Consider the following 143,325-nt stretch of genomic DNA (forward strand, 5'->3'; position numbering starts at 1 on the left):
AAGAACAGTGGGTACTTTAAAGCGTTTAGAGCCCTGGTTTGGACTGGAGAGAGCACAGGAGAAGCCCAGAGACTATTTTGGCTGCTTCATTATCATGTGAGAGATGATTTTTTCTTACACTAGGGTGCTGACAGTGCAGATAGAAGTGAATGAAGGGCCTGGTACAGTGGCCAACGGCTGTAATCTCAGCACTTTGGGAGGCCAAAGGGAGGATCGCTTGAGCCCAGGAGTTTGCGAGCAGCGTGGGCAACATGGCAAGATTCCGTCTCTACAAAAAGTACAAAAAATTAGCTGGATGTGGTGGCCCGCGCCTCTAGTCCCAGCTGCTTGGGAGGCTGAGGTGGGAGGACCCCTTGAACCCAGGAATTCGAGGCTGCAGTGAGCTGAGATCACACCACTGCACTCCAGCCTGGGTGACAGAGCAAGACCTTGTCTCAAGGGGGAAAAAAAAAGGGGGTGAATAGGACTGAATGATGGATTGGATGAGGAAAACCAAGAATGGTTCCCAGAGTACTGAAGTGGTGACATTTACTGAGGTGGGAAAGGTGAGGAGCAGGTGCTGGGGGATGATTGAGAATTTCATCTTGGGCCTGTTAAGTTTGAGATTGCTTATGAGACATGTAAGTAGTGATGCCAATCATGTGCTTTCATTTGTGTGGTCTTTGAATACTTTTTTCGTGTGTTATAAAGTTTGTCCACACTTTGAAGATGGGGATATGACCTCCATTTCATACATGGGGAAACTGAGGCAAAGAAAAGTGAAAGGGACTTGTTCAGAGTCCCACAGCTAGTTTATGGCTTCCTGACTTCATGTTTGGTGTCCGGTGTTATATACAGTGACCCCATTACCTGTATTTTCATAGGGTGGGGACACGGTCATACTTCTCTCCCCCAGGAAATGAATCTCAGGTTGGAACCTCTTCTTTGGGTTCCATTTTGTAGTTTTTGGCATATGTTCGCTTGTCATATAATATTGTATTCCTGCTGTGTGTGTGTCATCCACTGTGTTTAGTAGTGAACGGAGGGGCTGCCTTAGTCATAAACACTACTTACTGACTAGGAATCAACTGTGTCCAAGGTTTTCCTTCATTCCTCTTGCCCTATTTCTATATTAGATTGTCCTACTCTACCCTTCCTGTTCTCTTTTTTGTTTTGTTTTGTTTTGTTTTTAAGACGGAGTCTCGCTCTGTCGCCCAGGCTGGAGTGCAGTGGCGTGATCTTGGCTCACTGCAACCTCCACCTCCCGGGTTCAAGTGATTCTGCTGCGGCAGCCTCCTGAGTAGCTGGGACTACAGGTGCCCGCCACCACACCCAGCTAATTTTTTGTATTTTTAGTAGAGACGGGGTTTCACCGTGTTAGCCAGGATGGTCTCGATCTCCTGACCTCGTGATCCGCCTGCCTTGGCCTCCCAAACTGCTGGGATTACAGGTGTGAACCACCACGCCCGGCCAATTTTTTTTTTTTTTTTTTTTAATAGCAGAGACAGGGTTTCACCATGTAGGCCAGGCTGGTCTTGAACTCCTGACCTCAGATGATCCGCCTGCCTCCGCTTCCCAAAGTGTAGGGATTACAGGCGTGAGCCGCCACCGCCTGGCCTCCTCTTCATTTTGATGTTTGTGTTTACAGCATTGCTTCAGGTCCATGCTTGAAGGCTCTCTTCTGTGTGGTTCAGGCTGAAGTAAGCATGATGACATCCCAAGTAGGATTGCTGTTTGTCAGTCTCTGAATTTCTTATTTCTTAGACAATTGCAGGCCCAGGTAGCCCCAAAAGCTCGTGGCCTAGTTGCTGCAAATTCACCGTCTCTGCATTTAGAATTAGAAATCAGTGCATTAGAGGCAAAAGCTGGGATAGTTATCTACCTGAAGAGATTTGGGAGGTATGGAGCACGGATGGTAGTGCCTGCATCAAGGCTTTTTAAATGGGACCATGACGATTCATTGTTGAGGAGGAATGTTCTGTGATATAAAAGTGATACAGATTTTTCAAACTGCTAAATGGTGAGAACAGAATATATAACCTTTCTAAGCACACAGATTGTCTGAAAAATAAAGAAATTGTTCTGTATGATCTCAGAACTTCTCCTCAGCTCAAACAATAACAAAGTTAGATATTGGGATATAGGTGATGTTCCTAGCCAATTAGGTGGGAGTAGGTGAGTAAGTTTTTGTTTCGTTTTGTTTTTTGAGGCAGGGTCTCACTGTTGCCCAGGCTGGAGTACAGTGGTACAATAATGACTCACTGCAACCTCGACCCCAGGGCTTAAGCGATCCTTCCACCTCAGCCTCCCTAGTAGCTGGGACCACAGGTGTGGACCATGATGCCTGGCTAATTTTTGTATTTTTAGTAGGGATGGGGGTTTCACCATGTTGCCCAGGCTGATCTCGAACTCCTGACCCCACGTGACACACCTGCCTCAGCCTCCCAAAGTGCTTGGGATTACAGGCCTGTTGTTTTGATGTTGAAAGCAGAAATAAGTCTTTGTGCTTAGAGAGACCTGGTCTCTACAAAAACAAGAAAAAAAAAATCAGCCAGGCACAGCAGCATGTGCCACTAGTCCCAGCTACTGAGGAGGCTGAGGCAGGAAGATCACTGGAGCCCAGGAGTTTGAGGTTGCAGTGAGCTGTGATCACTGCACTCCAGCCTGGGTGAGAGAGCAAGACCCTTTCCCCTCAAAATAGCTACAGAATGAGGTTATTGGTTACTAATGTGAAGATAAGTTTAAGAGTAACGAAGATAAACCACACACAGTGACTGATGCCTGTAATCCTAGGACCTTGGGAGGCCGAAGCAGGAGGACTGCTTGAACTGAGGAGTTGGAGTACAGACTGAGCAACCTAGTGAGACCTCGTCTATACTACAAATAAAAAAAAAAATTTAGCTGGGGATGGTGGTGCACACCTGTAGTCCCTAGCTACTCAGGATCACTGGAGTTCAGAAAAAAAAAGTAGCCAAGATGAAGGAAGGGATGGTTGTGGTGACATTTGCTAACGGGCTATCTTTGACTCTTCTGGAAGTCAGTATGTTTGTTAGAGGAAAGTTTTCTCTCTCTCTTTTTTTTTTTTTTAGACGTAGTCTCGTTCTGTCATCCAGGCTGGAGTCAGTGGCGCGATCTCAGTTTACTGCAACCTCCGCCTCCCAGGTTCAAGGGAGTGATTCTCCTGCCTCAGCCTCCTGAGTTGCTGGGACTACAGGTACGCACCAGTACGCCCGGCTAATTTTTGTATTTTTAGTAGAGACGGGGTTTTACCATATTGGCCATGCTGGTCTTGAACTCCTGACCTCGTGATCCACCTGCCTCGGCCTCCCAAAGTGCTGGGATTACAGGTGTGAGCCACTGCGCCCGGCCAGGATATCTTATAAGTTAGAATAAATGATGACCTAAGCTGTAGTGGTACAACATAAAACAAGATTTAAGGTTTTTATAAATTGACCTAGGACAAGTTGTTTATGGAGTGCAGTGTGTGTGAAAGGGACTTGGAATGGGGAAGTGTAAGGTATCCTTTGTTCCCCTGTGGACACCTAGTGTTGAAATGTAATTCTTCAGTTGGAGGGGGAACTGCAGCTAAGGAATGACAGTTTCCTCTCTAGAGGATCAGACATCTTTACATGAATTTGTAGTCTTGTTAAATTAAGCAGATACTGGCCATTAATGCTTTACTCTGTAATGATTTCCTCCTTAAGAAAATAAGGCCCATGGAGAACTAAAACTTAGTTTTTCTCATTCTCTCAGTATAAAAAAAGGTGTGTGTGTGTGTGTGTGTGGGTGTGGGTGTGCGTGCGTGCGTGTTAGAATACCTGTTCTAGGGAGAGCTCATTAGCTGGGGTCTACCTCTAGCATATAAGAGTATTTATAGGGAGAGCCTGAACCCTGCCCTTGACCCACCTGAAGAGGCAAGTGCTTAATGTTGTTTGACTCAACAGAGACACCTGGAGAATAGCTAGACAGAGGCTAATCTTTTAGTTGAATTCCATAAATATTTATTGCATGCCACTTTTTTGGTCCAGCACTGAGACAAGTGCTGAAAATTTTTAGATGTAATTCAGTTCTTATATTTATGGTCTTTTGTGGGGGTGCAGGGGAGACAGGGATGTTAAATAAGTAAGATAACAGATAAAGTAAGTAGTTGTTTCTTGGACTGAAGCAGAAATGAACAAGGTGAGCCTGGAACATCTTGTTATATCAGTAAGCAAAGAAAGTAACATAGACTACTGGGGTTTTGTCAAGAGGATTTTTTTTTTTTTTTTTTTTTTTTTTTGACACGGAGTCTCGCTCTGTCGCCCAGGCTGGAGTGCAGTGGCCGGATCTCAGCTCACTGCAAGCTCCGCCTCCCGGGTTCACACCATTCTCCTGCCTCAACCTCCCGAGTAGCTGGGACTACAGGCGCCCACCACCTCGCCCGGCTAATTTTTTGTATCTTTTAGTAGAGATGGGTTTTCACCGTGTTAGCCAGGATGGTCTCAATCTCCTGACCTCGTGATCCGCCTGTCTTGGCCTCCCAAAGTGCTGGGATTACAGGGTTGAGCCACCGCGCCCGGCCTGTCAAAAGGACTTAAGAGCCAACAGGAACAGGCTCTCAGGCCAAGGTTAGAACAATTTGAGTATCACTAAGAAAAGTTGCAATGAAGTGAAACATAAAAATAAGTTGAAATCCATGAGTTCACAATGACACCCAAGAAACCTAATTTCCCCACTTTTGATTATGGAACTAATTGTGAAAACTAGTAAAATAAGGAAAAGAGCTGAGCATTTAACTGGTCTTCCCTTATATATATAGTTACATTGCAGTGTAACTTGGTACTTGTTAAAAGGGGAATTTTCTTACTATAGAGGTATTCCAACTAAAAATGAAAAGACAGAAGTAAAATAATAGACCTTTAATGAAATTAGAGATTTCGGTAATGATCATCAATGGCTACTAACATGACAAAAGAGCCAACCGAAATTATGTTTGGAATTCATATGTTAATATTTTAAATTCTGATGGAAGTACACATCACCTGTTGTAGAAAAATGAAACAGCCTGGGTGAAAGGCTCATACTTGTAATCCCAGTGCTTTGGGAGGCCAAGGTGGGAAGATCACTTGGCTCAAGGAATTCGAGACCAGCCCGAACAATATACATAGCAAGGGTGCCATTTCTACAAAAGTCATTTTAAATTAGTTGTGTGTGGTGGTGAGCACCTGTAGTCCTAGCTGCTTGGGAGGGTGAGGCAGGAGGTTTGCTTGAGCTCAGGAGTTTGAGGTTACAGTGAGTTATGATAGCACCACCACACTCCAGTATGGGGAACAGAGTGAGATCCTATGTCAAAAAAACTGAACTTGAATTGGATTAAATGGGACGAATGAATACATTAAATTACATTACAGGGAAGCAATTAGTAAAATCTAGAATGTAGGAGACGCTACGGGACCAGTGGTCCAGTTTCTAAAATAAATTGCAAAGGGGAAAAAAGGCAGGGAAGCCTAAATTGAAAGGAGCTTGGACATGTCAAACAATGTGGGTGTGACCTTTGGTTCCTCAGATCAACTTTAAAATTATGAGGCTATTGGGAAAAGCATATTCTTGTTTGCTATAAAGATGTTAAAAGGTGTGACAATGATATGTTTTGTAGTATAATCCTTTTAGAAGTATATACTTTGAGTCAGCCAGGTGCAGTGGCTCACGCCTGTAATCCCAGCACTTTGGGAGGCCGAGGCAGGCGGATCATGAGGTCAGGAGATTGAGACCATTCTGCCTAATGGTGAAACTCCGTCTCTAATAAAAAATAAAAAAAAAACCAAAAACAAAACAAAGGCCAGGCATGGTGGTGGGCACCTGTAGTCCCAGCTATTCAGGAGGCTGAGGCAGGAGAATGGCGTGAACCTGGGAGGCGGAGCTTGCAGTGAGCAGAGATTGCACCACTGCATTCCAGCCTGGGCAACAGAGCGAGACTCTGTGTCAAAAAAAAAAAAAAAAAGTATATACTTTGAGTCAAATTATGAATTCTAGAATTTGCTTCAAAATAATCCAGAAGGTAGGGAAAAATGTCATAAAAGAGATGAAGGCCAGGCACGGTGGCTCATACCTGTAATCCCAGCACTCTGGGAGGCTGAGGTGGACGGATCACTTGAGCTCTAGAGTTTGAGACCAGCCTGGCCAACATAGCAAAACCCTGTCTCTACTAAAAATACAACAATTAGCCGGGCGTGGTGGTACATGCTTGTAACCCCAGCTACTACTCGGGAGGCTGAGACAGGAGAATTTCGCTTGAACCTGGGAGGCGGAGGTTACAGTGAGCTGAGATTATGCCAATTGCACTATAGTCTGGGTGACAGAGCAAGACTGCAAAAAAGAACAAAAAGATGAAGTTGCTAAATGGAACATTAAGATGTTAAAAAATAAGAGCGTAGGGACGGGTGCGGTGGCTCATGCCTGTAATCCCAGCACTTTGGGAGGCCGAGGTGTGCAGATCACCTGAGCTCAGGAGTTCGACACCAGCCTGGGCAACACAGTAAAACCCTGTCTCTACTAAAAATACAAAAAATTAGCCAGGTTTGGTAGCGTGCACTTGTAGTCCCAGCTACTCTGGAGAGGCAGGAGAATCGCTTGAACCTGGGAGGTGGAGGATGCAGTGAGCCGAGATCGTGCCACTGCACTTTAGCCTGGGCAACAAAGCGAGACTCCAGCTCAAAAAGAAAAAAAAAAAAACAGCGTAAGATATTGAGTGAAATGATCTGTGTGAGCTGAGTGGGGAAGGTATACCAAGGAGGTGTATGGTAGACCAAGGATGCTAAATAAATGCACAGGATTGAGGGGATGGCAAATGGCAAAGGGGTGACTGGTATGATATGACTTGAAGCCATTTAAGCTAGTAAATTTTCCATGTCATGGTTAACCCTCTTTGGGACAGACTCCAAGGAACCAGTGAAAGCGATGGACCACCTTCCTAAAAATAATCAATATTCACAATCTTGCACTTTATAATCAGTCCCTTATGGACTCCCCACCCCCACACCCCCATCACCTTTGACCCTAATCTTCACTTTCTCCGTCAGGGACTTCAACAATCTGTTTAAGAGCCTGTGAGTTTGGCAGAACATTTTACTTTCCCATTCCTGATTGCAGTGATGATGCCTACATTAAAGGCTGGTTTGATGTTCAGCTGCAGTCTTTAGTGTCAAGACAGATTACCTGACCTGCTGTAGCAGAGATGGCTCCTTCTAATAGGTTTAACTGTAAGAAACTGGTGATATTCAATTGTTTATCTACTCAAATGCCTGTTTCAGCAATTCTGTAATTGCTGAAGTACAGCTCCTGCATGCTGTTCAGAGTGCAGTAGGTCACCCTATAGCTCCTTTATCTGTTCCCAGGGCTTTCACTCATTTTGTATTCTAATACTAGAGGTGGAGAAAGGGAGAAGACAAAGCCCTTACAAAGTGGTCTTATGAGCCGGGCACGGTGGCTCATGCCTGTAATTCCAGCACTTGGGAGGCCGAGGCACGGATTACAAGGTCAGGAGTTCAAGACCAGCCTCACCAAGATGGTGAAACCCCCGTCTCTACTAAAAATTCAAAACTTAGCCAGGTGTGGTGGCACGCACCTGTAATCCCAGCTACTCAAGAGGCTAAGGCAGGAGAATCGCTTGAGCCTGGGAGGCAGAGGTTGTAGTGAGCCAAGATTTCACCATTACACTCCAGCCTGGGTGACAGAGACACTGTCTCAAAAAAAACAAAACAAAAAACCTGGCCTTATGACCGGAGAAGAGAATAGAGCTGCAGTGGTATCTGAAGTGGTGAAGGGTCTCTTGAATATTGGCTATTTCCAAAATTTGAATTGTTTCTTCATACCCAGTCTTCTCATGCACTGTTTGTAAGAACTTGCTTTTATTTCTACTACTATAAATGTTATGTGGATCAAAGAAATTCAACGTCTTGATCTCCCTGAGAATTGACACATTATGTACACATGTATGTAGTATTTCTACTGATAATGTGTACCTCACTCAACACAAATAATCAGGCTGGGCACTGTGTCTCATGCTTGTAATCCCACCACTTTGGGAGGCTGAGGTGGGATTGCTTGAGGTCAGGAGTGTGAGACCCTGTCTCTACCAAAAAAAAAAAAAAAAAATTAGCCTGGCATGGTAGCGTGCGCCTGTGGTCCCAGCCACTCCATAGGCTGAGGTGAGAGGATCACTTGAGATCGAGAGGTTGAGGCTGAAGTTAGCTGGGATGGCACCACTGTACTCCAGCCTGTATGACAGAGTGAGACCCTGCCTCAAAAGAAAAAGACATATATAAGCCAGGTGTGGTGGTGTGCACCTGTAGTCCTAACTACTTGGGAGGCTGAGGCAGGAGGATTGCTTGAGCCCAGGAATTTGAGGCTGCAGTGAGCTATGAATGCACCACTGCACTATAGCCTGGGTGACAGCAAGACCGTCTCAAAAAACAACAACAAAAGGAGGCCGGGTGCAGTGGCTCACGCCTGTAATCCCAGCACTCAGGGAGGCTGAAGCCCGTGGATCACCTGAGGTTAGGAGTCTGAGACCAGCCTAGCCAACATGGTGAAACCGCATTTCTACTGAAAATACAAAAATTATACTGGGCACAGTGACTCAAGCCTGTAATCCCAGCACTCTGGGAGGGCGAGGGGAGTGGATCACCTGAAGTCAGAAGTTCAAGACCAGCCTGGACAACATGGTGAAACCCCTTAGCTGTTTGTGGTGGCAGGGTGCCTGTAATCCCAGCTAATAGGGAGGCTGAGGCAGGAGAATCGGCTTGAACCTGGGAGGTGGAGGTTGCAGCTGAGATCGCACCACTGCATTCCAGCCTGAGCAACAGAAGGAGACTGTCTCAAAAAAAAAAAAAAAAAAAAAAAAAAAATAGCTGGGTGTAGTAGTGGGCACCTTTACTCAAGAGGCTGAGGCAGGAGAATTGCTTGAACCCAGGATGCAGAGGTTGAGGCTGCAGTGAGCCAAGGTCACACCACTGCAATCCAGCCTGGGCAACAGAGAAAGACTCCATCTCAAAACAAAAACTAAAAAAAAATAAAAATTAAAAATTAAATAAAATACACCCCCCCCCCCCCCGCCGAACAGGAGGTTGGTGTAAGAGGGATATCGTAAGTTCTTGGGACCTAAGCAAGTACTTACGATCACAAAAGGGAGGCTCTACTAAAGAATAAAACCAATAATTTCTTTTTGCCTTTTGTGATAGTTAATTTTGTGTGTCAGTTTGGCCATTGATGCCATTTAACTGGTTAAACATTTGTCTGTCTGTCTCCAGAAGAGATTAGTATTGAATTGGAGATTGCTCTGCTTTGATGTGAGTGGACATCATCTAATCAGTTAAGGGCCCATATAGAACTGCCAGAGCTAAGACATCCATATTCTAACCTTGGACTAGGACACCATTGTGTTCCTGGTCGCTGCAATTTTACCCCAACGGCTTTCCCAGCAGTGGATTGTGGGTGGGACTCAGCCTCCATAATTGTGTGAGCCAGTATCTTATAGTAAATCTCATTCTAGATCTATATCCTATTGGCTCTATAGGGAATCTCCGTATACCTTCTTGCTATTTATACTACTATGAGCTTTACCAATAGGTTACTGAAATACTGTTTCCACTCATACCCAAGCAACTTCTCCCTCCTAATAGAACTCAAAGATATATTTTGCTTGGGAAATCTGGCTCCTCTCTCTGATCCCAAGGATGAATCTTAACTAATGTAAACCAGTAGTTCTCAACTGGAGTACTTTGCAAGTCCTGGAGGGCTTTTAAAGTGATCTTTAGGAAGACAGTAGAGGCAGTGGGCAAGGGCCAACCAGAAATGCTAAGTATCTTCCAACACACCACATAACAATCCTTCATAATCCTACAATGTTTCCATTGAGTGTTCATGTGGTTGGAAACCTGAGCCTAGAATTTATTTTTCACATTAAATCCCAAGAATCTTTTACATGGGTGTCAACAAGCACTGAATCTTCCAAAAATGTTGTCTAAATCACTTCCTTCATACTTGCAAATTAAACTGATTTCTTACACTGATTTATGGAAATAATCTCATTTCTACATATTACAAAACATTACAAAAGGAGCCATTGTGTCTGATATTCTAAGCCCATCTTGATAACGGACTCCTTTGAACATGGCATATGACATTAGTCCATGAAACATAAGGGAAATGTGCTGGGAGACTTTTGGGAAATCTTAACATTGAATAAAGATGTAGTCTCCTTTCTGCTTAAGTTGTCAACACAGGATAATTAGAACTACATCAGAGAATTTGGGACAAGCCAGTACACTGAGGACAGAAAAGCAGAAATAGGCAAAGAAATCTGGGTTCCTGTTATTTTTGAGCCATAGAAATAATATCTTAGCACTTACTTCTAGATGCAGTTTCTTTAATGCAAGCCAATTCTGGTTATTTCTACTTGGAGCTGAAAACAACCTGAAAATAGCCACCTTGGTTTTCATGTTAGAGATCTAGAAACCTTCAAGATTCTAAATGTATCAAAGGTCTAAGGGGAGAAAATAAAATCCTTCAAACAAGATTTGCACATGCTGATACTGCTCATTATTTCATTATACCAGCCTTTCCAAATCTTGAATTTGCATTTTTAACCAGTGTTAGAGAATTGTGTATTTCCCTACTTGGGAAATATGGCAAGCATGAACCATGTCCTATTCCTGAAGCTAAATCTCAGGGCATCACCCCTCACAAACAAGAAATCAAGATGCTTTCTATATTTATTTAAAAAAAAAAAAAAAAAAATCCAGAACGAGTAAGAACAATCAAGGATATAGGTGCCAGACACAAGGCAGAAGGTAGCTAGAAAAGTATGCCATAGGGAAGTTAAGACTCTAGCCTCATTCCTGCCTTGTTTTAATAGCTGTACCTAATATAAATAGCTAAGTTTTCCATTGTTCTAGATTCCTCTGCCCCATCTACAAACATGGCACAGCCAGCTTGACTTGTAAGGCCTCAGCTGAAGGACCCCGTGTACACACAGGCCAATACAGCAGTACTAGCCTAACTAGAAGGATCTATCTCATCCCCATATGTCGTCTCATTTCAAGTCTATGGATGACTACCTTAATTGTTGTGTGCGAGATGTTTTCACCCCTTGACACTTCAGCATAAAATAGTTAAATCTTTATAATGATCAATTCATCCTACCTCCTTTTACATGCAGCTGAAAAATGACAGGCTAGGGACATAGAACATTGTGAACTTTATACTGTTAGAATCACCATCCATTAAATGATCACTAGCTAATGGTCACTAAATTTACAAATTAAGGAAATTATATATAGAATACTGCAAAAACACAGTAAAAAGACTGAAGTTTGCCCATTTCTGCTCAGGAAGTCTCTCCACTCCTAAGCTTCATGTTGTCCTTCTGGCTTCAAAATTTCTGCTATTACTGTTTTTCCTCCTTTTGATCTTCCTTTTGTTCCCCAGTGCCAGAACTTCCAGAGCCTTCTCGCTCAGATGCCATCTGTTAAGAAAACATTTGAAAGCCACTCAGATTTAATGTTAGGGCTAACCATTTGCTCTTTGTTGCACTCCAAGATGAGAGACCCACATATTCCTCATCATTCATATCTATTCCACTCCCCCTCCCCGCTTTCTACCCTGCTTCTGGATTCCTTCCCTTTGACACTACCCCTAATGTCAAAATAGAGTCGAGACGGCAGGAGAATATCTTCAACTCCAATCTCACTTTCAATTCCACAAATGGCTATGGAGGGAGCCACCAGTAACGGTCATCAAGAATAGTTCCATCAAGATCAAGTTAAGATCAAAATCCACTTCAGCCCTTGTACCTTTTTGTATGCCATTTCGAAGAGCTTCAATGATGCCTGCTGAAGAGAAGATGCTGCCTGTCTAATGTTTTCTCCTGTTTCACTGTCTTTTCTAGCCAGGAGCTCCCTCATTTTGGAAATCTCTTCTTTCAGCTTGTTGCACTTAAAAAAAGAAAAAAAATCCTTACTTTTCCAGGTCTCCTGTACCATTACAAGTAGAAGTACTATTTAGAAACATTTTAAAATAATTAAACCCCTATCAAAATCCACAGAAAAATAAACTTCACTGCCTTTGGTGAAAATGTGTCCAACCTCTTGAGTTACTTTAAAATAGAACTCACCTCATCAGCAGGTAATTGGTCCTTGAATTCTTCCATCTTGGTTTCTGTGTCGTGAATGATTCCTTCAGCCATATTAACTGCTTCCACTCGTTCCTTAGAGAAATTAGAAGTTTAAACGAAGACTTTCCAATCAACCAAAGTTTGCTGAATGTCTATACTCAGTAAGACAATAAGCTATGTGCTGCATACAGTTACAGAGTAAAAATAAAAGTAAGGGAGAAATTAGAGCGGCATGAAGTAGTCTGGGATGGCTTTGAGAGAGATTTGGGCTAGATTTTGTAACATCAGAATTGTGATGGAGAACAGAAGAAATAATAAAGGCACTGCACACATAAGGTATAAGCAACAGGGAAGGAAGAATAGATTGATCTTAGGTTTTCTTACCCACAACCTATGACATGTCCAAACTCTCCCACTTTCTTGTTCAAGTGATTCTCCTGCCTGAGCCTCCCAAGTAGCTGGGACTACAGGTGTGCACTACCATGCCCAGCTAATTTTTTTGTATTTTTAGTAAATATGGGGTTTCACCATGTTGGTCAGGCTGGTCTTGAACTCCTGACTTCAAACAGTCGGCCCACCTTGGCCTCCCAAAGTGCTGGGATTATAGGAGTGAGACACCGTGCCCAGCCCCAAACTCTCAAGACCGAGCTTTACTAAGATTAAAGTTCAGAAGACAAAAAGTAATCACCTTCTTTCGCCGGTCTTCCTCAGCATATTTCTCTGCATTTTTAACCATATTTTCAATATCATCTTTGCTTAACCCACCAGAAGACTGGATTACAACTGTAGTAAAAAGAAGGCATTTCATTAATTCCCAGGTAAAGGTATATGCCTCCTCTTCCTCCATTGCATTAAGAGTACTCTGGCTCATAGCAGCCAATCTTGATACAAATTATGAAGAGGAGAAATACTTTATAGTCCTATAAAGCAAAATGAAACCAAGGACCCAATACATACACAAACACCAACTGGCCTGTTTGCCCATGAAAACTTCAGCAATCCACAGGCTCAGTGCCTATTTGGGGGGAATAAACACTAGTACAAGTGAATCTGACAACTGAGGGGCAAAGAGGACTCATCATCCTAAGAGGGTCTATTCCCAAGACCTCCCTCACCTCACTCTTAGGGTCTGATAAACAAGGTGACTTACTCTGCTGCTCACGTCCTGTGCCTTTATCTTTAGCAGAAACATGTACGATCCCATTGGCATCAATGTCAAATGTAACTTCAATCTGAGGAACTCCTCGAGGGGCTGGTGGAATTCCAATCTAAAATAAATAAATCCAGAGTAAGGTCCTCTTACAGAGGGGTCCAGTGCTATTATTTTCAAATCTATATGGTTTTATAATAAACAAGTCACTTGGTTCCTAGGAAAAACAAGTGATTTAATGTACAAAAACACAAAGTTTATAAGCAACAGTAGTAGTTTGCTGCCTGAAATCAACCGGTTTTATACCAGTGAAATTTAGCTATAGCAAGTAACTATAATGGCTGTATATACCTGTGGACACACTAAATGACAGACAGCAAACCTCCCTGCTATTATTCACCTCACCAATAACCAATAAGCAATGCTGATCAGAAACCAGTAACAATATCAAATGTCTTCTAAATGAGTAATCAGGAGTTTATTTCTGAGGAAATTCCTAAGGCACAAGGAAAAAGCAAGGCTTTCAGGTAAAAACTGATGCCATGGGTAGCCAGTTGCACAAAGTGTCTGCATCCCCTCTTCTCAAGACTACTCAGTATGTATGTGTATGCCAGCGGTTTATACTAATATTTTTATGGCTTAGAATATTATCTCACTTTACAGTGAAGGAGGCATAGTATTCAGGATTCACAATACCTACCAAAGTAAACTGTCCAAGGAGTTTGTTGTCTCCAGCCATCTCTCTCTCACCCTGACACACTTTAATTTCCACTTGCGTCTGACCATCAGCGGCAGTAGAGAATACCTAGGGAAAAAGAAAACCTCCTGGGTTAGCAATCTGATTAACCTATTCCCTTTCTATAGAAAAAATGAAAGCCAAAGGTTCACATTCCAAGATTGGAAGGCTGCTAATTCACAGTATGTTCAGAACAAAGGCTGATGTCTTTATAGGGAATAGGACTAGGATTAGTACAGCAAATGGGCATACAATAGCAATTGTTTCAGCTAAGCAAATGCATCTCCTAAGATGCAGCAATAGGAGAGAAGGCCTCAAAAAAGGAACTAAAATGTTGTAACACGCTTATCTGGGGAAACGGGATCAGGGAAAGATGATGTATTGTGCTCAGTCACAGGAAGTCACCACATACTTTTCTTCAGAATGATGTGTTGACAAATACATCACTGCACAAATACACCAACAGCCATAGTTTTATGGAAAAACATCCACAAGATTAGGGAAGTCAGGAAATAATATATATACATTTTTTGAGACAAGGGCTCACTTCATACTGTCACCCAGGCTGGAGTGCAGTGGCATGACCTCAGCTCATTGCAGCCTCTGCCTCACATGCTCAAGTGATCAACCCACCTCAGCCTCTTTAGTAGCTGGGACTACAGGTACACAGCACCATGCCCGGCTAATTTAACTTTTTGGAGAGAGGGAGTTTCACCATGTTACCCAGGCTGGTCTCAAACTCCTGAGCTCAAGCGATCCTCTCGCCACAGCCTTCCAAAGTGCTAGGATTACAGGCGTGAGCCACGGCGCCCAGCCAGAAATAATTCCTACTTCAAGAACAAGCCATGTCCAAATAGCCCTGCTTGGATATCTCGGCACCCCCATACCACCCCCTTCATTCACTCATAAGAACACTCCCCTAAGTCTGGTCCACACTATCCTTTTTACCGTCTTTGAGAACAGAAGACTTCAGGGAATTCAGTCTCAAATGACTGAGATCCCTTTTAACAAATTATGTTAATCCTGTGGAGGAGACTACTAATGTCCTTCCTATAAACATCTCTATCAGCTAACGCGTAAGAACTTTTCTGGTAACAAAAAAAACCAGGATTCTCACCACCCATAGTTAACTATTTACTATTCTAAACAGCAAAACGAAAAACTGAAGTTTTCTAGAAAAAGCTCATGAAAGTGGCTGCGATCACATCCATCATAGAACCTAAAACCCATGTGACAAGGTAGTAAGTGATAGCTCTTACCTGGCTCTTCTTGGTTGGAATAGTGGTATTCCTATTAATAAGTTTGGTAAAGACACCTCCTAGAGTTTCAATTCCAAGAGACAGGGGAGTGACATCAAGGAGCAGCACATCTGTGACATCACCGGCCAACACACCTCCCTGAATGGCAGCTCCAATGGCCACAGCCTCATCAGGATTGACAGCTTTACTTGGGGCTCTGCCAAAAAGATCCTGCACAGTCTGCTGAACCTGAGCATCAAGGAAAAAGAACCTGTCAGCCCACACTTGTGAACTACCTGAGCAGAACAAAAGACAGCACATGTGTCCTTCGGTCCCAGCCAAATCTTAACTCAAATCTAAGAATGTTTATTCAAATGACCATTTCATAGTTGGGTTCCTGCTAATGATCTCGTAACATTCATACACTTTATACTTAGAGGAGTATCTCCTTTATGACGCTTGTAAATCTGGGAAGGATTCTCCTAAGTTTTATTATCTGGTTTCCCACGTAACACATTAAATCATTTGAAACAGAGGATGCAAGGCAAGGGGACTTAGAAGTCCACATCCTCTTGTATATTATCAACTAAAGACCAAATTATCATATGCAGCTGTAGTAATAATTTGCATTGCTAACGTGGGGGCATGTTCTTCCCTTGTATTTATTAGTGATAAAGTTCCATTTGAATAGTATTGGGGATAATTTCTTTTTTTATTCTTCTTTTTGAGACAGTCTCGCTCTGTCGCTCAGGCTGGAGTGGCACTATCTCGGCTCACTGCAAGCTCCGCCTGCTGAGTTCACGCCATACTCCTGCCTCAGCCTCCCAAGTAGCTGGGACTACAGGCGCCCGCCATCATGCCCAGCTAATATTTTGTATTTTTAGTAGAGATGGGGTTTCACCGTGTTAGCCAGGATGGTCTACATCTCCTGACCTTGTGATCCACCCACTTCAGCTTCCCAAAATGCTGGGATTACAGGCATGAGCCACCACGCCCGGCCTCGGGGATCATTTCTTATTACAAAGGCATCCACCTGGTCCAGGGCCTTTTTTTTTCCCAGGTTCATTTTTCTTTTTTGCGTATTTCTTTAAGGTCATGTATTTCAATGGAAAAATTAAGAAAAAAAAAAGGTCACTATCTTAGGCCCAAGATAATCCTATTTAGCCTACCAAGAAGAATTGCATCTTCAACAGGTTTGTGCTCAGTCATTATTTTTCAACACATGTTCTTTCAGAATGATGTGTTGAATAAAATACATCATTGCACACATCTTAGTCGAAGAGATGCACTATGCTGCAAAGACACATGTACAAAGACGGTGGCTGGGGTGAGGGGGGCATTATTACCAAGGTTTTATGCTGTCTCTGACCTCAAACTTTGTTTCAATCCTAAAAATTCTATGACTGAGTTCGGGATCCTCCCTGCTACTGCCCCTAAAGAAATTCTGCCCAAGTTTTCATATATCTATATATATCTATATCTATATCTGTATTTTTGGAGACGGAGTCTTGCTCTGTCGCCCAGGTTGGAGTGCAGTGGCGCGATCTCGGCTCACTGTATTTTCTTTTTTTTTGAGACAGGGTCACACTCTTGCCTGGGCTGAGTGCAGTGGCATGATCATGGCTCACTGCAGCCCCAAACTCACTCAAGTGACTGACCTTAGGGCTCAGGTGATTCTCCCAAGTAGCTGGGATTACAGGTATGTACCACCACACCCAGCTAATTTTTTGTATTTTTGTACAAAGGGGATTTTGCCATGTTGCTCAGGCTGGCCTGAAACTCTTGCAGACTCACGTGATCTGCTCACCTCAGCCTCCCAAAGTGTTGGGATTATAGACGTGAGCCACCATGCCCGGCCTATTCTTCAATTTTAACAAAACAAAGAGAAAAGAATTCTTTTTTTCTTTTTCTTCTTTTTTTTTTTTTTTTGAGACGGAGTCTCGCTCTGTCGCCCAGGCTGGACTGCAGTGGCCGGATCCCAGCTCACTGCAAGCTCCGCCTCCCGGGTTTAGGCCATTCTCCTGCCTCAGCCTCCCAAGTAGCTGGGACTACAGGCGCCCGCCACCTCGCCCGGCTAGTTTTTTGTATTTTTTAGTAGAGACGGGGTTTCACCGTGTTAGCCAGGATGGTCTCGATCTCCTGACCTCGTGATCCGCCCGTCTCGGCCTCCCAAAGTGCTGGGATTACAGGCTTGAGCCACCGCGCCCGGCCTCTTTTTCTTTTTTTTGAGACGGAGTCTCGCTCTGTCGCCCAGGCTGGAGTGCAGTGGCCGGATCTCAGCTCACTGCAAGCTCCGCCTCCCGTGTTTACGCCATTCTCCTGCCTCAGCCTCTCGAGTAGCTGGGACTACAGGCGCCCGCCACCTCGCCCGGCTAGTTTTCTGTATTTTTTAGTAGAGACGGGGTTTCACTCGGTTAGCCAGGATGGTCTCGATTTCCTGACCTTGTGATCCGCCCGTCTCGGCCTCCCAAAGTGCTGGGATTACAGGCTTGAGCCACTGCGCCCAGCCCAGAAAAGAATTCTTTAGTGAGGATATAATCTCATCTCCCTTTTACGTCACCCCAGCAGAACAGGCCATATATTCATGGCACCTGTCCCAAGTATACACTATGTGCCAGTCCCCTCTCTCCATGACAGAATTCCACGGATCCATACCTTGGGCATCCTAGTCATGCCACCCACAAGAATCACTTCTCCTATGTCACTCTTGCTGACTTCTGCATCTTGCATAGCTTTTTGGCATGGAGCGATAGTCCTCCTGATTAGATCAGTGACAATCCCTTCAAATTGAGCACGGGTCAACTTCATATTCAAATGCTTGGGTCCAGAAGAATCCATTGTAAGATAGGGCAAATTGATATCAGTCTGCAAAGGAAATGTTTAATTGCATGTCTGTGAGCAGGCCAAATGACAGTTACATTTATTATTTCAACTAAGATATGACCATGCCCTAGGACAGAAGACTTGGAAAACCACAGGGAGGGTGAGACCTAATTTAAATGAATAGTCACCAAGAATACTTTTTTTTTTTTTTTGAGACAGAGTCTCACTCTATTGCCAGGCTGGAGTGCAGTGACATGATCTTGGCTCACTGCAACTTCCGCCTCCCAGGTTCAAGCAATTCTCCTGCCTCAGCCTTCCGAGTAGCTGGGACTACAGGCATGTGCCACCATGTCCGGCTAATTTTTGCATTTTTAGTAGAGATGGGGTTTCACCATATTGGCCAGGATGGTCTCGATCTCTTGACCTCGTGATCCACCCCGCCCGGCCAAGAATAGTTACTCTTTAAGATGCAATGTTTTATCTCCCCAGAGATAAACACTACAGAATCTGTTTTAATGAAGTTTATAGTTATTAACAAGAATGCAGCAGATAAGCAGGAAAAAAATCCCCATTCAAGAGATAAAGAGCTATTCTGCCACTAAACACTCATTAGAACCACATTACTGATGTTTTCCTTCACCAAGTTTTAAAAATATCCCATGTAGGTGAAATGTCAAAGTTATTTTCTGAACCAAATAACATGCCATCAACCCTGGGCTCTGTTAAGTTCCAGGACATTTACAAGTAGTATGAAAGCTACAGACATACTCTCATTAATGTATGAGGATTGACTTGTATGGCCATCACATCCATGGACAGCAGCTGACAGTCACACCATGTAACATCCAGTATTTAATAAATCCCAAATCCCAGTACAACATAAGATCTTACAATGTGTAACTAAGAGAGTGAGTCCTTAACCATCTTTCTTTAGGAGAAAGTATCCTAGACGTTTCAATACTTAATAGAATTAACAAACAGAGTTAACACACCATCTGTAGAACAGTGATATCTAAATATTATTGACAATTTCTTTTTTACAAAATGTTGATTAACCAAATCAGAACACACAATTATCTAAATCAATGCTATCCAGTAGAATTTTCTGTGACAATGAAAATGCTACTTACGCTGTTCAATTCAGCAACCACTAACAACATGACTACTGAGCACCTGAAATAAGACTAGGGTAACTAAGAAATGTAATTTTAAATGTTATTTAATTTTAATTAATTCAAAACCCACATTTGGCTATTATAGTAGCACAACTCTAAACACTAAAAGCTAATGGCAACCTGAAAATCTTCAGCACTAACTCTCAACCCTCTACAATGAGTCCAACATCCATCACTATGTTCTCTCCTTACCTCCTTTCTCAAACCCAACCACTTATGTCTCACTCACACTCTCTCATCCAAGTCCTTTCTCAACACATGGTTACCAACACCCTCCCCACACCCACTCAGGCTGCCTTCTGCCCTTAACAATTCTCCACTCTACTCCAGCCAAAGGGCTTTTCACAAATCGACACATGACCATGTTACTATCCTCAACTCCTCTGGGGTTTGTACTTACTTATCTTGGGAGAGATGCCAAATCCCAAATCTATAAAGCCTCTAGTCCAAGGGTGTCCAATCTTTTGGCTTCCTTGGGCCACACATAAAATACATTAACACTAACAGTAGCTGATGAGCTTAAAACAAAAAACAAAAAGCAAAACTCTCAATAGTTTAAGAAAGTTTACAAATTTGTATTGGGCCGCATTCAAAGCCATCCTGGGCTGCAGGTTGGACAAGCCTGCTCTAACCTCATTTTCCATGCCCACCAACATCCGACCCCAATCTTCACTCTGCCCTTTTGGCCACTTTGGCCCTTTCTCAGGTCTTCACCTGAGAGCCTTACACTTAACCTATTTACACATGCCCATTTATCTTTTTCTGATAAACTCATCTCTCAAGTGCTATTCTTTTTTTTTTTTTTTTTTTTTTTATTTTAAGACGGAGTCTCGCTCTGTCGCCCAGGCTGGAATGGAGTGGCTGTATCTCAGCTCACTGCAAGCTCCGCCTCCCGGGTTTACACCATTCTCCTGCCTCAGCCTCCCGAGTAGCTGGGACTACAGGCGCCTGCCACCTCGCCCGGCTAGTTAGTAGAGATGAGGTTTCACTGTGTTAGCCAGGATGGTCTTGATCTCCTGACCTCGTGATCCGCCTGTCTCGGCCTCCCAAAGTGCTGGGATTACAGGCTTGGCCACCGCGCCTGGCCTCAAATGCTATTCTTACTATGCTGAACACCTCTCTCAGGTATCTTCTTAGATTCTTTTTATTATTTTTATTTTTTGAGACAGAGTCTCATTCAGTCGCCCAGGCTGGACTGCCATCTGGGCTCACTGCAACCTCTGCCTCCTGGGTTCAAGCGATTCTCCTGCCTCAGTCTACTGAGTAGCTGGGATTACAGGCGCCTGCCACCACGCTTTGCTAATTTCTGTATTTTTAGTAGAGACAGGGATTCACCATGTTGGCGAGGCTAGTTTTGAACTCCTGACCTCAAGTGATTCATCCGCCTTGGTCTCCCAAAGTGCTGAGATGACAGATGTGAGCCACTGCGCCTGGCCCCTTCTTAGATTATTTTTAAGAGACCTCCTCCGTCGCCGAGGTTGGGGTGCAGTGGCACAATCAGAGCTCACTGCAGCCTCAAACACTTGGGCTCAAAGGATTCTTGTGCCTCAGTCTCCTGAGTAGCTGGGACTACAGGCATGCACCTGTGGTGTAGTGCACCACACCCAGCTAGTTTTGTAGAGATTGGGGGTTCTCACTATTTTGCCCAGGCTGGTCCCCAACTCCTGAGCTCAAGTGATATTCCTGGCCCTGGCCACCCAAAGTATGGCCCCTTCTTAAATTATAAATATAATTGCCTTTTTACCACTTGTTACATTAATAGTAACTTAAATTTAAGAGTATTCACAATTTCCTATGTTTTCCTAAGCTTGTAATATTTATGAACTTGGTAATGCTCAGAACTCTTAGGGGAGGAGTAAAGTACCACTATTATCCTTATTTTGTAGATAAGTAACAGTAATGTTAATTCATCCAAGATCACCAATTAATAAGCCACACAATGGGGACTCGAACCGCAGCAGAATGCCTGCAGAACCACCCTTAACCTTTACTTTGTATCACTTCTAGTTTAACGTTTACTAATCTGTTCTAATTAATGTCCATCTTTCCAAACCACAATATAATCTGCATGAGGGTAATAAATGCTAAGAATTTATTCAATAGATTTAAAATCACCTATGCAAAACTGAATGTATAAGGATGCTCAATACATCTTGCTATAATAAACGCTGGAAAACAATCAAAATGTCTATCAATAGGATGCAGCCACACTAATTAAAACCAACCAATCTCTTCCACCACCTCGCATCCCCTACCCCAAATATCAAATCCCTGGGAAGAATTACAAACTATTTTCTGGCAGTGCCACGTATTTCAACTTCAACCCTAACCAGCGTTGCAATGTTCTGCCACTCCATGATAGCAGGGACAAAGTAACATCAGCAAGACCATGGATGCGTGTGTATAACTATGTCATTCCTCACAGCCACTTTAAAAAACAAAATCCAGGTTTGACTGAAGGTTCATTAGCAGCAACCACTTTACCAACACAATGACAATCATCATAAATACCTCTTCCCTTGTGGGTGATCAAAATAAAGGTGTCACAGCTCTGCTCTTCCTACAGTCACACAAGACACCGGAAATAGATCTGCTGCTTTCTGTCTTCATGGGTCTCTAACACAGATCTAACATGGTTTATACAATTCTACTCTTGGTGGTTAAGTGAAGTTTCACCTCTCAGAACTGGAGCTAATCAAGCTGACAAAGAGACTGAGTAAATCTGATGCTCACAGATGGAAACTTGAACAAGCTTCAGCTCATTTTCTAGACTGGTGATTCAAATTATTGTCATTTTTTGAGACAGGGTCTCATCTGTCACCCAGGCTGGAATGAAATGGTGTGATCACAGCTCACTGCACCCTCAACCTCCTGGGCTCAAACAATCCTCTTACCTTAGCCTCTGGAGTGGCTGGGACTACAGCTGTGTAGACTGTGACCAGGTAATTTTTCAAATTATTTATTAAGTGAGAGACAATTAGCCGGGCTCAGTGGCTCACGCCCGTAATCCCAGCACTTTGGGAAGCCGAGGCAGGTGAATCACCTGAGGTCAGGAGTCCAAGGACCAACCTGGCCAACATGGTAAAACCCTGTCTATACTAAAAATACAAAAATTAGCCAGGCATGGTGGTGCACACCTGTAATCCCGGCTACTCGGGAGGCTGAGGCAGGAGAAATCACTTGAACCCAGTGATTCAAGATTCAAGTGTGCTGAGCCGAGATCGCCGCACCATTGCACTCCAGCCTGGGCAATAGAAGCAAAACTCCATCTCAAAAAAAAAGACAGAGACTCTCCAATTCACAAGGAGAGGTTATTTAATACTGTCAGTTAAGACAGCAGTTTCTCCAAGCTAGTAATTCTAGTTTTAAACACTGCCAGAGCAGGTTTTAAAATAAATGTGTTTAACGGAAAGGCCAACAAGTATACCCAGCATTATTCATGTATTATTCAGCTCCAGTGTATGTACCTGATTTGGGGGGTTAAAAAAATTTCAGCTCATAAAGAAACTGAACACCTTACTGCTCCTGTGCTCACGACAAAGGTCTCTAGAAACCAGAAAATTGAAAAAACAAACGAAAAAACTCAACTGACATGAGGCCAATTAGAAAATACTATTTAAATAAACTCCGGCTGAAAATACCCATCAAGACCGCTCAAATTTTTCATGTCTCACCTGCACAGATGAGGAGAGTTCACATTTAGCCTTTTCAGCAGCTTCCCGTACCCTCTGAAGTGCCATGTTGTCTTTAGTCAAATCAACCCCTGTCTATAAAGTGAAGACATTGAACAACAGCATTAATGAGGTAATAAATTTAAACTGCAGTAATAAGGTGGAACAACACAAAATGGAATCATAACCTTTATATACAAGATGATTACTTTTTATTACCCTTAATGTGTGGGGAAAAAATATTCTGAAAAGAGTATCTGTGTCTAGAATAAGGGGGTTGAACTGAACTCGTAAACAAAGCAAAGAGCAATCTGAACAAATTCTCAATATCCCAACATCTACATATGAACCACATTGGTAACTCACCTCTCTCTTGAACTCCTTCACAATGTGCCGTAGCAAGGCCTGGTCAAAGTCTTCCCCACCTAAGAATGTGTCCCCATTTGTGGATTTCACCTCGAATACTCCTTTCTGAATTTCCAGGATAGAAATATCAAAAGTTCCACCACCTAAATCATATACAGCAATGCTGTAAATGATTTGTGAAAGAAAGAAGAAATCCTTAAGGAACAAAACCTATCACCAGAATATAAATTTCAATAACCAAATACAGATAATCTAAGCTTTTCCCTGAGGTATATACTGGTCAAATTACCATGGCCCAAAAGAAAACAAAGGAATGGTTTTGAAATAATAATAAAAAAAGACCATACAGACTTAAAATCAGTAAAAGCATTATTTAAGTAAAAGGCTCAATCACTAAGAAATCAAGTGACACTTTAGTTTCACACATCCAGGTGAGAAATTTACTGCATAAACTTACACTTTGTCTTCTGATTTGTCTAGACCATAGGCAAGAGCAGCAGCTGTGGGCTCATTAATCACCCGAAGCACATTCAGTCCAGATATCTGGCCAGCATCTTTAGTGGCCTAGAGAAAACAAAGAGAAAAGCATTTTTGTACCCTTCCATCCCAGGCACGTTACTTTTTGTGAGTAAGAATGCTAATCGACCTTACCTGTCTCTGCGAGTCATTGAAATAAGCTGGGACTGTGATCACAGCATTTTTTGCTGTGTGCCCCAAGTAATTTTCTGGAAAAGAATGAAATTCCATCATGGAATTCTGTCAGAACAGAATTATTAACATAGCCCAACAACCTGTGTCATCCTTTAGGAGCCACAGACAATATTCATCAGTCTTTTGACAAGTGACCTAATATGTCTTTGCAGGAAAACACTCCAAGTAAATATACTAGTTAAAAACCCAAGATCAGGCCGGGCACGGTGGCTCACATCTGTAATCCCAGCATTTTGGGAGGCTGAGGCGGGCAATCACCTGAGGTTGAGAGTTTGAGACCAGCCTGACCAATACTTCTCTACTAAAAATACAAAATTAGCCGGGCGTGGTGGCACATGCCTGTAATCTCAGCTACTCAGGAGGCTGAGGCAGGAGAATTACTTGAACCCGGGAGGCGGAGGTTGCAATAAGACAAGATCGCGCCACTGCACTCTAGCTTGGGCAACAGAGCGAGACTCTGTCTCAAAAAAAACATAACAGAAACCCAACAAACCGGGCTGGGCGTGGTGACTCACGCCTGTAATCCCAGCACTTTGGGAGGCCGAGACGGGCAGATCACGAGGTCAGGAGATCGAGACCATCCTGGCTAATACGGTGAAACCCTGTCTCTACTTAAAAATACAAAAAACTACCCGGGCGACGAGGCGGGCGCCTGTAGTCCCAGCTACACGGGAGGCTGAGGCAGGAGAATGGCGTAAACCCGGGAGGCGGAGCTTGCAGTGAGCTGAGATCCGGCCACTGCACTCCAGCCTGGGTGGCAGAGCAAGACTCCGTCTCAAAAAAAAAAAAAAAAAAAAAAAAAAAAGAAACCCAACAAACCCAAGACTGGCCAGCCGGGCACGGTGGCTCATGCCTGTAACCCCAGCACTTTGGGAGGCTAAGGTGGACGAATCACCTGATCCGTCGGGAGTTCGAGACCAGCCTGACCAACATGAAGAAACCCCATCTCTTTACTAAAAATACAAAAGTGGCTAGGCATGATGGAACATGCCTGTAATCCCAGCTACGCCAGGTGGAAGGCAGGAGAATCACTTGAACCCAGGAGGCTGGAGGCTTCGGTGAGCTGAGTTCGCGCCACTGCACTCCAGCCTGGACAACAAAAGCAAAACTCCGTCTAAAAAAACAAAAAAACGGCCGGGCGCGGTGGCTCAAGCCTGTAATCCCAGCACTTTGGGAGGCCGAGACGGGCGGATCACGAGGTCAGGAGATCAAGACCATCCTGGCTAACAAGGTGAAACCCCGTCTCTACTAAAAATACAAAAAACTAGCCGGGCGACCTGGCGGGCGCCTGTAGTCCCAGCTACTCGGGAGGCTGAGGCAGGAGAATGGCGTGAACCCGGGAGGCGGAGCTTGCAGTGAGCTGAGATCCGGCCACAGCACTCCAGCCTGGGCGACATGAGTGAGACTCCGTCTCAAAAAAAAAAAAAAAAAAAAAAAAAAAAAAAAAAAAAAAAAAACAAAAAAACCCAAAAACCAAAACCCCTAGGATCAGTCTTTCAACATTTCAGTGAAGGTTCACTAAACTACAAATGACCTTTAGACTTTTAACAGCCACTTCAAATAAGAAGTTCTAATTTATACCTAACAGGGACAAAAGCTTAATGTGTAATCTTGTGGCTTTCAATATAGATAGAACATACCCCCTACTGGAAAAAAAGAAACAAGCCAGACACCATTAGTGAGATATGAAGATAAATTCAATCTGCAGGGAAAGCATGAAGTGTAACAGTTTTGCCATTCCTAGGTTTTCTATACAAAAGGGACCACAGATTCATCTACAGGATGCTGGGGCACAGGGAGCTAGTGATCTCACAGGAATCATTCTGTTCTTAGAACTTTCCCAGATGTGAACTAAACCCACTCAACTCACCTGCAGTCTCTTTCATCTTCATCAACACAAATGCTCCAATTTGACTTGGAGAATACAGCTTCCCATGAGCCTCAACCCAGGCATCACCATTGGAGGCACGGACAATTTTAAAGGGAACATTTTTACTGTAAGAACAAGAATTCTATTAGAGAAAACTAGCCTGAACAACCTCATATGACAAAATTACCACACACCATGAACATCCATCTTCCACCCCAAAAGACTCATTCATGGCCAAAAAATGACAGTTTGTGAAATTTTTCAGAAAGCAATCACTAACGTGGTTCATGAGGATTACAAGGCAAAATGAAATGAAGTAAATAAATAAAAAGAAAGCAATCATTAACATATAAAAACATCACAATGAAACCTCAACATTTTTCACTTAGCACCCCAGGCAGAAGATTTTTGCAGCCACTTTACAATAATTTGACGATGAAACCGTTACTGTATGATCCAGCAATTCTACTATTTAAGAGAAATGGAAACATTTATGTCCACACAAAAACTTGTACACAAACGTTTAAGGCAGCATTATTTCTAATAGCCAAAAAGCAGAAACAGCTCAAATGTCCATCACTTGACAAATGGATAAACAAAATGTGCTGTATGTCCATACAGTATAGTATTATTTGGCCATAAAAAGGAATGCAGTACTGACACATGCTGCAACATGGATGAACCTTGAAAACAAGCTAAGTGAAAGAAGCCAGTCCCAGAAGTCCACGCGACTCCATGCATACAGAACTCATATTCTACTCAAGCTCAATAAAGCTGTTTAAAATTTTAAGTATTTACATATAGAAAGACACACATACACACTGTCTTGCCTCGTTGGCCTAGATGGTCTTAAACTCTTAGCCTCAAACAGTCCTTCTGCCTCTGCCTCCTAAAGTGCTAGGATTGCAGACATGAGCCACTACTCCAGGCCTAAAAAATTTTGTATACAACAGGAACCTCTACCTATGCTTCTAGTACTTTTTTTTTTTGAGACAGGGTTTCACTGCTATTACTCAGACTGGAGTGCAATGGCACGGCACGATCTTGGCTCACTGGAACTGCCGTCCCCCAACACTCTAGCCTCACTAATAGCTGGGACTACAGGCACGCACCACCGAGCTCAGCTCGTTTTTGTATTTTTTGCAGAGGCGGCTTTTCCTCAAGTCTCAAACTCCTGAGCTCACCTCAGCCTCCCAAAGTGTTAGGATTACAGGTGTGAGCCACCCCATCTAGCCTCTAGTATGTCTATTTTAGAAAAAAGCAGGCTGAGCATGGTGGCTCATGCCTGTAATTCCAATACTTAGGGAGGCTGGGGTGGGAGGGTCAGTTGAGTCCAGAATTTCAACACCAACTTGGGCAACATAGTGAGACGTGTCTCTATTTTTGCGGGGCGGGGGTAGAGAAAAGGAAAAATCAAGTTTTTTTCTGTACTGGATCAACACACGATAGAACCTATGCCATTTCTGCGGTATGTATTCAACACTGAACTATGAGGTTTAGGAATGCTTTGCAAAATTTCATGTATCATGTCAATACATAGCAAAGACCTAATGTGTAAAGACAAAAATGAATTTTTTTTTAGCAGCCCAGGCTGGAGTGCAGTGGCAGTGGTCTCAGCTCACTGCAACCACTCCTGGGTTCATGCGATTCTCCCGTTTCAGCCTCCCGAGTAGCTGGGATTACAGGTACCCACCATCATGCCCAGCTAATTTTTTAGTAGAGACAGGGTTTCACCATGTTGGCCAGGTTGGTCTTGAACTCCTGATCCCAAGTGATCCGCCCACCTTGCCCTCTAAGATTATAGGCATGAGCCACTGCACCCGGCCAAAAATGAGTTTTTTAAAGAAATTACCCTTTTGGCAGTGGTATAGATTTCCCCTAGGGACAATAAGTAAAACGACTAGGGTGAGGTGCTCCAGGAATCCTAATCAACATGCTGAGGCTCTTCTGTGTAGCCCTTGCAGATAACTGCGCTTTTGCTACTACTCACATGTCTTTCTGTACTTCAGGATCATCATATCGCCGGCCAATAAGACGTTTGGTCGCATAAAATGTATTGTTTGGGTTGGTGACAGCCTGTCGCTTGGCTGGCATTCCGACAAGTCGCTCACCATCTGCTGTAAAGGCCACAACTGAAGGGGTGGTTCTGGCACCTTCGGCATTCTCCAGCACCTAAACTCCCAAAATGTGATAGAGAATAAGTTTGTAGTTATCACTGGTATCTTTTTTGAGACAGAGTCTCACTCTGTCGCTAAGGCTGGAGTACAACGGCACAATCTTGGCTCACTGCAACCTCTGCATCCTGGGTTCCAGCGATTCTCCTGTCTCAGACTCCCTAGTAGCTGGGACTATAGGCGTGCACCACCACGCCCAGCTAATTTTTTGTTATTTTTTAGTAGAGACAGGGGTTTCACCATTTTGGCCAGGCTGGTCTCGAACTCCTGACCTCAGGCGATCCGCCCGCCTCAGCCTCCCAAAGTGTTGGGATTACAGGCGTGAGCCACTGCGCCCAGCCTATCACTGGTATCTTTGCAGCAATCATTTAAGACACAAAAACAGCTCCCAAATTATGAAACAAATGCGCACGAACAATACTGGGCGTGCTTTACTGCTGATAGTTAATGAACAGTAGATATTTAACGTGTCTTTAATCCTTTACTTTCAAACTACTACTATTTTTTTTTAGATGGAGTCTCGCTTTTGTCACCCAGGCTGGAGTGCAGTGGTGCGATCTCGGCTCACTGTAAACTCCGCCTCCTGGGTTCAACTCTCCTGCCTCAGCCTCCTGAGTAGCTGGGATTACAGGTGCCTGCCACTATGCCCAACTAATTTTTTTTTGTACGTTTAGTAGAGATGGGGTTTCGCCAAGTTGGTCAGACTGGTCTCAAACTCCTGACCTCAGGCGATCCGCTCACCTCTGCCTCCCAAAATGTTGGGATTAAAGGCGTGAGGCACCGCGCCTGGCTTTTTTTTTTTTTTTTTTTTTGAGACAGAGTCTCACTCTGTCACCTAGGCTGGAGCGCAGTGACACTGTCACAGCTCACTGCAGGCCTGACCTGCCAGGCTCAGCTGATTCTCCCACCTTAGCCTCCAGAGTAGCTGGGATCACAGGTGCACACCACTGTGCCTGGCTAATTTTTTGTAGCCCAGGTCTTCAAAAGTGTTTTGCTATGTTGCCCAGGGTGATCTTCAACTCCCACTCAAGAGACCTCCCAAAGTGTTGAGTCCCAAGTATGACTCACCAGGCCTGGCCCTGATTTACATTTTAAAAGCTGTTTTGGTTGCTTTTAAGACTCGATAGGCGAACCTTTGTAGTGCTGATAATTGTATGTATCTAACTTCCCAGAAAAGGATTAAAAAAAAAAAAGGATTTAAATGTGGTATAGAAATAGGACACTAATTTACTATTAAGAGGGGTGGGAATGGCTTGCACTGTTTGGTTACTCTGGTAACCACCAAAGTGCTGCATTTTCTAAACTGAACCAAAGTTGGAGGTGCAGAGACAGACTAGAAGTGGAGCTTCACATCTGAAGTAATGCATGTTGTTCATTGGAGCAGGTTATTCCTTTTGAAGCCTCCTTACTCTGTACATTGAACTTTTATTCCTACTGGGTTTTTAGCAAGATTTAGAGCACCTGGAATTCTTGACTCTTGCTTCTACCATTCATGGCCTCTTTTGCTCTCATGCTTCCTCTTTCCCCCCATCTCCCATCTCCCCTTCTGAAATAACCTGAACTGTCTATGGTCTTCTTATCCCACTTGTTTGGCACCGAGATTATTCCTTCTCTTGGCCCTAATTTGTGCTTCTTAACATTTTTCCTATATGCCTGAAATCTGCGGCCAACCCCCGCAAAAATTTAGAAGTAGATATAATTCTCCATGTGGAAGTAACATTGGGTCCCAACATTGGGTATGAAAAACCTGATCTATAGTCTTTTCTTTTGAGACAAAGCCTCTCTGTGTCACCCAGGCTGGAGTACAGTGATGTGATCTTGGCTTATTGCAACCTCTGCCTCCTGGGTTCAAGTGATTCTCCTGCCTCAGTCTCCTGAAGAGCTGGGATTACAGATGCTGGCCACCATGCCTGGCCTTTTTTTTTTTTTTTTTGAGATGGAGTCTCACTCTGTCGCCAGGCTGGAGTGCAGTGACACAATCTCGGCTCACTGCAACCCCGCCTCCTGGGTTCAAGCGATTCTCCTGCCTCAGTCTCCTGAGTAGCTGGGACTACAGATGTGTGTGTCAGTACGCCCAGCTAATTTTTGTATTTTTAGTTGAGACAGGTTTCATCATGTTGGCCAGGATGGTCTCGGTATCTTGACCTTGTGATCCACTGTGCCCGGCCAATTTTTTGTATTTTTAGTAGAGACGGGGTTTCACCGTGTTGGCCAGGCTGGTCTTGAACTCAGGACCTCAGGTAATCCGCCCTCCTTGGCCTCCCACGGTGCTGGGACTGCAGGCGTGAGTCATTATGCCTGGCCAGCCCTGATCTATAGTCATGTTTTTGTTGTTTTAGTTAAAAGTAGTTTCAGGTCAGGCTCAGTAGTTCCCAGCATTTTGGGAGGCCAAGGCGGGTGGATCACTTGAGTTCGAGACCAGCCTAGCCAACACTGTGAAATTGTCTCTACTAAAAATACAAAAAATTAGCCAGGAATGGTGGTTCACGCCTGTAATCCCAGCTATGTGGCCAAGGCAGGAGAACTGCGTGAACCCAGGAGGCAGAGGTTACAGTGAGCACAGATCGTGCCACTGCACTCCACCCTGAGCTATAGAGACCATCTCCCAAAAAAAAAAAAAAAAAAAAAGCAAATCAGGTTCTCAAATTCCTTAACTAAGGAAAAGACCACAGAATTCTGGATAGGTTCTGGATGGGATACTAGTTACCAATCATGCTCACCTTTGCTTGTTTACCTTCCATAACTGCCACGCAGGAGTTGGTAGTACCCAAATCAATACCAACAACTGCCCCCTTGATTGCTTCTGATCTGTAAGATATTTAGAACAACGTCACAGCTATTGTTATCCTGATAGACCAAAGTCACTGGAAGATAATATTTAATTTGAAAATTAACAGTGGTATACTACATAATCTCTAATACAGATAAATTAGAGAAGAATAGTTAATCACAAATGTAGAAAACACTGCTATGAAGTTTAATATGTATTCCCTCTCAAAGGAAATGAAATTATACTTACGCATAATCCCGCCTCGAAACAATTCTAAAAGCCTCATGACTAAGGCCATTCCAGCCATCCTAAAAAAGAAAAAAACTGACTCAGTCACCAACCAATGTGTATCCTGAGAGGAAAAAAAGAAAACTTGGGCTCATTTAGCATATAAAATACATTAAGCTACTAAAACAGTAAATATTAAAGTTTCCCAAATAAGTAAGATAAAAAAAGGTAAATAAAAGATGGCCTTAGAATCACATTACAATAGGATTTCTCAACCGTGGCGCTATTAATTTTGGGCCAAATCTTTGTTGTGGGGGGTGTTCTGTGCATTATAGGATATACAGCAGCATCCCTGGCCTCTACACCCTAGAAACCAGTAAGAACCCCAGTAAGTTAGTGACAACCTAAAATATCCACAGACATTGCCAGATGTCCCCTGGGGGAAAACACTTCCCCTGACCTTGCCATGCAATTAGCTTAAGAGAACTAGGATTACTAAGTCTTTAGAGAAAAAAGAAAAATTAAGTAGTGGCTTTCCACTAGGATAAAAGATCTTTATCACAATTTAACTTCAGGCTCCTTCCAAGCCTTCCTTAATGCCCATATACAATTCCTATTCTCCAAAATATTTGTCTTTAATTTTAGAAAACAAGTAACCACTCCATAGCCTTTTTTCCGCCCCCCGATCTGCTTTTTTTCCTTAAGTAACAAACGCGTACAATCTTACACCACCGATTTTGAGAAAATGTTGCTAAGCACAAAAACTGTAGTTTTATTTCCGTCTCAGAACTTTCTTACTTTACTTCACCTTATTAACGAGATTCTTACACACTCCGTATTCTGTAGAGGAGCCGAAAATATAACCAAAAATAGCGGCTTTCCTAATAGACTGCATCCCTCACCCCCAAGGCCAAATCTTTCCATTCAGCCACAGAACGAGCCATCAGGACCACTACCTGGTAATTTTGAGTTGACACTCTAGATCGCGAGGGGTGTGACTCAGCAGGGCCCAAGCCGGAGGCAAAACCTTCGGTAAAATCTTGAGCCGGCAGCGGTAGCTATGGAAGGCCCGTCATCTTCCTTCCCGCCTGACCTATCCCGGAGAATTCAAACCCTGAAGGGCGCGCGGCCTGCCGCACCGAGGCCCGAGGCCGTGACCCCATTCGGGAAGGTCCGACAGTTCCTCACCTGGTGGCGGGCGGCCGTAGGGCTCCGGGAGGCTGCGGCTCCCACGAGACGGGCTGCTGCAGCTCGGCTGGCGCTTATCATGGCGGATAGATGGATGAGTACAAGGCAGCAAACAGGCGCTCGGGCGGCCGGGAGCTGCGCGGTGCGGTGGCGGCAGCGCTTCTGGAAACCTCCAACCACGTGGGGTGAGGGGCGGGGGTTGATCACTGCGGCCCAGAGGCCCGCTCTTCCGCTGAGGCGCCGTCCGCGCCGCCTGACCAAAGGATACTCGACTGCGGCTCCCGGAGCCAGGGCGTACAGGTAATATGCTCCGCAGCATGATGGCTGGAGAACGCCTGCCCTCCTGTCCCGGCTGCGGCGGCTCTGGGCTCAAAAAGAGTCTAGGGGAGGAAGAGGGGCATGAAGGCGGCACCTCGGACAGCCCTGGTCCTCAGCGACAGGAAAGACTCAAGGTCACACGGGATAAATTGCGAACGGATTACAGTCTTCTTGCGTCAGTTGCGCGGAAGGAGGAGCCTGTTGCGCCTGCGCAACAGGCATCCCGCTAAGAACCTAGAGCGCATGTGCGCAGGGAGTGGCGGAAAATGTGGGTGGAGACTAACGACATCGCTCATTGGGTGCCTGAGCGCACGCCAGCGTTGCCTGGGGCGAGTCCGGGCGCGTGCACATCCCGCGGGCGTGAAAGTGTTCCCCCCTCTCGCTCCTGGAGGACGGCGCCATCTTGTCTTGTGGCTTTGTTAAGTGAGGACGTCAGTACTTTTGTTGCTTGGTGCCGCCCGTCGTTTACAACTTGAAATATACTTGGATATGCAGAGCTTAAACAATTTCGTGTTGCGTTTTATCACAGGGGTCTTGGGTTTCCAACTACAAAGCGTTTGGTTCATACATAACATTAGGCCAATTGGCCTGCACAAAGGGGAAAAAAAAGTAGCTGAGGTTGGCAGGGCGCGGTGCCTCACGCCTGTAATCCCAGCACTTTTGGGAGGCCGAGGCGGGCGGATCACGAGGTCAGGAGATCGAGACCATCTTGGCTAACACGGTGAAACCCCGTCTCTACTAAAAAATACAAAAAACAAACTAGCCGGGCGAGGTGGCGGGCGCCTGTAGTCCCAGCTACTCGGGAGGCTGAGGCAGGAGAATGGCGTGAACCCGGGAGGCGGAGCTTGCAGGAAAAAAAAAAATAGCTGAGTTACAGGCCCTTTCTCTCCCCACTGTGCTGGGCCTGACTTGAGACTCCTCTGGCCCTTTTCAAACCTTGTGCTGGTGGCAGGATGTCAACTACTACTCTACCCTGTGACCAGTTTTAGGTTTTTGGGTTTTCTTTTGGGACAGTATCTCGCTTTGTGGCCAGACTGGAGTGCAGTGGCGCCATCTAGGCTCACTGCAACCTCTGACTCCCTGATGCAAGCGATTCTCCTGCCTCAGCCTCCCGAGTAGCTAAGATTCCAGGCGCGCGCCACCACACCCAGCTAATTTTTATATTTTTGGTAGAGACCAGTTTTCACCATGTTGGCCAGGATGGTCTGGATCTCCTGACCTTGTGATCTGCTCCCTTCGGCCTCCCAAAGTGCTGGGATTACAGGCGTGAGCCACCACGCCCAGCCCAGTTTTAGATTTTTTAGAAGAGGAATTAATTGATTCAAAAGATATGTTCTGGCGTGCCTACCGTGTGTCAGTCACTCTTCTAGGTGGTGGGAATACAGCAAAAGCAAAACACGAATGAATGGATGATGACAGACTGAGCTTGATTTTGGAGATGAAGCAATTTGTCCTGGAAGCCCTCTTTCAAAAAAGAGAAATGCTTCAGACTCCCTATCTCTTCAGGAAGATCAGTATTATTGAGTAGTCACCCCTGGGTGAGGAATTGTGAAGGAAATGTTGGGGAAGGTTGGGGAGGGAAAGAAGGTAACTGAAGAGTTTACATTCTGAGGGGAATGGCAGTGGGAGTAAGAAAATAAAGTTTAACGTAACATGGATTATAGATTATACAGATTCTAAAAGTTTTTAAAAAGCCTCCCACACTCTTTAACTCTCAGCTATTATTATATTATCCTCACTAGTTACTTAACACTTCATTTCTCGTGTTTTTTAATTCTCTCAGAAGGCAGGGGTGGCCGGGCGGTGGCTCACACCTGTTATCCCAGCACTTCGGGAGGCCGAGGTGGGAGGATCATTAGAACCCAGGAGTTCAAGATCAGCCTGAGCGACAGAGTGAGACCCCATCTTTAGCCTCTGTTGCCCAGGCTGGAGTGCAGTGGTGCAGTCTCAGCTTACTGCTGCCTCCACCTCTCCGGGCTCAAGTGATTTCCCCCGCCGCCTCAGCGCCCCACTCCCCCGAGTAGCTGGGATTATAGACATGCGCCACTACGCCTGGCTAATTTTTGTATTTTTGGGAGAGACGGGGTTTTGCCATGTTGCCCAGGCTGGTCTCCAACTCCTGAACTCAAGGGATCCATGCGCCTCGGCCTCCCACATGCTGGGATTACAGGCGTGAGCCACTGCGCCCGGCCAATTTTTTTTTTTTTCTTTTTCTTTAATTAGCTGGGAATGGTAGCCAGCACCTGTAGTTCCACTTACTTGGGAGGCTGGAGTGGGAGGATCACTTGAGTTCAGGAGTTTGAGAGCAGCCTGGGCAACATGGCAAAACCCCATTTCTACAAAAAACTAGCCGGGCATGGTGGTGCACCTGTAGTCCCAGCTACCAGCTACTCGGGAGGCTGAAGTGGAAGAAACACCTGAGCCAAGGGAGGTCGAGGCTGCAGTGAGTCATGATTATGATCGTGTCATTTCACTCCAGTCTGGGTGACACAGGGAGACATTAACACAAACAAACAAACAAACAAAAAACAGAGAGAAAGAAAGGAAAAAGAAAGGAAGGAGGGAGGGAGAGAAAGAAGGAAAGGAAGGAAAGAAGGAAAAAGAGAAAAAGAAAGATGCAGCCAGGTGTGGTGGCTCACGCCTGTAATCCCAGCACTTTGGGAGGCTGAGGTGGGTGGGTCACCTGAGGTCAGGAGTCCGAGACCAGCCTGACCAACATGGTGAAATCCTCGTCTCTACTAAAAATACAAAAATTAACCAGGCGTGGTGGTGGGTGCCTGTAACCCCAGCTACTCGGGAGGCTGAGGCAGGAGAACTGCCTGAACCCAGGAGGTGGAGGTTGCAGTGAGTGGAGATTGCACCACTGCACTCCAGGTGACAGAGCCAGACTCTGTCTCAAAAAAAAAAAAAAAAAAAAAAAGAGAGAGAGAGAGAAAGGAAGGAAAGGAAGAAAAATGAGAAGGCAGGCTTTCTTAAAGGCTATCCAAGTTACAGGCTCATGATTCCTGTTTGTAGAGATTTAGATTCTAAAACAATATACTGAAGAAAAGAAGACAGAGAGGAGTGACGAATACTATTGAACATTGAAACGCAATAAAAAACATTATGTTCTTACGTTGTACATGACGGGGAGGAGAAGAGCAGGTAGAAATAATTGGAGTAAGTAGAAATAATTGGAGTAACTGCATACTTCTTACTTCTCTCTTCTATTAACTGGTTCTACTAAGAGTGTTTCTTTTCTTTCCTTTTTTTTTGTATTTTTTTTTTTTTTTGTATTTTTAGTAGATGGGGTTTTACCATGTTGGCCAGGCTGGTCTCGAACTCCTGACCTCAGGAGATCGCCTGCCTCGGCCTCCCAAAATGCTGGGATTACAGGTGTGAGCCACCGCGCCCAGCGAAGAGTTTGCTTTCCTTCTTCTTGCTCCATATGTTAAAAAGCCACGAAGTGTTAAACAAAAGAATCCTGGAATCAAATGTTGCTATCTAAGGGTGTCGGGAATTACAATCCTATGGGTATATTCAATGTGTTTGCTGTTCCTGGTGGTTTCTCAGGCGCCTTGCAAATACTCTCTACGACCACAAGGGGGATGTGGTAGCGCTAGATACTGAAAGCGCAAGCTTTATAGTATCTTCAGTGTGAAGACAGGCTACTGGACTGCTTTGCAAATTAACATTTCCTACAGCCTGAAGGCTCAAGGAAATGAACCTGAATCTAAAAACATATAAAGGTTCAGATGAGCAAGAATGGACATATCCATAGCTAAACGGTATAATTGTTCTGCAGCACAGTGCTGTATTTCATTTCTGTTGTCATCTCAGTGCAAAATTGGGAAATGGAAGGAGCTAATGCATAATCTGCATGCGGATAAATGTTTACCAAACAGAACAGGTGGCTGTCCAATATCTGTGTATACCATACATATATATTATTCAGGAAATAATTATATATGTATAATTATTTTTTCTTTTATAGAGATAGGGTCTTGCTGTGTTGCCTAGGCTGGTCTCAAACTCCTGGCCTCAAGCAATCCCCCTGGCTCAGCCTCCCAGAGTGCTGAGATTACAGGCGTGAGCTACAACACCTGGCCTATATTTTTAATAATATTCTAACTGACATGATTGTTACTTTAGCATATTTGAAGACAGGTAACTAGTTTCAACTTTTAAGTATTTAAATAACCCTCATTCATTAATAGGAATTGTCATTAGAATAGTAATCACCAATAGTTGTTGAGCGTTCATTTTAAGTGCCACACAAATACTTTATATATATTATTTACTGGCATGTTCACAACAATGGTCTCAAGTAAATATTATTGGTATTCCCATTTTGCAGATGTGGAAACTGAGGCCTAGAGTGGTTACACAGCAATTGAATGGTGAAGCTAGAATTTGAAGCCAAACTCTCTTACTCCAGAACCTGCACTACTAACCACTAGGCTCTGCTGCCTCATAACCAAGCTGGGTGTTATCTTTTACCTCTACTTTCACATATCCAGAAGGTGCATTTTATAATACTGGCCTAATACATTATTAATAGCAGTTATTTTAGGCAACAGAATTAAAAAGTTAGAAATACTTTAACCTTTTTTGGAATTATTTAGGTTCCAGGACAACTATAAAGTTCAATCTGTATTATAATTCATAGGATCAAGTTTACATTTTTAAAGTAAAGTCTCTTTAAACTGGTGACTCAGAAGACATTTTATTCAGTTTCTCCAAAGATGAATAGCATGCTGTGGCACCTTCTATCTTCAGGAAATAAAAATGTGGCATACTGCAGGGATTTGTCACCTTTGTTCTCCTTGGAATTTTTCATGTACCTGTGGCAGATTTCAGGAGACAGTTCCCACTTTTCTCTTTTGGCATTAGCTACACTCTATTGGAGTGCATTACACAGTGTCGCTTCCCTCAAGTCTGGTTCAACAGAGCTTGCCCCAGCAAAGTGTAGGAAGAATTATGGCAGGTGATGTCCCTGGCCACAGAAGTGGTGACAATTATCAAGTTTCATTCTATGGTGAATGCCTAGTAACCCACCAACCTGCCCTCTTTCTGGTAGGAGAAAAGAGAAATACAGGATGACCCTAAAAGAAAAGTAAGGCAGCAATAAATCAAAATAAGATGTCACTTTGATTAGACAGGACATTTACATTCCAGTGAAAATGTAGTCTCATTGCTCAAGGTAGAAAGCAGTCAGTTATATTCACTCTGGATTTTCATTCAGGTTTGGAAAATAGTTGGCTTTTGGATAGGGCAAGGCCCTGTGCAAGAAGTTCCTATTGGGAGGAGAGGAGGGCTGACAAAACAAGAGATTTGCTCCGGAAGAAGATCTATTTAATATTTAATTCTTAAAGATGTAGGAGGCTTTTCTGGATTTTTTACTTTAGAGGGCCAAATTTGTAATTTATTCTTGACTAGCATGATATAGTGTGGAAGGAACCCTGAACTAGCAGTTGAGCCTGAACTTGGGTTCTAGAAAGCTGGAAAGAACCTTAGATAAAGGACAGAGAGAATCAGTGAATTGCCCAAGGTCACACAGACTGTTCCAGCTTCTGCTCTACAGCCTCCTCTTTTAACTTGCCTATGCTTTTTAGAAATCACCCGCATGACTTCAGGTTAAATATTTGGTCAGTGTAGGACCTTTTTCAAATGCTTACAGACAACTCTGCCTCATCACCCTCTTCCTCCTATCCTGTCCTCACCCTTTCAGCCACATGATTAGTGAAATTACGTCAGTTGCCTTTTCAGTTCTCTTAGATTATATGCTCTCTCTATGCAAGGAGCTATTGGTTTCTGCTATAGACTGAATGTGTGTGTCCCCCAAATTTATATGTTGAATCCCTAATTCCCAATATGATTGTATTTAGAAATGGGCCTTTGGGAAGTGATTAAATCATGAAGATGGGCCCTCATGATGGAATTAGTGCCTTTATTTATTTATTTATTTATTTATTCATTCATTCTTTGAGATGAAGTCTCACTCTGTCACCCAGGCTGGAGTGCAGTGGCTCAATCTCAGCTCACTGCAAGCTCCGCCTCCCAGGTTCACGCCGTTCTCCTACCTCAGCCTCCTGAGTAGCTGGGCCTATAGGTGCCCACCACCACGCCCAGCTAATTTTTTGTATTTTTAGTACAGACAGCGTTTCACCATGTTAGCCAGGATGGTCTGGATCTCCTGACGTCGTGATCCGCCCGCCTCGGCCTCCCAAAGTGCTGGGATTACAGGTGTGAGCCAACGGGCCCGGTCAAAATTGGTGCCTTTACAAGAGGAAACATGAGAAATGATCTCCCCTTCCCCATGAAGAGAGCCCTCACCAGAACCCACCATGCTGGCACCCTCGTCTCAGACTTTCAGCCTCGGCAAGTGTAAGGAAGAACTGTCTGTTGTTTAAGCCATCCAGTCTATGATATTTTGTTGTAGCAGCCTGAGCCGACCAAGACAGTTTCTCAGTTTCCCCATTCCTGTTCCTCAGCTGTCAAGAGAGGAAATACCCAGGTTTCCTTAGGAGATGAGAGTTTAATGGAAGACTAGTTGGGAAAGTACAGCCATTGTCTCAATACCCAAACAGCCAGAATACTGGAAGAACAGGGACTTCTTAGGCTCCATCAGGAGCTGTAGCGGCCAGTTACCTGTTTTCTTCTTAGAAATGGATTTCTGGTGTTCTCATCTGCACTGACTCTGCCTTTTTCATAGCTCAGCCTTTTTTGTTAGCTTCTCCAATTCTAGTGCAATGGTACCCAAACTTCAGTAGCAGTCAGAATTACTGGGCGGTTCTTTAAGCATGCAGAGCACTGGTATCCTACCTCTGGACATTCAGGTCTGAGATGGGTTGTGGAATCTGCATGTTTAATAAAGAGGGATTCTGATGGTGAGGTGGAGATTAAGGACCACGTCTTTTTAGAAATAGCCCAAGCTCCCTGGTGTCTTCTTGTCTCCAAAATTTTTAATTACATGTCCCTATTAGAAAAATATTGGCGCACATACTCCTATTATGTGTGTGTTCATGTATTTATAAACTACGTATGTGTATATAGTACTATTATTACAAATACATAAAAATAGAAAACAAAAACGAAAGAGATAAAATAGAAATAGATTTAAATACTTCTTTCCTATACCCCAAAGTATCTCTGGTATAGACCACCCTTGCTGCCTTCCTCTGTGTGGCTTGAATTACATCATCCCATATGGAAAGCCTTATTGGGCAGAGTAAAGGCCCAGAAAAGTGCTAAGGTGTCACAAGGGTCACTGGTTTAGCTTACAGGCCCGGCCTTTGGTTTAAGTGATAATTGCTTGTTTTATTCAACTAGTGGTTGAGGGGTTGGGTGAGAGGGCTTGTGTGTGTGTGTGCCATGACCTGAAGCAAGCCGGTTTACCTAGAAGGATCCCTTTGACCATTTCTTCAAGGAAAAAGGGGATCTATTTGCATAAGCGTCCCATGAACACCTCTCTTCCATAAAAGAATGAGCTGTTTCTTTCTTTTCTTTTCTTTTTTTTTGAGACCAGAGTCTTGCACTGTTGCCCAGGCTGGAGTGCAATGGCACAACCAAGACTCACTGTATCCTCCGCCTTCCAGGCTCAAACAATTCCTGTGCCTCAGTCTCCCAAGTAGTTGGGACTACAAGCATGCGTCACTATGCCCAGCTAATTTTTGTATTTTTAGTGGAGACAGGGTGTCACCATGTTGGCCAGGCTGGTCTGGAACTCCTAATCTCAGGTGATCCACCCGTCTCAGCCTACCAAAATGCTGGGATTACAGGCATGAGCCACTGCACCCTGCCACAATGAACTGTTTCTAAGCATGCCAATGGGCAGAAGCCATGGATGAGGCCATCCTGCCTGTGCTCTGCAACTTCGCATGGCTTCCCAAAGGAAGTCTGCTCTGCCCTGGGTTGTGTTGGGTGTGTGCATTGGTGTATGTGTGTATGGTACTGGCCCACTTCTCTCTCATTCCATTACAGCATGAATCCCTGGCCTGAACTGGGGAAGTCACTCTCAGGATTAAAGGCAGCCAACAGACCAGCACCCAGAGCCCTGGAGAACAGCATCTGTGTTTGAGTGGTAAAGTGTCAGCAGACCGCTTAAGGAGGAGTGGTAACTGAGTCCTTGAACCCAAATGCAATTCTTCCCTGGGGTCTGTCTGTGCATCTATCTGCTCTCGAATATAGTCCCAGTTGCCAAAGAGGTTTCACTTTTCCTGGTGTGTAATCTGTGGTTCATTGATACTGTCCTCTTGTTCTAGGACACCATTTTGTGAGTGGAGTATCATTTTCATGAGTTAGAGCGACCACACTGGCACTAGAGCCCAAAGTCAGAACTGGGAGAATCCCAGACACATTTTGGAAATCAGGTTACTAAGTAAATAGCAAAGAACAATCTCCCTAAAAGGTTTATTTAGTTATCAAATATGGAAGTGGGTTTCCTACCTTCTTTTTTCCGATTGATTTTCCTCCTGCTACGTAAAGACATTTACATTTTCCGCTTTCTTCGGTGGACCTGGGTATCTGAGTGCTGGTGTTCTATACTCTCAAAGGCCAGAGGGAGTAGAAGGTTCTTTGGAGAGCTCTGCAGAGAAGGGAGGCGTGGGGTGCTTCTCAGATTCAGGGCGGTCGGCAGCCATGTGTATATATCTATTTCCTTATTGGTGGGGAAATTTGAAAATAAATTATTTAGGGTTTTATTGTTTTTCATTTAGCTTTATACCATTGAAAATCTCTAGGATTGAAACTCATTTTTTTCTATCATTTTGTGTCGTGCTTATTTTGTTTACTGTTGTCTAAAGATTTCTGTATGTCAACCTGGTCCCATATACTTGTCATTTTTAATGGCTAGCTATATAATCTTATTCCATAAGATACATAAGTTTATTCCACTGAATGTTCTGTTCTTCCAAGTTTTTATTTTTTTATTTTTTCAGGGTATAGGGAGAGAGAGGCTGCATTTCTAAAATATCTCTGAAAACAAGCTGCATTTCAGAATTCAAATCAGCATGTGATCTTCTTCACTTTAGGGGTGTATGCAGGAAGCCATTAGACACAACGAGGTATTGAATTGTCTTCCCTGAAGTCCATGTCTGTGGCTCTGGCTGGGCCACTTGATGAGAAATCTCAGCAAGAGGTCTCAGACACCAAACTGGGGAAAAAAATTAAACTGACAGAGTGCTTGATATTTCCAAGAAGTCACTTAGGTTTTGTGTATTACCGCCGCATTCAAAAGGGAGGCATAGTTCAGTGCTGTGATTAAAGTGACTTTCGCCGTTAGCCTCTTTGTTCATGTAAGATATAATGGTGGGTTATAGCCATTTCATCATTTGGGGGTGTAATGGTTAGCTAAAGCTATTTTTCTCCAAAGGGGCCAGTTATTTCTGTAGTTTTTCTCCAAAACTTCAGCTTTAGTGGGTAGAAGCCATAAATTCTGTGACATAGCTGCCTTCATATGTCTTGGGGGTTATAGATTACAGATAGAAGACAATTCATGTACCTCTGCATAATGAGGTGAGTTTTATAAATCATAAATCTTTACTTAACATGCAGGTGGTATTGGGTGCCAGGTTTAGAAAAACTGATGTAGTTGCCAAGTTCATGAATGTCATAAATCATTCATGCTAAGGTAGCCCAGAATCATGCTGTCCTCTGAGGCAGACCAATTTCAAGGTTGTTGTTAAACACAAAAATGTGAATCTTGATGATTGCTTTTCAAAATCAAATGCACTTTTTATTTGAAGATTAAAACCAAATTACCTTTCTTTTTTTAAGTTGAAGTCAGTTTCCTAAGACCTTCCCTTCACCCTCAAATAATCTGTCAGTAATAATATCTTTCCTTCCCTGATCCCTGAATTCTATCAGAAACACATCACAAAATACATAACCTGTACATTTGCAATCCAGATCTTTAATGTGCTGAAATGAGATTCAGACATTTCAATAAATCTTGAGGCACATTATTAGGAAAAAACCCTCTGGAGTTTTGGCGGTTATTTTCTTCTTGTTCCGTATTTTACGTGAAGTTGCCATGGATTAAAGATATACTGATCTTAGTAAGCAAAGGTAGCTCTCTTCCACACTGCCTCTTTGGGGCAAAGGCAGGAAAGAATAGGGCCTAAAGAGATGTGATCCCAGCTGGGTGTGGTAGCTCATGCCTGTGATCCCATCACTTTGGGAGGCCAAGGCGGGCAGATCATGAGGTCAGGAGATCGAGACCATTCTGGCCAACATAGTGAAACCCCCATCTCTACTAAAAATACAAAAATTAGCTGGGTGTGGTGGCGTGTGCCTATAATCCCAGCTACTTGGGAGGCTAAGGCTTGAGAACCACTTGAAACCAGGAGGTGGAGGTTGTAGTGAGCTGAGATCTCACCACTGCGTTCCAGCCTGGTGACAGAGTAAGACTCAGTCTCAAAAAAATAAAAAATAAAAATTAAAAAAAAGAGATGTGATCCCAGGTTGGGTGTGCTGGTTCACACCTGTAATCCCAGCACTTTGGGAAGCTGAGGCCAGAGGATGGCTTGAGCTCAGGAGTTTCAGTTGAAACCCTGTCTCTACAAAACATACAAAAATTAGCTGGGTGTGGTGGTGCACACCTGTGGTCCTAGCTACTTGGAAGTGTGGGGTGGGAGGATTGCTTGAGCCCAGGAGGTTGAGGCTGCAGTGAGCTGTGATCATGCCACTGTACTCCTGCCTGGGTGACAGAGTGAGACCCTGTCTCAAAAAAAAAAAAAAAAAAAAAAAAAAAGTGTGATTCCTGGGACGGCGTGCTGGAAGCTGTGCAGTACGGATGTAGACATGTGATGCCTGGGACAGCGTGCTGGAAGCTGTGCAGTACGGATGTAGACATGTAATGCCTGGGACAGCGTGCTGGAACCTGCGCAGTACGGATGTAGACATGTGATGCCTGGGACGGCGTGCTGAAAGCTGTGCAGTATGGATGTAGACATGTGATGCCTGGGACGGCGTGCTGGAAGCTGTGCAGTATGGATGTAGACATGTGATGCCTGGGACGGCGTGCTGGAAGCTGTGCAGTATGGATGTAGACATGTGATGCCTGGGACGGCGTGCTGGAAGCTGTGCAGTATGGATGTAGACATGTGATGCCTGGGACGGCGTGCTGGAAGCTGTGCAGTATGGATGTAGACATGTGATGCCTGGGATGGCGTTCTGAAGCTGTGCAGTATGGATGCGCCCCTGTAAGGTCTCAGGCTTTATCCAGACTCCTGCGATGTGGATATTAAACCAAAGTGTTTTCACTGAAAGGTGCTCACTTGATAAATGAAGAAAGCTATGGGGCTGGCTATTATTGAGGAAGGAAAACCTACCAGTGCTTTTGGTGAGAAGCCCTGAAAGAGTAAAAAAGAGAAGAAAATGATTTTGCTGGAGGCTAGTAGGTTTTCTAAGGGTAGGTAAATGTCTGTGTAAACTATCTCTTTGTGTGGTCTCCAGCACAGGGCCATATGGCAGATAACATGTGACTTCTTCCCTTTCATGTACCTCAGAAGTCCATTGGTGGTGAATATGTGAACAGCTACCCCTTCTAGCTGGGCTAGCTGTCCTTGGTGAAAAATGGCAGGAGCCAGCCCTCTGTGGTGGTGGTATGTGCCTGTAGTTCCAGCTACTGGGGAGGCTGAGGCAGGAGGATCGATTGAGTCCAGGAATTTTAGTCCAGCCTGGGCAACATAGGCAGACTCCATCTCAAGAAAAGAAAGTGTAAGGGCCAATTCTAGGCAGAACATCTTTTTTTCATGGAATACAATCGAGTTTCCGTCTGTTGTGATAATCCCTCTTACCCTGTGAATCCAAATTCTGAGGCTTGGATATAGCTCCTTAACAACTTGTGAATTTGCAGAATTACTTATATGATCTTCGTAATTTAATTAATCTTGTGAAAATATTGGAAGAAGTTTCCTGCCAACTTCTTTTTCACCCCTCCTCTCCCTCCTCCACACTGCAAGCTCACCCTTTTTTTGTGCCTTCATGCTTTTTGTGTACTGTTCTCACTCTCTGGAATGCTCTTCTCTTTCTTATCCAAATGTTGGGCCAGGCTCAGTGGCTCATGCCTGTGATCCCAGCACTTTGGGAGGCCAAGGCAGGAGGATCACTTGAAGTGAGGAGTTTGAGACCAGCCTGGGCAACATGGTGAAACTTCATCTCTACAAAAGATGTATACAAAAATTAGTTGGGCGTGGTGGTGCACACCTGTAGTCCCAGCTACTCGGGAGGCTGAGGTGGGAGGATTACTTGAGCCCAGGAGGCAGAGTTTACAGTGAGCTGAGATCATGCCACTGCAGCCTTGGCAACAAAGCAAGACCCTGCCTCAAAACAAAACAGAACAAAACAAAACAAAACAAAACAAATGGTGAGCTCCTATTCATCCTGTAAAGCCCACCACTGAAATCTCACCTTCTTTGTAAAGCCTTCTCTGGCTTCTTGAGCTTGTCACTTGATCCTCTGTGCTTCTAGAGAACTTATCCACAGTTCTGTCACAATATATCACAGAGGATTTAATTATTTGTTGGAATGCCCATTCCTCTGAATAGATAATGAGCATGTTAAGGGAAGGAAGAGAGTTTTAGTAATCCTGGTATTGTTAGTCCTCACCATTTCTGATACAAAGTAGAAACTCAGTGACTAAATTTTCTCATTTTTTTTTTTTTTTTATTACCTTGTCCACCTGAGCAGTAACATGCAGCCTTGGGAGGGAACAAAGCTTTTTTTAAGTTGCATTTCATCAAAACTTATGGATGCCAAGACTAACTCATAAAGCATTGACTTGAGTCCCCTGTAGGGATGCCTACGGGCAGAGAGCGACCAAAACAAGGAGAAACTTCGTGTATTCTCAATGTGTCCTGGGATTTTCTGTAGATTCTGGGCAAATCTAGTTCTGTTCTTTATTCCTGTGTATCACTAAGACTTTTATGTCTTTGTCTTCTTGCTGAAATCATTCTAATCTAGTTCTCATCCTTTCACGCCTGAACTATAGCAACTGCAGCAGGTATGACTCTCAGTTTATAAATTCATGTGTGTAGGAAGTATCACATTTATTTATATTCTTAAATAAAGGTAAACTCCAATTATATGCTCTGATTCCATCTGACTGGTGAGAAAGTTAACCTAGCTTATTTCTTGTCTTCAAGCTTCCATTATGGTTCCAAGATCTTATATTTTGGATGAGATTGGAGGGAGCTTTGAGCTGTCCCATCATTCGCACCATCACTTCAGGCCTGGGTACTGACAGCCTGCTCTTCATCCTTGCCTCATCCTATGGCCTGGGGTCCTATCTCCTAGCTATACCATGAGGCCAGGCCTCTCTAGGGTCTTGCTGCCTTCTCAGGTGCTGCCATGCCAGGGATCAAGGCCTGGGTCCCCTTGTTCCAGGACCTACAAACATTCTCATTCCTGGCCCCAAAGCATCTCTTTCTAGTCTACTTGAAGTACCTTCCTGCATCATGCTGCTCTGAGGCCAATTTCCTTAAATTCTAGTCTCTGTCTTGTTCTTCTACAGTAGTCTTTGGTGGTCTTTTTATTTTTCACTTATTTTTTACTTTTATTTTTATTTGTTTCTAAGAGACAGTGTCTCACTCTATCACCCAGGCTGGAGTGCGGTAGCATGATCACAGTTCACTGCAGCCTCAACCTCCTGGGCTCAGGTGATCCCCCTGCCTCAGCCTGCCAAGTAGTTAGGATTAAAGGCATGTACTACCATGGCTGGCTAATTAAAAAAACTTTTTGTAGGCTGGGTGTGGTGGCTCATGCCTGTAATCCCAGCACTTTGGGAGGCCGAGACAGGTGGATCAGTTGAGGCCAGGAGTTCGAGACCACCTGGCCAACATGGCAAAATCTTGTCTCTACTGAAAATACAAAAAAAAAAAAAAAAAAAAAAAAAGCTGGATGTGATGGCGCCACGCCTGTAGTCCCAGCTACTTGGGAGGCTGAGGCAGGGGAATCGCTTGAACCTGGGAGGCAGAGGCTGCAGTGAGCAGAGATTGCGCCACTATGCTGCAGCCTGGGTGACAGAGTGAGACCCTGGCTCTTTCTTTTTCTGTAAAGATAGAGCCTCACTCTGTCACCCAGGCTGGTCTCCAACTCCTGGGCTCAAGTGATCCTCCTGCCTTGGTCTCCCAAAGTGCTGGGATTATAGGTGTGGGCCACTGCGCCTGGCCTTTTGATGGCCTTTTAAATCCCAAACCCCTGTCACTGCAGCCATGTATTGGTTATGGTTTACCTTTTGGTGCACGTTTCCACTTTATTTAGATTTGTGAACCTTCTCAGGTGCAGAGACTACCACTTTCTTGCATCCTGAGCCACCACAGGGCTTTTCGTAGTGTGGGGGGCACTTATTAAATGTTGATTAATTATCATAATGACATGGACACAGGACTCTTTCTGAGCACACGCAGCCCTGCCACACAGTGAGAATCAGGAAAATGAAGGGAGGAAGGGGCCAGGTTCATTATTGCCATATAATCATGAATATTTCACTGGTTTGTATCACCAAGGAGTAGCCTGTTTGTCCTGCTGCCAGCGCAGGAAGAAGCATTTGCCCTGATAATGATGAACAAATTCCCTTGATCAGAGTCCATGGGCCAGAGCTCCTCTGGGTACTGGTCAGGCTGGCTTTGCCCTTCTTTGGCTTCTTCACAGGCTGTCTTGCCCAGCTCTCAACAATAGATTTCTCCATCACAAATACAAACTAGTCAGGCCCTCTTAAACAAATCAACCTCCCCGACACCTGCTCAGAGCAATTAGCCTTCCAATGCGCTATGGTTAATAAACATGAATGGCTGTTATCTGCTTTTCCTTGGCTGATCCGGTGAGTGTCCTCACACAAATAGGCAGTTTGACCAGAGACCAGCTCAAACTCATACTTGGGTCAGACAAATGGAACCCAGAACCCTCCTGCCTCAGCCTTCGGGGCTTCATGGATACTCCCTTACCTCAGCCTGCTGTGACCTCATGCTAGCCCCTCTGGCCTCCGTTTGTATTCATCTGGTGATAGAAAATGAGCAGAGGAGATACCAGCATCATCTGGGTGGTGGGACTAGATGACCTTTAAATCGTGTGACTGCCCATCCTGCAAGTGTTTGATTCTATACTTTCCACTTGCTTGGGTTTTTTTGGAGACGGAGTCTCACTCTGTGGCTCATGCACCGATCTTGGCTTGCTGCAACCTCTGCTTCCCAGGTGCAAGCAATTCTCCTGCCTCAGCCTCCAGAGTAGCTGGGACTACAGGAGCTGGCCACCACGCCCAACTAGTTTTTGTATTTTTAGTAGAGATGGGGTTTCGCCATGTTGGCCAGGCTGGTCTCGAACTCCTGACCTCAGGTGATCTGCTCACCTCAGCCTCCCAAAGTGCTGAGATTACAGGCATGAACCACTGCTCCTGGCCTACTTGCTTGTTGTTAATTAACATTTAAAATCCCCCAAAGGCCGGGCGTGGTGGCTCACGCCTGTAATCCCAGCACTTTAGGAGGCTGAGGAGGGCAGATCACCTGAGGTCAGGAGTTTGAGCCTGGCCAACGTGGTAAAACCCTGTCTCTACTAAAAATACAAAAATTAGCCGGGCGTGGTGGCACTTGCCTGTAATCTCAGCTACTTAGGAGGCTGAGTTAGGAGAATCACTTGAACCTGGGAGGCGGAGGTTGCAGTGAGCCAAGATGGTGTCATTGCACTCCAGCCTGGGTGACAAGAGTGAAACTCCGTCTCAAAAAAAAAAAAACCAGAGTTGGGTGTGGTGGTGCACACCTGTAGTGCTAAGAAGAGGATCACCTGAGCCCAGGAGTTCGAGGCTGTAGTGTGCAATAACGGTGTGCCTGTGAATAGCCACCACACTCCAGCCTGGGCAACATAGTGAGATCCCTTCTCTTAAAAAAGAAAAAAATCTCCCAGCTTCCTGCTGGTCCCTTCAACCTCCTTATATCAGCAACCCTTCCTTGATAGATTCACTGCAGCAACATGGGCCTTCTTTCAGGTCCTTGAAAGTGTTCCTTCTGCACTTCCATAGGCCCTTACTTCTCCCTAGATCACTTTCTCCCCACCAGCCATTTGTCTAACCTTATTTAGTCTTCAGGTCCCAATATAAATGTCACTTGTGCAGGCAAGCTTCTTCAGCCCCCAGAATAGATTAGACTCCTAAGGCCTAGACCAGTCCTGCATATTATCTTCCACAGCACTGTCTACACCTATAATACTTTTTTTTGTTTTTTGAGATGGAGTCTTACTCTGTCGCCCAGGCTGGAGTGCAGTGGTGCGATCTTGGCTCACTGCAGCCTCCACTTTCCAGGTTCAAGTGATTCTCCTGCCTCAGTCTCCTGAGTAGCTGGGATTGCAGGCACCTGCCACCACACCCAGCTAATTTTTGTATTTTTGTTTTGCCATGTTGGGCAGATTGGTCTCGAACTGCTGACCTCAGGTGATCTGCCCACCTTGGCCTTCCAATGTGCTGGGATTACAGGTGTAAGCCACTGTGCCCAGCCTATAAGCTACTTTTTAGTAAAAAATTGTTTAGTATTTATCTTTTCTAGTATTTTGATTCTCCATGTGTGCAGGGACTGTGTCTGTTTTGTTCAAATTTTATTGCCAAAACCTGGCCCAACATCTGACACCTAGGAGCTGTTCAGTAAACATTCATTGACTGGCTGCCTGCTTACCATCTCAATCGTGAAGTTGCCCTGCTGTTCATTCATGTATTGGTTTAATGTTGTTTTTCTATTGTTTATATGTTTATGCTTGTCTGTTTAATGTTAACTATCCTAAGTTGTACATTTCTAAGGAGCTAGAATCCAGGTATAGAATTTTCTTTGCATGGTGTTTTGTATGTGGGTGTGAGTGTATATATCTCATCCCCCAACTGTTGGGAAAGAATGAGGAGGTATTGAGAGGCCGAGGCAGGCAGATCATCTGAGGTCAGGAGTTCGAGACCAGCCTGGCCAACATGGTGAAACCCTATCTCTACTCAAAATACAAAAATTAGCCGGATGCGATGGCATGCACCTGTAATCCCAGCCACTGGGGAGGCTGAGGCAGGGGAATCCCTTGAACCTGGGAGGCGGAGGTTGCAGTGAGCCAAGATCACACTGCTGCGCTCCAGCCTGGGCAACAGAGTAAGATTCTGGCTCAAAAAAAAAAAAAAAAAAAATACTGCAGAGTAACAGGAGGAGGGAAGAGAGAGGCTTCAGGAAATGAAGAAGAAAGAGAAGTGGGCTGAGCTCGAAGCCTCATTTTCCACAAGGACATTGAAGCATTGTTAAGCCAAGGAGAACTGTTAGCTCTGACAACAGCTCCTCTTCTTATGAGTCCTTTGGTGCTTTAATTATTTTTAAAATAAAGATTGAAGAACAACTTTTATAACTGCAACTGGAACAATGACAAGCAGGACTGATGGGGTATAATCATAACAGAAACTTTGTTTTCAGCTCCCACTGTTTCTTCTTTTGTTTTCTTTTTTCCGATACAGAGTCTTGCTCTGTCACCCAGGCTGGAGTGCAGTGGCGTGATCTCAGCTTACTGCAATCTCCGCTTCTCGGGTTCAAGCGATTCTCCTGCCTCAGCCTCTTGAGTAGCTGGGATTATAGGTGCCTGCCACCATGCCCGGCTAATTATTTTTATTTTTGTTTTTTCAGTAGAGGCGGGATTTCGCTATGTTGGCCAGGCTGGTCTCGAACTCCTGACCTCAAGCAATATGCCCACCTCGGCTTCCCAAAGTGTTGGGATTACAGGCGTGAGCCACCGCGCCTGGCCCCAGTTTCTTTAAACCTGCTTTGTAGTGATGGTCTTAAGTCTGCTTCTGGACGAATACTTTTCAGGATCCCTTGGAGGTGTTAGGAAGCCTTATAGCCACTGTACGCAGTACAACATGATTTCAATTGGGCACTTAAAATGTTCAGCTGGGGCTGAGCATGGTGGCTCACGCCTATAATCCCAGCACTTTGGGAGGCCGAGGTGGGCAGATCACGAGGTCGGGAGATCGAGCCCATCCTGGCTAACACGGTGAAACCCTGTCTCTACTAAAAAAAAATACAAAAAATTAGCTGGGTGTGGTGGCGGGCACTTGTAGTCCCAGCTACTCGGGAGGCTGAGGCAGGAGAATGGCATGAACCCGGGAGGCGGAGCTTGCAGTGAGCCGAGATTGCACCGCTGCACTCCAGCCTGGGTGACAGAGCGAGACTCCTTCTCAAAAAAAAAAAAATGTTCAGCTGGGTATTATCAATGTTTCTTTTTGGTTTTTGAAGCTTAAGCTATTTGCTATTTGTCCTTCCTATCTAGGGCCTGCTGCAAGTGAAAAGAAAGGGTGTAGTCTTTCTCTTCTGAAGTTTCTGATCCTTCCAGAATTAGAGCACAAGAAAGTAAGAGGTGACAGAAAATATGGTACTTGTCTCATGTCAAAGCTGGCTTTGCACTCTCCCACCTTCCAGTGTGGCCAATGTTTAAATCTTGCTTCCTCCTAAAGCACTTTTGTGGTGCTTCTCTTCTCTTCTCTTCTCTTCTCTTCTCTTCTCTTCTCTTCTCTTCTCTTCTCTTCTCTTCTCTCTTCTCTTCTCTTCGGAGATCTGCACACACACACACACACACACACACACACACACAAACACACACTGCTGCTGCTGCAGTTCCCAGTGGCCTGGGCAAGTGCACTCCCCTCTGTCAGTTGCTTTTGCCCGCTCTGGCCCCTCATAATGTAACAGTCCATTTCCAGTTTCTCTTCTGCTCAGGCCTGTTTGCCCTCTGACATTCCTATTGGTCAGGATCTAAAATGCTCTCTAAAGCATCCCCCTATACATGTGCCCCACCTCGGGTCTGTGAGAAACAGGTTCTTTGCCCACACAAGCTCTGAACAAATCCCAGCATCACAAAGCAGCTGCTAGCACATATGGTGGCTTCTACATTTTTCAGGCTGGAGTCAGAAATTAGACCACTCTGCCCCGATAACTGCAGGAGAAGACACATATCAAACTCTCCAAGGAGTCCCTTCAAAGCCCTTCTCATTAGGCTTGTAGTGAAACACAGGTATCCTCTTTCTTTTGGAGGGTGTACCCATAGTACACCAATACTTTGCACCAAATAAATCCTTTTCAGAAACATTCTCTTCATATCCAACAACTTCTTTTCCCCTTGATAGGGGTGAAAGTTTGAGAGTCTCATAAGTGATTGTCAACTGTTTCCTATGAAAATTTGCATCATTGCTGGCACCTCACTTTGATATGACATGGATACTGCATATTGAAGCCTTACTGAAATTTCCAAATAACACAATGTCATCAAACAAGGGATTTCGGGAACCAAGTGGTTATTTTCTGAGTATAGGTAGGTAATATTACCATTCTCCTGTCTTCTTTCAAGGAAGCTTAATTGTTCTCATCTCTAAAGTGGGCCCTCATCCTTTCCTTGCTCAGTGAGAGCAGTAAGAAATCTTGAGGATAAAGATGACTCTGCATGGACCACAGGCCCTTGGGAATAGTTAAGTAATCTACAGAGGGAGCCTCTTCCATAAAGAAGGTAAGTAGAGGTGAAGGGCGTGATGGGAAGAAGAAAACGCTAATTTCATGAGTGTTTTTCTGATCCCCCCACCTCGGTTTGGAGCTGTCCTCTTGTTGTATGAAGGTCTCTATTATAGCCCCCAAAGCAATACTTATGCACAACACAGCCAGCGGCCGCTGGGCTGCCTTCCCCACCTCATGTCAGAGAGATCAATAATCCTTGGCTCAGTGTTTCCCTGGTGTATTTGTATCTGTGTCTATGGGTTTAAGGTGGGAGGGGTAGATGTCATCGCCTTTGACAAAATGGCTGAATATCTTTACTTTATCATGATGAAAGGACTTCTTGGTCTTCTAGTTCAGAGCCAGAGCCTGCCTTGCAAGGAATTCAAAGGCTCTGATCTGGAGCTGCTGTCAAGCCAGCAGATGGAGTCACAGTCCTCTGTGTGCCGCTGGGCCTACCTGGGTTGGTGTGCAATGTGATGCTGGGCCCAGCTCTGCAGCCAGAGGGGACAGGGAAATTAATAAAAATGATGGCACCTCATTGCCATAACTGTTGTCCTGTCTGCACAGGAGTTCGGTAAAATATGCTCCTGGGGAGGTTGCTTTCATGTGTCTCTTTGGAATCACTGCAGAAGCAACTGTAAGGAGTGAGTGCTCGGATGCCTGAGATAACTGTAGGGCATGGGGCAGGGAAGATGCAGAGATGACAGAACCAAGTCCTGGGCAGGGAGGAACATGGCACAATTCCCTCACCCCTGCAAAACCTCGTGGGGGAACAGGGATGCAACCAGTGGCTCTTGGAGAAAGGGCAGCCCTCAGAGGAAAATTTAGACAATGATGGTGAATTACCATCTGCTTGACTTACTCTCCTCTGTCTGAATTGCAAGCACTGGAGTCCCTTTTACTAACATCTGTAGACTGCTTAGGAAATTTGCTTTGGGGCTAGTAGAATTTAAGCTTCCCCGAGATTACTTTTTCCTATTCTCTAAGCACCCCCCACACAGCTTGATAGATAGTAGCTCTTAATAAATCACAGAGGCGTGAATGGTGCTCCCACTGAGAACTCTTCTCTGCCCCTCTCCAGCCTACAAGAGGCCTTCTGTGAAAGGAGCCCTCTCCACCTCCCCTCACAGCTTCAGAATGGAGGTGGGGCAGTAGATGGATTCCTACTCTCTGTAACTATCCTCTCTGACCTCCTCTATTTAAATAGCCCAAATTCAGAAGTAGGAGTGGACCTGAGGACCCAGCAGGATAGTCTCTCTAGCCCATGGCCTAACCACTGCGGATGCCCGGGAAACCAGGGGGCAGTTGGGCCCCCCACCCCCAGCTGGTCCTTTGCTCAATCCTGAAGGCATCTGTGAAGGGAGTGGGGGTGCTTGGGTTCTTAGCTGCAAAGCAGGTGGCATGGTCTCCTCTTTGGGAATCCAGAGGTATCTGACAAGTCTCTCGGCCACAGGCCTCCCTGGGGACCAGAGCTCTTTGAAGAGAAGAAAAGGTTCTAGGAACAACAAAGCTGCTGCTCTTGATGAAAAAGTCAGGAGGGAAGAAAATGAGACTAACAAGGGCTGAAGAGAACTGTCTGTGGACTGAAGAGAATGTTAATGGCTCTGCTCCCGAGCTTCAAAGCCTGAGCTGGGAGGAGTGCACGCACATGCCTCAGCTGTCACCTCCAGAATACTTACCAAGGACTGAGGCTTGCAAACATTCCCAGCCTGATTTTCCCAGATCAAGCAGAGCATCTGCTAAGGCAGAAGAAAGAGAAGCCGTTGGGAGATCCTAGGCCTGGTTCAGCTAGCTGGGGTTTAAACTTAACTCTTCCGTATCAGTCAGCAATGGGGTTCCCAGAGGAATTTAGGTGGCAGAGAAATGACTGGTGGGGAAATGGCTCTCATGGAACAAAGCAAGCTAATGCTTGTCTGTTTTACCTGTTTGGAAAATGGTAGCTGCTGTGGACTGAACTGTGTGCCCCCAACATTCATATGTGGAAGCCCTATTGCCCAGATGATATTTGGAGGTGGGACTTTGGGGAGGCAGTCAGATTAAAGTGAAGTTATGAAGATGGGGCCCTCAGGATGGGATTAGTGCCCTTATAGACAGAGACACCAGAGGGCTTGGTTTATCTACTCTGCCTCCCCCTCTCTCCCTCTTACTGCCCCCTTCTTGGACTTCTAGCCTCCTGAACTGTAAGAAGATAAATGTCTGTTGTTTAAGTCACCCAGTCTATGGTATTGTGTTTTAACAGCCCAGGCCAACTAACGTGTAGCTGTATTGGATGCCATTGGTACCCTGCTCAGATTCCCTTTACCTTTTCAGTGTATCCATCCCCCAGCTGCTATCTGGGACTCCAATAGCTCACAGATCTCCCTGCCTCCAGAAAATTGCTCCCAGTGTGTAGGAGACCCTTTGTACCCTCCTGTACCCATCCCCTTCAGATTTCAGCCAAGAGGGTACAAGGACCAGCCCCTTCATTGCAAGAAAGGATCAGTTCCTTGGTGCTATTTATGCTCTTGAGTTCCCCCCATGGAGTCAGGCTGAGGCTAAACACAAAGTTCCAGCCATATCCTTCCCTCCTACCCTTCCCTGCTTCCTTCATTCTCTTTCTTCTGAAGTCACATCTCAATAAATCGTGTGCCTTGAATCCTGTCTCAGGCTCTGCTAATAGGGAACCTGACCTAATACAGCTGCTCTCCCAAATGATAGAGTATTGAGCAACCCAAATGACTGTAGAGAGCCCTGTGAGTATAGTGATGATTAATGCCCAATGACAGCGAGCACTGGGAACAACAGCCCCTCTCCCTATGTTCAGAAAACATAGAGGAGTAAAGGCCCACTGAGAAAGAAGTGGAGTGTGTTTTTCTAGCAATAGATGGCTCCTTCAATAGTCATCTGGCAGACAGCTGTGCTAGCAAGGGCGTAAAAAGCCTTGTTAGGAGAGAGCCACAGGCTGAGGTTTCATGGGTTTAACCAGCAAAGGAAGCACATTGACTGGAAGAACCTTTGAGCCATGACTAGGCGGTCATTCGGGTAGGTCTGTACTATGCCTGGGAGCCAGCTGCGCCCTGAGCGCCACACTCCCCTGGGCAGGGTCCGAAGCTCTCTGGAAGGAGAAGCCCAGCACCTGCCCAGGGAACCGGCTGCTCTGATGAAAGGCCCCAGGTACTCGGGTCTTGTCATCTCTCTGCTATGCTTTGCTCAGCTTCTTGGCCTCTTCGTGACGCTATTTTGTTCTTGGGACTTTCTTTTTCAATCTTTTTGCAATTGTTCCCTTTAATTTTTCTCCTCTTTCCTTTCTACCCCCTGCTTTCTTCTCTGAGTCTAGGCTTCATTATTAGGGCCTGTGAGATTGGGTCTGGCTCCATTTTTTAATTTTAATTTTAATTTTTTGAGATAGTGTCTTGCTGTGTCGCCCAGGCTGTAGTGCAGTGTTGTGATTTTGGTTCACAGAAATCTCCGCCTCCTGGGTTCAAGCGATTCTCCTGCCTCAGCCTCCTGAGCAGCTGGGATTACAGGCATGTGCCACCACGCCTGGCTAATTTTTGCATTTTTAGTAGAGATGGGGTTTCTCCACATTGGCTAGGCTGGTCTTGAACTACTGACCTAAGGTGATCCACCCATCCTCGGCCTCCCAAAGTGCTGGCATTATTGCCACAGTGCCTGGCCAAGGTCTGGCTCTATTTTGGAAGGATGAAGGTGGATCCTTATGTTCTTCCAATAAAGCATCTCCAAGACAATTCCTCATTGCTTCTGTCACCTCTTAGAGCTTAATTTCAATGCATTGTTATATTGAAGACCCCCTTCCCACTAGTGGTGAGGATGGGAAGGGAGTTGGCGAGGGGGTGAAGAACTCTCTCCGGCAAGGCCACTGGGTGGTACCTTGATCCATCTATTTTGATAGTGATCCCCAGGGAAAATGTGAGACAGAGAGCACAGTAAATGTTTATCAAGATGCTCCCAAATATTTAGGGATACACCTCAAATACCTCTGACCTCTTTAGCAAGCACTTAGTTGACTCACTATTTCTAGAATCAGAGTGGCTTCTGATTCTTATTCTCAAGAGATCTGGAATCTTATGGTTTGATTTAGAGGCGAAAAGGAAAATTTGGATAACTCTTATCTATTTCCATAACTTTTCTCCCAACATATTTTGTGGGAGGGAATAAAATAGGGGTAGTGCCAGGAATGGTGGCTCATGCCTGTAATCCCAGCACTTCGGGAAGCTAAGGCAGGTGGATCACTTGAGCTCAGGCATTCAAGACCAGCCTGGCCAACATGGTGAAACCCTGTCTCTACCAAAAATACAAAAAAATTAGCCAGGCATGGTGGTGTGCACCTGTGGTCCCAGCTACTTGGGAGGCTGAAGGATGAGAATGACTTGAACTCAGGAGGCAGAGGTTGCAGTGAGCTATGATTGCACCACTGCACTCCAGCCTGAGCGACAGAGCGAGACTCTGTCTCAAACAAACAAACAAACAAACAGGAAGGTAGTATAAGGACTGTGTCCCAGAGGGACAACTAACTAAAAGGTAGCTGTTTTCTTTCAAACATCTCCAGCAAAATGGTCGACTGGCTTTAGGAAGACTAGATCCATGACTTCAAATGATGCATCATGGCCGGGGCGCTGTGGCTCACACCTGTAATCCCAGTACTTTGGAAGACTGAGGTGGGAGGATCGCTTGAAACCAGGAGTTCAAAAGCAGTCTGGGCAACATAGTGAGATCTCATTTCTACAAAAATAAATAACAATTTCAAAACACCAGCTTATTAAAAAACAGACTGGGCACAGTGGCTCACATTTGTAATCCCAGAACTTTGGGAGGCCAAGGCAGGCAGATCATGAGGTGAGGAGTTTGAGACCAGCCTAGCCAACATGGTGAAACCCCATCTCTACTAAAAATACAAAAATGCCGGGAGTGGTGGCTCACACCTGTAATCCCAACACTTTGGGAGGCCGAGGCGGGCAGATCACGAGGTCAGGAGATTGAGACCATCCTGGCTAACATGGTGAAACCCTGTCTCTACTAAAAATACAAAAATTAGCTGGGTGTGGTGGCCAGCGCCTGTAGTCCCAGCTACTCAGGAGGCTGAGGCAGGAGAATGGCATGAACCCGGGAGGCGGAGCGTGCAGTGAGCCGAGATCGGGCCACTGCACTCCAGCCTGGGTGACAGAGCAAGACTCCATCTCAAAAAATCAAAAAACAAAAAACAAAAATTAGGCAGGTGTGGTGGTGTACACCTGTAATCCTAGCTGTTTAGGAGGCTGAGGCAGGAGAATTACTTGATCCTGGGAGGCAGAGGTTGCAGTGAGCTGAGATTGTGCCACTGCACTCCAGCCTGGGTGAGAGAGCAAGACTCTGTCTCAGAAAAGAAAATAAACAAAGAAGCAAACATACACACACACACACACACACACACACACACACACACACACACACAAAACAAGTGGTGCATGGGGTACAGACTATCTCTGTTCCTTGGCTTTGCTTGTTGCTGCCTTGCTTCAGGGTCAGACAGACTCTCCACGTATGGCAGTCAGGTGGCCACCAGCAGCTCCAAACCAGTGCTACCCTCAGAATTCACCATTCCACAGAGACAGTATATATTTCTCCCATAGCTCCTGGAGAAGGCCGGAGAGCACTGTGATTGGTCTGGTTTGAGTTCTATGTCCTTCTCTGAATCAGTTGCTGTGCCTAGAGGTGTGGAGTAATCTGATGGGCTAGGCCTGGGTCATGTCCTTACCCCTGAAGTCGAGGGGAGGATCTTGCCACTCCCAGGACCATGTGGTTTTGGAATAACTAAAGAGACTGATCCCCTAAGGAAGCAACACTTGGGGAGGAACTTGTGTTCATTACAGCATGCATTGTCTTTTTGCCTTTTTGACTGTAGAGTACATCTAGCTCATTCAAATGAAATTGCTTAAGAAACACAAATGATGGGCTGAGCGCGGTGGCTCACGCCTGTAATCCCAGCACTTTGGGAGGCAGAGGTGGGTGGATGACTTGAGGTCAGGAGTTCAAGACCAGCCTGGCCAACATGGTGAAATCCCATCTCTACTAAAAATACAAAAATTAGCCAGGCATGGTGGCGGGCGCCTGTAATCCCAGCTACTCGGGAGGCTGAGGCAGGAGACTCACTTGAACACAGGAGGTGGAGGTTTCAGTGAACTGAGATAATGCCGTTGTGACAGCCTGGGCGACAAAAGCAAGACTCCATTGCAAAAAAAAAAAAAAAAAGAGGAACACAAATGATGGGTTCAGCAGTCAATTATAAGAGGTACTTTCTAGACTCAGGTGTGACACACTATATGAAACTTGTTTTGTTGCCTTCATTCTAAACAGCTGGTAAAGTATTTGGCTTTATAATAGTTCACAATGGAGGACAGGGCAGGGACCCATTAGAAATGACAGGTGACACTGGTCTTGGGGACAGAGTCTTCAGAAACAGGCAGTCTTCCTCTTGAGAGTGAATTTTATTTTATTTTTTGAGAAAAAGTCTCACTCTGCCACCCAAGCTGAAGTGCAGTGGCACCATCTTGGCTCACTGCAGTCTCTGACTCCCAGGCTCCAGCAATCCTCTCACTTCAGCCTCCTGAGTAGCTGGGATTACAGGTGCGTGCCACCAGGACCAGTTAATTTTTGTATTTTTCGTAGAGATGGGGTCTTGCCATGTTTCCCAGGCTGGTCTTAAACTCCTGTGCTCAAGCAATCCTCCTGCCTCAGCCTCCCAAAGTGCTGGGATTACAAGTGTGAGCCACCCACCCTGCCAGGCTGAGAGTGGATTTTAGATGTTGTGAGAGTGGATTTTAGATGTTGTAACATTGTAACAAATTTTCAGTTACAGGTAATTGTCATAGATAAAGATTCCACAATGGGGCTCTTTAAGCAACATTTTCTTGAGTATGAGTGGGCTTTGGGATATGAGTACTGATTTACTAACTTCCCGCTGTCCTCCCTCCCATCTCTCCATGCACGGCCTTTGTGGCTGTTAGGCAGGCAGGCATTAGTGTGTACTCCATGGAAGCATGTGGGTTCTCAGGCCGGGAGCTGGTATTCAGCGACCTGGCCGGAGCACAGTGTGGAAATGAAAAGATAAAAATCTGAGACATGTGATGGGGGCTGCAGTTTGGAATAAATGGGTTCAGGCCCTCTGCCCAGTCAGCCGAATGCTCTGGCAGCTGCTGCATTTAATGGACGACTCCATTAACATCTCCCTTAAGGGAGGGCTGTTGGGGGTGGAGGAAAGAGTGTGTCGGGGTGTGTGTGTGTGTGTGTGTGTGTATGTGTGTGTGTGTAGAAACTAAAAAGGCTTGGAGTTTTCCTCCATGATCTCTTGGAGTCTATTCACAGTTATAAATCTGTTGTGTTGGCATTTTTGGTTTCCTGGGGGAGCTTTGTGGTTCCGTTTGTCTGTGTACCATAGCAGACTTTGGCAGCTGAGGTGGAGCTGGGAAGGACAGCAATTTGGATAGGGTAGAAGGGGGGCTCAGACCACCTGCCTTCTCAGCCCCACAGGCTAGGGAAGATGATAAGGAATACATCTTTTCCCCTTTGTTTTTTGTTTGTCTCTGTCACCTAGGATGAAGCACAGTGGCACAATCAAGGCTCACTGCAGCCTCAAACTCCTGAACTCAAGTGATTCTCCCATCTCAGCCTCCTGAGTAGCTGGAACCACAGGTGCACACTACCATACATGGCTAATTTTTAAATTTTTGTAAAGGTGGGGTCTTCCTGTGTTGCCCAGGCTCAAGCAGTCCTCCCACCTTGGTCTCCTAGGGATTACAGGAGTCAGCCCTTTCCTCTTTGTAATGAAGAAATTGTCAGTTCTGGAATTCACAAGATAAAAACATGAGGGACTCTGGGGTGCCCTCAGAGCGATTCTGTGATGATGTTGGCACATAAGGAGAGGGAAGGGAAGGAAGAGGCGGGCCCCAGGATCCAGAAGCGGGGTCGTGAGTGACAAGATACTGGCCATTGCAGGAGGAGAGGAGGGCCAGGTCTAAAGGGGGAACACAGGAAGCACAGACTCATCTGCCTGGCGTGCTTAGATTCAGGCCCTCTCTGGATGGAGAGGAGGAGGAGGTGCCTCTTCCCATGGCTAATGAATGAGACTCAAAACCTGCCAGATAATCATGGTGTCTGAGTCTTCCTGAGTCCCTCAAACACAGAGAACACAAAGGGTAGTAACAGGAAACCAGGTTTCCACTGAGGGATTTTCAGTCCTAGATCTTCCCACTCCAGCCTTTTAGCTGCTGTCAGACCATATTAGGGCAGAATCTTGAACCCAACCATATCACAGCTGCTGGGGATTTCCCCCAGAGGAGAGAGAGCAGTGTGACACGAGCAGGCAGAGCAGCTCTGATCCAAGACTTTGCTCCTGGCATCCCTGAATACCCTGACTAGCTCACCTCTTCTTAAAAGTCACTTTCAGAGGACAAAGCTAGGTATTTGGGGGTGGTGCCTACCCATGAACACACAGAACTGTATGTGACTTGCCCAGAGACAAGTTCTTAGATAAAGGCTGTGATTTGCAGCCATAGTGGCCTGACCCTGAGTCCTGGGTTGGCAGGGAGGCCAGGGTGGAGGGTACAGTGGACATGACCCTGGCTTAGAGGTGAAAAGTGCGGGGTTCAGGTCCTGATTCTACCCTGTGTAGCTGTGTGACCTTGAGATAATGCTAAGTTCTATAAGTTTTAGTTATTCATCTCAAAAATGGAAATAATAATACTTTCCTCAGAGTGTTATCAAAATCATATAAAATCACTTTGCAAAATGCTGTATTGATGGAAGGAATGATTTCCTTTATTCATTCTGTCTTCCAGATCCAAAGGCCACTCTTAGGAATGTGTGACAGCTATTGGGTTCAAGGGAAGCATCTGGAAAGGTGTGTGTGCAGTGAAGGCAAGAAGAGAGGAAGGGGGAGTAAAAGATAGGGGAAGTGGTGTTCCTTGTAGTCATGAGGACATGACATGAGCTTCTCATTCACACAGTAAGAGTTAATAAACACCTGGTGGAGGCCACTGGCTGGAAACATCCAAGGGCCTGATGCTGCTCCGATACAGGGGGGGCAAACAGGGGCAGCCAGAAAATGGCGTTGCGAGCATGGGGAGAGAGTGAGGGGCAGACTCGTGATGAGGTGCTGGCTGTGACTCTTCAGGCCTCGATCTCAGATTCTGGCTCCTCTTTTTATGCATCTTGTCCGCCTTCATTCCCACTGCCAACCATTTGGCCCTGCGTCCCACTTCTAAATCTCCAGAGAGAGTATTTGATGCCCTCCCCTCACCAGGTTGCCCTGGTTCAGAGCTTGAACTCTCATTATAGGGCACATGGTTGCATAGGATAAAAACAGTAGCTCAAATTTTTGAGGGACTCCTATGCGCCAGGTACAGTGCTAGGTGCATATCTCGCTAATATAATCCTCTAAACAACCCTACTGCAGTAGCTTCTAATATTTTCCCCATCGTGTAGACAAGCAAACTGAGAGGCTAGATAACCATCAAGTGGTAGAGCTAGGATTTGAATCCAGACCCACTGACTTCAGAGCCAGAGCTCGTAAGCAGCTTCTGTACTGCTTCTGAGGTAGGACTGTGAGTGAAGCTGGACCTCTAAGGAAGTGAGTGCTCTCTTAGGAGCTGTGAGTGGGGATGGCATGAAAAGGGCTCCATTGCCATTTCAGGTTGATAAACACTGAGGGAAGGGGTACATGGCTCCCTGACATGTTCCAGTAGAGAAACTTTCTCCCTTTGTCAACTCTGGAGTTTCTTTCCCAACATTATCTAAGCAGAGAACTCATTTTTATTTTTTGCAACATGCCTACTAATCTACAATGGACTACAGGACTGCTGGTTTGGGAAAAGCTCTCCTAGACTTACCCTCCACCGCACACCACTCAGCACCAGGGGTAATGGCAGCTAGGATTTCTGCAGGGCACCAAGTGTTTGGTGGCCAGTCAGCTCAGATGGCAACCACAGGCTGGCAATAAGCCAGGGTCAGGCAGCAGCTGCCATCCCCGGGCTGATGAGGAAGCCATCCAATAGAGTTGGGTGGTTTATTTCTTGCTTTCATTTCCCTCTGTCACTGCTCTTGTCTAGACCCTTTACAGGTCAAGTCTGCACTGTCACAATAGTTTCCTGACAAGTGTCTGATTCTTCCCTGCCAGCTGATTCTTCCCTCCAGTCCACCCTACATACCTGGCCAGATCTGTCTTCCTAATATGAGGCTTGGAGCTTGCCACTTGCCTGTCCCAAATGTATTAATTCAGCTTTCAGGACTGTCTTGGTTCCTTGTTCCCTCTGCATACCCTATGCTGTGGTTGGAGCTGAATAATTTCAGGCCCCTCTGTGCTCTACACATTCTGTTTCCTCTGGCCAGTGCTTGAAGATCTCCTTCCTGCCTCAGGAAGGGAGGGAATTTCTTTCCCAACATTATCTAAGCAGAGAAATCCTTTTTATTTTTTGCAACATTCCTACTAATCTACAATGGACTACAGGACTGCTGGTTTGGGAAATGCTCTCCTGTCATAGTCTTGTGTTCTCACTCAGTCACTTACCCATTCAATAAGCATTTATGTTGTGCCTATGTGCCAGGTCCTGGGCTAGAATAATACACACTCCTTAACCTCGAGGAGCTAATAAAAACAGATACATCTACAATGGAGTGATGTGTATTATGATAGAGTGATACTCAGGGTTTCACAGGCAGGTACACTATCTCTGCCTGCGGCCAAGAGCCACGTCAGAGTAGGCTTCCTGGAGAAGGGGATGTTGAAGCTTAAAGGATGAAATGGTGTAAGGCATTTGAAGGCATATGGTATGCCAGGAACTGGCCAAGGATGTGTTGGGTACCTGGATCTTTGCAGTAGGCTAAGCAGGCAGGTTCTCCCCAGCCTCCCTGTCCTCAGGGAGAATCTCAGGCTAATTCTGCTGACCTGCAGAAGCCAGGTGAGGGGACAACACTTGTTCTCATCAGGAGGTGGGGTCTAGGGGCTGAAAGGTGGAAAGGAGGACAATGCCTGACACGCTCCCTGCATTCTGTTGTTCAGGGATCAATTCCTCCTCCTCCCCAGCTCCCAAGTCTCCTCTAAGAGATACAGACATTCAAGCAGTTTGGTTGCCAGGGGCAACCCCAGAAGGCAACTTCATTCCAAAGGCAGACACTGAAGCCCCTACCCGGGGGCCTCATAGCCTGGCTCTGATAGACAAGGAGTAGGTGGCTCAATTCGGCCAGTCCCCTTTGGGAAGTGACAGGATAGAGTCTGAGTGGCGCGTGTGGAAGATAGTCCTTCTAGCTACTCAGCAGGGCCCCGAGAAAAGAAAGGTGACCCACAAAACAGTAGATGGCATTTTAATCCACACAAATACTTAATATGAGTAACACAACCTTGTTTTTCTGAGATGCAGCCTAATTTATTTCAGGCCTCAGGCTTAGTAACTAACCGCTGACAACCTGCAGGTCTGGTGCATGTGCGTGTAGGTCTGCAGTGTTAATGAGATTGTAGAGGTAGTGAATTTCTCTTGTTCACAATTTTCCTGCTCTGTTGAGGCTGTGCATCAGTAAGTTGCTCCTTTTCCTGAGCTGGGACTTGTGATCTGGGAATATGGAGACTACCTAGAAGGCAGAGGTTGCAGGCTTCTCTTGAGAGAGCATTCCTGGTGCAAATGACATGCAATTGGGTTTACCAATGCTGCCTGCTTCTTTCTCTTGTTCCTGTTATTCTGCCTGCTTACATTGCCCTCTGCTCTCCCCACAATGAGAGAAGCTTGCGCTATGTGGAGTCAGAACACCTGGGTTTGTTTCTGCTCTGTGACTTGGACGATGTATTTAATCATCTTGAGCCTCAATGTTTTTTACCTGTGAAATGGAAACAGGTTATTGCCCAATCACAGGGTTATTGCAAATATCAAATGAGATAAATGATGAGAAAGTGTTTTATAAACCAAGCAATGAGGAGGAGGAGGGGGAGGAAGTTGCTGAGTGTGCTAATTGTTACTGTGCTAATTGCTGTTCTCTTTGTTTATATTATCTTTTTCTTTCTTTTTTTTTTTGAGACAGAATCTCACTCTGTCTCCTAGGCTGGAGTGCAGTGACACGATCTCGGCTCACTGCAGCCTCCACCTCCTAGGTTCCAGTGATTCTCCTGCCTCAACCTCCTAAGTAGCTTGGACTATAGGCGCGTGCTACCACACCTGGCTAATTTTTGTATTTTTAGTAGAGACAGGGTTTCACCATGTTGGCCAGGCTGGTCTCGAACTCCTGACCTCGTGATCCGCCTGCGTCAGCCTCCCAAAGTGGTAGGATTAGAGGCATGAACCACCATGCCTGGCCTATAGAGCCTTTAAGAGCAGAATCTTCCTGCTTTCTAATTTCTTCCAATTTATGTCAAATCACTGCCCTCTGGCCCAGCATGTCCCAAACACATGAGCCTCCTTTCTCATCTCAGGGCCTGACATGTCAGGTCTAGTTTAGGGCCTTTGTACTAGTTGTTCCCACAGCCTGGAAGCTGCTGCTCTGAGATCTTTGCCTGGCTGGCACCTTCTTATTCAAATTTTATCCTAAATCACAAATCTTTCCTGATCTTCCAATTTAAAATAGCTTCCTTGGGGGCAAAAACGTAGACTGTACACATGTACTTGCTTTTGTATGAATACATTTCTCTGGAAGGAGGCACCAAAAATTAACATTTTGTTGCTTATGGGGAAGGAAAGTGGATAGCTAGGAAACGGCAGGAAAATAGACTTATCTGCATATCTTTTTCTATTTTTTTAAAAATGTAGATTCATTAAATATATTATCTATTAAAAAATTAATTAAAAAATAAAAGAGAAAATAAAGTAGGCCCCTGCTGAACATCCAACCTTCCTTCCCCTTTCTTCCTTCCTTCCTTCTTTTTTTCTCTCTCTTTCTTTTTTAGAGACAGGGTCTCACTCTTTTCCCCAGGCTGGAGTGCAGTGGTGCGATCATAGTTCACTGTACCTTCATGATCCTCTGGCCTCAGCCTTCCAAGTAGCTAGGACCACAGGTGTGTGCCCACCAAGTTTGCCCGGGTATTTTTTAAAATATTTATTTTGCAGGAATGGGGATCTTGCTGTGTTACCCAGGATGGTCTCAACCTCCTGGCCTCAAGTAATCCTCCCCAAATGCTGTGATTACAGGAATGAACCACTGTGTTAGCCTCTTTATTTACTTTATAAATTTTGTTTACAAAACAGGTAGTAGGCAGATTCGGCCCATGGCTATAGCTTGCTGATCTGATCCCTGCTCTATCATATCTTATTTGATATATATCCTGGCACTGATTATTAGTTTCCTCATTTCTTATCTGCCTCTCCCCACCCCCACATACTAGAATGAAACCCCATGAGAGTAGGGTGCCTCTCTGTCTTGTTACCACCATGTGCCTACACCTGGAACCATTTCTGGCTCATAAAGACTCAATAAATACTTGTCGAATGAGTATTTGAATGTATTATGTTTGTCTGGGCTGAAGAGAAGAGCAGCTCTATTTGAAGGGAGATAAGATGAGATAAACTTCTGATGGCAGCCCCTCTAGGAAGAATAATTTCTAGTTTGATCATCCTTAAGACAGTCCAACCTGTAGGTCTTGCCTCAAGGAGGAGCTGCTTATATGCTTACTTCCTGACAGCAGATATGAAACTGAGTAGTACCTGTCCTCCTAGGACATGTTCCAGAAGAGAGGAGAACCGATGGATTAATCACTTTTCAGTTTGAGAAGAAAAAGCACCTTACACACACACACACACACACACACACACACACACACACACACGAGACCTCAGAGCCCAGGGAAGCTGCTCAGTTGGCAAGTTGGGCTTCGCAGACTAACAGTTGCCCCACCTGAGGGTATGGAGGAACTGGAATTCTGACTACCAGAATGACATGGGGAACAGCCAGGACCTGGAGAAGGGGAGAAGGTGAGGGGAAGTGGGAGAAGGTGAGGGGAAGTGGGAGAAGGGAGTTTGGCACATTCCAATTTAGGCAGCACATTGCCCTGAACAAACAGCCTGAATCACCACGTGCTTATTAATTTAAAAACTGTTTCTGAATCAACACATTCTTTGCCTGTCCAGGGCTGGGCTTTTTGCAGCCATGTAGCACACTGGCCAAGAAAGTGTGGGGTCCTGAAGGAGAAATGGCTCTAGAGGAATCACCCGAGCCACTGGGCACTGCCTCCCAAGGCTTGGAAGACGGCGCAGAGGGTTCCCAGGCTGTGCTACTTTTGTTCCCTTGGAAGAAAGTCAGTAGGCAGATGCCTCTTCTACCTCCCCCAACACTCTCTTCAACACCAGACTCCCTCTCTAGCTCACTCAGAGGAAGCTGGGAAGGTTCCAGTGGCGCACTCCTGAGAAGCAGTGGAAAGGGCCAAGGTTACGAAGTTACCCAGGTATGGGGGCGAACACTGGCTCCCTCACTTGCTAGTTGTGTACTCTCTCTCTCTCTCTAGCTCTCTCTAGCTCTCTCTCTCCCTCTCTCTGTCTCTGTCTCTCTCTCTCTGTATCTCTCTCTCTTTTGAGAGATGAGGTCTTGCTATATTACCCAGGATGAAGACTGCACTCCAACTCCTGACCTGGACTCAAGTGATCCTCCTGCCTCAGTCTCCCAAATAGCTGGGACTCCAGGCACACGCCACACCGCGCACTTGGCTGTAATCTTGATCAAATCATGTAAAATCCCTGAACCACAAGTTGTGGTTTGTTTTTTTTTTTTTTTTTTTTTTTTTCTACAGTAACACCCAGTGGAGTTATGTAAATTAAAATAAAGTAATGTGCCTAAAGCACAGGGGCTAGAGAAGCAGCCTGATAAAAAGAAGGTCTTGGGGAGGGAGGAGGGCAGGGCATTGCCCCTCCAGTGGCCAGCAAGGAAAATGATGGGGCCCATCTTTGGGTACTTGCAGCCGAGCCCACAGAGTCTCCTGTTTTATCCCCGCACAGTAGGGAATGTCCTTTGACTTTCCTGACCCACGACCTAGCTTGGCAACGCCGGTCCTCCGGTATTCAGACCCGTCACTTGGCTCTCACTGACTGGTTCTCCCGGAGTTTTGAGAGAGCTGAGAGGTCGTTGAATCCTTTCTCCTTCCCTCTTGTAGTGATGTCTCTCCCTCAGACAAGCCCAGGGACTGCTGGCCATCAGCTGAACCCGAGGGGAGCGAGGCCACAGCCCATGAGATGTACCCCACACTTCCTCTGCCCCGCCCCCCAACCAGGACTGTGTCTGTGTGTTTCAGGGTGTACTGCTGGAGCCCTGGGAGGAGGGGGTTGGGCAGCCGCTGGCGCTGCTGCTGGTGGTCCCTGTGCTTGAAGTGCCGATGGTATCGGAGTCCACGCACCCAAGGCCCAGCACTCAGCAACATTCTCTGGCCCAGCAGAGGGGTGAGAGATCAAAGGAGGGGGCGTGGGGCATGGATTGCTTCTGGGCAGACCCATGGCAATGTGACATGGCGTTTCCCGCCTGAGTGTTACTGACTGTGTGGCTGCGCCTGCCACGCTCGTCTGGGGGGTGTGTGTGTATGTGTATGGGTGGGTGTTGGGGGGTGCACAGACGCTCTGGGTATGTAGGGGGGTCAGCACTAGGGGGGCTTCTAGGATTTGTCTGTAGTCTCATTTCCGCCCTCCCTGCTCCTGGAGGGGGAGCTGTAACTCAGCCCGGAGGCCACCTAGCTGATTCCCCTCCCCCCACCCACCAGCCGCTCACTGTGTCACAACAAGGAGCTTTGGCAGAAAGGGAGGGGAGCGTGGGTGCTGCGAAGAGAAAAACACCCCAAAGTTTCAGAAAAAATGGCAGGAGAGATGCCAGCACCCAGAAGCAGGAGCCTTCTGCTTCGCACAGCCTGCACTGCTGGGCTGGGGGGAGACCACGGTTTCCTCTCTTTCCTTTCCCGCTCCCCGCCCCTTGCTGCATGATATTCAGGAAAAGGAAATATTACAGTGAGGGGAGAAAGGGAACAAAGAGATGCTTTTCAGAGCGGTCATGGATCTTTCCGTAGCCGCCAGAAGACAGAGTTCTGGGCTCTGCTTGCTCTGGGCAAAGTGGGGGTGTGTGTATGTGTGTGTGTATGTGTGTCTAGAAGAGAACAAAAAAGTGAGAGAACGTGTGTGTTAATGTGTTCGTTTATGCATGCCTGTGAGTAAATGTGTGTTAATATGTGTATCTGTGTGAATGCGGATGTGAATTGGGTGGGTGTGTGTGTGTGTGTGTGTGTGTGTGTGTTGGGAAACAGTAAAGATATAAGCAGACAGAACAAAAAGCATCATATACAAGGTTGGTTAGATAGCTGCCCTTGGATAGTCTACACATGAATACTTGAAAACTGTTTGTGCAATAGGTTGGCCATTACCCAATATTGCGCGGCATTAGATTAAACGTGTATACAACGAAAAACCTCAAGAACGACCATTTTTCCTCATGCTTTTGAAATCAGGGTATTTCATTTGGGCAATGGCTCGTTTTCTGAAGGGTAGAAACCTCATTTACTCAAAGCTCAGAATACAGTTTTTGTGATCATTTCCCCTAAGTAAGGGCTAGAGTTTCTCTTAGCATCATTTGCCTACAAAATATTTGAGTTTGTAAACAAGATCCCAAGGGGAATATTTATCCCACTCAAGAAAACAAGTTACTTTTACCTCTTTGAAATATCTGTTTACATTCCAACAATATGGTACTTATAAATCACTCCTTTCTAGAAATTTATTAAAGCAACTCTTAGAGGCAATACTTTTAAAAAATAGCAAGGCTGTATATTTTTTTTTTTTAATTTAGAGGCCTACAATGAGTTTTAACAGCTTATCTGGCTTAGTGATGTCTATTCACTTATGATTATAATAACTTCTTACAATTAATGAATGCTCTTCATGCACCAGACCCTGCATTAAATGCTTTACATACATGCTCCCATTTGGTCCTGCCAGCCAAGGAAGTACTGTTATTTTACAATTAAGGGGTAGAGAAGTAACTTAACCAGGGTCAGGTAGGTAATAAATGTCAGGGCAGAACTTAAATCTGAGTTTTGAGTCCAAAGCCCCATGCCTTACCCTATATGCTCAGTTGCATTTCCTTTTCTATCTTTCTTTCTCCTTCCCTCCCTCCCTCCCCTCCCTTCCTTCTTTCCTTCTTTTTTCAATCAGAGTCTCACTCTGTCACCCAGGCTAGAATGCACTGGCATGATCTCAGGTCATGCAACCTTTGCTTCCTGGGTTCAAGCAATTCTCAAGCCTCAGCCTCCCATGTAGCTGAGATTACAGGTGCACGCCACCATGCCCAGCTAATTTTTTTGTATTTTTGGTAAAGACCAGGTTTCACCATGTTGATCAGGCTGTCTCAAACTCCTCACCTCAAATGATCCGCCTGCCTTGGCCTCCCAAAATGCTGGGATTACAGGCGTGAGCCACCGCGCCTGGCCCATTTCTTTATATTTCACTGCCTAAACATGCCCAAACATGTCCAAACATGCAGCATGCAGGTGCCTCCAGGTGCCTACAGAGGGCTGTCCCCACAAAAATCCTGGCTCCTGGTCCAGACCCACTGTTAGGGCCAGTGCCTGGGCATTATGGGTCAGTCCAGCTCTGAGATTTTAATTCCTGTAGTTGGAATGAGGGAATAAATCCAGCTCTGTTAGGCACTCAATCTTTCGGTATTTTTCAGTTTCTCTGGGGCAGCAGATTTTTTCTTAGGGTCATCTCTGAGAGAAATATGCCTGGAACATTGGCATGAGGAAATCAATCAATGCAAAGCATATCAAGAGGTATGTATTCAGCACCGTGAAGACCAACCCAGAGAGAATAAGCTCAGAAGGTTGTAGGAAGAGTGTAGGACTTGGAGGTAGAGCAATGACCCTGCACTCCCTCTGGAAGGGGTGAGGGAGAGGGAGAAGGGAGGAAAAAGAAGGTGATGAGGAGAGGTTGAGGAAGAGCATGTGGGGTATGTGCAGCTGGAGGAAGCAACTGGATGAGTAATGGAGAGCAGCTTTATTACTTTGACTTTTTGAAATAAGAACCAGCTTATGAAGGTGGGGAGGGAACAGCCTGGAAATGAATTAATTGAGAAAGGAAATTAAAGCCATCATTTCTGCTCTGTTGACGAGCAGATGTCAGCATGCCTCTAGCCTCCTGCTATATTCAGTGCTTTTCTAGAGATAAACAGTGGAGCTCAAAGAGGTTCCAACAGGGCCTGGACTGAACACTTGAAGGCTCTAGGATATTTTGGTCATGAGAAAAGAGGGCTGGAAGTTGAGGACCAGGCTTCTAGGCTCTGAGGATTTTTTTTTTTTTTTTTACATGAGCTATTTCACAATTACCAGTAGATTTAACTGCAAAACTGAAGGGAAATCAGGTAAGGATTTATAAAAGAAGAAATTAAGATGCTGGTATTCCTACTAAGATGACCCTAGGGAGAAAGAAAAGAGTTGGAAGCACCTTTGCCAAGCCACTGAGAAGCTAGCATTGAGGGCAGAGAGTGCTTGAAGCAACCCAGCCTTAATGCACTCTCTTAGAAGCAGCCAGGGCAGAGAGCAGCGGGTACAGGCAGTTCCAGCAATAGCTGGCTAAGGAGGATAGAGAGGGAGGCTGGCTCAGCGACCTAGCCTGGGAAAGCAACCCCTGTGCTGAAATGCATTAGAAGTTCTCTGCCCTGTATCCCAGCACTTTGGGAGGCCAAGGTGGGAGGATCGCTTGAGCTTAGGAGTTCAAGACCAGCCTGGGCAACATACAGAAATATAGATAGACCTCCTCTATATTTTTAAATATTTTTTATATTTATATTTATTTTTTATATATTTATATTTATATTTAAATATAGATAGACCTCCTCTACATTTTTTAGAAAATAAATAATTTTTTAGAAAATAAAAAATTAGCCAGGTGTGTTGGCATGCACCTGTAGTCTCAGCTTCTTGGGAAACTGAGGTGGAAGGATTGCTTGAGCCCTGGAGATGGAGGCTGCAGTGAGCTTAATTGTGCTACTGCACTCCAGCCTGGGCAAGAGAGTGAGATCCTTTCTCAAAAAAAAAAAACAGTTATTTGTGAAGACTTACTCGCAGCAAGGGGAGACAGGCAGAGTGTACACCAGAAACCAGGTATCTTCAACAGGGATATTTTGGATCTTTTCTGCATCCAGACAAAGGAACTTATTTACTAACAGCTGGCAGATATGGGCAAAATCACAATTTGATGGGTTAAACAAGGTCTGTAGCTTTCTTTTAGGTGTACAGACCTAGCGCAGGGAGCAGTTTTCCCCTGGGGTAGACCTTGCTGACTCAAGGTCTATACCTAAAGTCCTGCCTTTCAAAGGCAACACTGAGAACCTGGGATAGAAAGAGAATTTAGGTGGTACCATGAATGTCAGAAGTCTCGGGCACAGGATTCTGTTGGACCAGAGAGTTCGAGTCTCCTGTTGGAAGCATGGTTCATAAATAATGCTGGAGACCAGATCTGATGGGTCATGCGTGTAATCCCAGCACTTTGGGAGGCCAAGGCAGGCCGATTACCTAAGGACAGGAATTCAAGACCAGCCTGGCCAACATGGTGAAACCCTGTCTCTACTAAAAATACAGAAGTTTGCTGGGTGTGGTGGCGCGTACCTGTAATTCCAGCTACCTGGGAGGTTGAGGCAGGAGAATTGCTTGAACCCAGGAGGTAGAGGTTGCAGTGAACTGAGATCGAGCCACTGCACTCCATCCTGGGTGACAGAGTGAGACTCCATCTCAAAATCAATCAATCAAGCTGGAATCAATGAAGTACGTATTGAACATTTTTGGGGGGTTAAATAGGGGATTCGAGAAAAACAAACAGATATGAGACTGCTCTGACTCTTGAGGAAATTAACGTGTCTTCTAATCGGATTGGCCCCCTCCTCATGCCCTTTTGCCTCTTCACTGTTTTCACTCATGTGATCATTCACCTCTACACACACCCTCCTCTTTTCTTGTCATCTTCCTTCTCTGGCTCTTTCTTGCTTCCTTTGGTCATTTTCTTTTCTTTTCTTTTTTGAGACAGAGTCTCGCTTTGTCACCCAGGCTGGAGTGCAGTGGCATGAACACGACTCACTGCAGCCTCCTGGCTCAGGTGATTCTGCCTCAGCCTCCTGAGTAGCTGGGATCACAGGCACGTGTCACCACACTCAGCTAATTCTTTTTTATTATTTGTAGAAATGAGGTCTTGCTATGTTGCTCAGGCCTGGTCTCTAACTCCTGGGCTCAAGCGATCCTCCCACCTCAGCTTCCCAAAGTGCTGGGATTACAGGCGTTAAGCCACCTCACCCGGCCCCTTTGGTTATTTTCCCCGCTGAATGTATGGCAGTCTTTGTTTTCATTCTCCCACTTGGTCTTCCCTAACCTCTGGGCACTTTGTGCCTTGGTTTTCCCACTCCTTCCCTGCCCCTGGGGGATGATAACCTCCAGCTTGCTGGAGGGCTCCAGAGAAGGTTAAAATTCTGTGATCCTGCAAGTGTGTCTAGAGTTGGATGGGCACATGTATCCCTGATTTTCCAGTTAGAAATTGCTGGAATGGGCTGTAAGGGAGGGAAAACTTTCCCTCTACCCTTTGAGATTCAACTATTGAGTCTATGAAGTACACTGACAGCCGATTAACAGGAGGAAAATTATACAAATATATTATGTGCACAGGGGCATTGCATGAAAGAAAAATGAGTACCTCCAAACCCAGTGAGATGTAGATGTTTACATGCCCTGTTCATTGGGGGGGGAAGGTGTGAAGGGAGATATAGGCAACTTAGGGGACTGTAATGATTTTGGGGAAAGATGAATGGGCCCTCAGAAGAACAGGTGACATCATGAGACGGTCTGGGTATGAAGTGGGCCTCTAGTTTCCTCTCCTGGTTAATCTTCCCTGGTTGATGAAATTTCTGGGGAGGGGACTCATGACAATGGAGTTCCTCTTGGAAAATCTGTCCTTAGGCAGATAAGGGAAGTTCAGAGAAAGCCTCTCCCTGCATTTGCTGTTTCCCAAGTGTCCTCAGTTTGAGGCCCAAAGCAGCATATTTTGGGGTGGCATTTTCTGAACTCCTTCAGAGCTAATCTGTCAGAAGGCAGGTGGAGCCCGGGTCAGAGGAATCTGGGCATGCCCAAGTTACGTAAAAGTTATGCGTCAACGAGCACATCCTCCTCCACTTTTTTTTTCTTTTTTCTTTTTAGAGATGGGGTCTTGCACTGTCACCCAGGCTGGAGTGCAGTGGCATGATCATGGCTCACTGCAGCCTCAACTTCCTGCCTACCCTACTTTTTTAGTATAATAGCTGAAAGATATGGAATGTGGAATTGATGAAGGGGGACTCATTAAAATTACAATAGCAATTAGGAACAAGCAGAAAAAGACCATAGGCAAGGACAGTTTCATGGGTAAGATCATATGGTTTCCCACATTTTGTATTTGGCGAGGGCTTAGGAGGGATCAGCACACCCAGACTACTCTCCAGCTACAACTTCAGTTTCAACAAAAACCTAAATTTGATGCCCTTGACCCAGGCCCTCTTTCTCTTTCCTGAGCACTAAGGCTTCTGTTGGTGCTCTTGGCATTAGTAGCTTCAAGGCGAGGGTGAGTGGGTTTGTGTTAGTGACTTTGTGGATGAAAGGACACTTGAATTTTCCTTGCCCAGCCTCAGCACTGCCTCAGGCATTAAAGGCTATGAAATCTGCACTGGTGTTTTGGTCAGAGAGTGGAGTTGTCTCAGACCACTTTTTATACCCTATGTGAGAAGGAACTGTCAACCTAAATAACGATCAGAGAGGCTTTCTAAAAGAAAAGGTCTTTATTTTGGAATGGACATTGCAATGGGAATATGAATATGCATGCCATAGTAAACTGTGTGAGTAAAAGAAGACAAAGTCTCACTTTTTTTTTTTTTTTTTTTTTTTTTTTTTTTGAGACAGAGTCTCGCTCTGTGACCCAGGCTGGAGTGCAATGGTGTGATCTCGGCTCACTGCAACCTATGCCTCCTGTGTTTAAGTGATTCTCCTCCCTCAGCCTCCCGAGTAGCTGGGATTACAGGCATGTGCCACCATGCCAGCTAGTTTTTTAATACAGACGGGGTTTCTCCATGTTGGTCAGGCTGGTCTCAAACTCCCAACCTCGGGTGATCGATCCACCTGCCTCAGCCTCCCAAGGTGCTGGGATTACAGGTATAAGTCACCACGCCTGGCCTTTTTTTTTTTTTTTTTTTTTTTGGATACACGGTCTGGCTCTGTTGCTCAGGCTGGAGTGCAGTGGTATGATCTTGGCTCACTGCAGCCTCTGGCTCCCAGGCTCAAGCAATCCTCCCACCTCAGCCTCCTGAGTAGCTGGGACTATAGGCGTGTACCACCATGCCTGGCTAATTTTTATATTTTATGTAGAGATGGGGTTTCATCATGTTGCCCAGGCTGGTTTCAAACTCCTGAACTCAAGCAATACCAAGGGAGATGCCAGTCTGAGCTTGGACAAGCAGTTGCTGGGCAGATGTCCTTGCATAAGTATTTTTTATGTAATGTTGTGAAGGCCTTCATACAAGGTTGTGAGTTTTACAGTCTTTTGTGATTTTTTTTTTTTTTAATCAAGCATACAAGCATGAAAACCCTCTCTTCATGGCCTGCCCTGATTCTGTTTGTCAGAGTTTTCTTTTCTTTTCTTTTCTTTTCTTTTGAGACAGAGCCTTGCTCTGTCGCCCAGGCTGGAGAGCAGTGGCACAATCTCAGCTCACTGCAACCTCCGCCTCCAGGGTTCAAGTGATTCTCCTGCCTCAGCCTCCTGAGTAGCTGGGACTACAGGTGCGTGCCACTATGTCCGGCTAATTTTTTGTATTTTTAGTAGAGACGGGGTTTCACCGTGTTAGCCAGGATGGTCTCGATCTCCTGACCTCATGATCCGCCTGCCTTGGCCTCCCAAAGTGCTGGGATTACAGGCATGACCCACTGTGCCCTGCCTGGATTTTCTTAACATTAGTGACTTTATTTTAATTTTGACAACTTTCACAGAACTTAATTGTAGTCCCTTAATCCATAGTTGCCTCTGATTCTGAACTGCCCAGAAAAAATAGACGTTAGTTGGTTCCTTGGGTTTTTTTCCTTCCAGTCATTTATTCATAAATGGTGTCACACACTGGAGATGTGAGAATGGAAAAAATCATGGTACCTGCCTGTCAAGAACCACAGTCTTGTAGGGGAGACAGGAATAGAAACCACAATACAGGGCTCGGTGAGGTGGCTCATGCCTGTAATCCCAGCACTTTGGGAGGCTGAGGTGGGTGGATCACCTGAGGTCAGGAGTTCGAGACCAGCCTGGCCAACATGGTGAAACCCTGTTTCTACTAAAAATAAAAAATTAGCTGGGCATGGTGGTGCATGCCTATAATCTCAGCTACTCGGGAGGCTGAGGCAGGAGAATTGCCTGAACCTGGAAGGCGGTGGTTGCAGTGAGCCGAGATCACGCAATTGTGCTCCAGCCTGGGTGACAAGAGTGAAATTCTGTCTTCCATCCCCCACCCCCCAAAAAAGAGGTCACAGAGTAGAATTTGGTGGAGGCAATTGTTCCAGGGTCCCAAGTCCAGTAGGGCTTAAGGTGTCTCCTATCCTGGTCCTCAAATGAGGAATTCTTTTCTCCGTTCTTCTCTTCCTTTATTCCACAAAGATGTAGTGAGTGCTGTGAGTTAGGTCTGAGTTAGGTTCTGTGAATACATAAATGAACAAATACCACTCCCTGCTTAAAGGAGATCACGGACTAGTTATGTTCTTCCCAGACTCCATGCTAGGGTATTCACTGGTCCATTTCACTATCAGGATGAAATAAGAAAAAGCAAGAGACAATGTAGTGAGTCTTTACATAAAATTAAATGTATTCAATATAAGATCTTTTCTCTTTAGTTTGAGGTTATATTCTTTTTTTTTTTTTTTTTTTTTTTTGAGACGGAGTCTTGCTCTGTCGCCCAGGCTGGAGTGCAGTGGCCGGATCTCAGCTCACTGCAAGCTCCGCCTCCCGGGTTTACGCCATTCTCCTGCCTCAGCCTCCCGAGTAGCTGGGACTACAGGCACCCGCCACCACGCCCGGCTAGTTTTTTGTATTTTTTTTTAGTAGAGACGGGGTTTCACTGTGTTAGCCAGGATGGTCTCGATCTCCAGACCTCGTGATCCGCCCGTCTCGGCCTCCCAAAGTGCTGGGATTACAGGCTTGAGCCACCGCGCCCGGCCGAGGTTATATTCTTATGTACATTCTTTCCTCAAAACATGTTCGTAGTAGATGGTAGTCATCACTGATTTGTTTGTTTATTTCCTTGCTTGCCGAAATGAAAATTAAGCAATCTTTTGTCATATCACAAAAAGTGCATGTGTGTGTTAAGTGGTGTTACTGGTTAAAGATTCATTTCCTCATTATTTCAAAAGTGGGATTAAGGCGGGGCATGGCTGTAATCCCAACACTTTGGGAGGCCGAGGCAGATGGATTACTTCAGATCAGGAGTTTGAGACTAGCCTGGTCAACATGGTGAAATGGTGAAACCCCATCTCTACTAAAACTACAAAAAAATTAGCTGGGCATGGTGGCACATGCCTGTAGTCCCAGCTACTTGGGAAGCTGAGGCAGGAGAATTACTTGAGCCCAGGAGGCGGAAGATGCCGTGAGCCGAGATGGCGCCACTACACAATAGCCTGGGAAATAGAGCAAGACTGTCTCAAACAAAACAAAACAAAACAACAACAACAACACACAAAACCAAAGTGGGACTAAGAGTGACCCTTTCTCATCTAATAAAGTGGATCTTATTCAGGGAATATGGATTTACCAGACATGACACATGCGGGTGCTCATGCCACTCCCCACCCTCCTTAGACTCAGAAGGGAGGAAATGGGAGCGCCCCAGGCCTCAAGAGAGGCAGCATTAGCTCTTTTCTTGTTACCCTTGCGCAAGACACCAAGAGCAGCAGCCTCTTGAGACCCTGTAGGAGGCAGTGCGGGAAGTCCTGGACAGGAACCAGTGCAAGCGCCAGAAACTTTTGGGAACACTGGAGCTACAGATCCGCTTGAAGAACTATGACCCTCAGAAAGATGAACGCTTCTTGGGCACTGTCATCTGAAGTCCACTCCCCGCCCCAGGTTCTCCACATGTGTCCTGGGGGACCAGCAGCACTGGGATGAGGCCAAGGCTGTGGGTGTCTCCCACGTGGACATCGAGGTGCTGAAGAAACTTGACAAGAACAAGAAGCTGCTTAACAAGTATGATGCCTTTTTGGCCTCAGGGTCTCTGATCAGGCAGATCCCACAAATCCTGGGCCCAGGCCTAAATAAGGAAGGCAGGTTCCCTTCCCTGCTGATGTACAGTGAAGACATGGTGGCCAAAGTTGATGATGGGAAGTCCACAATCAAGTTCCAGAGGAAGAAAGGGTTCTGTCTGGCATGGCTCTTGGCCATGTCTGGATGACAGACGACGAACTTGTGTACAATGTCCATCTGGCTCTCAACTTCCCGGTATCACTGCTCTGGAAGAACTGGCAGAACATCTGGGCTTTATACATCAAGAACACCATAGGCAAGCCCCAGTGCCTATGTTAAGGCACATTCTAATAAATCTTAGTGCCACAAAGAGAGAGACAGAGAGAGAGAGAGAGAGAGAGAGAGAGAGAGACAGAGATAAACAGAGAGAGACTCGAGATTCAGCAATCTCCTTTCTAGACAAGGGCTGCTCCCCCTGTCATCACAGAGGAGATGGCTGATGTTCCAGGAGTCTACAGGCCCAAGAGATCTGGGTTCATCCCATCTCGTTGGAGAAGGACAGCAATTCTACAGAGGGACCTGATGGGAAGTCCACAATCAAGTTCCAGAGGAAGAAAGGGTTCTGTCTGGCATGGCTCTTGGCCATGTCTGGATGACAGACGACGAACTTGTGTACAATGTCCATCTGGCTCTCAACTTCCCGATATCACTGCTCTGGAAGAACTGGCAGAACATCTGGGCTTTATACATCAAGAACACCATAGGCAAGCCCCAGTGCCTATGTTAAGGCACATTCTAATAAATCTTAGTGCCACAAAGAGAGAGACAGAGAGAGAGAGAGAGAGAGAGAGAGAGAGAGAGAGAGAGACAGAGAGACAGAGATAAACAGAGAGAGACTCGAGATTCAGCAATCTCCTTTCTAGACAAGGGCTGCTCCCCCTGTCATCACAGAGGAGATGGCTGATGTTCCAGGAGTCTACAGGCCCAAGAGATCTGGGTTCATCCCATCTCGTTGGAGAAGGACAGCAATTCTACAGAGGGACCTGGCAGGAAAAACTGGTGAAACATGAATAGGCTGCCCCAGGAAGGAGCCTCTGGCTCTTTTATAGGGTAACTGAATATGGTCACCAGCTTTTATCAGAATTAGCCGGGTACTCAGAGTTTCCATGGCCCAGGCACAAATAATTCACAAACCAATCCCTTCAAATTATATCCCTGAAATAGTCACATGCATGCTCTCAACATACCATTAGCACCTAAACTCAAACGATGACACACTCACAAGTCTGCATCATGCTGCTTATAACTTAAAGCTTGTGGGTTTAAACTAATTTAGGAGTCGGTCTGGGGACCAAAGGGGGAAAGTCTTATCATGAGGTGGCGATTTGCTTAGGGAGGAAAATGCAATGCACGTGTGATATCCGGAGGCTAGGAACCAATCGTCTCATAGGAGAGGTAAATGTGTAAGCAGGCTGGGCGCTGTGGCTCACGCCTATAATCCCAGCACTTTGGGAGGCCTGAGGTCAGGAGTTCGTGACCAGCCTGGCCAACATGGTAAAACTTCATCTCTACTAAAAATACAGAATTAGCTGGACGTGGTGGCACACGCCTGTAGTCCCAGCTACTCCGGAGGCTGAGATAGGAGAATGGCTTGAAACCAGGAGGCAGAGGCTGCAGTGAGCTGAGATCATGCCACTGCACTCCAGTCTGGCGACAGAGTGAGACCCCATCTCCAAGTAAAAAAAGAAAAAAAGGACCGTAGTGAAGGGGTAGGGTGGTGAGTTTAGCACAGGTAGAGGTGAAAGGTATCTGGTGGAAGTGCCTGAAAAGGGGACTAGAAAGGGAGGTTGGAGCCTGATTGTGAAGGGCCAGACCAGGAGTAGGTTCTCAGGAAGCAGAACCAAGGAGAGGGCTGCCGACCAGTGACCCAGGGAAGCTGGGAGAGTCTTTCCCAAGGAGTTGACCCTTGGGGTGCATTTCTTTCCTCATCTTCTGCTTTAAGGCTCTCTTGTCTCTTTTCTTTCCCCCTGCCCCACATTCCCTATGCACGCCAGGCCCAAAACATCCTCACAGGCTGCTGCTCTAATTACTTCATCCCATTTTAATTCTGCTGAGTTAGGAGCCTGTGAACTCAAGAGGAAATTCATGCAAAATACCCAACGAATTGAATGTGCTGGTGTTTTAGAACACCAGGTCTGACCCTATCTGCCCCCTTCATCCTCCCTTCTTGTGGCCTTACTCCTGACAAATCTCAGCTTGATAAATCAAAGGTAGAATGTGCTGGTGAGAAGAGAGGGTGGCATTGATTGAATAAGATGCTGAGTTTCACTAAATCGTTTGAGCCATTGCTTGGGATGAGGACAGGGTGGGGCTTTTTGATGGGAAGCTTCTGTGGGAGGCTTTTTGGAACTGATGGAGTCCATCTCCAGAGCTCCAAAATACCACGTGTGTTTGTGAGTTGTAAGGTTTCCTCGTCCCTCAAGATACTTACAAGTTAGGAGAGATTTTTTTTTTTTTTTTTTTTTTTTTTTTTTTTTTTTGAGTCTCGCTTTGTCACTCAGGCTGGAGTGCAGTGGCACGATCTTGGCACACTGCAAGCTCCGCCTCCCAGGTTCACGCCATTCTGCTGCCTCAGCCTCCTGAGTAGCTGGGACTACAGGCGCCTGCCACCACGCCCAGCTAATTTTTTGTACTTTTAGTAGAGACGGGGTTTCACTGTGTTAGCCGGGATGGTCTCGATCTCCTGACCTCGTGATCCGCCCGCCTCAGCCTCCCAAAGTGCTGGGATTACAGGCATAAGCCACCGCGCCCGGCCAGGAAAGATTTCTTATTCCAGCTGTTTGTCCATGGAGATGATAAATCATTTAAAACAAATGGATGGCTGTTTTCTTTTCTTTCTTTCTTTTTTTTTTGAGACAGAGTTCTCACTCTGTTGCCCAGGCTGGAGGTCAGCGGCGCAATCTCGGCTCACTGCAACCTCAACCTCCCAGATTCAGGCAATTCTCTAGCCTCAGCCTCCCAAGTAGCTGGGACTACAGGCACGCACCACCACGTCTGGCTAATTTTTGTGTTTTTAGTAGAGACAGGGTTTCACCATGTTGGCCAGGCTGGTCTCAAACTCCTGACCTCAGGTGATCTGCCCACCTTGGCCCCCCAAAGTGCTGGGATTACAGGCATGAACCACTGTGCCTTGTGGATGGCTATTTTAAAATCAGCAATTCTCGAGTTTGAGACCAGCCTGGGCAGCAAGGCAAAATCCTGTCTCTATTAAAAAATACAAAAATTAGCTGGGTGTGGTGCTGCCCTCCTGTAGTCCCAGCAACTCAGGAGGCTGAAGTGGGAGGATGGCTTGAGTCCGGGAGGCAGAGGCTGCAGTGACCTGAGATTGCACGACTGCACTCCAGCCTGAGCAATGGAGCCAAAACCTGTCTCAAAAACGAAACAAGCAAAAAAATAAGTGATTCTCAAATTTTTTCAGTCTCAGGACTCCGTTATACTCCAAAAAATGACTGACGTCTCCAAGAGCTTTTGTTTATGTGGTTATCGCTATTGATATTTACTATATTCAAAATGAAAACTGGGATCCTTTTGTAGTTCATAAGCATGATGACCGGGTTTTCATGCTTGTGTGTGAGATGTGCTTCCCTCAAACCTTGTTATGATGGTGGCACATTACCCATCTGATGTGAAAAAAAAAAAAAAGAAAGCCTGAGAAGTTGAAGGAATATTTATTAATCCATTTAAATTTAAAATAACAAAAATAAACCATTATGTGTTAACATAACTAACACATTTTGGTGAAAAAAGTGCTATATTTTCCCCCTAAAATAGTGATAAAATTGGCATGTTTTACATTTTTACAAATCTCTAATAACTGGCTTAATCAAAAATACCTGGATTCTCTTATCTTATTCTCTTATTATAATGAATCCATTTCTTTTTTTCTTTCTTTCTTTTTTTTTTTTTTTTTTTTTGAGATAGAGTCTCTCTCTGTGTCACCCAGACTAGAGTGCAGTGGTGTGATCTCAGCTCACTGTAACCTCTGCCTCCCCAGTTCAAGTCATTCTCTTGCCTCAGCCTCCCAAGTAGCTGGGATTACAGGTGTGTACCACCACACCTGGCTCATTTTTATATTTTTAGTAGAGACAGGGTTTCACCATGTTGGCCAGGCTGGTCTCAAACTCCTGACCTCAAGTGATCCACCTACCTCGGCCTCTCAAAGTACTAGAATTACAGGTCTGAGCCACTATGTCTGGCCTAATCAGTTTCAATATGTTGTTTTGATTGAACTCCTGGCTTCAAGTCATCTACCTGCCTTGGCCTCCCAAATTGCTAGGATTAGAGGCATGACCCACCGTGCCTGGCCAATGGTGTTATTTCCAAAATATCTCTTTAATCCATAACATGAAACAAATCGGGCCTCACCGAGTTAGAAAAGTGAGGAATATTTTAGTCTTCAGCTAATTGTGGATATTTTTCTTGGACACTACTCCAAAAGGTGACACACAGTAGTTTTTTCTTCTTTCCTTTTTTACTTACCACTATACTAATGAGGAAACATAGTAGTTTCTTAAAGGTATGTGGAATCTTTTTTTTTTTTTTTTTTTTTTTTTTTTTTTTTTTTTTTTTGAGATGGTGTCTGGCTCTGTCGCCCAGGCTGGAGTGCAGTGGCCGGATCTCAGCTCACTGCAAGCTCCGCCTCCCGGGTTTACGCCATTCTCCTGCCTCAGCCTCCGGAGTAGCTGGGACTACAGGCACCCGCCACCTCGCCCGGCTAGTTTTTTGTATTTTTTAAGTAGAGACGGGGTTTCACCGTGTTAGCCAGGATGGTCTCGATCTCCTGACCTCGTGATCCACCCGTCTCGGCCTCCCAAAGTGCTGGGATTACAGAGGTATGTGGAATCTAAAATCATGTCAATCAATTCCTATTCTATGACATTAAAATCCATTGGTTTATCTTGAACTTTGAAGAGATTTTGTAACATTGTGTATTGGTCATTTGGAAAATATAGGTCGACTGAATTATACATAGCTTCTAAATACTGATGCATTTCATTATACAATACTTTTAAAATCACATTCATTATATCACTATCAATCTCATCAAAGAAGTCTTTAGGAATTGGGAAGTTTTCAAGTTCATGGTGACAGATACAAGTGTTCCAAAATTCTAATTTTTCACTTGAAAGCTTGAATGTTATTATTGGCAACAAATACTGTCAGTTGTTTTCCTTGAAGTAATAAGCTTACTTTGTTCATTTTTGGAAAACTATCTGCCAAATACTCAAATCTGAATAATCATAGTTTGCCTCTCTGTTATACTTTCAAGTAAAAATAATTCTCCTTGCTGGGCGCCATGGCTCACACCTGTAACCCCAACACTTTGGGAGGCTGAGACAGGAGAATCACTCGAGCCCAGGAGTTAGAGACCAGCCTGGAAACAGAGTGAGACCCTGTCTCTACAAAAAATAAACAAAATTAGCCAGGTGTGTGGTGTGTGCCTGTAGTCTCAACTACTCAGGAGGCTGAGGTGGGAGGATCGCTTGAGAACGGGAGGTCGAGGGTGTAGTGAGCCAAGATCATGCCACTGGAATCCAGCCTGGGTGACAGAGTGAGACCCTGTCTCAAAACAAAAACAAAACAAGAAAAACTTCAAAAAACAAAGCAAAGCAAAAACAACCCCCCCCCCCAAAAAAGAAGAAACAGAACAAAACAAAATGGTGCTCCATGAAAAAAAAGGCTAGTTCTGCTCGAAACTCAAAACAATTGCAAAAGTGCTTTTCCTGAGACTATCATTGTACTTGGGATACAGCAGAAATGCTTTATGTGTACTTCCTATTTCGTCAGAATATATATATATATATATATATATATATATATTTTTTGAGATGGAGTTTCCCTCTTGTTGCCCAGGTTGGACTGCAATGGTGAGATCTTGGCTCACTGCAACCTCTGCCTCCCAGTTTCAAGCTATTCTCCAGCCTTGCCTCTTGAGTAGCTGGGATTACAGGTACGCACCACCGTGTCAGGCTAATTTTTTATTTTTATTTTTGTATTTGTATTTTTTATTTATTTATTATTTATTTATTTTTTGAGACAGAATCTCGCTCTGTCGCCCAGGCTGGAGTGCAGTGGCGGGATCTTGGATCACTGCAAGCTTCTCCTCCTGGGTCCAAGCAATTCTCTGCCTCAGCCTCCTGAGTAGCTGGGATTACAGACGCCTGCCACGACTCCTGGCTAATTTTTGTATTTTTAGTAGAGATGGGGTTTTACCATCTTGGCCAGGCTGGTCTTGAACTCCTGACCTCGTGATCCACCTGCTTTGGCCACGAAAAGTGCTGGGATTACAGGTGTGAGCCACCACACCCAGCATAATTTTGTGTTTTTAGTAGAGAGGTGGTTTCACTATGTTGCTAGGCTGGTCTTGAACTCCTGACCTCAGGTGATCCACCTGCCTCAGCCTCCCAAAGTGCTGGGATTACAGACCTGAGCCACCGCACCTGCCTGTCAGAATATTTTTCTTTCTTTCTTTCTTTCTTTTTTGAGATGGAGTTTTGCTCTTGTTGGCCAGGCTAGAGTGCAATGGCGTGATCTTGGCTCACCGCAACATCCACCTCACAGATTCAAGCGATTATCCTGCCTCAGCCTCCTGAGTAGCTGGGATTACAGGCATGAGCCACCACACTTGGTTGATTCTGTATTTTTAGTAGAAACAGGGTTTCTCCATATTGGTCAGGCTGGTCTCGAACTCCCGACCTCAGCTGATCTGCCCACCTCGGCCTCCCAAAGTGCTGGGATTACAGGTGTGAGCCACCGCGCCCAGAAGAATATTTTTTAAAAAGTACCCAAGGATTGAGATTTAGTAGAAATTAATAATCTTTACCATTTGATGAAGAACATTCCTAAGTAAACGTGAAATTTTTTTGTGCATGTGCATGGCAGTGAAGTGTACTATGACTACTAGCACAGGTTAGCACAACTGCTTTGATTTGTTTTGAGGTGCAGGCTGTTTTACCCACCATTGCTTTGCACCATCAGTGCAAATGTCAACACAATAAAAAGGCAAATCGTATCTTACACTATTATGAAAATAGTTTTAGCTGGGCATGGTGGCTCAAGCCTATAATCCCAGCACTTTGGGAGGCCGAGGTGGGAGGATGATATCTTGAGCCGAGGAGTTTAAGAACAGCCTGGGCAACCTGGCAAAACCTATCTCTACAAAAAATACAAAAATTAGTTGGGTATGGTGGTGCACACCTGTGGTCCCAGGTACTCGGGAGACTGAGGTAGGAGGATCACTTGAGCCTGGGAAGGCAGAGGTTGCAGTGAGCCAAGATCGCACCACTGTACTCCAGTCTGGGCAGCAGGAATGAAAACCTGTCTGAAAAAAACAAAAACAAAACAGAAAAGGAAAGAAAATAGTTTTAACTTCACAGACCCTTGAGAGGGTCTTGGGGATCCCCCAGGGTTCCATGGAGCATACTTTCAGATCCATTGCCCTAAATGACATGTCTGAGTTCCTCAGAGTTGGTCCTAGACCTCTTTTCTTCTCACTCTACTCTCTCCTTAAGCGAGCTCATCTACTGTCTTTGAACTGCCTCTGAGAAAATGACCCACATATTTGTCATCTCCAGCCATGACCCCTCCCTGGAGCTCTAGACTATGTATCCAGCTGCCAGCTCAATTTTGGCAGTTGGGTGTCTCAACGGAAATATGTCTAAGACTTTACTTCTGGTCTTCCATGCATTTAAATAAGCCCAAATCCTTGTTGTCACCATGTTCCTCCTCACCCCATATCTAACCAATCACTAAGTCCTGTAAATGCTGTTACTTCCTCTTCCTTTCTCTCTCTCTTTTCCCTCCTTCCTTCCTTCCTTCCTTCCTTCCTTCCTTCCTTCCTTCCTTCCTTCCTTCCTTCCTTCCTTCCTTCTTCCCTCCCTCCCTCCCTCCCTATCTCTCTCTCTTTCTTTGTTTCTTTCTTTCCTTCTTGAGATGAGGTTTCACCATGTTGGCCAGGCTGGTCTCCAACTCCTGACCTCAAGTGAAAGTGATCTGCCCACCCCAGTGTCCCAAAGTGCTGGGATTACAGGAGTGAGCCACTGCGCCCAGCCAATGCTGTTATTTCCTAAATATCTCTTTAATCCAAAACTTCTGTCTCTACCACCATCACCACTACCAAAGCAAGATACCATTATCTCTTGCTACATTACCACAACAGGCCTCCTTCAATCTGTTCTCCTCATTGTAACCAGAGCAATCTTTTCAAAACACAAATCTGGTTATGCCAAAACCTTGTTTAAACCCTTCAGCAACCTCCTATTGCTCTCAAAATAAAGGTCCAAATCTTTAACATGGTCTGTTTCCCCAATCTAGGTCAGATTCTAAAAGTTCTCATAGAATCTTGCCCCCTTCTTTCATAACACTCATCGTGTTTGTATTTGTATATTCATTAGTCAGATTATTTGATTATTATCTCTCCCTGATGAGACTGTAAGTTCTATGAAAGCAGAGACAGCCACATAGTAGACATTTTATAAATATTTGCTGAGTCAATGATTGAATGAGGCTAGGACAACTCCTTTGAGCATGGATTAACCACTGAGAAATAATTCTTCTACCCTAGGCCCTCGAGGTGGAGAAGACCTATTTTCATTTTTATCATCTCAGAGCATTTCAAAGAAAAATGCTGCTTTGTCCAGGCATTCCATCATAGTGTCTTCCTAAGCATGAGGCACATTTATCTTCCTTTTGACATAGGCGCCCTCTTTGCTCCCCATCACTCATCCTGTCAATGGTTCTTGAAGAGGGTTAGTAATGCTGGTTCTTCAGGATTATAAGAGAGGGGAGGACTTGGGCTGGGAGCAATGACTCACGCCTATAATCCTAGCACTTTGGGAGGCCAAGGCAGGAGAATCGCTTGAACCCAGGAGGCAGAGGTTGCAGTGAACCAAGATCGTGCCATTGCACTCCAGCTTGGGTGACAGAGCGAGACTCTGTCTCAAAAACAAAAACAAAAAATAAAAAAGGAGAGAGGTGGCTCTTTCTCTTCTATTAGGTGGTTGGCTAGGAGGCCCATTTCTGCAATAGAGAACAAAATGTGTTAAGAGAGAACAAAAGAAGAACAAAGGGAACAAGAGAGAACAAAATACGGCCTTTCCTACAGAAGGGAAGGGAAGGGAAACCAATGTTTATCAAGCAACTACTGTGTGCCAGGCACTTTGAGACTTTTGTCGTCCCCTTTCGTGTTTTTTTGGAGTTCCAGTGGGCTTTTAATCTTTATAACAACCCTATGAGGTAGGAGTTATGGTCCCATTTGTATAGATGAGAAAACAACGGGCCCAGAGAGGTTAAGTAACTTGCCTAAAGATACACAATATAGTGTGTTAGTCCTGTTTACCTACCCACCCTACGATCCCTCCTAAGGGACTTTGTACTGGTGAAGACTTTGCAGCAGGCCATATTACGTACCATGACATCACCTCTACCCTAGTTGTTTAAATCACCACTTACCTACGCCTGCCTCTTCTGCCCTAGGTGATTACATCAGAGGGAGGTTCTAACCTTAGCCCCGTTGATCCATGGGCTAGCCAGTCTCCTCTGACTTACTGCCTGGTGCAGAAAGACAGCTGGCCAATAGGATTCCCTCTTAGTAACCTCAACCTGAAGCAGAATTCCCCAGCAGGGAGCACAGCCTGGAAGAGATGCAGATGCGCCCAGTGTGGCAGAATCACATTGAGGGCAGGCAGAGCCTGAGAAGGGAGACCTTTTCGCTCCTGAAGAGCCCCTGAGGAGTCTTTTTTTTTTTTCTTTTCTTTTGAGACGGAGTCTTATTCTGTCGCCAGGCTGGAGGACAGTGGCGCGACCTCCGCTTACTGCAACCTCCACTTCCCAGGTTTAAGTGATTCCCCTGCCTCAGCCTCTCGAGTAGCTGGGACTACAGGCATGTGTCACCACGCCCGGCTAATTTTTGTATTTTAGTAGAGACTGGGTTTCACCATGTTGGCTAGGCTGGTCTTGATCTTCTGACCTCGTGATCCGCCTACCTCGGCCTCCCAAAATGCTGGGATTACAGGCATGAGCCACCATGCTTGGCCTCCCTGAGAAGTCTTGAATCCAGATTCTCCCCAGCTTCAGCACCTGCCCCTGGAGTTTCCTGACAGGCCAGAAGTGGTTCTGCATATATTTTTATACTAAGTTTCTGTGCCTGAGCTAACTCAAGGGGTCTCTTTTCCCTTAAGAGTCTGCCTCAAATGGGTACAGAGTGAAGAGTCAGGATTGGAATCCAAGCCTGTCTGTTTCCCTAGCCCATCCTCCTTTCACTGTTCCACAGAGGGTGAGCCCTTGAGTGGTGTCAAGGGCTCACTGCCTGGGAATGAGCACAGCCAGCTTTGGAGCCAGGCACTAATTTAAAGGAGAGTGTGAGGAATCCTCACCTTCTGAACGCTCTGAGGTGGGCCAAAGACTAACTAGCGCCTGGCCTTGCTTTGGGAAGCTTTCCTGAGAAGTACAAGCCATGCTGTCTAGAGACCTTACCACTGTGTTCAGTGTGTGACATCATGTATGAAATCACTAATCATCAGTGACATCACTCGACGGTGCCATTTCCATAGTGGCCCTAAATCTTGATCAGCTCAGAATGGGAAACCACAGAGAGCTTGGGAATCAGGCAGACCAGGATTCCAGTCCTCTTCCTGACTGTTTGTCCTTGGGAAAGGCAGCACTGCTTTTCCTGTGTTTCCTCTCAGTGTCCTCGTCTGTAAAAACTGGGAGCCAGGCATGGTGGCACGCACCTGTGTTCCCAGCTACTCAGGAGGCTGAGGCAGGAGGATCGCTTGAGCTCAGGAGTACAAGACCAGCCTGGGTGATATAGCAAGACCTTATCTCAAAAAAAAAAAAAAAAAAAAAGAAAAGAAAAGAAAAGAAAAGAAAGAAAGGTGGGGGGATATGTCCTACCTCAGAACAAAAATCACAAGAGATAAATATGCAAGATCCCGCATTGGGGAGAGTTGGTGTTTAATGGGCACAAAGTTTCAGCTGGAGAAGATGAAGAAGTTCCGGAGAGGGATCATGGTGATGGTTGTATAACAGTATGAGTGCACCTAATGCCACAGAACTGGACACTTTAAAATGGCTACAATGGTCGATTTTATGGTGTGTGTGTGTGTGTGTGTGTGTGTGTGTGTATATATACATATATATATATATATATTTCTTTCTTTTCTTTTCTTTTTTTTTTTTGAGAAGGAGTCTCACTCTGTTGCCCAGGCTGGAATGCAGTAGCACGATCTTGGCTCACTGCAACCTCTGCCTCCCGGATTCAAGTGATTCTCCTGCCTCAGCCTCCCAAGTAGCTGGGATTATAGGTGCCCACCACCACGCCCGGATAATTCTTGTATTTTAGTAGAGACAGGGTTTCACCTTGTTGGCCAGGCTGGTCTTGAACTCCTGTCCTCAGGAGATCCACCTGCCTTGGGCTCCCAAAGTGTCGGGATTACAGGCGTGAGTCACTGTGCCTGGCCTATGTTACGTATATTTTACTACAACAACAACAATAAAAAGACCTTACCTTTGGTCTCCCATGTAGCAGGTACCTTAGAAATGTTGATTTCTCATCTTTATCTCATGTAGCAGAAGCCAAAGTCCAGTTAATCCCAGTGCCCTTAACCCAAGGCAACCCTCTGGCCTCTCCTTCAAGACGTTGAGATGTAAAGCCCACCACAGCCCCCTGCCCCAGAGAGCTGGAAGCCTATCAGAGTGATGAAGTAAAGTCTCCAGACCTGGGAGATCAGGACACTCCTATGAGCTGTCACTTTCAAGGCAAGAGTCCGGGACTTGGTACTGCTGTGGCTGAGAAGAGCTGGGCCCAAGTCTTGACCAGGTCTGGCCCCAGCCCCAGGGCGCCAGGCCGTGGGGCAGTGTCCAGGGTTCTGGCTGCTGCGGCCCTCCCTTGCTGGAGAGAGGAGCACTGGGTGGGCTCCTCATCAGGAAAGAGGAGATGGTTGAGCTGCATCTCCACTGAAAACTCCAGAGTTCATCTGAGAGGGCTCCTTTTTCTCCAGCCATCCATTTTTTTGACTAGCAATGCTCATTGTGTGCTGTGTAGGGCTGGCCTGTTCCTCCACCTCTTCCTTACAGCAGCCCCCTGCCTCCCTGAAAGCCAGTGCCTGTGTTAATATGATAATGCCATGATAGTGGCCAGGAGATGGTTTTAGCTAACTGATGAGGCCCCCTGGAGTGGCATCTGAGGCACAGGCTTAATTCTCCCTGGCAAGGAGGCAGCCAGGGCCCAGGGCTGGAGAGCACAAGGCACTGGCTGGGAAATTGCATCTGGGAAAGCACTGAGGGGGAAAATTGGAAGTATCAGAACTTCCCAGGTTGCTATTCCACAGAGGCCAAACATCGTTAGCAGCAGCCCTAATTATGATCCAGGAGAGTCAGGCCTGGCTGCCTAGCCTGCCAAGGTAGTCCTTGAGAGCGGCCTTGGAAGCCAGTAGGGCAGAGGCAGAGCTGCAGGCAGGCTGGGCCTCCCCGCAACAGGGTGAATTTGGGAGAGGAGAGACTGCAGAGCCCTTCAGACCAATGTGGAAGGGGAGCTGGATAGACTGAGTTGCTGGGTGCCCTCATGTCCTTTAGAAGGCTTAGAACTATGATAGGAAGGGTGGAAATTAGATGCTTTAATGATTTCTACCTGCCAGGAATTCAGAATCATCTGTATTTGTCTCCACTTCCTCTCTTCCCATCCCTGCTTGTCCTCAGTGATCCAGGACAAATTCTCTTGTCGGTCTCACCAGTGATTTCCATGTTGCTAATTTCAGCTGTCATTTCTGAGTCCACATTTTACTCATCCTAGCAGTGCATTTGACATGGATGGTTTTTTCATAAAACACGCTCTTCCTTTGGCCTCCATGACATGCCCAGTTCTCCTCCTACCTCCATCATATCCTGGCTGGCTCCTCACCTCCCCATCTCTGGATGCCTCAGGGCTGTCCTTACACCTCTGTTCTTCTTCATCCATCCTCACTCCCTAACTAATTCCATCTATCTCTGGACTTTAAAGCCAGCTGTGTTGATAGGTCGTGGTCATATCCAGCGGCTACTTGCCATCCCCATGTGAGTCTCTCTCATAGTCCTCTCAGACTCAGCAGTCCCTCAGTTTTCCCCAGGGCACTAAATGCAAATCTGTTCTACTAGAGCCCCAGTCTTGGAGTCATTCCTGGTTCTTCTCTTCCTTTCATGTCCCCTTATCCAATCCCTCGGGAAGTGCTGTCAAGTTCTACCCTTTAAATTATCACCAGAATCTGGTCACTTATCCCCAGTTATACCACTATCACCCTTATCAGAACCACCCAGTGTCATTGCTTGCCTGGGAAATTACAATAGCCTTTGAATTAGGTACAATACAGGCCATGGCGGTGGCTCATGCCTATAATTCCAGCCAAGGCGGGCAGATCACTTGAGGCCAGGAGTTCAAGACTAGCTTGGGCAACATGGCAAAACCCCATCTCTACTAAAAAATACAAAAATTAGTCACGCATGGTGGCATGCGCCTGTGATCCCAGCTACTTGGGAGGCTGAGGCATGAGACTCAGTTGAACCCAGGAGGCAGAGGTTGCAGTGAGCCGAGATCACACCAGCCTGGGCAAGAGAGCAAGACTCTCTCAAAAAAAGAATTAGAGGCTGAGCACTGTGGCTCACGCCTGTAATCCCAGCACTTTGGGAGGTCGAGGTGGGTGGGTCACGATGTCAGGAGATCGAGACCATCCTGGCCAACTTGGTGAAACCCCGTTTCTACTAAAATTGTATATATTATTTAAGCTGTACAATGTAATGTTTTGGTATCTGTATGCATTGTGAAATGATTACCATTTTCAAACTAATGAACATATCCATCAGCTCACATTTTACCTTCTTTAGTTCATGTTCTTTTTGTTTTTTGAGACTGAGTCTTGCTCTGTCACCAGGCTGGAGTGCAATGGCACTATCTTGGCTCACCGCAACCTCCACCTCCTAGGTTCAAGCAATTCTCCTGCCTCAGCCTCCCGAGTAGCTGGGATTACAGGCGCCTGCCACCACGAACGGCTAATTTTTGTACTTTCAGTAAAGATGGGGTTTCACCACTCTGGCCGGGCTGGTCTTGAACTCCTAACCTTGTGATCCGCCCACCTTGGCCTCCCAAAGTGCTGGGATTACAGGCGTAGGCCACTGTGCCCGGCCCGCTCACATCCTCTTTGCTGGCATTTTGTCACATGGCTGCGCTTAGTTGCAAGGGAGATTGGGAAATGTAGTCCTTTTTCTGAGCAGCCATGTCCCCAGCTAAAATGTGGAAGGAAAGGATGAATTTGAGGGGAAAACTCCTAGCTCTGACATAGTCTCCTGAGTGGTTTTCTTGTTTCTGTTCTGCCCCCTACAGGTTGTTCTAAACACAGCAGCCAGAGTAGTCCTGTTAAATCAGAACGTGTCACTTTTCTGTGTAGAACCTTCTAATGACCTCCCCTCTCACCCAGAAAGAAATCTAAAATCCTTACCATGGTCTACAAGGCCCTACATAATTTGAGCACCAATTTCTCTCTGATTTCATATCCTACATCTTTCACCCTTACTCCTCCACTCCAGCCTCACTCACTCCACGCCTTGCAAAATACCCCCACCTCAGAGCTTTTGCAGCTGCTATACCCTCTGCCTGGAACATTCTTTCCCCAGATAGCTGAAAATGTGGCTCCTTCACTTCCTTTTGGATCCTGCAGAAATGACACCCACTCAAAGAGGCTTTTCTTGGACCCCGTTCCCACCATCCCTATTCCCCTTACCATCCTTTGTTTTTCTCTGAAGCAATTAACATCACCTGAAATATTATATGTTTACTTACATTACATATGTAAGTAAAACACATTACATATGTGTTTTTCCCACTAGAACATATGATCTAGGGTCCACATATAGCAGGTGTGCTATACATGCTTGTGGAGTGAATGAACAGATGAAGACAGCAGTGCATGGGCACACAGGCAGCAGAAGGCTGCTTCTTCCTTAGTCATTTCAGGAGGACCCATGTCTTGATTCCTCTTGTGGGTCCAATTTGGAAACAGACTCCTTAGTTTCTTGCTTCTAGGAGCTCCCTTGAGTTCAATGTATGAAATATTCATTAGGAATCTAGTGTGTTCGTTATCTAGTATGGCAGTTATAGGAGAATAAGCTATAGAGCACTATTGGCCCTTGGGAAACATATGGATTGGTTAGGAGCCTAGATTTTATCCTTTTCTTTCTTTGCAAGTGTGACTATTCAGGTGTTGTGTAAAAGGCCAGGGAAAGAGTGGCTTCACTCTTTATGGAGGAACGATGAACTGGTATGGCCTGGGTAGGAAAAAGGGAGAAGGCCGGGCGCAGTGGCTCATGCCTGTAATCTCAGCACTTTGGGAGGCCAAGGCAGGTGGATTACCTGAGGTTGGGAGTTTGAGATCAGCCTGACCAACATGGAGAAACCCCGTTTCTACTAAAAATACAAAGTTAGCCGGGCGTGGTGGCGCATGCCTGTAATCCCAGCTACTCAGGAGGCTGAGGCAGGAGAATCGCTTGAACTGGGGAGGCGGAGGTTGCAGTGAGCCGAGATCGCATCATTGCACTCCAGCCTGGGCAACAAGAGCAAAACTCCATTAAAAAAAAAAAAAGATAAAAGAAAGAAAGAAAAGAAAGGGGGTGGGGTATGAAGAGAGGCTGCCCCATTACAGGTTATAGTGGGTTTTTCTTTTTCCTCCCTCTTATTCCCTATAAAATAGGGCCTCATTCCTTGCTGGTCTGCTTAAGAAACAGTTTGAGGCCAGGCACGGTGGCTCAGGCCTGTAATCCCACTACTCTGGGAGACCGAGGTGGGTGATCACCTGAGGTCAGACATGGTGAAACCCTGAATCTACTAAAAATACAAAAATTAGCCAGGTGTGATAGCGAGTGCCTGTAATCCCAGCTACTTGGGAGGCTGAGGCAGGAAAATTGCTTGAACCAGGGAGGCAGAGGTTTCAGTGAGCTGAGATTGTGCCATTGTACTCCAGTCTGAGTGATAGAGCAAGACTCTGTCTCAAAAAAAGAAAGAAAGAAAGAGAGAGAGAGAGAGAGAGGAAGGAAGGAAGGGGAAAGAGAGAGAAAGAAGAAAGGAAGGAAGGAAGGAAGGAAGGAAGGAAGGAAGGAAGGAAGGAAGGAAGGAAGGAAGGAAGGAAGGAAGGAGAGAGAGAAAGAAGGAAAATAGAAACAGTTTGAACCAGTTCTCATTTGATGGAGGAGGGGGAAAGATAGACGGGCAGGGGGCCTGGCCAGAGGGCTGGTGGAGGAGAGGAGGGCTGGGCTTTAGGGGGCCCCAGCTGGAGGGAAAGGTAGCTGAGAAAAGCTGAGGCTAAGTAGGAGATAAATGACCTGAAAAGATTGCTCCATTATCCTGCCTTCCTCTGGGCAAAATGCAAAAGGTCATGCTTGGTTATTTTTCCCCAGACTCCCTCCTCACAGGGCCACTTAGACACTGCTCTGACATTTACAGCCGCAGAGGATCAGAGGCCTCTTCTGAGGCCTGGCTCAAGATTTCCACATTGGGAAAGTTCCAATTTCTTTTTTTCTTTGGATGAGACTGTTTGCTGCATCCCTCATAATTCTTTCTTCTCTTGACATTCCCCTTCAGTCCGAGAGGGAGAGCCAAGAGCAGCGGTTCTCAAACTTGAAAGTGGATAAGAACCACTAGAAGGCTTGTTAAAACAAGTTTGGGTTGGGTGCAGTGGCTCACACCTGTAATCCCAACACTTTGGGAAGCCAAGGCAGGTGGATCACTTGAGCCCAGGAGTTCGAGAACAGCCTGGGCAACACGGTGAAACCCCATCTCTACTAAAAATACCAAAAGATTACCCAGACTCGGTGGTGTGTGCCTATGGTTACAGCCGCTCTGGAGACTGAAGTGGGAGGATCACCTGAGCCCAGAAGGTCAAGGGCAGGTGAGTAGCTCAGGCTAGGCCAGTGAGTGGCCTTGCTCCCTGAAAATCCCTCCTGATCCTGCAGTGAGCTGTGTTCCTGCCATTGCACTTCAGCCTGGGCAACAGAGTGAGACTGTCTCAAAAACAAACAAACAATCAAAAAACAAATCTGCCTGCTGCCACACCCAGAGCTGATTCAGTAGGTCTGGGGTAGGCCTGAGAACTTACATTTCTAGCAAGTTCCCAGCTGATGTGGATGCCAATACTGCTGGTCCCAACCACACTGGGAGAACCACTGGCCTAAAGCAACTAGTTTGTGTCAGAAGGTGTCCCTCATGGATCTTCAGTCCTTTTCTCCAGTTCCCCAACCAAGGGGAACTGTGCTTGGGTTATCGCAAGAGTCATCCAAATTCGATGTCAAGGACTTCTTGACTATCAGGGTTATAGGACAAGGCAGTCCACAAAATCCCCCTCCCTCTAAATCTTTGAGAATCTCTTCCATTCTCATATGCCTGGGTGAGTGAAGATCTGCCATGAACCCCATTGCCTGGACAGGGAATTCCTGGGACTTGAGAATGGCAGCAACTGTGGCAGGTGGAGGATGGGAGGACAACAGATGCCGAGTAAGCAGAGGGAACCCCTCCCCTCCGACATTCTATTTATTTGAGATTAAAATATTTGTTTCTTCCTGGGCTCTGCTCAAGCCCATATCTAGGAAAGCATTTATGCTTAATGTCCTCAACCCATTAGCAACCCGGCATGGGGCTCTACTAATCAGGGTCCTAATGGCAGCACCGTGAAGAGTGAGGCTGTGAGTGACTGCACCTGCTTCCCAGCCTCAGCTGGAGAGGAAGTGTCTAGACAAGACCAGAGCCTAGGTAGGCTCAGCGGTGGCCTGAGAATGGTTCACACCAGCTTGGGAGGCTGATCTGACCTAATGGTAACCTGTCCTCCCACCTCCAGTTTGGTAGGGGTGCAGAGTAGGCTTCCTGGTTACCTTGACTGAAGTAGCAAGACCCCCTACTCCTACTCAGCCTCCTCTTCTCTCCTCAAATTACAGAACATTGGCCTCCTTTGGAGCATATTCCTCTCCCAGCATCCAGCATTTATTGGGCACCTCTATGTGCAAAGGACTCCTTCCTGAACCAGCTGCTTTCCATTTCAAAATCCATAAGCTCGTACTTGAGTCTGTCACCAAATAGGTGGTGAGGGCCTTTGGCCTGGAATCTAGAGGATGCCTAGGGATCCTCTCTAGTGCTCAGACTGTGTGGGCTGTGCCTTCTGCAGCCACTCTTGATGAGTTGGGTTCTTTGACTTTGATCTACAGAGGCAGCATTTGGAGAGCCCTTATTTAAGAGCAACCAGATGATCTTCTAAGGATCAAGGCCAGTCTCGAAGTATTTGTCTCTTGCTTCTCTTGACATGATGTGTTTGGTCCCTGCTGCAGACTAAGTGTCCCCCACTAAATGCGTATGTTGAAACCCTACCCCTCAAAGTGATGATATTAGGAGGTGGGGCTTTTGGAGGTAACTAGGATTAGATGAGGTCATTGGAGCCCTCATGAATAAGATGAGTGCCTTCATTCATGAATGGGGCTAGGCATGGTGGCTCATACCTGTAATACCAGCATTTCAGGAGCCCAACGCAGGAGGATTGCTTGAGGCCAGGCGTTGGAGGCTGCAGTGAGCTATTTGTGCTACTGCACTCCAGCCAGGGTGACAGAGCAAGACCTGGTCTCTAAAAGCAGAGTCCTGAGAGAGCTTGCTGCTTCTTGCTTGCCTCCTCTCTCTGTGCTCCGCCAGCTAAGGATACAATGAGAAGCTGGCCATCTGAAGGAAGAAGAAGGCCCCTCCCAGAACTTGATTCTGATTTTGGATTTCTAGCCTCCAGAACTGTGAGAAATAAATTTCTGGTCAGGTACGGTGGCTCACGCCTGTAATCCCAGCACTTTGGGAGGCCAAGGCGGGCAGATCACTTGAGCCTAGGAGTTCAAGACCAGCCTGACCAACATGGTGAAACCCTGTCTCTACTAAAAATACAAAAATTAGCTGGGCATGGTGGTGCACACCTGTAATCCCAGCTGCTTGGGAGGCTGAGGCAAGAGAATTGCTTGAACCTGGAAGGCGGAGGTTGCAGTGATCTGAGATAGCACCACTGCAGTCCAGCTTGGGCCACAGAGTGAGACTCTCTCTCTCAAAAAAAAAAAAAAAGAAAAAGAAAAGAAAAAAATTTTCTGTTGTTTATAAGCCACTCCATTTACAGTATTTTGTTATAGCAGCCTGAACTGACTAAGGCAGTTCCACTAGACGACTCAAACCACTGCAGCTCTCCCGGATTCCGGAAAGGAAATATATCCCACTCCACCTCTACTCAGTGAAACACTTGAGACAGGAGACATGGAGTCATGCTTCAGAGAGACATGGAGTCATGCTTTAAAAAGGACTATAGAAAAAACAAACAGGCTGGGTGCAGTGGCTCACGCCTGTAACCCTAACACTTTGGGAGGCCAAGAAAGGCCGATCACTTGAGCCCAGGAGTTTAAGACCAGCCTAGCCAACGTGCTGAAACCCCATCTCTCCTAAAAATACAAAAATTAGCCAGGCGTGGGGGTGCATGCCTATAATCCCAGCTACTCGGGAGGCTGAGGCAGGAGAATCGCTTGAACCCAGAAGGTGGAGGTTGCAGTGAGCTGAGATTGCACCACTGCACTCCAGGCTGGGCAGCAGAGCAAGACTCCATCTCAAAAAAAAAAAAAAAAAAAGAAAAAACAGGTTGGGCGCAGTGCCTCATACCCTTAATCCCAGCACTTTGGGAGGCCGAGGTGGGCAGATCCTTTGTGCTCAGGAGTTTGAGATCAGCCTGGGCAACATGGCAAAAACCCATCTCTACAAAAAATACAAAAAAATTAGCCAGGTATGGTGGCACATGCCTGGGGTCCCAGCTACTTGGGAAGCTGAAGCATGAGGCTCACTTGAGCCCAGGAGGCAGAGGTTGCAAACAACATAAGAGAAATGGAAACCAGCAAGTGCCAGTGACTGGTTCTTGCTCATTCTCCCTTCGTTTATGGGAACTTCAGGGCCTGGAAGAGGTAGAGCACCTCTAAGGGGGACACCCGCACTAAGTCCCACTGTCATCAGAGCCGCAGGGCTGGACAGTGCTGACTTTTCTCCCTCTCGCAGGGGAAAGCCTATATGGACACCTGTATTCCAGGCCATCAGTAAGCCCACTGGTTGTCCAAGAGCTCAGGGGCCTCCTCTCTCCTGCTCTTTCTATTCTGGCTCCTCAGCCTCAGGTCTGAGCCATGGAAAACCCTCTCCAATCTGCTGGAACAGAACATCACAAATTGCTCCTGTTGTGGTCTGGGCCACCAGTTCCCCAGCCTGCTGTTGCTACTAGAAGAAGACTATGATGTCAGTGATCTCACCCATTGCCAGTCCCTTTGTAGGTGGAGGGTGCCCATTTGGAAAGAATCACATCTAAAGCAGACAATTCAGAGCAATAGGGACAACGGAGGAAGGAAGAAATGCCAAATGGGTGAAGCCGTGCTTTAGCCAGGCCCCATTATGCCTACGCTTTTCCCAAGGCCCAGCCTCCCCACATGGCCGGTTCAGGCCCATCTGCCCAGCTCTCTTCCCCTTGCCTGCTCCTGGGCCCTGTCAAAATGCCAGCTCTTCCTTTCTCTCTCCCCTCTGCCTTCCAGGCCCCTACCTGGCCCATCCCCAAGATGTACAAACTTCCTAGCTGGAGGCTGGCTTAGCAGCAGGCAGAGTAAGCCGGGCTGGGGCTAAAACAGTAGGTCTGAGCTGATGAACCTGTGTTCCAGAGCCAAGGGTAGATGGGAACACTAAGCAATTGAAATGTCACCTGCTTCCTGCTCCCCTTCCCTACTGGGACGTGATTTCCCTAAGGGCAGACTTTGGAGGTGGAAGACCTGTGCTTGACTCGGATCTGTCCCTTTCTAGCAGCTAGCTTTGTACATGTTGACCCCTGTAAGTCTCCATTTCCTCTTTTGTAAAACGAGGGCAGCAATTGGGGTAATTTGAGAAGGAGTGGTAAACTGGTAACTGAGGTACAGCTCTTAGCTTTTAGTTATCCTTCTCATGCCCTGCCCTTTGGGTCACCCTGGGTGCTGGTCACACAGGAGATGCTCTCTTGGCTGCTAGGGGGTTGGGATGCCCCAGGAGGCAGCCCACACCTTGCCAAGGAGCAGCCAGAGCCCTGAAACCTCCAGGAAGGGGTGGAAAAGCCTCTGTGTTGTCTTTCCACAGAACCAAGGGAGAGGGTGGACAAGAACTTAGGTGAGAAGAGGCACTGTGGGTGGCGGGGTGGGCTGGGATCTCATTTCCATAGTTTTGTCCCAGAAGAATGTGCTGGGTATTTTTCCTGCCTGGCCCTGGCCAGGTTTGAAGGAGGAATCCCTGCTGGAGATTGATGTCACAGGCTTGCCTTCCCCTCCCTAGCCTCATCCTTGGTGATTTAAAGAAATTATTTGAACACAGGAGTTAATGGAAGTAGGTTGCTAGTGTGTGGGCAAATCCATCACTGTCTCCCAGCATTCCAAGAGTGGATCTGTCTTTCAGGGTGAGATATCCTAGAGCGACTTTCCAAGGTCTAAGAAATAGAGTCTACCTTGGGAGAACAGGGCTGGGGGCAGCCTGGACAGGGATTTTAGAAAGCTGGGGTGACTGCACACTGGTTCTAGGGCCTGACTGGAGGACGTTCTCTTTTGTTTCCTTACTTATGGGGAAAGGGAGGGAGAGGGTATTGATAGCGATGCTGCTTCTCTACCCTGTCCCCAGCTGTCTCCTGCCCTGGGAAGTGGATAGGAAATAGATGGGCACATCCCCGCAGCCCACTGCTCAGGATGAGAAGGGCTGTTTTTGCAGCTGTCAGTGGCAGTGATGAAAGAGGTGGAGGTGAGGGGAGGAGGGGGTGCTGTTTGATGGAGCAGTGCTGTTGGGGGGAAGAGGACTAGCTCCCCTTCCTTCCATTCCCCTATTCTCTCAGCTCAGCACTTCCTGGAGGTAGCATTCTGGGAGGGAGCTGCTTTGAAAGCACAAAGAACTAGTGCTGGAAGGCTGGGGGGTGGGGAGACATGAGGAGGAGAAGATAAGTATGCAGGTGGGGGCAGACTGCCTCCTCGAGCCCCACACACAGCCAGGTCTTCCCCACAGCCTAAGTATGTGATGTGTGTGTGTGTATGTGTGTGTGTCCACACCTACATGTAGTGTGAGCACGGGCTTGCGGCTATGAAGTGTTGACAGGGAGAGTGACTAGGGACAATGCTGAAGCTGTTCTCCACCAGGCAGACGGCTCCTCTCAGATATTTGCTTGGGTCTTCCTCAGTCCTCTCCACTCCTTCTCCTTGTTTTGTCTTTCTCCTCCTCAGTTTCTCAGCATCCCCTTTGCTTTCCCCCTCCCTCTCTTCTAGCTGCCACTCAGATGCAGCAAGATGGATTTAAATCAGACTGAAGATTCAATGTGGACTCTATATGGCAAATAAATAAATAAATAAATAAATTTTTAAAAATCAGACTAAGGAATAAACTAGGAAAGGAGAGCAGCAGATGGTCCAGGAGAGAAGGCAGCCCCTGCCTAGGGGTGAGCTGTGGAATCCTGTAGGTCATGGAATGTTAGAACGAAACACCAGAGGAGTCTGCGGGTCTCTTCTGCACCTGCACACAGGAAGCTGGAGGTCTTTTGGGAAACATGTCTCATTGGCTCCGGGGGGAGTTCCTGGGGAGAAGCAGCGTCTCCCCTCTTGTGCTTCCCATGGCTGGCTTTTCCCCCTACAACACACTCATAGCCCTGAGATAAATGATTGTCTCAGCCCTTTCTTTCTTAGGCTCAGAGGAAGAGCCTGGTCTTATTACCCAGACCATGACTTTTCTCATGAAGCTGGGGACATCTGCAGGCTGGACGGCCCTCCAGAGCTCTGGGCATGTGCCCACAGGGCCAGGCTGCCAGGCCCGGGTATGACAGCCTAGGCGTCCTCTCGGGTCGACTGCACTCTAGACATTCTCCTCCTTGGTCCTCATCCCCCCCTGGGGAAGTCCAGCTCTAATTCAGGCTGTGGGAGTATCAGGGGGGCAGCCTAAAGTGAGGACACTTCTGGTGGGGCCTCCTCCTGCAGCAGCTGTCTGGGCATTCTGATTAGAATCTAACAATTCTTTCTCCCTGTCCCCCACACTGGTTTCAGCCAAACCAGACAGAAGGGGGCGCTCCTGAGTCATCCGAGAAGAGGATTCTGGGCTGATGTCTTAGCCGTGGCTCATGGAACATCAGAAATTTTGTCTGTCCATCCATCAATCTGAAGGTGACTGGTGAGGTCACCTGTCTCTCTTTCTTTCTCTTCTTTCTTTCTTAAGAGATAACATCAGCTGGGGGCGGTGGCTCATGTGTAATCTCAGCACTTTGGGAGGTAGAGGTGGGCGGATCACCTGAGGTCAGGAGTTCGAGACCAGCCTGGCCAACGTGGCAAAACCCCGTCTCTACTAAAAATACAAAATTAGCCAGGCATGATGGCGGGCACCTATAATCCCAGCTACTCGGGATGCTGAGGCTGGAGAATCGCTTGACCTCGGGGGGGCGGAGGTTGCAGTGAGCCAAGATCATGCCAATTCACTCCAACCTGGGCAAAAGAGCAAAACTCCATCCCTCCTGCCCCAAAAAAAAGAGATAATGTCTCACTATGTCATCCAAGCTGAAATACAGTGGCATGATCATGGCTCATTGCAGCCTCAAACTCCTGGGCTCAAGCCATCCTCTCAGCCTCCCTAATAACTAGGATTACAAATACTCACCATTATACCTGGTTAATTTTTACATTTTTATTTGTAGAGATGGGGTCTATGTTGCTTAAGTGGCCTCGAGCTCCTGGTCTCAAGCAATCCTCCTGCCTCAGCCTCCCAAAGTGCTGGGATTACAGGCGTTAAGTCACAGCACCCAGCCCCACTCACCTTCAGACTGACAGATGGACAAACAATTTTCTTCTAGCAGGACCAGACAGAGACTCGGAGGAAACACTTTTATGACTTGTCCAGAGAATCCCTGGACTGGAAGGAATCTGGCCTCTGCCTCTGGGAGATCAGCAAAGTGGGGCAAGTCTCCATCTGGAGCTATGGCCAAGGCTGGCTGGGTCCTAGGCTGGGGACAGTGTAACCACTGACACTTTGCCAGCCCCCAGTAGCTCACCCTGGTCTGACGGTCTTGGCAGAACGGAATGTCCCAATTTTCTTCAGAACTTTTCCCCAGGTTAATCTGTGTTGCTATGGCCCATGACCTGCTCACCAACTTCTTCATCATTAAAAAACAAACAAAAAATGGCTTTTTCTCTTTCTCCCAGATCTTACAGTCCTCTGTGACTGTTTCTGGCCCCATCAGATGGGGATGGGCTGAGCCTGGACTACTGAGCTGGTCGACAGGGGTACAGCACATTCCTCACCTGGAGCTGACACTGTTAAGACTTTCTTCCCGGTTGTCTTCTTCCGGCTTCCTCCTCCCCACCCTGTCACCCCAAAGTCTCCCACACTCAGGAGTTTCTGCTTCCAGTAACAGGGCCTGCGTGAGCATTGCCTTAGGGGGATGGGGTGGGGGGTACGATGCCTGTAGCTGGCTCTTTGGCTTCCAGCACCTCCAACTTCTCTCTGTCCGAAGGATGGAGGGCAGTCCTGGGTGTGGTGGCTGGTGTGGAGGATGGGACCTCTGGGCTGCCAACAAAGGCATTGCCAGCAGAGCTGAGGGCACAGGCCCAAGTCTGGAGTCTGTGGACTTGTACTTGGGACATGCCCAAGTCATCCCTAGATCTGGACCCTTCCATCTGACCAAGTCATCTGTTTCCCCCACAGCAAACTTGTCCAACCCACGGCCTGAGGGCCACCAGGCCAGCTTTGAATGTAACCCAACGCAAATTCATAAACTTTCTTAAAACATGATTTTTTTTGTGATTTGTTTTTTTCTCACAGCTATCAGTGTTAGTGGGTTTTTTTATTTGTTGGTTTGTTTTTTTTTTGAGGGGGTGGGGATGGAGTCTTGCTCTGTCGCTCAGGCTGGAGTGCAGTGGCACAATTTTGGCTCACTGCAAACTCCCCACCTCCTAGTTCAAGCGATTCTCGTCCCTCAGCCTCCCGAGTAGCTGGAATTATAGGCTTACGCCACCATGCCGGCTAATTTTTGTATTTTTGTACAGACAGGATTTCACCATGTTGGCCAGGCTGGCCTCGAACACCTGACCTCAGGTGATCTGCCTGCCTCAGCCTCCCAAATGTTGGGATTACAGGTGTATTTTATGTGTGGTCCAAGACAGTTCTTCTTCCAGTGTAGCTCAGGAAAGCCAAAAGATTAGACAACCCTGCCCTAAAGTCTGGCTCTGTAGAAACTCTCAGGCCTTCAGGGGTCTACCTCATCCCACAGGGCCACAGGATTGCCTTGGGGTGGGGATGGGGTTGCCCTACCCTCTTTAAATGCCCTAAGAGTCCTGACAGCTATGGGTGGATACCTAACCTCAGCTCCAGCCCAGCCCTACTGAGGCATTAAGTCTGGAGCTCTCTAGGGCAGTAGGGGGTAGGGAAGAGGCCTTCTCTGATTGAAAACCTGAAGAGAAGAAAATTGCGTGGGCCTGTAGCCTTTTCTTTGTGTCTCTTAGCTCTTTCACCAAGGACGTTTTCCCTGAGGTTTCATCTAAATTCTGCCAGCTGCAGTTCTAGCCCATCTTTAGCTCGTGGCACACACTGCAGACCCCTGAGACACCCACCTTTGCAACCAGTGTGGGAATGGACCAGTGAGGTGCTCATCTGTGGAAAGGGCCAAGGATGAGGAAACTGTGTCAGTTTAAAGCCCATCGCAAATCAGCCTCTTCATCCCTCTCAAAGGTCAAAAGCATGACGGGGCCCGGAGGAATGTTGGTATTTTCAGGGAAGAAGGCAGTGAGGATTTGGGAGCAGTCCACCCTCCTCAGTCACATCTCAGATCTCCTTGCTGAAATAAGGCCTCAGCTGGGCCAACAGAAGACAGGGAACTTAGGCACCTGGAAGAGGTGCAGACCTTATCCATCCCCCTGTGTGTCTCCGCACCCCAAGCCTGATACCTGGCCCTCTGTATAGGGGCAAAACTTTTTCCATTTAGAATGGAATTTACTCCTTTTCTCCAGGACACTGGGCATTAGCTGGACATCAGCCTGTTCAGGGAACCTCAGGCTTGAGACAGAAATGAGGAAGCACAGAGGTCAAAGGCTCCTTCCTGGCCAGGAGTGAATTTGAAGTTCACGGCACTGCAGTTAGGAATGACTTCCCCAGAGGGCAGGGAAGGAGGAAAAGAAAAGGAAAAAGGAATGGCTTCCTCGACTACAGCTCCAGAAACCGCATTTCCATAGCCCCTACTACTTAGGGAACTGGGAGTTTGGCCCAGTTTGGTGGTGGCTCCCCAGTAGGCAATCTGAAGGCCTGGGATAGTGGTAAGGAGGGGAGTGTAGGGATCACTCCTATTCATTGACACTTCCCATGGCTAAGGTGCTGGTCAAGGCATTTCACGTGTTTTCTCATGAAATCTGCAAACTACTCATTGAATTAGGACTAATCATGATTTCTCTCTTATAGATGAGTAAACAGAGGTACACACAATTATAATAAAAATTAGAATAGTAATAATAATGATAAAATTTTGACAGCTTTTTTTTTTTTTTTTTAATTAAAAAGAGATGAGGTCTCACTATATTACCCAGGCTGGTCTCAAACTCCAGGCCTCAAGTGATCCTCCCACCTTGGCCTCCCAATATGCTGGGAGTATAGGCCTGAGCCACCATGCCCAGCCTTTAACAGCTTTTTTTTTCTTTTTCATTTAACTTATTATTATTTTTTAAATCAGGCAGCCTCCCGAGCCAGAATAGGCTCAGAGAGACTCCCAAACTGCTTAAAAAAAAAAAAAATTGACTCAGTGCCAGGCCTGGTGTAAGCACATGATGTATATGATATTACTAAATCCTAAGAATTCATCATATTATCCCCATTTTCATCTAAGGAAACAATCTGAGCAAGAAGTGACTTCACCAAGGTCATGGAGTCTTAGAAGATGACCAAGCCAGGAGCCAAACACACTTCTCTCCAATTCCAGCCAATGCAGCCTGTGCTGCTGATCCCTTGGCAGGACTCTGCCTCCCAAGGGGACCATGGTGGAGCAAGCAGGTGGTGATGGCGGAGGGTCCCGCTGGCCTTTGAAAGCAGGAGAACCCTTGCCCGTGGGCTGGGCCAGGAGCTGCAGCATCTGGCATGCTGGGAAATTGTGGAGGAGCCCTCCTTTGCCCCCACTGCATCCCCACCTGACAGGGAAGGAAGCTTTGATGCTGTTTTCTCGCCCACAGGGGACTGGGGTGTGTAAAACAAACTCACAGCCTGCAGGAAAACAGATCCTGGAACAGCCCAAACAGAAAGGCAGGGGCTGTTTGCTCTGGCCCAAAGCCTCTGCCTCCCTGCTCAGTCTCAGATGTGTGCCTCCACCTTGGCATTCTGTCTGGGCTTCCTGTCAGTCTCTGCTCTCTCTCCATCCTCACTGTGAATCTTGCAGGGCTGCAGTTGCCTTGGTAACGTGATGGGAAGCTCTTGAGGTTTTCTGGAACCAGAGAAGGCTGTGGAGAGAGGACTCAGGCTCTGTTGGGCTGCTTGTCACAAAGGGAAGAAACTACTCCAGTGCTCCCTGCCCCTGCCAGCCAGTCCTTCCTTGGGTCTGACCTCAACCTCTTCTGTTGCATCTACAGGAGCTTTGTTTGGGTGGCCTTTGGGGCTGGGCCTGAGAGGAGGGAGCTGTCACATACTGCTCTGTCCTTGGAGTTGCCTACCACTGTCACCAGAGCTAAATTCCCGCTTGCTTCCATGACCTGGCCCTGTAGCCCTAATTGGTTTTATGAGACAGATAATTACGGTGCGAGGAGGTCAGGTCCTCCTCTCCTGGACCTGGCGGGGTCTCCAGAATTGCTGATTCTTCAATTGGCTCCAAGCAGGCTGATGGGATCAGGGTGAGCCGGGTGCAGCCAGGCCGCGGAAGGAGAGCGAGTCTCCACCTTCCAGTTTCTGACGGGATCAGGGAGGAAAACTTGCACCGCCTGCCCCGTGAAGAAGCCCACGCTTGTGAAGTGGGCACCCGTGATGCCGTCTCTTGTGGGTATGAGGGATAATAGGCAGTGGGGTGGGAGGGGCAGCTCTCTCAGGCTAGAGGAATCCAACATGGGGCTGCCTGTGGCTGCGCGAAGAAATCCTCAATCTTTGACACTACGGGCACCCCGTGAAGGTGTTTTTTTCCTCCGTCTCTCCTTCTAGTCTTCTTCCTTTCCTTTCTCCTACAGTCTCAGTTCGAAATATGGCCTATTTCCTCCCTATGTCTATGTCAGTTTCCGTAACTGGTCTCTCTCCCTCCCCCGCAGTTCCCCACTCCCACCCTCCCCAGGTGAGAGTTGACTTGCTGTGTCCTGGAGGGCAGTTCTAGAAGGGTGGTGATGGAGGGGTGGGCAGGGCAAGCTGTTCTGCTGACCCTGGATGGCTCCCCTCCAATCCTCCTGGCCAGGAAGACCAGGGCAGGGAGAGGCTTCTGTGCTTCGCTTCAGGCTGGGAGCAGCTGTCCACAATTGTGCCTCCTAGATAGGGTGAGAGGTTAGCCCCATCCCTAGAACAGGCCACACAGCTGTGTGCCCTGTGTGTTCGGCCCACTCATGGCAGACACAGAACTGCACTTTCAGACTAAGCCTGTTGCTGGGTGTGGCTGTGGGACAGGATGACCTCAGGAAGACCCTTACCCACTCCACGATTACCAAGCTCCCAGCTTCCCTTGCTTTCTGACTCAGTGGCCAACTCCTCAGGAGTTGCCTTCTCTTTAGAGTAAGGCCAATCTTGCAGGAAAGAAGGGAGGAGTGAGACTGGGGCCCAGGTCTGAAGGGCCTGGGGTCCCTGACTGCAGAGGCCAGCTCCTTTCTACCCCTCCTCCATTTAATTAGCTAATGTCTGTAAAGGGCTGGGCAATGGAAAAGCCCTATACAAATGTTGAGCACAATTTCATTTCCAAGACTAGACAAGAATATATTTGCAGACTTGAGCAAAAGGTCACTGGGCCTGCCTGGGACAGAAGAAGGACTCCCTGCAGGCCCCGGAGGGAGGACGCCCCCTGAAAGACTGGGGCAGGAGGAGAGGCCACGGGGTGGGGGGGCCCGCATGCCTGTGTCTCCTTGGTCTTTAAACTGGGTCTCTTGGTATCATGCCTGCTTTGCACTGTCCCCTGTTCCTTCTGAATCCCAGGGTCCTAGAAACGGACCCCACTCTGCAGGGACCACCTTCAGAGACTTTGCACCAGAAGATTATGCTAATATCCACAACAGCTGATATTTATTGAATATTCACTGCATGCCAGCCTGTGCTAAAGGGGCCGGAGCGCTCCGGCTTGGGGAGAGGTGGCTGCCTCTCTGCAGCAGGTGAAGGAGCTTTTCCAGTGAGGGGAGCCCCCTGCACACTGCAGGCTCTGCTTCAAATCTTTCCAAAATCTTTGGGAGGTGGGTATCACTTATCTTCTCTGACCAATGAGAACAGTTCCTGGTTTTGTGATCTCCCAAGTCCCTGGTGTGGATGTTCTGTGAGCTTCTGAATTCTCCTCTCCTTTCCCCACTGACAACTCTCCTGGCCCTACACTTATTATGAAAGAATATTGAGGCCAATTAGCCTTGACAAGCTCCATGCCCAAGGGGCAGCTTTACAGTTTCTGGTGCTTCAAGACCTGCTCAGGCCACCTATGTGTCTCTGCCCACTCAGAATTCTAGGAGCAGCTCCCGCTCCATCTCTGGGCAGGACCTGGCTTTGGGTCAGGGCTAGGGTGAAGGAGACCGGGAGAGGGAAATAGCCAGCCTTAGCCTCACAGACCCATAGTCAAAGGGAGTGCTTTGGGAGGGCAAGAGGAATAGCAAAGCAGGGAATGGTGGGTTCAGGAAGAGGCAGGTGGGACAGGGAAGGGAAATGGAGAATGTGTTTCCAACATCCCCGGGTTTCCTCGGTCCCTATCTCCTTCCCCCGCTGAAAGCTGAATGGAGCTGGCTGGCCTTTCTGGGAGGCATAGTCCTCTAGGCTCCCAACCCTGCCAGCCTCCTCTCTGTCCCCAATTGCTCCCTCTCTGGCTTCTCTCCAGAGCCCAGGGCTTCCCTGTGTCATCAGTTCATTATCATTCTGATAAAAGTCATTAGTCCTTGAAAAAGCATGACTCCCCAGCTGAGGCCAGGCCCCCCTAATCTGGGGAGGAATACAGATGGATGGAGACATGGGGGTGGGGACAGACAGAGGCACAAACACAATGACACTTGTTTCCAGGGGGTGTGTAAATGGACACAAACCCACTGGCACACACGGCGACACACCTTTATACACAGGCCCAGGGATGTCTCACATGGTCATCAGAGAGCCCACAGGGCTACATCACTGGAGCTAGGCTCAGCTGCTTCCAGTCCCAGAGAATCACTCAAACTGAGACCCAGCACCCAGCAGCCTCAGCCTCCTGGAAACACAGAGGCCGGGCTCGGCAGACTCTGGGGGCGGGGGCAGGGAGTGGAATATGCAGGCCAAGGTTAGAGATCTCCGAGTTCCATTAGCCACAAGAAGCATGTCTGGAATCTAAAAGTGCAGGGACAAGGGCGCTGCAGAGCCGGTTCCTGACAGTGCATCCCCATTTCCCACCCCTTCCACCACCAGGAAGCTCCTCCCTGTCAGCAAAGCCATTTAGGGATTAGAGCAGCTCCCTCAGTAAAAGCTGCTTATTCAAAAGGTGCTTTCAGTTCATTTGCATTCACTTCATGGATATTATAATGCTTGGAGGAGCTTCCTCCTCAGTCCCTCTTTGCTGTCCCCAGGTTGAGTCCCTGGCCCATGCAAAGTATCAGTTTGGGCTGGGCTCAGCTTTCCAGCGACCTGGGGATCTTGTCAGGGAGTGGGAGGTGATAAACACTGGCCGTTAACCCCTGGTCCTCAGAAGGCAGCTCCAGGGACAGCTAGGAGGGGTCACAACTGGAGTTTTTCCAAGGGAGAGGAAGGGGGCCAAGGTCTGGAGAGGACTCTCAATTCCCCCGGGGTCGTGAGCCTGGGCTCCTTGGGAAGGAGCTGCCCAGCTGCTGTCTGCAGATGGGGCTACCACAGGGGAGCAGGCAGTCAGCCTCAGCTTTGAAGACCTTCTCTTTGGCAGCCACCCCACCCCGGCTCCATGCATTCAATTCATTCAAAGAGTATTTAACTAACAACATGATGTGTGAAGCTTGATGCTAAGTCACTGGAATACAGTATTGACTAGGCAATGTGGCCCCTGCCTTCACAGAGATTCCAGTCCAGGAGTGAAAATCCACAAAAAATGAAGACACTACACAATATAGAATATTATGAATCATAACTAGTACCACAAAGTGAACAAACAGGGCGCTAAGATAGAAAGTAATAGGTCAGGGCCGGGGGGCCTTCTTCAGATGAGGTAATCGGCAAACAGTGGTGACATAACACACCTGCAGTTGAGGCTGCAGGGAGCCAGCTTCGCGCCACTGCACTCCAGCCGGGGTGACTCTGTCTCCTAAAAAAAAAGAAGAAAGAAAACATTTCTTTTTTCTGTGTGTGTGTATGTGTGTGTGTGTTTTTGAGACAGAGTCTTGATCTGTCGCTCAGGCTGGAGTGCAGTGGCGCGATCTTGGCTCACCGCAACCTCCTCCTCCAGGTTTCAGGATATTCTCCTGCCTCAGCCTCCCAAGTAGCTGGGATTGCAGGCACGTGACACCATGCCTCACTAATTTTTGTATTTTTTGTAGAGACAGGGTTTCACCAGGTGATCCGCCTGTCTCGGTCTCCCAAAGCGCTGGGATTACAGGCACGAGCCACAGCGCCTGGCCAAGAATTTCTTTCTCGATTTGTCCTTTCATCATCTCAAAGGTGCATCATGGGATTTCCCATCCCAGCTCAGGGGAAAGGCATGGCTGTGCCTCTTCATCCCTAGATCAGCCTATGGGGAGGCTGCTGTCTTCTGGACACTCCAGTGAACCTGCTCACCTGCCTGCCCTGGTACATTTGACAAAGCTGGAAAGAAGTTGCCATTTGTGGGGAGGGGTCAGTTTCAGTGCCTTCCCACCAATTGGTCCGGCGCATATCCACAGTTCTGTACACTGGGGAGTGTCCAGTTCAGGCCTGGCTGAGTCAGGTAGATCCAGAGCTGCCCACCCCTCTCTCCCCAGGCCAAGGCACCAGAGACCCCAGAGCCAATTCCAGCTTCCCTGCTGCTCCTTTCACCATCAATCAGGGGCTGGGATGTTAGAATCAGGACTGGGGGAAGCAGGCCATTCACATCCTGAACCACCCCCCAGGGACATAGGAATATGAGGTGAGGATCCTGAGTGCGAACATTTACAGGTAGCATTCGGGATTGAAAACTGATTTATAGTCTGAAGGCAGGCAGGAGGGAGCAGGAGGAAGGTGGGAGCTCTGTGTACAGTGCAGCCTTGTGGGGCGGCGGTAATTATATATTACATTGAACTGTCCTTGCAGCACGGTGAAGGGCGGTGGGAATGAGACTCTAAATCACGCTTCTGTGATGCTCCCCATAGCTCACCTCCCTGTATGTGGCCCTAGAGCCCAGGGCTGACACTTCTCTTTTCTCCCCAGCCCCAGCACCACCCCCCTGCCTGCACCATCACACACACACACACACACACACACACACACACACACACACACACACAGAGCCCAGTGGCAGGGCCAGCCTGACTGACTGGGGGAGAGCAGGAAGATGGGATGTTTGCAACTCTGGCAGCTTCCAGGGGCTGCTCATCCTGCAGGCCTCATTGTTTATTGCCCTCCCCCCGACCCCGCCACCGCCAGCACTTCCCACTGTCTACCCCGCTTCTTCCACTGGGGCCTGTATGTGGGCTGTGTCGTTTGAAGAAGACATCCCTATTCTCCCTTCATTCATTCTCCCCTGTAGCATCTCTCTTCTCTATACCACAGCCACACAGCCACCACCTTGGTTCAAGTGGGGCCTCATCACTTCTCACCTGAATTTCTTTTTTGTTGTTGTTGTTGTTGTTGTTGTTGTTGAGACGGAGTCTCGCTCTGTCGCCCAGGCTGGAGTGCAGTGGCCAGATCTCGGCTCACTGCAAGCTCCGCCTCCCGGGTTTACGCCATTCTCCTGCCTCAGCCTCCCGAGTAGCTGGGACTACAGGCGCCCGCCACCTCGCCTGGCTAGTTTTTTTTTTTTTTTTTTTTTTTTTTGTATTTTTAGTAGAGACGGGGTTTCACCATGTTAGCCAGGATGGTCTCGATCTCCTGACCTCGTGATCCGCCCGTCTCGGCCTCCCAAAGTGCTGGGATTACAGGCTTGAGCCACCGCGCCCGGCCCTCACCTGAATTTCTGCCACCATCTCCTAACCAGTCTCCCTCTATCGCACCCCTACTCCTAGTCCATCATCCTTTACCTCGTTGCCATGGTAATCTCCCTAAACACACCTCTGACCATAATCTTGATCTCGTTGGTCTGGGAAGTGGGGATTGTCCACGCTGATACAATAGCTTTGTGCTCGTGAGCTATTATTATTATAATATATTTTTGAGACAGAATCTCGCTGTATCGCCCAGGCTGTAGTGCAGTGGCACAATCTCGGCTCACTGCAATCTCTGCCTTCTGGGTTCAAGCAATTCTTCTGCTTCAGCCTCCCGAGTAGCTGGGACTACAGGTGTGTGCCACAACACCCAGCCAATTGTTGTATTTTTGGTAGAGAGGGGGTTTCGCCATGTTGGTCAGGCTGGTCTCAAACACCTGTCCTCAAGTGATCCACCCACCTCGGCCTCCCAAAGTGCTGGGATTACAGGCATGAGCCATCATGCTTGACTGTGAACTATTATTATTGTAATTAGACAGCTCTGAGCCTCAGTTTACTTGACTGTAAGTAAGGAGTGGGGAGAGGTGGTCAAACGTTGTTTCCTGAAAGGAACCAACACATTGCAGCTTCTTTAAGAAGTCTTCCCGGGCTCTAGGCGGGCTGGTGCCTACTGGCTCACCTCCTGCCCTGCACTTTCAGTCCAGGAGGAACACTGGTATTTATCTGTCCTGAGGGGCCGTTTCCAAGACTAGACTCTGATCCTTATGGTCAGTAACCTGGACTTCCCACCAATCTCCTGCCCCTCCCTCTAGGCTTTGAGTTCCTGGTTCAGAGGGACGTGTTAGTGTTTAGTGGTGATGAGAAGTGGGTCAGACGGGTCAGGACTTGAAGTCTAGCCCATGACTGTGCACAAGGTTTTGGAGTGGTGTACTGATTGAGAGTGAGGACTCAGCCGCCAGACTGCTTGAGTTCGGATGTTGGCTGGGCTACTCCTGAGTTTGGCTAACCTCTCTGTGCAGTTTCCCTGTTTCTAAAATGAAGGTAATAATTGTACCCACCTCATAGAATTGTTGTGCAGATTAAATGAGTGAATATATGGGATTGTTCCAGCTGATAAAATAGCTTTGTGCTTTTGAGCTATTATTATTGTAATTAGACTCCTCTGAGCCTCAGTTTACTTGTCTGTAACAAATCTCCATAATACCTTTCCTTCCTGCTTCAGGGTATTGTGAAGATCAAATGACACATTCCCTTTGGAAACTTTTAAAGGCTTGACAAAGGTAAGATATTATTATTATTTATTATCAGGTACTTGTTCCTTGGGGTTTTCTGCCACATTCCCTTTAGAAATAAAGCAGGTTCCTTCACCCTCCTCTTACCCCAGTCTCAAGGCAGAAAATCGTGGTGTCTTGGAGACAGGAGCAGCCATAGGGCCCCCTCCACCTAGGCAAAGGGGCGCATGAGGCTGTGCATACAGACACATCTCTGATAGAGATTATTTCAAAGGAGGCTGCTAATTAAACCAAGAACAGAGAGCTTGTCAACATTTTACACAATTATCCCCTTCACTGCAGAGGTGAACCCAGGTTTTGTGGGGCCCAAAGCTTGTACAATTTGGGGAGCCCTCTTTAAGAAAAAAAATACAAGATGATGAACATGAATTAAGTGCAGGGTTTGGAAGGGGCCTGTACAAATGAGGAGCACTGCCCCCCGAGCTTCATTAGCTTCACAGAAAATCCACCTCTGCCACCAGGCCAGGTATGCATTTGATAAGGACTTGTCAGTTAGTTGCTTATGGCCAAAACAAACCATTTTTTACCAACCACTGACAGGCCAGGATCTCTAGAGGACAGGAGTGCACAGCCTGCACCCAGACTCCAGAAGTTACCCCGTTGCTAGGCTGTGGCTCCTCCACTGCCTTCACCTCAGTCTAATTGTTCCTTTTTCAAGACCCACCATCTATTTATTTTTGCTTTCAATACATTTGCATGTGATTTACATAGCATTAATATTCAGCCTCATGTTGGGAACTCTTCCTCTGCCCTGGCTTAAGCTAGATTCCTGGGACTTGGTTACCAAGTGAGATGCAACTTTCTCTCTTCTCAGACTGTAGAGGGAAAGAAATATGCATCTAATTTGGGGGAGGGTGGGAGAAGGGACAATGATGACATTTGTCTCGGAGTCAGTTTCTAGTCTCTGGCCCTCCTAGTCTATGTCTTCCTCCATATACCCCCACTGTCCCTACTCACAGCCCACAACCCAATTCCACCTCAGTTTTCCTCTGATTACGAAATTGGAAGTGCACCTTCTCAAGGACACATGTGCCTACCCAAATGCTGGGCTCACTGGGGCTCAAGGGTGCAGCCTCTGAAGTCAAGAGGCACATGGCATCGAGGTGCCAGCAGGCAAGAGCACACAGGGGTTCTTCCTCAGGTCCCCATCTGGGAGAATCAGCCCCTTTCAGTCCCCCTGCACAGTTCGGAGGCCCGGTTTATGTGATCCCCCAGCTGACGGAAACAGATGGCAGGTGGGAGTATGTGTGAGTGTGAGTGAGGGTGTGTGTGTGTGTGTGTGTGTGCATGCACGTGAGCTGTACATACATAAAAGAAATGTGCACACATGTGTGAGACAGAGAATGCCCACGTGCACATGAGTACCCCCCCCCCCCCCCACCGCAAGACAGGCAGAGGAGGAGGAGGAGGTGAGGATGTGGGAAGGAAATTCTTGGTTTAAAAAACCACATTGTGGTTCTAAATGTCATCAAAGGTGAAACTTGCTTCCTTAGCCCTGCCCTATAAAGGGAGGTGAAAAGAAGTCAGCAAGGCAAGAAAAGGTCTCGGGGCAAGGATGGGGCAGCCCTAGTGTCAACAGTGACATCACTTTCCCAGACCCCTCCGCTGAGTGGTGAGTCACCAGAGCCCAATCAATACCAGTCTTTACGCAGTCATGAGCCGGCTCATGCTTCCATCTCCACGTGGCCCAGGCCTCACCCCCATGGTCCGCTGAGCCTCAGCTACCCCAGCCCTGGGGCTTTGCTCTCTTTTAAGCCTCCATCAGAGAAGGCAGGGGTCCCTTCTCTGGGTAAGGCAATCAGAGACATAAATGAGAAGAGAGACAGGAGAAACACAGACTCTTCTGTATGTGAAGGGGGTTTGGGAACAGAAGTTGAAAACTTGCAAAGCGAGTCTGAGGAAGAGGCAGAAAAAAGAGAAGGGAAAAGAGAGAGTGAGAAGAGAAAGAAGAAACAAGAAACTTGGGTTGAAGAAAACAAGAAAAGAGCTGGGCGCAGTGGCTCATGCCTGTAATCCCAGCACTTTGGGAGGCTGAGGTGGGTGGATCACGAGGTCAGGAGTTTGAGACCAGCCTGACCAACATGGAGAAACCCCATCTCTACTAAAAATACACAAATTAGCTGGGGGTGGTGGCGGGCGCCTGTAATCCCAGCTACTCGGGAGACTGAGGCAGAAGAATTGCTTGTACCTGGGAGGCGGAGGTTGCAGTGAGCCGAGATCGCATCATTGTGCTCCAGCCTGGGTGACAGAGCAAGACTCTCTCTCGGCAAGGGGGGGCGGGGGGAGAAGAAGAAGAAAAGAGGAAGAAACGGGGTGAGGGAAAGCCGACAGCTGTGAATTCTCACTTCTCAGGATTTTAGGGCTGCTACTTCATTTTCCTGGCCCTCCAATCTTTCATGGGGCCCCCAGGTCTAGTGATATAGCAGGAAGCCCAATACTGTAACCAGCACCTCTGGGAGAGGACTCCCAGTGTCTATCACCACCTACCCTGACACATCTCAGCTTGGTCCCACCCTCCTTGTCAGAGATAGGGGTTGGAGGGATTAGACATCGGTGGGGGGAGCAGTTGTGGTGGCTCACGTCTGTAATCCCAGCGCTTTGGGAAGCTGAGGTAGGAGGATTACTTGAGGCCAGGAGTTCAAGACCAGCCTGGGCAATATAGTGAGACCCCATCTCTATAAAAAAAAAAAAAAAAAAGAAAAAGAGAAAAAGAAGAAGAAAAGAAAAGAAATTGGGGATGGGAGTAAAAAGTGAGAGGCACAAAAGGGAAGGCAGTACCCACTGGGGCAGCTCTGGTTTCTCTCTTGGGACCTCAGTTTTTTCCCAAGACCTTGGCACCTGCCCAACCACTGTTCCTTCTGGTCTGGCCTCATGCTCAGTGGCAGCCTGAGCGTCATCCCTTGTCACTGATGGGAATCAGAACAGGGGCCCCTTTATCTGACAGTGAGAGCAACTCTGCCCAGTCTCGGGGACTCGAATTTCCCAAGATGCTGCTTATTCCTGCTGTAAACTGAGCTTCTCCAAGGAAATCAAAGCCTATATCTGAGTCAATGAGACAGCACCAGAGTGGCAAGGCTAGGCCCTCATGAGACCACAGATGGCTTCTGTTAGAGACCCCTGTCTGGGGATTTCTTCCCCTACTCACTCTGGTTGCCCGTCTCTACAAACAAGAAAGTCTGCTCTTCAATTCCCATTTCTTGACTCCCCATCACCAACATAGTGATAACAATAATAGCAGCCATTAGCGGGTGCTTAATATATACCAGAAAACTTGGTAAGTTTCTTTCTCTCTTTCTATTGAGACAAAGTCTCACTTGTTGGCTGGGCTGGAGTGCAGTGGTGTGATCATAGCTCACTGTAACCTCAAACTCCCACCTCAGCCTCCCGAGTAGCTGGGACCACAGGTTTTGACATGGCACACTGCTAATTTTTAAATTTTTAGTGGAGGCAAGGTCTTGCAATGTTCCCACAGTGGTCTTGAACTCCTAACCTCAAGTGATTCTTCCACCTCTGCCTTCCAAAGTGTTGGGATTACAGGCATGAGCCACAGCACCTGGCTGGTAAGTTTCTTATGTAGATTATTTCATTGAATGCTGCATAACACTATGGAATAATCACCATTGTGGAGCGTGGAGGAGGAAACCAAGGACTCCAGAAGTTGCCTAAAATTTCACAGCTTGAGATGGAGCTGAAATGTGAACCCAGATCTGTCTAAATTCAAATCCTCGGCTTTCCACTTTGCTTATTTTTATCTTCCCTGCCTCAACAATGCATCCTCCTTTTGGGTTTTGAGGTGCAATTCAAATCTTTTATCTTCCGGAAGTATTCATCCACTCCTCCCTATCTCAGCTCTTGCTCCCACCTGCACCATCCTTAGAAGGGCCCTGTGCTGCCCCTCCTGCTGGCTCAGGTTAGATTTGGAGTTCCTCCTGTGTGGTCCCTGGGGTTGAGGTGATGAAAAAGATAGTGGTCAGGCCCTCAGTTCCCACTCTCCAGGGAGGAGGAGGGGAAGGTGAATGTGGCTGGCATTTTGCACTAGGAACAACCACACGCAGTTGTTGGAGAGGTTTAGGGGCCTGTGGTGCCTTGCGTTCTGGTTCCCATCGGGAGATACCTGGCCAGGCTCCAGAGCCCCACAAATGGGAATAAAAGAATGTGGAAAACTACCAGGTCCTCCAGGGAGCTGGGAGTGGGGCAAAGGTGGAACAAGAGCTCCTTTTCCACCAGGACTTGTGTCCCTAAGAAGGCTGGTGCTGTTGTTTACCCACAGGGAAGTCACAATTTCTATTGCTCGAGACAGAGGCAGCCTTCATTTCTAAACCTGTGTCCCTCAGGGAAGGAGACCTGTTTCAGACCTTGGAAGCCTCCCAGGACACCTCCTGATGAGCTTGGTAAAAACCGTGTGCAACTATGGCTTTCAGGCCATCCCAGGGCCACCTCCCACCAGACACTGTCTCCAGGCCCATGGCCGAGGGCATGTTCTGGAACTCCACCGGAAGACCCTACAGGCCAGATATCCTTCAGAGACTGTCAGCAAGTGAGGGAGAGATCTGCAAAGAGAAAGAAGAGCAGGGCAAAGACAACTGGATGTGCTGGCCCAGGAAGAGGAGCAGCCACACAGGGACAGAGAGTGGAAACCTAGAGATGAAACAGTGCAGCAGAGAACAGCCATCCTCCCTTCCCTGGGGTCTGGGCACAAGCGAGGCAAAGTGGCATTAGGCATGATTTAGGGTAACCCCTTTTTAAAATATATGGGAGTTGGCCAGGCACAATGGCTCACGGCTGCAATCCCGGCACTTTGGGGGGCCGAGGCAGGTGGGTCACCTGAGGTCAGGAGTTCGAGACCAGCCTGGCTAACATGGTGAAACCCCGTCTCCACCAAAAACACAAAAATTAGCTGGGTGTGGTGGTGCATGCCTGTAATCCCAGCTACTTGGAGGCTGAGGAAGGAGAATCGCTTGAACTCGGGAGGCAGAGGTTGCAGTGAGCCAAGATTGCACCCTTGCACTCCAGCCTGGGAGACAGAGCAAGACTCCATCTCAAAAAAAAATAAAAATAAAATAGGCCAGGCAAGGTGGCTCAAGCCTATAATCCCAGCAATTTGGGAGGCCGAGGTGGGCAGATCACCTGAGGTCAGGAGTTCAAGACCAGCCTGGCCAACATGGTGAAAACCCTGTCTTTACTAAAAATACAAAAATTAGCTGGGCGTGGTGGTGCACGCCTGTAATCCCAGCTACTTGGAGGCTGAGGCAGGAGAATCACTTGAACTCGGGAGGCAGAGGTTGCAGTGAGCCAAGATTGCGCCATTGCACTCCAGCCTGGGAGACACAGGGAGACTCCGTCTCAAAATAAATAAATAAATAAAATTAAAAAGTGAATAAAATAAAATAAAAATAAATAAATATAAGGGAGTTGAGGCTCAGAGGGTGGACAGGAACTGCCCTAGATCACGCTGCTCCTGAATGGGTCTCCCGTTCAGTGTTCTGGGATCAATGAGAAGAAGGGGTGCTGGCTCCACTGTCTTCTGGGAAGCAAGGGGACTTGAAGGGGAGGGGGTCACAATTTCTCCACTCCCACCCCACTGCACCTCCCGAAGGTCCTCAGAGGCTTCCATCCTTCATCTATGAAATGCGCGGGGCCCTCAGTTCCTTGTGAATAAAAGTGAGGACAAGAACACCTGCTTTCCTTCCATGCAGGGCTGTTCTGAGGCTCTGCTGGAAATAATGCATGGAGAAGAGCTTTGCAAGTGCAGGGTGTTATTAAGTTTGTGATTAGGCCAGGTCAGCGAGGGCTGCAGGAATAACGGGAGGGATTAATGCCCAGGACGTGGCAAGGAGGAGGCTAAACTCTGCCCTGTCCTCTTCCCTCGGTTACCTGCCCTGAGAGAAAGCATTTGGTGTTTCCAAATTGACTTAAATAAGAAATGTGTGGTGGCAGCAGCCTTCTCTCACTCAGCCTTCATTTGCCCAAGGCAGAGAGATTTTAATTTTCAAGCCATAATGAGAAAAAGAAACTCAGGATTAAAGAATATTCCAGTGAAGCAGTCAAAATAGCTGCCCAGACTCTGAATCAAGCCGAGAAATATAAATTAAAAACTCCCTCTCCCTCTAGCACCAACTGGGCTTGAAGATGCCAGGCTGAGTGGCTGGTAAGCGTTCCTGCAACCCAGGTCCTGGGGTCAGCTGGCGGGCAGGCCCCACCCCAGCGTGCTGATGGGACAGGGAGCCAGAGACGCACCCACCCACTCACCGGAGAGATTTACTTCCACCAAGGCTGGCTCCCCCAAGCTACAAGCCTCCCGAGTCAGGTCAGGCCCTGAATGGTGAGCTCAGGAAGGGGGGTGACTCCCTGGTCACCACTGTCTAGTCTCCTAAGGCACAGAGATGCTTCTGTCTGCTCTTGTTTGCTCTTCTCCCAAATGCTGGCTCGCATGCTGCAAACCTCTTTTTGTTTCCCCTAACTCAGGCCAGGGGTCCTGGGAGTAGGAAGCAGCTGCCTGAGAAGGGGGGTACCTGAGCCTTCAGCTTGGATTCTTCTGAGCTTCAGTCTGTTTCCAAGGGAATGCCCTTCCAAATGCTCTTGCACTTGGGATGGTGGGAATGACAAGGAGCCCCAAGAAAGGTGTGTGAGCCCCAGGGCCAGGCCATACCCTTCCCTGCCCACTTGAAGCCTCACCTCCCATGGCTCTCCAAAACTGAACATCTCTTGCCCCACCCAGCCCTACTATCTTCTTAATTGCCTTTGACCATCTCCTTTCTCCCTCTCCTTTTCTCATCTACTTATCCAAGAAACATTGACTGTGTGGCCTACTGTGTGCCAGAGTCTGTACATGGGTTAGTGGCTACAGAAATAAACCAAACCCAATTCCTGTTGTCAGGCAGAAAAGAAAGGCAGGTGACCTGAGGATTACGATACAGCACAGAACACACTGGACAGTGGAGTTGGGTGGGTGGCCAAAAACTCTGGAGTCAGACTGATCTGGTTCAGGAACTGTCTCCATCTCCTACTTCTTACGGTAAGACCTCAGGCAAATTGTCTAGCCTTGATAAGCTGCAGTTTATTCATCTGTAAAATGGGGATGAGAATACTTTATAGGATTGCTGTGAAGATGAAATGATATAATCTTGGTAAAGTAGCTGGAACAGTGGCCAGCATATGGCAAACACTCGTTAGAAGCCAGTTGGTATTATTGTAAGTGTTTTAAAGGTAACACTGACATTCATTACTCGGTACTGGGTACTCACAGGTGCCATGCCTACAGCAGTGACTCAACTGTGGCCCTTGTCCTGAAAAATACACATCTATTAGAGGTGACAGATATGTAAACAGACGACTGAAAAAGTGCAATCACTGCCATTATCACTCGAAAAACTGTCATTTTTTGAGCCCTGATCACGTGCCAAGTGCAACGCAAGGTTTTAAAGTACATTACCTTTAACTCCTTGCTAACTCTGTGAGGGATCTATCATCTCCATTTTATAGAGGTCCCATAATCATTAGTAACTTGTTCAAGATCAGGCCATTTGCAGAATGAAGTATTGACTCAAAGGAGAGCAATCAACTAGACCTGAAAAGGGATCAGATCTGAAAAGCCTTCAAAGAAGAGGTGATCTTGTTTTTTCAAATAGGGTCTTGCTCTGTCACCCAGGCTGGAGTACAATGGCAAGATCATGGCTCATTGCAGCCTCAAACTCCTAGGCTCGAGTGATTCTCCCAAGTAGCCGAGACTACAGGTGTGTGCTACCATGCCTGACTAATATTTAAATTTTTATAGAGACAGTGTCTCACTTTGTTGCCCAGGCTGGTCTGGAACTCCTGGGCTCAAGCAATCCTCCCACTTCTGCCTCCCAAAGTGCTGGGATTACAGGCATGAACCACCACATCTGGTCAAACAGGTGATCTTTGATTGGGATTTTGAAGAATGAATGGTTTTCCAGAAGCCAAGACTGGAGAGGAGTGGCATGGCACAGCACTTCTGTGGGCCTGCAGGAGCACTGGAGATTTGAGCAGCATCCACAGGAGTTCTCAGGCCCAGAGGTCCTTATGTCCCTAACAGCCATTCCGTCCTGTGCCTCAACACCACATTATAACCTAAATAAAAGGAGGGTGATTATTTTAGAGAGATTATAGTCAACAGCTTGAACCCAGAGGATTTCAGCTAAATCATGGAGCTGAAATAATTGCATGGAGTTGAAGTCCCTCATCCCCCATGTCCAGGTGCCCAGCAAGTCAGGGGGTGTGGGTTGGGCTCCCTAGGAGGCTGGGAGGCCACAGACTGGGCTGGAGTCAGGGAGACAGTCTCAGTGACCTTAGGAAGACTCCACCAGATTTGGGGCAGAGAAAAATGAAATCTCTTCCTGCGTTTCAGTCCCTTCACTTCTGTTCTCTGCCTGTTCACTTCTCTCATTTCCTGCCCACAGTCAGCAGGGGAGGTGGCCATCTTGGTGCAGTGGCAGGTGTGGAGGCTGGAGCCAGGATGTGGCACTGGAATCCATCTGTCTGGCTGGTTCCACACCTGGGGAAACCTGGACTCATCATCATTAGCATTCTGTTTCCTTGCCCCGAGCAAGGAGGCACAGGCAACCTGTGCAAAGGGCAGCAGTGTGGAGGGGCATGCCTAGAGCAAAGCAGCCCTCAGATCTCAGAGCCCGAATCTCAGGGCCACCTATCCTCAGCCAGCGCAGGGAGGTACTTCTGTGAGGTGCTTCTGGCGCAATGTAGGGTTGGAGGAAGACCTTGGGGGTAACTTTAGGATCATAACATGGTGAGGCTTTGGTGCTTGCGACAGATAGATTGCAGATGGCTCTCCAAACACCTGTCCCTATAATGTGATTTTGCAGGAAAGGGGTTGGATAAGGTCCCTCCCTCAGGCGGACCTACCCTCCACCCACTCCTTGAAGCAGCCCCGGCAGCCTCACAGGCCTAATTCATTCCTCACGTTAAGAAGCAGCTTTGGGAGAGAACAGCCCCTACAGAGGAGGAAGCACGTGCACATTCCAATAAAGCACTCAAAGAGGCAATTATTTCTGGGCTGCCTATCCCAGCCCAGAGTACCAGAAGCCAAATTTCCAGAGCTGCTGTCATTGCCTCTGGCTGTTGGCAAAATTAAACTTCTTGAGAAATCAGAATGAGCTGGCCCCCAGCGTGAGGGGTTGGAATTATTCCCCTGCCCAGGGCCCTCTGTGTGGAGCTGGGTGTGGGTGGGGACAGGGGGAGATTATGGAGGAAGGGAATGGATTGTAGGCTCCCATGAGATAGCACCTACCTGTTCTGTGTACACATTGAAACACACATGGAGGCCAGGCATGCTGTAATTGCAGCACTTTGGTAGGCTGGGGTGGGAGGATTGTTTTAGCTCAGGAGTTCAAGACCAGCCTGGGCAATATAGCAAGATCTCATCTCTACAAATAATTTAAAAAATAGCCAGGTGTGGTGATGCATGCCTGTGGTCACAGCCACTTGGGAGGCTGAGGTGGGAGGATCGCTGGAGCCTGGGTGGTTGAGGTGGCAGTGAGCCGTGATCATGCCGCTGCACTCTGGCGTGGTGACAGGGAAACCCTGTCTCAAAAAAAAAAAAAAAAAAAAAAGGAAGGAAAGAAAGAAATGTGTGGAATGGGTACTAAGTCTGCCTGTCGCACACTGGGATGTTACACTCAGTAATGGCAGGGCCCATGTGTTCTTGCTCACTGCCACTCCTCCAGCACCCAGGACAGCGCCTGGCACATAGTAGATGCTTGGTAGACACTGATTACTGAGTGAGTGTGCCAGATCTCATGATAAATGCGGTGAGATTCTTCCCTAGCCTTTCATCCAACACAGGTTCCATGCAGGTACCTTGAGAAACATCAGTACCCTACCTCCTCATCCTTCCCATGGGATGATGCTATGGCACCCTTAGTAAATGCTCCACAAAGTGAGAGATGGGCTCCTTGAGACATGTAGGGGTGGCAGTGCCCTGATTGGGCACCCCACAAAGGGGAGGCACCATCTGATGTCTCAAACCACAGCTTCCTCTTCCACCCACGTCAGAAATATTTGTCTGCCTTGCTTCCACCCTCTTGTTAGGCAAGTACCACTCACCCCTCCTATCTCCAGCACCCCCTCCATCTTCATGGTGTATCTCTCTTACTGTTCCAGACACCTCTTGTGCACCACGACCAGCTCCATGCTGGCTTCAACCTGTTCATGCCACGTGACCTGGCAGTGCCACACCCACAGGCCCCTGAATTCACGCCCCTGCTCTTTGCCCCAGGGCTTCTCTGTTGGCAGGAAACTGCCTGGCTTTCCTGCCTGGGCAGCCCGGTGGTGCAGGGTAGTTAATTCCCTGGGGGAAACTCTTGGCAAGGGGAGTGGGAACCACTGGATAAATGCTTCTCTCTTTCTTGCCCTGGGTGGACAGTTGTGAATTCTTCATAAAGCTTTTCAGAATGCTCCCTGGTTACTTGGAGCTGTGACCAACTCAAAAACTCTTCTTTGGGCTCTCCTCTGTTGTCACCTGCTCCCTGGATCACAGTCTTTGATCAGGGTCAACTTTCAGGGGAGGTCAGCTTAAATCTCCCCCGCTTCCCTCTGCCCTCTCTGCCTCATCCACCCTGGTTTCCTTTTAGTTCTTCAGCTCTTTCCCACACCAGGCCTTGCCAACAAGCTTTCCACATTCTCTGGAGTGCCTTTCTCTCTGCTCGGGAAATCTCTCAGTTGAGACTTACATGACCGGAAGGAAGCAGTCACGAGAACATCGGGGAGAAAAAGAGTTCCAGGCAGAGGGAACAGCCAAGGCAAGAGCACTGAGTTAGGAGTGAAGTGGGCATGCTCAGGGCAGAGCAGGAGGCCTTTGTGGCTAGAGCAAAGTGAGAGAAAGAGGGGCATAGAGTGCAGTTGAAGAGACCATGTGTAGTTTTGTGAGTCACAGTAGGGAGTCTGGATTGTATTGTATTGTATTGTATTGTATTGTATTGTATTGTATTGTATTGTATTTTTTTGAGATGGAGTCTCATTCTGTCACCTAGGCTGGAGTGCAGTGGTGTGACCTCAGCTCACTGCGGCCTCCCCGCCTCCCAGTTCAAGTGTTTCTCGTCCCTCAGCCTCCCGAGTAGCTGGGATTACAGTTGCCTGCCACCACGCCTGGCTAATTTTTGTATTTTTGTAGAGATGGGGTTTTGCCATGTTGACCAGGCTGGTCTGGAACTCCTGACCTCAGGTGATCTGCCTGCCTCAGCTTCCCAAAGTGCTGGGATTACAGGCGTGAGCCACTGCGCCCGGCTGTAAGTCTGCATTTTAAATGCATCAGGTAATAAACTCCATGAAGGCAGGGATTCTGCTTGTCTGATTCACTGCTGGTGCCCTGTATGTAGCAGGCACTTAGTGAATGTTTGTGAAATGAATGAATGAACATCTTACCTTTATCTGTATCCATGTCCTAGCCACCCCTCCCCCACACAAGGTGACAGAGTAGTCTTCAAAGATGACAGCTTTCAGGAGGGAGAGGAGCAGGCTGTAGGAGGAGGCTGGTTGTGTTTTCTCCTAAAAGAATCCTTTGGGAGTGAGAGCGCACTGGCTCTGGGCGCTGACTCCTCTCCTCTCCTGTTTTCTCCCACATTCAATTCTGATCCCGTTGCTCAATTCTCTGCTCCTGCTGGGCTCTGCTCCTGACACCATTAGTCACCTCCCTCGGTTCTCAGCTTCCTTAATGAGCATCTGTCTTGCCTTCAGTCTGAAACAGGCCTGCCCCTGCTTGCTGCTTCCTGGGAAAACGAAGGTCTGGGGCGGGAGTGCAAGGCTCAGAGAAGGCTCCCAATCTTTCTCCCTGCTCCTCACCATGCTCTGAGTGAGAGGTAGAGGCAGGGGGCAGAAAAAAGGATTATCCCTGGGCAAAGGAAGAGGTAAGTGGAAGACTACTGAAGTTAAGGGGATGGTTATAAAAGAGCCCTGGCTTCCCTGCTACAGAGAGTCCATGGAGGACAGAGTTGCACGCTTTTCATTAACGGGACAAGGAATTGGCTGAGATGACAGCAGAAGGAACACAAGCAAGGCAGGGTGCAGAGAACCCATCCTTGGGGGCAGCTGAGGCCACAAGGCCTCTCCTCGGCTGAAGGCCTTTCTCGGGTTGGCCAGTCTCAGCCCTATTACTATTCTCCATGCGTGGAGGCAGGGAGGTGACAGAATAACCTCTTAAAGGGCCCTGCCAAACAGCAGAGAACACTTGATTGAGATTCCGTGACTGTTGTTCTCTCTGAGGCAGCCCTGGGCAAGCAAGGGGCTCAGCAAGAAGCCAGGGTGACAGGGGGCTTCCACGCTGCTATGCTACGATAAGAGGTTGTTCCACCAGGGGCCTGCAGAAAAAAGGCGGCTCCTTCAGAGGGTAAGCTGAGGAGAGGCTAATGAAAGACTAGTCAGGCCGGGCGCGGTGGCTCAAGCCTGTAATCCCAGCACTTTGGGAGGCCGAGGCGGGTGGATCACGAGGTCAGGAGATCGAGATCATCCTGGCTAACACGGTGAAACCCCGTCTCTACTAAAAATACAAAAAAAACTAGCCGGGCCTGGCGGCGGTGCCTGTAGTCCCAGCTACTCGGAGTACTCGGAGGCTGAGGCTGGAGAATGGCGGGAACCCGGGAGGCGGAGCTTGCAGTGAGCTGAGATCGCGCCACTACACTCCAACCTGGGCCACAGAGCGAGACTCCGTCTCAAAAAAAACAAAACAAAACAAAACAAAACAAAAAAACAAAACAAAAAAGAAAAGACTAGTCACAGGCGACTGGGGCTGCAGGAAACTACCAGGGCCAGGTGGCACTCAGGGCCTGGCCACAGAAGAAAGCCCTTACCACCTGGAGGTTGGAAGGGGTAAGAGGAGGCGCGGTGGGTTTTTTTGTTTGTTTGTTTGAAGACAGATTCTTACTCTGTCGCCCAGGCTGGAGTGCAGTGGCGCGATCTCGGCTCACTGCAAACTCCGCCTCCTGGGTTCGAGTGAGTCTTCCGCCTCAGCCTCCTGAGTAGCTGGGACGACAGGTGTGCACCACCACGCCTGGTTAGTTTTTGTATTTTTAGTGGAGATGGGGTTTCACCATGTTGGCCAGGCTGGTCTCGAACTCCTGACCTCAAGGGATCTGCCCGCCTTGGCCTCCCAAAATACTTGGATTACAAGTGTGAGCCACTGTGCCTGGGCGTGGTATTGGCAGAACTTGGTGACAGCTGTGGCTGTGGGAGAGCTGTTGCCTCATGGGAGCTGTGGCCTTCTACAGAGGAAGGCAGCTGCTGCCAACACCCAGGCCCAGCAGTGGGGCTGAGGTTGTGGAATGAGTGCCCTGACTTCTTTCTCATCCCATCAGCTAGTCTCCTGCCAGTGCCTTCCATTGGCCAAACCCAACAGGAAGCTGAGGGCAAGGAGCCAGGACAGTAAGTACACAGAGGTCAGCTTCCTGTGGCTCTGAGCAGGGCAGGGAAGAATGGAGAGTGAATCTAGAACCTTCTTGTCTCCTCCTCTTGATGTCACATTCTGATAAGCCCACTCCTCCCTGGTTCCTGAAGAGCCTACAAGTCCCTGTGCAACCTGTGCTCAGAACTCATTCCACCTCTCAGATTGAGCTGGGCCAGGTCTGGACCAGGCTCAGGGAGGCTCCAACCACATGGAGAGGATTTCAGTTGCCCTGAGTCTACCTCTGCCCCCGCTGTACAGCATCAAGATCCCAGATGGTCCCATTTTCCTTGTGCCAGGCTTTAGGAATAGGCAGGCTTGGTAATTACACTTTCCTAACAAACCCCCGCCCCCGTTTGACTCTCTTTCGACTGCATGAAGCAGGAGGTTTCTCCCTGCTTCTCCCCTGCATGAGCACTGGCCTCTGCCTCTGATCTTTTGAAATTCCTTGTGGTGTGAGGGGCCTGGGGAAGCCAGGGGAACGCTTGACCTTCTCGGCATCCTGGAGATTGAGAGTGGGCTTGCTGTCCATGATTGCCACATCCCAGGAAAAGCCAAGGCCCTCCCTCCTCTCGCTTTGGAACTATTAAATTATTAAGTTCCATGGGTTCACTTCTCAACACTGGCCTGGGGTTCCCACCTAGAACCTTTTTTTCTTTTTTTTTTGAGATGGAGTCTCGCTCTGTTGAGCAGTCTGGAGTGCAACTGGTGTAATCTCAGCTCACTGCAACCACTTAGAACCTTAATAGCCGCTTCTTCCCTACCAGCCCACATCTCACCCTAACAGTCCTGAAGGCCCCTGAAGGAGGAACTTGAAATGGGTGCTGGGCTCTGAGGCCTAGGGATCCAGTCACAAAGATACACCTATCTGTTCAGGTAACTGCTCCATCCTCCCACTTTCCCCAGCCTCCAGCACCAACTGGGCCCTAGGTTTTCCCAGTGCACATGTCCTGTTATAGAGAGCCACTGTTTTGGCCTGCCTGGTATCCATTTCCCTTGGCACTAGCTTTGGAGATTTGGCTTGGGGCAACTGTTTCAGCTGTTATAATCTTGGTGGACTGTCAGTGAAGGCTACCTCCATTCCTTGGCTAAGGGATTGGCGTGTGACCCAAGCTAGGCCAATCAGATGCTCTCTCCTCCTTGAATCTTTTTTTTTTTTTTTTTTTAATAGAGATGGGGCTGGGCGCGGTGGCTCATGCCTATAATCACAGCACTTTGGGAGGCCAAGACAGGAAGATCGGCTGAGGTTAGGAGTTTGAGACCAGTCTGGCCAACATGGTGAAACCACATCTCTACTAAAAATACAAAAATTAACCAGGCGTGGTGGCAGGCGCCTGTAATCCCTGCTACTAGGGAGGATGAGGCAGGAGAATTATTTGAGCCCAGGAGGCAGAGACTGCAGTGAGCGGAGATTGTACTCTAGCCTTGGCAACAGAGTGACACTCTGACTAAAAATAAATAAATAAATGAATAAATAAGTTAATAAAATAAAATAGAGATGTACTCTTGCTCTGTTGCCCAGGCTGGTCTCAAATTACTGGGCTCAAGGGACCCTCCCACCTCAGCCTCCCGAAGTGTTGGCATTACAGACATAAGCCACTGTGCCTGGACACCTCCTTGAATCTGAAATGGAATGACATGAAAATGGGACCCAGTATAGTGGTTCACACCTGTAATCTCAGCACTTTGGGAGGACTAGACAGGAGGATCGCTTGAGGCCAAGAGTTCAAGACCAGCCTGGGCAACATAGCAAGATCAGTCTCTATTAAAAAGAAGAAGAAGAGGCCGGGCACGGTGGCTCAAGCCTGTAATCCCAGCACTTTGGGAGGCCGAGGCGGGCGGATCACGAGGTCAGGAGATCGAGACCATCCTGGCTAACACGGTGAAACCCCGTCTCTACTAAAAAAATACAAAAAACTAGCCGGGCGAGGTGGCGGGCGCCTGTAGTCCCAGCTACTCGGGAGGCTGAGGCAGGAGAATGGCGTAAACCCGGGAGGCGGAGTTTGCAGTGAGCTGAGATCTGGCCACTGCACTCCAGCCTGGGTGACAGAGCGAGACTCTTTCTCAAAAAAAAAAAAAAAAAAAAAGAAGAAGAAGAAGAAAGAAAGAAAAGAAAAGAAAGAAAGAAACAAAGTAAATGGAATTAATGTATCCCCAAGGCGGCACCATAAAGGGATTGCTCCATAGCCCTTGATTTCACTGTCCTGCTTCCTCCTGTTTCTGGGACAGCCTCTTTAGCATTTTCTTTGATTCTGTGAGCCACCCTCGTTTCTTTCTAATACAATCATTTTTTGCTTAAGTTAGCTAGAGTTTTTCTGTTGCTGGAAACCAAAGCCTCCTGACCCATACAAATTTCACCTTAGAGGAGCAGAGGGATGTGCCCCTGTGGTGGGCTCATATTTGGAGGCTCTGGCAGGGGTTCAAATCTCACCTGGTCCTGAAATAAGAGGAAAGAGAGCCCTGCTGCTAGTGGGTGCTGTCACACCTTACCTCAGGGCTCCAGTCTTTGTGGCCTGTTTTGCCAGGATCCACTCCCAGCCTAACCTCCAAGTCTCAACACTCAGCCCACAGCCTGAAATAGCTAAGTTTACCCCCATGACTCCCTATCACAAGTGCTGCAAATGGCTCAGGCTGGTGTCATGGTTCTTTTCCACAAATAGCCATCTCATTCCTGTGCTGTGCCCTTGCTCATGGTGTTCTGGGACACCTTATCTCAGGGTAAGCTGGGCCCCCCATGCCCTCTGCCCCAGTCCCTCCCATGCCTTCAGACCTTAGGCCACATCCTGCCTCTTCTGAACCAACGCTTCACTGGGTTCTCTCTGATGTGGGATAGGCAGAACAAGTGATTTGTGTGGTTGAGCTCTGTTTACTTTGTAGACGTTAGTCTTTGAGGACTTGACTACAAGCTCCAAGTGCCTTGTTACTTTTCTTGCTTGGACCTCAGTGTCAAGCACGAGGCTGGGCACACAGTGAATGGTCATGTTGATTTCTCCACCCCTAGTTTGAAAATTGTTCCCACCCTGTGATTCACATTCTTCATTCATTCATTTACACAGCGTTTATCAAGCACCTACTAAGTGTGGGTTCTGTCCTAAGTGCTGGAGGTACACACTGAATAAAACAAAGCCGAGGAATTCAAATCTCATGGTGAAGATTTATTGAGAATTAAATGCAGCAGAATGACCTATTGAGGAAATAACCATGTCTAGTTTTTCTCAGCTGCAGGCTCACCTCAAAAGAATGAAAGGCATTTCATCCCTGGGGCGAAGAGTGGGAGAGAGCCAGACTTCATGTCCTTCAAGTGTGGACTTTCTTGACCCCCATGAGGGTTGGTGTAGTTCAGAGTAGAAAAGAGAAGCTGCAAGCAGCAGGATACCCAGAAGACAACTTCCAAACAGACTTTTTAAACAAAGATTAGGATTGGAGGCTTAATGCTTCCCACATTAAAGCGCGATGGTCTCAACTCAAGAGGGTTAGTTGAAACTCTCAAGACCAGAGAGGGAATGAAGGTATGAATTCCATCGATGGCAGAAACCTGCACTCACGAGGGTGTGTCATCTGAGATGGGAGGACCTAGGAGGAAGAATACTTGGGTGACCACATGTGTGCTAATAGTAACAGACAGCATTTAGTGCATACCTACTGTGTGCCAGGAGGCGCTGTGTTAGGCATGTTGTACGTATTCACTTATTTCTCACAAGAACCCTGTGAAGTAGGTACTATTATTGTTTCCATCTGACAGATAAGGCAAAAATAGATAAAGTGAGCTTCCTAAGGTTGTGGATCCAAGAGTCAAACCCAGGCGATCAGATTTCACTGAGGACCATGTGTGCCTATGAGGGCTGAGCACAAAGGGCTGCAGTTCTGGGAGCCTTTGTTCTCAAAGGACACCGTGACTGAACTTGTCACAGAGGAGATGGGACGGCACCCCCCACCTGCAGATGTGCTTCACAGCCAGGCCGGGCATACGTATTAGCTGCGGCAACTGGCCACAGCCAATGGCCAGTACTGAAGGACATGGTAATCTTGGTAAGAAGGGGCTTGTATCAGTTAACCATGGCCGCAGTAATTAGTGCGGTAGAACAATCACAGAATTTTAGCAGCATACAACAGTGTTTATCTAGTGCATGTGTTTGGGGACCAGCTGCGGTTCATTGCTATAGGCCAGCTTTGGCTGGCATGGTTTGGCACCACTCTACGTGTCTCTCATCCTCCTTTCATGACCAGCAGGCCAGCCGGGGGATGTTCGTGGAGATGGCAGAAGCACCCCAGCAACAGTCCCAGTGTGCACGCCAATTTTAAACCTCTGCTCATGTCACATCTGCTAAAATACTGCTGCTCATGGCAAGTCACATGGCTGAGCCAAGGCAAGGTATGGAGAAATCCACCCTGTTCACAGTTACTGGGTAAAGAATGTGGATGGATTACCCTATTACCCAGGATGGGGTGAAGAGATGGAAGCAAAATCTAGCATTCCACAGAATTTAAACTGGATTTAATTTTGATTTCAAAAGAGAGTGAAATGCTACGTTATATTGTGGAGCAGTTCATGCTTGTTATAAAGTCTATCTTCAGGGACCACAAATTTTACCATGAGAATATTTAAATTTTTAGTTTTTATTTTAGTGAAAATCTTAAAATAACTTTTAGCAAGAACATATTTTGGGTGGTCTAGAACAGCGGTCCCCAACTTTTTGGCATCAGGGACTGGTTTCGTGGAAGACAATTTTTCCGCAGACGGAGGGGAGGTTTTAGGATGAAACTGTACTCAGGCATTAGATTCTCATAAGGAGAGCACAACCTAGATCCCTCGCATGTGCAGTTCACAATAGGGTTCATGCTCATGCTCCTATGAGAATCTAATGCCCGTTGGAGTGGTGGCTCATGCCTGTAATCCCAACACTTTGGGAGGCCGAGGTGGGTGAATCATGAGGTCAGGAGTTCAAGACCAGCCTGACCAACATGGTGAAACCCCCTCTCTACTAAAAATACAAAAAAATTAGTCGGGTGTGGTGGCAGGTGCCTGTAATCCCAGCTACTTGGGAGGCTGAGGCAGGAGAATGGCATGAACCTGGGAGGTGGAGGTTGCAGTGAGCCGAGATTGCGTGCCACTACACCCCAGCCTGGATGGCAGAGCAAAACTCCATCTCAAAAAAAGAAAAAAAAGAAAAAAAAAATGGAATGCACCTGTGATCTGACAGGAGACAGAGCTCAGGCGGTAATGCTCGCTTGTCCACCACTCACCTCCTGCTGTGCAGCCCAGTTTCTAACAGGTCAGGGACTGGTATCCATCCGCAGCCCAGGGGTTAGAGACCCCTGGTCTAGAAGACTATGGTAGTTGCCTTACAGTTTTCAGAGCCCCAGTGATCTGCTACAGTGGCAGCATTTAACTTTTTTCTTTTTTTTTGGCGACAGGGTCTCCCAGGCTGGAGTGCAGTGGTATGATCATAGCTCACTGCAGCCTCTAACTCCTGGGCTCAAATGATCCTCCCACCTCAGCCTCCTGAGTAGCTGGGACTATAGGTGCATCACCATGCCCCTCTATTTTCTTTTTCTTCTTTCTTTAATTTTTTTTTTCTTTTTTTCTTTTTTTTTAAAGATAGGATCTCTCTCTGTTTCCCAGGCTGGTCTCGAACTCCTGGGCTCAAGGAATCCTCCCCCATCAGCCTCCCAAAGTGCTGAGATTCCAGGTGTCAGCCACCATGCCCAGCCTAGCATTTTGCTTTTCAGTGTAGCTTTCTCAAACCAAGACCTGTATTCTCAGGTAGTCATGCATTTCCAAGGTTGGAAAACTTTGGTGAGAATGATACACAGCAGACAATATATAGATAAGGCCCAGAGACAGAGGCATTTAAAGGTGAGGGGGGCTAGGGCAGCTATGGGGGCTCTTGGCAGGGTTTATGGTGCTCTGCAGAGAAGCAGTGGTAGCATTTGAATAGGTCTTGAAGGATGGCAGAGTGGGGTCCTGGGGATAGTCTCCAGGTTCCTTCTTCTCTGAGTGGATATATCAGATACTTGTCCCTAGGGCTTCTGGACCACGGCCTTCTCCTTCACCCTCACATCTATGCTACTGGCTACTGGCTATAGCATTTGAAGAAGAGGCTGAGGAGTATAATGGCTGAGCTTTCTGGTTTTGGAGCCAGGTCAACCAGGCTTCAAATCTTGACTTCAGGACTGACGTGATGTCTCATCCTGGTAATCCCAGCACTTTGGGAGGCTGAGGCAAGCCGATCTCTTGAGCTCAGGAGTTTGAGACCAGCCTGGCCAACATGGTGAAACCCCATCTCTACAAAAAAAAAAAAAAAAAAAAAAAAATTAGCTGGGCATGGTGGTGTGTGCCTGTGGTCCTAGCTACTTGGGAGGCTGAGGTGGGAGGATCACTTGAGCCTTGGAAGTGGAGGTTGCAGTGAGCCAAGATCATGCTACTGTATTCCAGCCTAGGTGACAGAGCCAGACCCTGTTAAAAAAAAAAAAAAAAATCTTGGCTTTGACATTGACTAGCTCTTAGCCCTTAGGCAGGTTGCTTGAATTCTTGGAGCCCGTTTCCTCATCTGAAGACAGGAATTATAATACTCTCCTGGGGTGTTTTAAGAATTAGAACTTGGCCGGGTGCAGTGGCTCATTCCTGTAATCCCAGCACTTTGGGAGGCCAAGGTGGGCAGACCACTTGAGCTCAGGAGTTCAAGACCAGCCTAGGCAACATGGCGAAACCCCACCTCTTCAAAAAATACAAAAATTAGTCAGGCATGGTGGAGCATGCCAGTAGTCCTAGCTACTGGAAGTAGTAGTCCTACTGGAAGGCTGAGCCTGGGAAGTGGACATTGTCATGAGCCAGGATCGTGCCACTGCACTCCAGCCTGGGTGACTGAGGGAGACCCTATCTTAAAAAAAAAAAAAAAAAAGAAAAAAAAGATTAGAACTTGCCAGCGAAGCCTGAGATTTTCTTTATGGGAACATGTTTGACTTCTGATTTCATTTCTTTTTTTTTTTTTTTTTTTTTTTTTTTTTGAGACGGAGTCTTGCTCTGTCGCCCAGGCTGGAGTGCAGTGGCCGGATCTCAGCTCACTGCAAGCTCCGCCTCCCGGGTTTACGCCATTCTCCTGCCTCAGCCTCCCAAGTAGCTGGGACTACAGGTGCCCGCCACCTCACCCGGCTAGTTTTTTGTATTTTTTAGTAGAGACGGGGTTTCACCGTATTAGCCAGGATGGTCTTGATCTCCTGACCTCGTGATCCGCCCGTCTCAGCCTCCCAAAGTGCTGGGATTACAGGCTTGAGCCACCGCCCCCGGCGATTTCATTTCTTTAATGGTTATAGGATTATCCAGATTCCTATGTCAAGGTGAGTCAGTTTTGCTAAGTTATATATTCAACCAATTTGTCTATTTCGAATATACCTTCAATTTTATTGGCCCAAAATTATTCCCAATGTCCTCTTATTTTATTTCTAATGCCTGTAACATCCATAGCAATAACTTTCTTTTCGTTCCTGACTTTGAATATTTTTGCCTTCTTTCAACTTTTTCTTCATCATTATCACCAGGGATTTATCAATTTTCACACAATTGGCTTATGGCTGGCTTAGCTGATCCTCTCTGTGGCGTGTTCTGTGGTATGTTTCTTCAATTTCTGTTCTCCACTTTGTCATTTCCTTCCCTCTACTTTGAGTTTATTTGCTGTGTTTTTTTTTCTAACTTATTAAGATAAATTCTTAGCTCATTAATTTTCAATCTTTTTTCTTTTCTTTTCTTTTTTTTTTTTTTTTGAGATGGAGTCTCGCTCTGTCACCCAGGCTGGAGTGTAGTGGCTGGATCTCCGCTCACTGCAAGCTCCGCCTCCCGGGTTTACGCCATTCTCCTGCCTCAGCCTCCCGAGTAGCTGGGACTACAGGTGCCCGCCACCATGCCCGGCTAGTTTTTTGTATTTTTTTCGTTGAGACGGGGTTTCACCGTGTTAGCCAGGATGGTCTCGATCTCCTGACCTCGTGATCCGCCCGTCTCGGCCTCCCAAAGTGCTGGGATTACAGGCTTGAGTCACCGCTGCCCGGCCCTTTTTTCTTTTCTAAGATGTGCATTTAAGGTTATACATTTCCTTTTGGAGGCTTAAATGAAAAACAAAAATACATTTAAATGCCTGCTCCCAAATGGGCCCTCAGTAAATGTCTTATCATCACCATCATTATCATTATGCAGTGTCATATAAGATGGGATCCCAGCACAGTTTGCAGCTCTCTTGCTCTCTGATATGATATGTATTCACTGAGTATTCAACAGGGGACTCTCTGAGGACTCATTCTGGGCCTCAGATCACTTCTCTTTTTGAGTCTTCAGGAGGCTTCCTCCACAGGGTAAGGCAGGGCACAGACAGGAGCATGTGCTTTTGGCCCCATCATCCTTGGAGAGCTTAGGCCTTGTTCTCTTGGGATGGTTGGCAAGTCCATGGGAAGAATGAATTCTAACCTGCAAGCCTTTGGCAAATTATATTTTCTAAAAATGGTCACAATAATATCTCCCATCCCACATGCTCTTCTGGAACTTTGTTCTTCCCCCATCAAGAGATAGGGTTTAATTCTCCTCCCCTTGAGTCTAGTGGGCTTATGTCTCCTTTGAAACTAATAAATTGCAGCAGAAGTAATGTTAGGGAGGCTGAGTGCTGTGGCTCATGCCTGTAATCCCAGCACTTTGGGAGACCGAGGCCAGCAGATCACCTGAGCTCAGGAGTTTGGGACCAGCTTGGGCAACAAGGCAAATCCCCATCTCTACTAAAAATACACAAATTAGCTGGGTGTGGTGGCACGTGCCTATAATCCTAGCTACTCAGGAGGCTGAGGTAGGAGAATTGCTTGAATTCGGGAGGCAGAGGTTGCAGTGAGCTGATATCACACCACTGCACTCCAGCCTGGGCAACAGAACAAAAAAAAAAAAAAAAAAAAGTTATGCTGAGAAACTTCTGAGGCTTGGTCAAAAAAGATGTAGTTTCCTCTTTGGTAGCTGAAAAACTCATGATTAGAAACTGAATTACCACATGGGAAGTCTGACTATTCTACAGCCACCATGTTGTGAGGAAGCCAAACCATCCAGAGAGGCCACATGTAGGCACTCTGGCCTGCAGTCCTAATCTTCCAGTCAACCCAGCCCAGGAACCAGGCATGTTTTTGACTGAGCCTTCAGTGATTCCAGCCCCAGCTGTTGAGAGACCCACGTCCCTTAAATCTTACCAGCTGAGGCCCCAGATGTTATAGAACAAAGACAACCCACCCTCCACCGTACCCTGTCCAAATTCTTGACCCAGGGAATCATGAGCACAAAAAAAAATGATTGTTTTAAGCTCTAAGCTATCAGATATTTTGCTACACAGCAATAGATAATTGGAATGATGCTAATTGTATTGTTTGGTACCCTACTCCTCCATCAGAATCCTTCAACCCCCACCACATTTCATATTCTGTGGACTTCACACTTACAGACCCAAACAGAGTTTGCAGATGCAAAGCACAGTAAAGATGTTTTGCATGAGTCCTGTGGGAGTGAAGATGGGAATGGAAATTTCTCTGATCCTATCGATTTTCTGGACTGAGTGCTCCTAGGACGCTTGTTTCCAACCTTTCCAAGTCCTAAGAACTCCTTTGTCTCATCAAAAAGCCTGGGTGTCCCTCACATGATACTGGTTGTACTTTCAGTATAGCCAATAGATAGCTAATATTTATTGGGACCTTACACAAGTACCAGTCACTGTGCTAAGTATTTTACATGTAGTATCCTCATAAGAAACCTGTGATTATCTTTATTCCCATTTTACAGATGTGAAGTGAGGTAGTCAGATTGCCGTGGCAGTCTGTTCTGCATATCAAATGCAGGGCTCACAAAGGGGGGCCTGTAGGATGGTATCCAGATATGACACTGCATAATGATGATGATGGTGATATTTATTGAGTACTACTACAGGCGCACATCACCACTCCTGGCTAATTGTTGTATTTTTAGTAGAGACGGGGTTTCACCATGTTGGCCAGGCTGGTCTTGAACTCCTGACCTCAAGTGATCCACCTGCCTCAGCCTCCCAAAGTGCTGGGAGTACAGGCGTGAGCCACCACACCTGGCCGCCATTTTCTTTTCTGCATTTTGATGGCACCTCTAGCAATGGCCACATTGCTTGCTCTTGGGTTCCCACTTTCAAGCAGTTCATTTCCTATACAGCAGCGTCTATGGCTCAGCCATTGATTGTGATTACCACCATTTCCTATTTTGCTTTTCCAGCCTTAGGGCTGATAGTGAATTCCTGTAAATACTGGTCTTTGGATAACCTCATCTTCTTTTTGCTTCTCTACTTCTTCCAATATGTTTGTTACCAATTCTTCAAATTAAATTCCATCTACTTGAAATACCTAGAGGAATTTCTGATTTTTTTTTTTTTTTTTTTTTTTTTTTTTTTTTTTTGAGACAGAGTCTCACTCTGACACCCAGGCTGGAGTGCAGTGGCACAATCTCAGCTCACTGCAACCTCCTCCACCTCCTGGGTTCAAGTGATTCTCCCACCTCAGCCTCCTGAGTAGCACGACCACAGGTGTCTGCCACCATGCCCAGCTAATTTTTGTATTTTTTGTAGAGTTGGAGTTTTGCCATGTTTCCCAGGCTGGTCTCGAACTCCTGGGCTCAAGCGATCTGCCTGCCTCGGCTTCCCAAAGTGCTGGGATTACAGGCATGAGCCACTGCACCTGGCCTTCTGATTTTTCCTAATTGTCTATTGACTAATTTACTTGGCATTACAAAACTTTGCATAATCTGCCATTCAACTCTCCAACCTCCATCTCCAAATCATTCTCCCTTTGCACCTGTTGTTCCCAATATGTACTTAGAATGCTTGTCCCCCAGCACTTTGTAAAGCTGGCTCCTTCCCATGTCTCAGGTCTTGGTGTAAATGACAGTTTTGCAGAACAGCCTTCCCCGTTATCTAGTGTAAACCTACCCCGTACCCAGGTACTCTTATCACACTACTCTTTTTTTTTTTTTTTTAGACGGAGTTTTTCTCTTGTTGCCCAGGCTGGAGTGCAATGGCACGCTCTCGGCTCACTGCAACCTCTGCCTCCCAGGTTCAAGTGATTCTCCTGCCTCAGCCTCCCGAGTAGCTGAGATTACAGGCAGGTGTCATGACACCTGGCTAATTTTGTATTTTTGGTAGAGATAGGGTTTCTCCATGTTGGTCAGGCTGGTCTCGAACTCCCGACCTCAGGTGATCCACCTGCCTAGGCCTCCCAAAGTGCTGGGATAACAGATGTGAGCCACCATGCCTGGCCCACACTACTCTTATTGTCTTCACAACACTTACTACTTACCTTATCTAGCTCATTTATTTCTTAACTTGCTCACTATCTGCTTCCAAGGCTAACAGAAACTCCGAAAGAACAGGAAGGATGTCTGTCTTGTTTATTACTGTACCCAGTGTCTGGCACAGAGTTGATGCTTAATACATATTTTTGAGTAAATGAATGATGGAGTGAGTGATATATAAGCCCTCCACCTCCCAGGCCTGAGATGGGTCCTGGCACCTACTGAGATTTTTGATATTGGAGGCTCCCAAGGGAGGATTCCTTTGCCTCCCCTGAGGCAGGACCACCAAGGTCTGTGCCCAGCAGAAGGGTCCTGAGCTCTACTTGTGCCTTCAGGCAGGCCCCTCCTAGGCAGTGGGAGGCCTCCTTGTGGCTCTGGCCCTTCTCCTGGCACATCCTAGTCAGCCTATTTCTTTCCATGCTTCCAGCAGGCTGCAGGGCATTAATGATTAAAAGTGCAAGCCTGCCCAGAGCCAGTATCAATTAGACTACACGCCCACCATGCTGGAAGTTCATTAGCTCCAACAAGCTAGGACCCACTCTCACAAAATTTTTCCCATCTGTGTACTGGATTTGATAGCTACAAAGAAAACCATCAAGACTGTGATAAAATTAATTTTACTGATCACATTTTTATCACATAATAACAAGCAGAAAGTTTGTTACATAAATATTTAACTCAAATCATTCCTGATAAGCAGAAGAGAAAAAACACAATGAAATTCAGACTGTAATGAATGAAACTGTAAAGAGCCATTATATTTTTCTTGTATGACATTGTGAACAAAATAAATTATGGGGTTTTATGCTTTTTTTTTTTTTTTTTTTTTTTGAGACAAGGTCTCACTGTCACACAGGATGGAGTGCAGTGATGTGATCATAGCTCACTGCAGCCTCCAACTCCTGAGCTCAAGGGATTGTCCTACCTCAGCCTCCCAAGTAGCTAGGACTACAGGTGCATGCCACCATGCAGACTAATTTAAAAAAATCTTTTTGTAGAGATGTCTTACTATGTCACCCAGGCTAGGGATCTTATTCTATAGAAAACAAACAACAATTAATTTTGCTGCTACAGAAGAGAGAAGGCAGCAGGGTAAAGATTGAGGCTTCCTTTACAAGCATGGGCGCTGCACCAGCCAGGTTATTTAGTCCATCTGCCTGCCTTTAGGAAGACCTCATTTTGGGTTTTAACATCTCCTAGCTTGGAAGTGTCCTCTGGATATCAGGCTGGCTGAAGCAGGCAGAGGAAACAAACAGAAACCGTGGAAATATTTTTAAGAACATTAGGAGTAGAATTCCCAACAAGACTTTGAAACGAGGCATTGAGAGAGAGAAGCTGATGTTAGGCTAACATCTGGGCTTGATCGAGCCAGGAAGGGCAGAAAAGTCCAGCAAACAGCCTGCCCACTCTCAACTCACCAGCAATTACAGGCACTTCCCTAGTTCAGGAACCCCTTGCTGGGGAGCTGGATTGCTGGGATGGGATACTCTGTAACCTCTTGGAGGCCCACAGGCTGACTCATTATGGAGTCTCATCCTTCCATTTTCCTCCACCAGCCTGGACAACATGGTGAAACTCTGTCTCTACCAAAAACACAACAATTAGGCAAATGTGGTAGCATGCGCCTGTAGTCCCAGCTACTTGGGAGGCTGAGGTGGGAGGATCTCTGGAGCCCGGGAAGTTGAGGCTACAGTGTGCCATGATCATGCCACTGCACTCCAGCCTGGGTGACAGAGCAAGACCCTGTCTCAAAATAAATAAAAATAAAATTTTTAAAATATATTTCCTCCTAATTCCCCTACTTCAGGCTAACTAAACCATCCACCATTCCTATCTAAGCATCCTACTTTTCCTCTTCTATGCCTTTCGCATGCTGTTCCTTTGCTAGAATACCCTGCCTTCTTCTGTGACCATCGAGATCCTCTAATACTAAGTCATAACTCAAAAACCACTTCCTCCAAGAAGCCTTCTCTGATCTCCCCAACTGGAAAGTCTTGCTCTACCTTTGAACTCCTAATGCCCTGGATCATAAGACTCTGACCACTTCCTTCCTTTCCTTTTTTTCTTTTTTTCTCTTTTTTCTTTTTGAGGTAGTGTCTCACTCTGTCACCCACAGTGGAGTGCAGTGCTGTGATCTTAGCTTGTTGCAATCTCCACCTTCCAAGATCAACTGATCCTTCCATCTCAGCCTCCCGAGTAGCTGGGACTACAGGCATGTGCCACCATGCCTGGCTACTTTTTGTATTTTTTGTAGAGGTGGGGTTTCATCACATTGCCCAGGCTGGTCTCAAACTCCTGGGCTCAAGTCATCTGCCCACTTCAGCCTCCCAATGTGCTGGGATTACAGGTGTGAGCCATCCACCATGTCTGGCCATGCTTTCTAGTATATGATGGGCATTCATTTACTTCTAACCCTTTGTGATGATTATATTTTCTAGTTATTCACTTCTCTCTGTAAAATATTGCCTCATATTGCCGTGTGACTGTCAATACCTCCCTGTGGTACTGATACTTTACCACTCCATTGGTTATCAGTTTGGCCATGTGGCTTGTTTTAGCCAATCTAACAAGAATGAAAGTGATCAGAGCAGAAGCTTTAAGAGCTATCACAGTCCCCTGTTTACCATCTGCCATGAGAATGGCCTGTGTTCGAATGACGAGACTCTTGCAACAGAGCTGAAACTAACTTGAAGCTGATGAGCAAGAAATCAACCCTTATTGCTATAAGCCATGAATATTTTGGTAGTGTTACCACAGCATAGCCTGGCAAAAGCTGACTAATACATCTTTACTAAAGTGTAAGTCTTTTTTTTTTTTTTAACTTCTAAAAATATTTAAAATACAAGTCTTTTGATGGGAAAGATCACACTGTATTCATGACTTGTCTTCAAGACCTTGGCCTTCCAAAGTGCTGGGATTACAGGCATGAGCCACTACATCTGGCTTTTTTTTTTTTTTTTTTAATAGAGCATGATTTGTCTCATCCTTCATGAGCCTAGCACAAAGCCTCACTTAGAGGCTCAACAATTGTTTCCTGAGAGAATAATTAAATAAATCCAGCACTTACTAAGTGCTACTGTTATAATCCTTTACCTTGTAGTACTGTGAAATTCAGAACACAATTTGACAGACGTTGTCTCACTGAGCCTCAGGACATCCTGGGGAGAGCAGTAGGGGAGAAAGAGTATTATCCCACCTGTCTAACATCTCTGTTTTCTTTGGAGAACTATCCTCCCACCATTCCATGTGGTTCTGGTGGGGCTGCCAGTCACAATCCCAGCCCTTCTGGTTACAAGGTAGGCATATGACCCAGTCTGTCCAATCCCAGTATTGAATCCTCTGTACACAATGACTGGACCAGAGACAGGAATATGACCTAAACAGGACCAAGGATCAGAGTGCTTTCCTGAGAGGAGTGGCAGACCCAGAAGGAAGATGTCTAGAAACAGTCCGAAGTATGAGTGGGAAATTTCAAGAGGACACTTAACACTACTCTGTAATCCTCCAGCATTCCTCTAATATGTTCACTTTCTCACTCTTCACAACTTATATTTCATACCTCTTCCTGTCTCTTCAGACATCTTTCGCTCTTTTTACTTCTCCCTTTCAGCTGATGGTCTCACCTCGTGCCTCATAGAGAAAACAGAAGCAATTAGACAGGTGCTCCCTCATTTTCCTAGCACCAATTCTACTTACCTACCTGCATGCGTATTCAAATTATCTGCCTTTTTTCTTATACATTGGATTAAGTGTCCCCACTCCTATTAGTGGCCATCTGCTACCCTAGAACATGCTCAATATCATGCAAACATTTTCTAATATAGCCCAGCTTTAAAACATAAATAAATGACCCTACCCTCTATTTTGTATTGTCACCCAATTTTTCTACTGTGCTTCATGGCAAAACTTTTTTTTTTTCTTTTTTTTTTGAGACAGAGTCTCGCTCTGTTCCCTCGGCTGGAGTACAGTGGCGCGGTCTCGGCTCACTGCAACCTCCGCCTCCCGGGTTCATGCCATTCTCCTGCCTCAGCCTCCCGAGTAGCTGGGACTACAGGCGCCCACCACCACGCCCGGCTAATTTTTTGTATTTTTAGTAGAGACGGGGTTTCACCATGTTAGCCAGGATAGTCTTGATCTCCTGACCTTGTGATCTGCCCGCCTCGGCCTCCCAAAGTGCTGGGATTACAGGCGTGAGCCACCGCGCCCGGCTCCTTTTTTTTTAAGACAGGGTCTTGCTCTGTCACCCAGGCTAGGCTGCAGTGGTGTGAACATGGCTCACTGCATCTTCTACCTCCTGGGCTCAAGCAATCCTCCCAAAGTGCTGGGATTACAGGCATGAGCCACCGTGCCCGACCGAAACTTCTTGAGGGTTGTGTATAGTTGCTGCCTTCACTTCCTCCCTTGCATTCTCTCTTCAGTGAAGAAAAAACTCCACTGAAACTGATCATCATTAGGATCATCAATGGTCAGCATGCTGCCAGGTCCGAAAGCCACTCCTCAGTATTGTTGACTGCCGCTTCCATCTTGAAACATAATCTCCTCTTGGCTTCCAGGACACCATACTCTTCTGGTTGTCTACCTCACTGGGCACTTCTTTGTCTCCTGTGCTGGCTCCTTCTCCGTTAACAAACTACTAAATGTTAGAAAGTGCTGGAACTCAACCTAGTTCCCTTTCTCTTCTCTATCTACATGCAGTCTCATGACTGTTTTTCTTTTAAGACAGAGTCTCGCTCTGTCACTCAGCCTGGAGTGCAGTGGCACGATCTTAGCTCACTGCAGCCTCTGTCCCCAGGGCTCAAGTGATTCTCCTGCCTTAGCCTCTCAAGTAGCTAGGAATACAGTCATGCGGCTGGGCGTGATGGCTCACACCTACGATCCCAGCACTTTGGGAGGGCCAGGTGGGTGGATCACTTGAGGTCAGAAATTTGAGACCAGCCTGGCCAACATGCTAAGAACCAGTCTATACTAAAAATACAAAAATTAGCTGGGCGTGATGGTGCCTGTCTGTAATCCCAGCTACTTGAGAGGCTAAGGCACCAGAATTGCTTGAACCTGGGAGGTGGAGATTGCCACTGCAATCTCCTGCAACCAGGATCACGCCACTGCACTCCAGCCTGGGCAACAGAGAGAGACTCTGTCTCAAAAAATAAAAATAAATAATACAGACATGTAACACCATGCCTGGCTAATTTTCTTATTTTTTATAGAGATAGGGTCTCACTATGTTGCCCAGGCTGGTCTCAAACTCCTGGGCTCAAGGGATCCTTTTACCTTGGCCTCCCAAAATGCTGGGATAATAGGTGTGAACCACGGCACCCAGCCCCCACTAGTGTTTTACTGTGATGGCAAAATTAGTACTTCCAAACTAGACCTCTCCCCTGAATTTCACCTTTGTATACCTATCGGCCTACTTGACATACCCTTTGACATCTCTTATGTGTTGAATTGCGTTCCCTAAAAAGATATATTGAAGTCCTAACCCCCAGTACCTGTGAATGTGACCTTATTTGAAAATAGGGTCTTTGCAGATATAATCAAGTTAAGATTGACATTGATTTTGACTTGGTGTAAAATAGATTGATAAATAAGAAAATAATCACACTGGGTTAGGGTGGGCCCTAAATCCAATATGACTGGTGTTCTTATAAGAAGAGAAGTGGTGGTGCACACCTATAGTCCCAGCTACTTGGGAGGTGAAACCAGGAGAACCACTTGAGCCCAGCAGTTCAAGGCTGCAGTGAACCAGGTTCACACCACAGCACTCCAGCCTGGAAGACAGAGTGAGATGCTGTCTCAAAAAAAAAAAAAAAAAAAAAAAAAAAAAAAGGCTGGGCGCAGTGGCTCACACCTATAATCCCAGCACTTTTGGAGGCCGAGGTGGGCAGATCACGAGGTCAGGAGATCGAGACCATCCTGGTTAACACGGTGAAACCCCTTCTCTACTAAAAATACAAAAAATTAGCCAGGTGTGGTGGCGGGCACCTATAGTCCCAGCTACTCAGGAGGCTGAGGCAGGAGAATGGTGTGAACCCAGGAGGTACAGCTTGCAGTGAGCTGAGATCGTGCCACTGCGCTCCAGCCTGGGTGAAAGAGCGAGTCTCCGTTCCCCCCATACAAAAAGACGGGAAACATAGAGACAGAGACACACAGGGAGAATACCAGGTGAAGATGGAGGCAGAGACTGGAGTGATGTATCCATTAGCCAAGGATTGCTGGCCACTACCAGAAAATAGGAGGGAGGCATGGAACACATTCTCTCTCAGAGTGTCCAGAAAGAATCAACCTGATAACACCCTACATGCACACTTCTGGCTTCCAGAACTGTAAGAGAATACATTTCTGTTGTTTCAAGCCACTTCCAGAACTGTAAGAGAATACATTTCTGTTGTTTTAAGCCACTTCCAGAACTGTAAGAGAATACATTTCTGTTGTTTTAAGCCACTTCCAGAACTGTAAGAGAATACATTTCTGTTGTTTTAAGCCACTTAGTTTGTGGTCATTTGTTATAGCAGCTGTAGGAACCTAATACAACATCTAATAAGCATCTCAAAAAAAAATAAATTCTTTTTTTGAGACAGTCTTGCTCTTTCACCCAGGCTGGAGTGCAGTGGCATAATCATGCCACACTGCAGCCTTCATCTTGTGGGCCCAAGCAATTCTCCAACCAAGCCTGGGAGTAACTGAGACCATAGGTGCTTGCTACATGCTTGGCTAATTTTTTTTTTTTTTTTTTTTTTTTTTTTTTTTTTGAGACAATCTTGCTCTGTCGCCCAGGCTGGAGTG

At 46.9% G+C, this 143,325-nt stretch overlaps 1 protein-coding gene, 3 non-coding genes and 1 pseudogene across 4 annotated transcripts; 2 read left to right on the top strand and 3 right to left on the bottom strand.

Moving 5' to 3' along the window:
* Positions 1-10,305: 10,305 nt before the first annotated feature.
* Positions 10,306-32,717, bottom strand: HSPA9 (heat shock protein family A (Hsp70) member 9). Its single transcript, XM_010388103.2, has 17 exons — positions 32,231-32,717; positions 31,064-31,122; positions 30,765-30,852; positions 27,861-28,042; positions 25,871-25,995; positions 23,941-24,014; positions 23,747-23,853; positions 23,290-23,452; positions 22,927-23,019; positions 17,910-18,119; positions 15,276-15,503; positions 13,981-14,085; positions 13,281-13,398; positions 12,819-12,913; positions 12,131-12,223; positions 11,811-11,951; positions 10,306-11,482 (listed from the first exon to the last, which is right to left on the bottom strand). The coding sequence occupies exons 1-17, from the start codon at positions 32,309-32,311 to the stop codon at positions 11,405-11,407; spliced, it is 2,040 nt and encodes a 679-aa protein (XP_010386405.1). The 5' UTR covers positions 32,312-32,717; the 3' UTR covers positions 10,306-11,404.
* On the bottom strand, positions 14,399-14,468 carry LOC115896680. Its single transcript, XR_004056585.1, has one exon. It is a non-coding gene; the product is annotated as a small nucleolar RNA SNORD63 (small nucleolar RNA).
* Positions 16,451-16,520, bottom strand: LOC115896679. Its single transcript, XR_004056584.1, has one exon. It is a non-coding gene; the product is annotated as a small nucleolar RNA SNORD63 (small nucleolar RNA).
* LOC104681855 lies at positions 32,321-77,549 on the top strand (annotated as a pseudogene).
* Positions 77,550-80,792: 3,243 nt separating this feature from the next.
* Positions 80,793-80,896, top strand: LOC115896708. The gene has a single exon (XR_004056609.1). It is a non-coding gene; the product is annotated as a small nucleolar RNA U13 (small nucleolar RNA).
* The last annotated feature ends 62,429 nt before the right edge of the window (positions 80,897-143,325 follow it).

This window comes from Rhinopithecus roxellana, chromosome 3, assembly GCF_007565055.1.
Source record: "Rhinopithecus roxellana isolate Shanxi Qingling chromosome 3, ASM756505v1, whole genome shotgun sequence".
Lineage (NCBI taxonomy): Eukaryota > Metazoa > Chordata > Mammalia > Primates > Cercopithecidae > Rhinopithecus > Rhinopithecus roxellana.

Excerpts from the sequence above, each read along its gene's own strand:
- HSPA9 (XM_010388103.2), bottom strand. The coding sequence starts at position 32,311 with ATGATAAGCGCCAGCCGAGCTGCAGCAGCCCGTCTCGTGGGAGCCGCA. Across the intron at positions 28,043-30,764 it reads TGGAAGGTAAACAAGCAAAG|GTGCTGGAGAATGCCGAAGG; the intron begins GTGAGCATGATT and ends TTGGGAGTTTAG. Across the intron at positions 23,020-23,289 it reads TGAAGGAGTTCAAGAGAGAG|ACAGGGGTTGATTTGACTAA; the intron begins GTGAGTTACCAA and ends TTCACTTTATAG.